The sequence below is a fragment of the Amia ocellicauda genome, chromosome 21 (assembly GCF_036373705.1).
Source record: "Amia ocellicauda isolate fAmiCal2 chromosome 21, fAmiCal2.hap1, whole genome shotgun sequence".
Classification (NCBI taxonomy): Eukaryota; Metazoa; Chordata; class Actinopteri; order Amiiformes; family Amiidae; genus Amia; species Amia ocellicauda.
Genome location: NC_089870.1, coordinates 13,256,523 through 13,362,219, shown reverse-complemented (window position 1 = coordinate 13,362,219; position 105,697 = coordinate 13,256,523). Strand labels below are relative to the sequence as shown.

General features: G+C 40.5%; 3 protein-coding genes across 3 annotated transcripts; 2 read left to right on the top strand and 1 right to left on the bottom strand.

Moving 5' to 3' along the window:
* Positions 1 to 8,317: 8,317 nt before the first annotated feature.
* On the top strand, positions 8,318 to 9,220 carry ora6 (olfactory receptor class A related 6). The gene has a single exon (XM_066695044.1). It carries the CDS (start codon positions 8,318 to 8,320, stop codon positions 9,218 to 9,220), a length of 903 nt encoding a protein of 300 aa, XP_066551141.1.
* A 3,946-nt stretch (positions 9,221 to 13,166) lies between these two features.
* Positions 13,167 to 33,734, top strand: itpka (inositol-trisphosphate 3-kinase A). The gene is made up of 7 exons (XM_066694109.1): positions 13,167 to 14,382; positions 26,796 to 26,892; positions 27,192 to 27,405; positions 29,241 to 29,445; positions 29,771 to 29,872; positions 29,959 to 30,030; positions 30,703 to 33,734. The coding sequence occupies exons 1-7, from the start codon at positions 13,714 to 13,716 to the stop codon at positions 30,904 to 30,906; spliced, it is 1,563 nt and encodes a 520-aa protein (XP_066550206.1). The 5' UTR covers positions 13,167 to 13,713; the 3' UTR covers positions 30,907 to 33,734.
* A 2,295-nt stretch (positions 33,735 to 36,029) lies between these two features.
* Positions 36,030 to 91,877, bottom strand: ltk (leukocyte receptor tyrosine kinase). The gene is made up of 29 exons (XM_066694501.1): positions 91,655 to 91,877; positions 67,711 to 67,821; positions 65,612 to 65,761; positions 64,787 to 65,012; positions 61,337 to 61,482; positions 60,530 to 60,667; positions 56,765 to 56,914; positions 55,679 to 55,779; positions 55,283 to 55,446; positions 55,086 to 55,180; positions 53,905 to 54,003; positions 53,635 to 53,809; positions 52,417 to 52,567; positions 51,807 to 51,938; positions 51,379 to 51,535; positions 50,856 to 51,038; positions 50,113 to 50,211; positions 49,593 to 49,745; positions 49,292 to 49,402; positions 43,533 to 43,719; positions 43,024 to 43,114; positions 41,678 to 41,742; positions 41,366 to 41,495; positions 41,150 to 41,247; positions 40,824 to 40,916; positions 40,545 to 40,646; positions 40,148 to 40,282; positions 39,578 to 39,668; positions 36,030 to 39,247 (listed from the first exon to the last, which is right to left on the bottom strand). Exons 1-29 carry the CDS (start codon positions 91,710 to 91,712, stop codon positions 38,312 to 38,314), a joined length of 4,527 nt encoding a protein of 1,508 aa, XP_066550598.1. The 5' UTR covers positions 91,713 to 91,877; the 3' UTR covers positions 36,030 to 38,311.
* Positions 91,878 to 105,697: the final 13,820 nt, after the last annotated feature.

Here is a 105,697-nt window from a genome sequence, read left to right as displayed (position 1 = left end):
TGATACAAATGTATACTTAAAACCCCTACTGTTAAAATAATTAAAAGGCTGTGATGTAGGAAATGATTAGGTCAATTAAGTTATTGACAGATCGGTTGGAGCAATCAGGGTAGGTGGTGCTCCTGGACAGGTTTGAGAACCACTGGCGTAGTGGATGTATTCTCCCTTATCCAAAGACACTCAAGTTGATTCTCAACTCCGGATAGTTATTCAATGCATGCAAAGGAAGAGCCACCTATCACTGATTCAAAGATTAAGCAACCATTAAAGAAATGGCAGAAATACAGACAAATACATACATGTACTTTGGTGGGTGTATTAGTTGGGGGAGGTCACACACAATGTACTTGGTGGGACCTGGGTGGGTCTGATATATCACAAACAATCACGATATAGAGCTCCTCCACTCATGTGGCCTCAAAGCGCAACGATCAAAACTCCACAGTCTTGGCAGGCAACTTGGCTTGTGGCGATTTAGTGGGATTTGACAAACCAGCAATATTTAGCCGATTTTCAGCCGTATGATTACACAGTTCACCTGATCACACCGATATAATTAGATATATGTCTAAGCTACACAGATGGTATTATTCTCATTTTTTAAAAGGTGCATGCTGCTGCAACCATTCTCGCACCCAACATAACATTCTTCTACCCGTCTGGGTTATTTATCATTTCTTTCTGATATGTTGCTGATCATTTCTTTCTGATATGTTGCTGCTTGCACAAAAATGTGTCACAGTGAACAGTCAAAAGTGAATTTGTTAACTACGTACGATGCTTGAGATCTCTATTGTAACACAGACACCATCACAACAAACATAAAATAAGCACACAAACAAAAACCTTTCATTGTAATTCGATTTTATTCATAAGAAAGTTTACAAACGAGAGAAGGCCATTTGACCCATCATGCTCGTTGGTGTCCATTAATAACTAAATGATCCAAGGATCCTATCCAGTCTATTTTTAAATGTTCCCAAATTTTCAGCTTCTACCACATCGCTGGGGAGTTTGTTCCAGATTGTGAAGACTCTCTGTGTGAAGAAGTGTCTCCTGTTTTCCATTTTGAATGCCTTGTAGCGCAATTTCAATTTGTGTCCCCGTGTGCGTGTGTCCCTGCTGATCTGGAAAAGCTCCTCTGGTTTGATGTGGTCGATGCCTTTCATGATTTTGAAGACTTGGATCAAGTCCCTACGTAGTCTCCTCTGTTCCAGGGTGAAAAGGTTCAGTTCCTCAGTCTCTCAGTAGGACATTCTCTTCAGACCTGGAATAAGTGTGATTGCTCTCCTCTGAACTGCCTCTAGAGCAGCGATATCTTTCTTGAAGTGTGGAGCCCAGAACTGTCCACAGTATCCAGATGAGCTCTAACTAGTGCATTGTACAGTCTGAACATTACTGCCCTTGTTCTCAATTCTACACTTTTGACAATATACTCTAATATTCTGTTTGCCTTTTTTATTCTTATTTATTCTGTTTGCCTTCCCCACATTGTTTGGATGCAGAAAGTGAGGATCCACTTAGACTCCTAGGTTTTTCTCATGCGTTACTTCATCTAGTTCTATTCCTCCCATAGTGTATTATAGTGGACATTTTTGTTACCTGCATGTAATACCTTGCACTTGTCCACATTGAATTTCATCTGCCAGGTGTCGGCCCACAACTGAATATTATCCAAGTCCCTTTGAATAGCCTGTGCTGCCGAGATTGTATCTGCTGAGCCACCTATTTTAGTATCATCTGCAACTTTGACGAGTTTGCTAACTATCCCAGAGTCCAGATCATTAATATAGATTAGAAAAAGCAAAGGCCCTAGTACTGATCCCTGTGGAACTCCACTAATAACCTCACTCCAGTTAGAAGCAACTCCTCTAATCAACACCCTCTGTTTCCTAGACATCAACCAGTTCATAATCCATCTACTTACATTACCCTGAATGCCTACAGCTTCCAATTTGAGTGTGAAACCTTATCAAAAGCTTTTTGAAAATCTAAGTATATCATATCATATGCTTTCACGTGATCTACAGATGGAGTTGCATGTTCAAAAAACTCCAATAAATTAGTAAGACATGATCTGCCTCCTCTAAACCCATGTTGACTATCTCCAAGAATATGGTTTTCATTAAGATGCTCCTCTATTTTCTGTCTAATCATTTTTTCCAACATTTTACAAGTGATGCAGGTGAGACTGATTGGTCTGTAATTTCCTGGCTCAGTTTTGTCCTCTTTCTTGTGGATTGGTATGACATTTGCTGTCTTCCAGTCGTTTGGCACATCCCCTGTTCTACGTGTCATTTGGAATATTTGAGTTAGTAGCCTATAAATATTTTCCCTCATTTCTTTAAGTACTGTTGGAAATATACCATCTGGCCCAGGTGATTTATTTGTTTTTAATTCTGCTAGTCCCTTTAGTACCTCCTCCTCATTTATGCTGATCTCTCTTAGGGTTTGACTGGACTGATTGTCAACCTGTGGCATGTTATCTGTTTTTTCTTTTGTAAAAACCTCTGTGAAATACTCATTTAGAACATTTGCTACATCTTGTTCATTTTCCAAGATACCTCAATTTTTGCCCTTTATCTGTTTCACTTCCTCCTTTATTGACCTCTTGCTGTTGTAATATTGAAATAGGTTTCTTTCTATTTCCCTCTTTGCTTTCCTGATCCCTTTCTTAAGATCTCTTTGCAGCTCAACATATTCTATGTATTTTGTTTCGTCTCCGTCCCTTTTGTATGCGCTATACAACATTTTCTTCCTCTTGATATTTTTTTGCATACCTCTATTAAACCATTTTGACCAATGTTTTTTGGTCCTCAATTTGCTAAGTTTTGGTACAAATTTCTCCTGAGCCTCAAGTAATATATTCTTAAAATATACCCATCCATTTTCAACTGACTCTGTATCCAGTGTGCTCCAGTCTACCTCTTCTAAGTGCCGCCTCATACCTTCAAGGTTTGCTTTATTCAATATGACAGGATTTGTGGCCACTGAAAACCACCTTAAATTCACACAACTCGATATTTGTTGCTGAGGGAAGTCAAAGACACAGTGTGGAAAACTATATAAACGTTTTATTTCATTATCAAATACTGTTATAATGTCATTCTAAATTTGGTTTACAATGAGTTATATAGAAAAAAAATCTGCCATTTTAGTGAAAAACAATAAAAACATTAAAAAAAATGGCAACTTCGTGATCAAATTATTAATTTGATAATATTAATAACACATATATGGTAAATATTTAATTATTGATACTATTGATAGTATCATACCTTTGGCTTCTGGGTTCTATTGTTATTTATGCAGGCAAGCTTGGCTGGAAAAACCTGTTGTGATCAAGAGCTGTTCCCAGCTATTGTCTTTATGCAAACCTGGTCCTCAACCCTTCTGCAAGTGGGGGCCATTGTGTGGAGTCCAGTCTGTCTTTAAGAAAGTTCTTTTTTGCCTTTAATGGCAGTAGGTTACATGCTCTAAAAATAAACAGCAGCTAAAATATGCTTCCCTGTGTTGACTACCTGGGGAACTTCGTGGAGGGAGTCAAAGGGCAAGCATTAGTGCAATCTGAAAATCAGCCACCAGGCTTTTCAATAATATGAGACAGAACACTGGTATCTGGAAGATGCCGCAATTAGCAAAACATGTATTTTACAGACCAATAACATATCTACAATGGTTTAAACATTCAGTCCTCCTTTAACAAAAGGAGAATTACCTCAGACCCACGTTTGAAGCATTTCTTGATTGATCCCTGATTCCTGATTTTGACCTCTACTTTGCGCACCATTCCATCGCCGTTCAGAAAGACGCTAATAATAAGTGCCAATAGCCACTCATTGCACATCACTTGACTGTGCTTCAACAGAACAAGGTAGTCTTCTTGAAGGTTGGGTCTTGCTTCTTGCCATTTGTGGCGAGGCTGTAGGGTTGGGAGATATTCCACTATCCAGCAATTCCAGAATGTGTTGGCAAAGCTCTGCACTTGTTTCCACTGTTGCTTGTAGATGTAATTCTCAGTGAATTATCCTGGAGGAGGCACACCGACATTTTGGGTGAGCAGCATTGCAGGGGTTAAGATGTACAGTGAGTCTGGATCAGTGGAAACTGGAACAAGGGGTCTTGCGTTGATGATGGCTGAAACTTTGGCCATGAATGTGCAGAGGACTTCATGAGAAAAATGAGAAGGCTGAGTCTGCAACAGCATGGCCTCTAAGATGCTGTGTGCTACTCCTATCATGTGCTCCCATACCCCTTCCATGCATGAAAAGTAGGGAGGTCTCAGTTCTAATTCGCAAGCCTTTATCACTCAGGAATTTCTGTACGCTGGTCCCCATCCTCTCTTATTCAGCTTGTGATGGATTCATGAAGCACACTTGATCAATCTCCTTCCACCAACTATCCAGAGCCCCGCTGTTTTGATTGCTCCTTCGGTGAAGAGGCAGCCTTGGTTCTTGACCTACTCATGATGATGCCACACTAGTAGTAAGAAAATGTGATGGCGACCAGGTGATATGAGAGGGTTCTTCTCACCTCTGTCCAGCTGTGCATATGATAGCTGGTCTCCTATTTTGATTAGACCATCCTCATCTAGAATGGGGTTCAGCTTAGTAAGCAAACTGTTCTTTGGAATCTCTCTTTTTTTTATGAGCTCATTGAACTCCTCAGGGTGGGCCTCTTTTTGAATAAGCAGTTCACAAATCTGATGCCAACCACTACATTGGTCTGTTTAACTTCTGGGCAGGGTGGTGCAGGAGTGAACAACATGGTTGAGGAAAGCACCGGCTTTTAAAAGTGATTTCCAGGCGGCATAAATAAACTGTTTGACCCATTAAACCTGCAATACCATGTTCTAGTAACACAGTAATAATTGCATTCTCTGTCCCTGTGTACTCCTATTTCCATTTACTCAGCAGTTCTCAGGAGACATGTTCTTATGCTGCAACATGCATCTAATTAGCTTCATTATTATTCCTTTGGGCTTTCAGACACAGTATGAAATATCTGTAATAGGGGTTAAAACTCATTGGTTCTGTTATAACAGTTGACTATACATTAACCTATCCCTCAAAAATACATTAATCCATATACAGAAGGTTGCTTAACAATATCCCAGGCATACTGAGAACCAGACCTAGATTAGTCAGGTCAGGACTATACTTCAAATTTCTATTGTTTGTCTTTGATGAAGAATATGGCCACTTGAAATTGCTAAGATATAGTCATTCCCTATTTGGTACATCTTGTTGCTAGGCAGCTTCTTTTCCAAAATACTCTACATGAATTATATGCCAATAAATATAATTTTCTCCAAAGACAACTCTGAGCAAGTAGGCATGTCAAAATGCATTAAAGTAAACACACCTACAGTAAGTATAAATTTAGTGGCTATGTCCCCTGTGAAAATGCATCAAGTCTTAGTGTTTCTATCAAATATGCTGGGCCATTGCATTTACTAATACAGCTATGTTTTATATTTACATTTTAGATACTGTATTACTGTATATTTATATAATAAATAGTTAAATAGAAAAAATAGTTCTCAGCTTCCATGAGGTTGACAGACTTGCCACAGCAAGAAACCTTCAGTTGAGGGCTGAAACAGACCTGAGCATTGAACTAAGATCAGTAGATAGCAACATGCTTCATCTCGCAGTTGTGTAACAGCTGACTAGCAGCAGAGCGCAGTGTCTCAGAGGAAATTATGGATGGATGCCATTTCTGAAATACAAATCACAAAAACTATTATTTTGTGACCATCTGTATTATTAATAAATATATATTTTTGGCAGCATGTTTTGAATGCAAGATTACAAAATATTCTTTTTAGCTGTTTTGTTTTAATTGTTCATAATTCTGTTTTGATTCTTATGGCGAAATCTGGTGCTTCTAGCTATCTTCTTGTTGCAGGGGTGAGTCACCCTTGTTTTCTCAAGATATATTAAAAGTGGGAAAAAATGTCATTATCAGTTAAAGGTTAAGAAAGCAATAGCCATAAAATGTTACAGCCATGCCTCAAAGTTGAGCAACCCGAATCTTGGTGCAGAACTCTGCATTAGATTGATCTAAACTCAATATGTGCAATAAAGTCACTATTAACAATAACGCTAACCTTTCTGTGTTTTAATGCAATGGGTTATATTAAAAGAAACATTATATATGTACACCGATCAGCCATAACCTTATGACCACTGACGGGTGAAGTGAATAACACTGATAATCTCGTTATCATGGCACCTGTCAGTGGGTGGGATATATTAGGCAGCAAGTGAACGTTCTGTCCTTAAAGTTGATGTTTTAGAAGCAGGAAAAATGGGCAAGCGTAAGGATCAGAGCGACTTTGACAAGGGCCAAATTGTGATGGCTAGATGACTGGGTCAGAGCATCTCCAAAACTGCAGCTCTTGTGGGGTGTTCCCGGTCTGCAGTGGTCAGTACATATCAAAAGTGGTCCAAGGAAGGAAAAGCGGTGAACCGGCGACAGGGTCATGGGCAGCCAAGGCTCATTGATGCACGTGGGGAGCGAAGGCTGGCCTGTGTGGTCCGATCCAACAGACGAGCTACTGTAGCTCAAATTGCTGAAAAAGTTAATGCTGGTGCTGATAGAAAGGTGTCAGGACACACAGTGCGGCGCAATTTGTTGTGTATGGGGCTGCGTAGCCGCAGACCAGTCAGGGTGCCCATGCTGACCCCTGTCCACTGACGAAAGCGCCTACAATGGGCACGTGAGCATCAGAACTGGACCACGGAGCAATGGAAGAAGGTGGCCTGGTCTGATGAGTCACGAGTTCAAGGTGTTAACTTGGCCTCCAAATTCCCCAGATCTCAATCCAATCGAGCATCTGTGGAATGTGCTGGACAAACAAGTCCGATCCATGGAGGCCCCACCTCGCAACGTACAGGACTTAAAGGATCTGCTGCTAACGTCTTGGTGCCAGATACCACAGCACACCTTCAGAGGTCTAGTGGAGTCCATGCCTCGACGGGTCAGGGCTGTTTTAGGACCTACACAATATTAGGCAGGTGGTCATAATGTTATGGCTGATCGTTGTATATACATATATATATATATCATATTCATTACCTTTACCTTTAACTGTATCTCTAATGAAACCTCTTGATAACGCACATCCATCCTTCAGTCAAACCCACACCTCAAACCTTAAACCGAGGCCAGCCCTAAAACTACATTCATGTGAGCTTTGCAATGAGATGTATAAACTTCTGCTCTCTTTCCTTTAATAACATTTCTGCAGACCATCTGAAGGGAGGTTGTGGACCACATGTTCAGAGCCTCTGGATTATTGTATTCTTGGACTCCATTACTACCTATTAATTAGTTTATGTATGAAAACTTGATTTTGTAGACTGAATCATCACTTAATAAATAATGTCATAAAAATCTGATACGAAATACTTAATAAAATATCATAAAATGGAATGAACTGATATGTCCGATTTTTTATATGGTTGCCAAAAAACTTCCAGAGCCTAACATAAGGGCTGTTGAATTGATTATACATTAGAAAACATTACCTTTTTGTCTCCTTGTGTTACACATAGGGGAAAGATGCATTGTTTACTGTAGGTTGTATGTATGATAAAGCAGTTGCTAAGGAGATTGGTTTGAATAAATGATCACCGTTCTCTGGTGCATGCTGGGTTTGCTTTTGTTTATTGCCACAGGACCTCTGCATGGCGTGGCACAATAACGAGAAGGTGCATTTCCAAATTGAATCAACGGTGCGTACTAAACTTTTGACACTAAATGGAACACGCTCATTAAAACGTTTACCCACACCAGAGCTGAGTTAGCACTGCTAATGGAAAAGCTAACCCCAGGGTCCCGGTATAAATATATCCATTCAACACAGGAGCCTTGGGGCGCTTCAATTCAACACAGCTACAGGACAACGGCTCTTCAACAAGTCTGCAGAAATGTATGGCAGCAAGCAACCTGAAAAGAGCAGCCTTATAGTTGCATATTCGCTTTTTTCAGAAACCCTGTTTAAATTGATGTGGTGATATAGAAATTGTTAAAAATCAGCCCCCCTTGTCTCATTTTGACATTAAGGATGGAAAAGGGACAACGAGCAATTACACGAATCCCAGTCCCAAGCTTCCTGTGCTTCCCTTTTTCCAGGGGGATAGAAGCGAAAGGACTTCACTTCCTTTATCTACTATAACCACAGGCAGTGTGATGTTACTTCCACTTGGGTGCTTAGGAGCAACAGGTACACTTAAGGGGAGAAACAGTAGAAAGACAAAGACAGCTGTACAACGCTTGCGAACATTTCTTGGTTCTTGCTTCCAGTCAGATGGATTCATTTTCTGTAGGGCTCTTCGTCTTCAGATGCCTGATATCTGTGGTGGGGATTGTGGGGAACAGTATCCTAGTAGTGTCCACTCTCAAACATCCTACCATCAAGACATTTGAAGTCTTTATACTGGGGCTGACTGTTTCCAATTTCGAGGGCATCCTCGTTGTGAATATCTCTGACATCATGATCAATTTTGGAGGCCAAAAACTGGATGAACTGTCCTGCAGGATCCTGAGGTTTATGACTGTCCTTGGAGAGACAGCAACTATCCTCTTCACTGTATTGATCTGTGTCTTCCGCTACCAGAAGCTGAGAGATGCAGAAGTTCTGGGCCATCTGCATGCCCTCTTGGATAACCTCCGACTGGCCTGGGCTTTGACCGGATTGTGCTTCCTTATGGCAGTCTTTTTCAGTCTGCCTACTTACTTCATAGAAATGCACGAGAAGGTGAACAACAGCAACACAACCAGCAGCTGTTCCTCAGACGTCTTCCAGTGTCCCAGACTGAACTGTGCAGTCAATAAAGTCATTTACAAATCCCTCTACCTGCTGCTCAACAACCTGATCCCCCTCATCACCGTCACAGTGACCAGTGCCCTCACTGTGAATATCCTTCTTCGCAGGCGCAATGTGGTGATCAGTGAGTTTGCCGGTCAGTCCCCTGCTGTGCATCACCAAAGTCATCATTTCTGGAAGAGCACCAAAGCTGTCTTGGCAGCTATGTGTATTTTCCAAGTGGACTGGACAATGTACCTGATACTCCACTTAGCATTGGACTCTAGCCAGCTTGCGTCCTGGTCAGAAATTGAATTTTGTATATTAACAATCTATAGCACTATCAGTCCTTATTTGTACATCATTGGGAATAACATCTTCTCACGGAAGAGCACACTGCACTGAACAGTACTATACTTTGCTGCTTGTCCGTCTTTGTCTGTGGCTCACTTAGGAAACATTAAATGTAAAAGAAACTAAAATAATGGACACTAAAGATGATTTTATTGGTAGGATCGGTGCTTTGTCATTTGTTTCTTCTGAAGTGTAATCTTAAATCGTTTTTTCACTAATAACACTTTTTAAAGAACATCACCTACTCAAGATTAGTTATTGTATTTAATTTCAGATTTTATGAGCAACATATTGGTAAAATAAATAATATTCTTTCAATTACATTTCTGAAGATCTTTAAACAACTTGATACAGTTTAGTGAATGAAATGAAAGTGTTGTGTTAAAACGTATCTTTTCATATCTTTATCAATAAAGTGTAGAGCACATTTTTCACTTGCATTCAAAATGTTTCCTATTGTTCAGTGATTTATCAGAGAACATTCATTTCATAGATCTGATTTCTATCTACAACATGTGACATTAAAACGTGAATATCTAAGATATGAAAAGAATGCTGTTAATACAATTTTGCTCATATAGAAAGAGTATTTATAATAACTGCCTTTTAGAGAAACATATGCCACTATATTATTATTTATTAAGTAATACATGTTTAGGTAATTGCCTGGGAGTGCTTTTCCCCTTTGGCACTAGAGGGTGCTAGACACATGAAGTAAACCAAGCTGGCGTTGGGCCTTGGCCCACTCACCATTAGTCATGAGTGCTTAAGTGACGATTTGGAGATGTTATTGCATTGATTTGACTAGCCTACCAACCTCTGTCTGCATTAGACCACAGAATAAATACGTTTTTCCCTCATCACATAAATAAGGGCCCCTAGACTCGTGATATGAATATTGCAATTGAACATAATTACAAGATTTCACATTAATCACAGCGCAAAGTCTCCAAGTTAAGCTTGTTAACCACCGAGGCAGCGTTCAACACAAAGACGCCTCCATTAAACAGATAGGTGAAGAGTGTCACCATAGCAACACAATATGACCAGTAGGCAGCGTTGTGTGAATTCTTCTCTTGTGCCAGAGATGAAAAAGTTTTTTTTATTGTCCCCTAACACATAAAGGGAGCCTACACAAATGCCAGATTGCTATTAAAACAATACAATACAAACAAGAACTTAGTACAAAAAGATTTTGAAATGGAGCTGACTGACACTCCTGTTTGCCTGTACACTGTTACAGAATTTCCATTTTAATGGCCTTGAATTTGTTTGTTAAGCTAACCAGCTTGGCCCTGCCAATAGACTCCAACCACAGCATGTAAAATGAACCCATTTCTACGAATGTAGTATAGTAATATAGCAATATAGGTATAATAACAACAGGGGGAAGGGTAGGTAGTATCGGGGAGATGTACCTTTTCTCAAACAGCATCGATGGCAACCTGTGAATAATAATAATAATAATAATAATAATAATAATAATAATAATAATAATCATAATAATAATCATAATAATAATCATAATAATAATCATAAAAGCAATCAATGAGCAGCTTAAAAGATTTAGACTGATTTAAGATGGGAAGTATTTCTTAGCAGCTTTTATTTCAAGGGTTTCCCTACCTTTTGTTTTTGTTTTCTATTATTAACATATTCTTCATTATTCATTTCCCAGATTGCTCTCATTGCTGTATTAAGGAAGCAGACTTGGCTTTGTGTGTGTGTCTCATGATTATTCGTACTTGGAAAGGTCAAATGAGTAAGAATCGAGGTGGAGGTCATTTTGTTGATCACAGGGCCTGGGCCAGATTTCCTGTGGCAGGGTTTACCGTTTCTGCAAATGCTAGGTGCAGTGGGCAGAAACCTGAGCCAGTGCCAGCATGAACAGTCAGTCTGCTGCACTCGCCTACTTTCTTTCCAATGCTACTGCTGTTATACAATTACAGTCAGAGGTGTTTGTGACTCAGAAGTAACTAAGGTTCATAATACTAAAACAAAGAGAATGAGGCAAGGCTGAGATATTCATGTGGCTCCGTTCCAGTATTTACAGACCGGACTGGTAGGAAACGTTTCTGCATCTGACGTCTTAAGAGATACACTCATGTGAGTAATGGGGAAGTTAAATATAAATTGAAGGTGTGGCTTCCAAACCCAATGGAATGCAAGTGTAAACAAGGACAACAAACCAAACAAGAAAAAGTAAATCACACATTCAACTACACAATGGAATCCTGAAACTGGATATAGCCATCAACCAATCAACCAATCAACCAATCAATCAATCCATCTCTCTGTCTCGTGTAACAGGACAGCTGGAAACTATTATTAGAGAAATGACTTCTCTTGCTATTGAATGTTGAATGTAAAGACAAAGCTTGTGGTATATAATGTGTTATATTAGAAAGAACTGGAACTCATTTCTAGTGGTTCAATGTGATTTGAGTTCACACCCTTATACTCCAGCCATGAGTCATACCTGTATGTTGACTGAATTACGGTGTTGTTACAAGTAATGGAAAATCCTTCTTTACTCACGCTATATGTCAACATTGCACTTCTGTTGCGACCTGGGTTCTGATCCTGATACTCAAAACTCAGCTCTTCTCACCTTGCTATAAAAAGCATTTTCTTTTAATTCATACTGTATTACATTCGGTGAATAAATACGTACTGAATGAGCCATTCACAAAGAATCGATAAGACAGGTAACATCACCAGAGCTGGTATAATTGCATGTTTCAATTTACTCTCTGGTCATTCAAGTTTTAAACATGACAAAACTAAAAAATCATAGTTATGTATACACAATACCAACATACAAGAACATACCCAGTTTCAGGAACGTCAAGTTATTAGTAAGTAAAATGTGACTTTTAGCTTAAGTGAGCTTAAGTGAGATAAGCTTTAAAAGTAAGTAACAGTGACTCCTTCTTGTTTTGATCTTGCACAAATTGGGAGAGAGGTGAAGACTGCACTCTGGGTAAATCATACAACACGTTCCAGTAAGCAACACATGCTGAAGGTTTCCCCATGACAGCCATTTACAGAAAACACATTACATCCCGTTTTTAAATAACGCACAGTTCCTTTTTCCATTGCTGTACACTAAATAAAATGATATATAATCATGTTCTTGAAAGGCTCATTTGTATACATGGATGTGCTCATGAGGAGTGAGGGACATGATTGATTCAAGAGAAGAACACAGAACTGGGCACTGTTAGTGTTATGGTCCAAACTCTGTGTGAACATGTCCTAGTTAATCACACCAGTGGTAGAGCAATTACAAAATATATCACTGCATAAACTTTCAATATTCAGCACTAGATATCTCTTTCAACACCCAGCAGTGTAAAATAGTTACAGTGCGTACTTTCAATTGGAACTCATACCACACAGTAATACATTATGTCTAAAAATATCAACAAATGTGATATCAGTTTTTGTGTTTGACAATGAGTACAAGGTCTTGTCTATGTATCGACCAACTATTTAGATATATGGGGAGAATCGAGGATTTTCTCTGTCCTTGAAATCCCCTCTATAAACATTATGAGACACATTCCTACAACATGATTCCAGTCTAGCAGGAGGAAATTACCCTTTCGATTGTACAGCTGAAAATATTTCTTGATCTTATAGAGAAGTATCCCTGTTTCACATCCTCGGCGTTCTCTTTAATAAATGCACTACTTGGTATTTAGAAACTGTCAGAATCAGTCATGTAGGCTTTACACTGTGCAAAACCAGTAACACATTATAGGGAAGGGGTGCTGCGACTTCCTAATTATAATTTGGCACAGTTGAGTCTGGTGCTGGAGAGTTGGTAATTGGTAACAGTAATGTGGGTGACCCCATGTGTCCTGCTGATACATCATGTATTACAAATTTAGTCATTTGGTGTGTGTGTGTGTGTGTGTGGGGGGGGGGGGGGAGCTTTAAAATGCTGGAATTTGCATTTCATTACATGTACAGTACAAGCAACCTTCTACTCTGAAACACAACGTGGGTGGAGGAGAGGGAGGCAGGGACTGCAAGCAACCCCCTGCAAATCAAAGTGTGGACCGTGTGTTTTGGCAGCAAAAATGGAAAAAAGAAAAGGAAAGGAAAGCAGAAAGAGGATTAGGTCGAGCAAATAGTGGGCTTCTGCGCTTATCAGGGTAGATTTCTCCACCCCCCCAAAGTATACAGTGGGTTATATCAAGAAAAGGTGATTGTTGAGTGGTTCAACCTTAAGAGGCTCTGCCCTCCTTTATGATCGGAGATTGGGGATTACTAAAGTGTGAGTCAGGAGCTTTGAGCTGCGAGGTTTCCCAAAGACTGTTTACATAGACCAAGCGTTGTTTCTGGGAGGCACTGCAACAGCCCTCGGTGCGAGACTGAACGAGGAAGTGCTGCAAAGCCACAGCTCCGGCAGCCCGCTGTCAGCCCCTCTGCAAGCACCCAGCAAAATCGAAAGAAACTTGTAACCAAAGTGTTTTGCACAACAACCCAAAAAAAAAAAAAAAAGGAAGACACCCCATGCAAACCGCGTCGTCGCTATGCTGCACACTCTCGGCGACACAAGTGGAGATCCCGCTGCAGCAGCCTCTAGCCCAGCCGCAGGCGCTGTCCACGGCGGCCCCGACAGCAGGCGCTCCGGCCCGGCCAGCTCCACCGCGGGAAGCGCCGAACTGAGCCGCGGAGTCAGCGTGGAGCAGCTCAGGTCGCTGTTCGAGCCGAGCAGGAGTGACAGGAACCAGCGCCGTGCGCAGCAGCACCTCCCGGGCAAGCAGATGCCCAAGGAGCGCCGGAGGTCCTCCCGGGAGATTGGCCACCCCGGCGGGCATGGCACCGGCGGCTCGGGGAAAGAGAGGAGACTGAGCCGGAAAGTGGCGGACAGCTGCAACGGGGGGGACTCTGCGCCGGAGCCCGGCAGCCCCGCGGGGGGCAAAGGCAAAGTCGGCTCGCCGGGTGCGCGGAACGGCTTGCCCAGCCCCCGGGTCCCGCAGGTGACCATCACCCCGGAGGGAGGCGGCTGCCCGCGGGAGATACAGGAGGAGGACTGGGGTGAGGTGAACGGAGCGCTGCGGCGCAAACTGTCCAACTCGTCCATGTCCTCCACGGGCTCGTCCTCGGTGTTAGAGGAATCCGAGGACGACATCCTCAGTGACAACGAGACCAAGAGCAAAGGCATCGTCACTCTAGAGCCCGTGGAGGACACCGGGATAGTAAGTGGCGATTGCTATTATATTGTACGTGTTTTGCATGCACAGAGGTTTTGTCTTGTTCTCTCATTATTCAAATGATGTATTAATTGGCAGACGCCTCTATCCAGGGCGCCTTGCAGTTTGCACACGTTTGCTCATGCAGCTCAAGTGTAGGTGCATGCATGAGAGTTGAGCTTGAGCAGGTGCAGGTGTTACAAGTAGTGACTGAACACAGAAGTTGAAGTTGGCATCACACATGCATGCATTTGACCGCAAAGATGCAAAGAAGATGTAGTTGATTCAGCGTGAGACGGGTCTTCCCTGGATATTGCTGATGTGAAAGTTCAGCTGCTGCGGGTTTCCTGGCTGGAAACAGAAACAGCCCCCTTGTCCCACACAGTCAGCTGACCGGGTGTCCAGGACCCACGACAACACAAGGGCACACTAGGTTGCTTGCAAAAAAAAAAAAAAAAAAAAAAAAAGGTTGTTGTTTCATGCTTTTGTTTGGTACAAATTACAATACATACAAAGACACAATGCATTCATTCCCCGTTTTCTATAGTTCAGCTAGTCAGTCTATCAGTACTCTCTATTGACCCTAGAGGGAACACCAACTGATAGTAAGGTCATTTTTTGCATTTTTTAGTTCAGCAGTTTAGTGTAACATTTAATTAAATCGCTCTCCCTCTCCCTCTTGCAATTAAGTATGATTGTATAATTGCTTCTGTTGTAGGTACAGAGCCCCAGGTAATATTGCTCTATAGTTCTGTTTAACCATATTGTCAGAGTTAAAAACAGCACATCCCCACTTTTATAAAACCTAAACAGTCTAAAAGTCTAGTTTTCATTTGCACCAGATTGATTTTAAATATTCTACATTTAACACTGACAATAGCGAAATTATATTCATACAATACTACTTGTTTGTATTACCTTTATATAATAATATGTTCATTTAAATAAAAAAATAGGCAGTGATCATTAAACAGAAGCATAGGTTCAAGTAAGCGATATCTAAATGGCCTCTATTAATCAGTAATCTATAAGCTGAACATGCTAAATAATTTATTCTGTGTATTCTGCCTGTAATTTCACCAAACCACCAATGCCATATCTTTGGCGCTTCCTTTGACATACAAAGATTTAACTCAACAGCAAATTGAGTTCTGGTAAGGAATTGATTAACCTTGGCCTCTGTCTTGCTTGTTTTCGTGTTTCTGCCTTAGCCCCTAATGTTTGAGTAGATACCAGTTTTTAAGTAAACAACTGTGATGTCTTGCAAATATTACTGTTCCTTGTGAAGGGATCATTATCATATATCTCCTTATTACGAATCAGGATACCTCACCATACAATCAATAAGGTGAAAATGGAGAAAGTGTGGTACACAATTACAGTAAAACATATACAGTCTTTTGAAATGTGTAGTTTTCCAGCGACATTTGTATGAAAATGAAAACCAAGCAACATTGAATGCCAACCTCATTTGGGTGCTTGCCCTTCTTGTTTGAGCTTCTCCCATTTCATGTTGTGATAATAGCTGGCATTTTTGGAAATGCAGGACATGTTGAGACCTGAAGCAAAAAGCAGGTCTGGGCACTATCCAGCCCTATTTGTTTGGTAAATTGATGATAGAAAACTAATCAGCAAAAATGTAACAAAAAAACAACAAAAACTTAATAGGAAAAGTGCTTATTCTGTGTAGGAGATACCTCCCATTACTGTCCAAACCTTGTAATAACAATGAAGTCAGTGTTTTACATAGCAAAGGCATTGTTTCTGAGTTTCTGCATTTTTATTGTGAGCAACCCAACCCAACCCAACCTCTGTAACTTGTAAGTCACATTCATATCAAGTTCTTACAAGTAATGTCAAGTATAATCATGCACTAACAGTGTCTACATTTTATATGATTTTATATATAAGATAAGTACAATCCAGGCACTACAAAAGCACGCACACACACAAAAAAAAAACTATTGTGTTGAATTCAGCACAGTAAATATTAAAAGCTTATTTGCATAACAAAGTTCCCACGAGGGCGCTTGGAAGGTTGGGGTTTTATCATATCTGTGTATTTTCTGTACATTTGAATTGTCCTGTCTTTAAACTCCGAGCCTATGTCCTTGAAAAGCAGGCTGGCTTTCCAATTTGCTTAATTCAAGCAAAGCAGGCGGCAAAGGAAAACACTTAATGCTCAATCGCTTGTGGACACCGAAAACACAATTTGCATATCAGCCTCTATCTGCAGGCACTGGATTTTCTCGCAGGCACAGGGGATGGGCGTTTAGGCACGCAGATCATTCTTTTCAGACGTGTTGTGACTCTTGAGTCGAGTTTGTCAAGCTGATTGGAGTGTGATCATTTCCCACTAATATAAAAATACAATCTTCAAAATGAGTTCAACTTACTGCTGTATACCATTCATTCAGAATTTGTACTACCCTCCTAAGATAAAGTGGCAGACAGTGACTTGTGCAGAGAAGTGATACAGAGAGCTCAGTATGTGGAGATATCCCTAGTCTATTACTGAGCTCAGATGCCAAATTACATACACCTCCCTTTTATTCCTCATAAAATTTTAATCTACTCTAGAGTACCAGTAGAGAGGTTACGGCATTCTGGATTTCACAATAGCATGGGACAGTTATATTTGGACTATCAGGGTTATTGAACATAGAAGTATGCATTTCGGAGGCTTGTTACCTTTATTTTTCCATGATGAAGATCTGTTTACTTTTTACCTGCCGTAATATTGATCTTTGCTGTGTGTTCCTGTCTAAGAACAGAGAAAAAGTAGATTAGCCTTCTTCCGGGGTTTGTACTCTCATATTATCAGTTGGTGACAACGACGACTCAGACATGATTCACGGTTTCATTTTTTCGTGTGCTTTATTTGTGTCTCTGAAATAGTGTCAGCTCTGTTCTACGCATGCTGTGCCTCATAGAGTAGAAAGTCATTCCCACGCTGAGCTGTTGGTCGTTGTTGGGAAATTGTGCTGAAATTATTTGCATTCACAGCAGTATAATTAAACTAAGTGTTTTTTTTTATATATACCTAATGATTTTATGCTATATCCCACATTGATCTACACTCTTTATTGATATATTATCACTCAGAACATGCCAGTTTGATTCTGATTGGTTTATAAATAGGAAGGTGAAGATCTGAAAAGGCCCGTTGTAAGAAAGCCAAATCAAGTAAAGTTCAGTAAGTGTTCTTGTTCTGAATATAGAACAGGCAGCAAACAGTTTGTCTTGTGAGGAACTGGTGGATGACCGTGACGCAGCTCTGTTACAGATGTTGGCCACAAAGGGATTTCCATTACAGACAAAACACAGCAGAGCCGATGTTCCACTCTAATTTTCTCGACTTCCTCTACGTCAGCAGACAGGGTTGCTCTGTACGATTGTGCAAGATCTGCTGCAACTAGTTTCGAACTGGTGCTGTCTGGAGCCTTTGGGAAATGTAACTGTTTATGTGCTCTGAAATGAAAGATACATTTGTGTCATTCTGTCTTCGAATGCACAACAAAAATAATATACTAAAGAGGATATATATATATATATATAACTTGAAATCAGATATCAATGTGAATTTTGGTTGCACAGTGTTCCTGTTGTTGCTGGTTTTGCTACAGATCAGCCAAGTCACTGCTGCAGAGGGAGAGATGGAGGAGTGGTGATGGGGGGGGTGTACAGGGTGCATGAATAACTTTCCTTCATATGAGACAAAGCTCATGTTGTTGGCTGGGCCTGTGCTCTCGATGCACATTTGCTCTGAGACGTGCCCCCTTCCACCGTCCTGCACTCTGACCGGTAAACCTCAGGTTCCAGTCTGTGTTCGGACCACAAACAATGCAAACAAAGGAGATCTGGGCGCTGATTAGTTCAGGCTCAGCACAGTGCTTGTCTCCTAGTTAGCAGGGGGGAAGTTGGGTGATATTTTCCAGGAGCCTACCCAGACCTTTGTTTACCAGTAGATGTAGCAATATTTCTGATAACAGTGTGGTGCCCAGAATAAATGGCACAATTCTGAGGTAAGATATAGAAAAAGAAAACTAACAAAGGTGTACCAATCACTATAGACTTAGGATCTTAGCTACTTTGTAATACTGTACCATTTGTAAAGATACAGTAGGCCCAGATAGAAATACTTGTTTGTGAAGAGTACTCTGTTGGACAAATGGTTGCCATTAAGTGCTGGAATTTTTATTTAAATTGCACTTTGCAGTTGGTGGGTGTGTAAAAAAGTTAGTTTCAAGTGTAGTATACCGGCAGCTTGCGCCACTGATTGTGCCGCTGTGAATAATGCAGCCGTAGATATTGTGGGTCAGGTTGTTTATGTCTATGTAAGGTGTGTATATATTTTGTTTTGATTGCGGCAACAAAAGCAACCTGCAATGCAATGAATTTAAAAAATGTAAATGAATGCTCATGTAGTGTGGCCTTTGCTATTTACAAAAACAAGTTTGCCAACATGTAAAGGTCACAAGCACCACATGTTTCTCTCACTTCCTGCGCTATACTCTATATTTAGGATGACTTGTTTAATTATCAGACCAGCAGAATAATCTGCAAAGGGAAACTTTATTAAGCTTTCAATGATACTATTACTGTACAGTCTTATATTTAAACATTATTCTGCTAATAGGCTATAGTAGTAACATATTAATTAACAGTGTAAGAGAAGCACTACGTTTTTTTTTTTTTACCTTGAAAGGCCAGTCTTTGATAGTCCTGATTAGGAGTGACTTGGTTTAGTCAAACATGACATGGCCTGTGAATTCAGGGAGAAAGAAGCTTTCTGGGAATTTTGACCCCTTCGACTTAGTACTTGGTGGCAAAACCCTTGTTGGCAATCACAGATGTCAGACATTTCTTGTAGTTGGCCACCAGGTTTGCACACATCTCAGGAGGGATTTTGTCCCACTCCTCTTTGCAGATCCTCTCCAAGTCATTTAGGTTTCGAGGCTGACGTTTGGCAACTCGAACCTTCAGCTCCCTCCACAGATTTTCTATGGGATTAAGGTCTGGAGACTGGTTAGGCCACTCCAGGACCTTAATGTGCTTCTTCTTGAGCCACTCCTTTGTTGCCTTGGCTGTGTGTTTTGGGTCATTGTCATGCTGGAATACCCATCCACGACCCATTTTCAGTGCCCTGGCTGAGGGAAGGAGGTTCTCACCCAAGATTTGACGGTACATGGCCCCGTCCATCGTCCCTTTGATGCAGTGCAGTTGTCCTGTCCCCTTAGCAGAAAAACACCCCCAAAGCATAATGTTTCCACCTCCATGTTTGACGGTGGGGATGGTGTTCTTGGGGTCATTCCTCCTCCTCCAAACATGGTGAGTTGTGTTGATGCCAAAGAGCTCGATTTTGGTCTCATCTGACCACAACACTTTCACCCAGTTCTCCTCTGAATCATTCAGATGTTCATTGGCAAACTTCAGACGGGCCTGTACATGTGCTTTCTTGAGCAGGGGGACCTTGCGGGCGCTGCAGGATTTCAGTCCTTCACGGCGTAGTGCGTTACCAATTGTTTTCTTGGTGACTATGGTCCCAGCTGCCTTGAGATCATTAACAAGATCCTCCCGTGTAGTTCTGGGCTGATTCCTCACCGTTCTCATGATCATTGAAACTCCACGAGGTGAGATCTTGCATGGAGCCCCAGACCGAGGGACACTGACAGTTATTTTGTGTTTCTTCCATTTGCGAATAATTGCACCAACTGTTGTCACCTTCTCACCAAGCTGCTTGGCGATGGTCTTGTAGCCCATTCCAGCCTTGTGTAGGTCTACAATCTTGTCCCTGACATCCTTGGATAGCTCTTTGGTCTTGGCCATGGTGGAGAGTTTGGAATCTGATTGATTGATTGCTTCTGTGGACAGGTGTCTTTTATACAGGTAACGAGCTGAGATTAGGAGCACTCCCTTTAAGAGAGTGCTCCTAATCTCAGCTCGTTACCTGTATAAAAGACACCTGGGAGCCAGAAATCTTGCTGATTGATAGGGGATCAAATACTTATTTCCCTCATTAACATGCAAATCAATTTATAACTTTTTTGAAATGCGTTTTTCTGAATTTTGTTGTTGTTATTCTGTCTCTCACTGTTAAAATACACCTACCATTAAAATTATAGACTGATCATTTCTTTGTCAGTGGGAAAACGTACAGAATCAGCAGGGGATCAAATACTTTTTTCCCTCACTGTACATCTAAGAAAAACTGTTGTAACCTGCAGGTGTGATCTCGGGATCACCTGAAATTTGAATATCCTTTTTGTGGCAGAACAATATTTTCGCTCTTGAGTTAGATTGTTATGTTCAGAGCACACTCGGTGTTCCAGCGTGAAGGCAAATTTACACCTCCACACCTGGAGCGAGGCCAAGCAGCAGCAGAGCAGATGCAGTGTTCAGACAGCAGCTCCTCAAGGACGACCCGAGGGCTGTGTGAGCCGCGATGACTGACAGCTATATTCACACTGCCGGGCAGCGAGCGAAATGAACAACAGCAGCAGGGCTCCAGCGGTGTCCAGACATCAGCGGGGAGAAGCCAAATCAGTCTCCTGTAAGGCCAAATTCATGCACCACTCACGTCTTTGCAGGCTGCAAGCCTGGTGCTCAGTGTTTCCTCAGATATTACCACACCCCTCATTGACTAGTGGTGTCTTTAATTAGACAACTATAATTGCACAAATGGGCGAAGTTGTGTCCGGGCCCACAGGGCAAAAGGGCCCTGTGCAAGGTATTGGTTTTGAAAACCTGAGCATTGTCGTAGAAGAAACCTTGGAAAAATAACCTTTAGGAAGCCCAGCACTGAAAACTCTCCATACAGGTCTGGACTTCCGTAAGGATTCTCCTAGACATCTAATCGTCTAACTCACGATTGTTTTGGTATTTGATATTGCACTCTCTCTACTGTTAGTTTGTGTGCTAAAACATTAGTAATAGTAAATTTTGTTTTTTGTATTTGTAAACAGGAAATAGCCTCTGCAGAGCTCTCTGTATAGAGTTCATCTGAAGAAGTCAACAATGGCCTTTGTGTTTGTGCACCTGGGTATGAAGGTTTTATACCATGTGCGCTTAGTGTTACATTATGTTTGCAGCCAAAGCCACTTACCAGTACTGAGGAATATATTATGTATAATTAGAAACTGAATACTGTTTATCAATGTGGAGATCAAAGGGGAAAGTGGAGGGATTCCATCTGCACAGCTGTGCCGACTCAAATTGAAATACGTGGGATTCTTGTGCTTGCTCCCTTGTTGCACCACAGTGTCACAGCAATGGTCTGCCGTAGCACCGATCTACAGTTTCTTTAAAATGACTGCTAATAACCTTTCAAATGCTTTCTCTGCCTATGAATCGATTTGAATGCAAATTTGAATATAAGCAGAAAGAGATAAAATGAGTCAAAACTCATATATTAAGACAGCTGACAAGTAAGAAAGTAAACTCAACCAAAAAATATGTTTCAAACAAATGCAGATTACATGGAAATATCTCCACCTGTGTCATAACCACAGCAGCAAGATTAATGACAATTGTTAAAATAATGTACAGAGCTATAAAAATGACTGTTTATAAAAAAAGTACACCATTACAGTTTCCTGAATGGGTTTTCTCATGAAGACCTACAAAACCTGTCCAATAGTGACATAAAATAAACTATTGAATCAAAGCTTAGCAATAAACATTCATAGGTTGTTCAAGTGAACGGCCCAGGTCTCTTGGCAGGTCAGCTTTTAAGTGAAAGTGTTTATGTTTGAAATACTTTCCTATTCTTTGGTATATATTGCTATATAGTCTTTGCTTCCTCAGAACATGATGAAACACAGGTTTTCAAATAATGTGGTCGTTCCAACTACAAGCCTGTACACTACGCTGTTTGTGACTCTGCCTGTCGACTGAGAGAGCATGTTCTTCTTTGACACGGTTTCTGAGGCTGCCAGAGATCAATGTATCCAGCGCCGGTTCTCGTTGTGATGCAAATGAGTTAGAAAAGTGAAATGCAACAAGCCGAGAGAGGGAAGCTGGCAGTCTCTGCACGCCCTGAGCATACACTCACACCCTCGCACTCCGGCTGCAGGCTTTCACAGCCTTATTAGGTACATTACACAGTTTTTGCATGCTTTGGGATAAAGACTTGCAAAAACAAAAATATGGAAAGTTGATTTGTGTCAGAAGAGCTTAGATTCAGTATCCGTCTCCACCCTCTCTGGTATGTACTTGAAGGGGATTTCTGAATGAATACACTTGCTTAGCTGGGTGAACTTACAGAAGTCACACCACTGCAGAAGAAAAAATTGTGGATTCAAAACCTTACATTAAAGTTCCCTTTGCATATTCTCTTCATAGAAACGTAAAGCGATAAATAGAGTAATGCACACTACAGAAAAGCTTTTGAATATGATGATCATTAGATCAGAGCTCTCAAACGCGGTTGAAGCTCATTAGCATGCCACAAAAAATAAAAGGTGACCACATGCAAACATGTTAGGATCTGGGTTTTGTACTAATGAGCAACACTGCTGCTGAATCATGTGTTATTGGAGTAGAACCAATAGAGAAATGTAGCGTGATGATATGCATGTTTTGAATAGTTTGAAATATCTGTTTATATCCAGTTAGTTACAAAATGTGCTTATGCACAGTGCCATGCCAGAATAAAATGAGCCCCAATTACATATATGTGATAAGGGCACCTATCTGCACTGTTGAATCTTCCTATCATTTACTTTAGCCATTCTTTAATATTCACATTGGATACAATGCATGGGGAGGGATGCCTTTATCAGTCAGAACAGTTGATTTCTCTATCAGTCCCATTTGAGAAAATAAATAAATGGTAGCATTATTGTACCATCAATCTATATATATATAAAAAAAAAAAATAATAATATATATAGGCCTACACACACACACGTCACATGTTACATTTTGTTCTGCTAGGATACTGTATAGGTGCAAATGTAAAAGAAATATGCCAAGGCTTCAGAGGGCAGAGGGGATGTTATCTAACTAAATTTGATGAAGAAGTTGAAATTTCACTGTCCATATTGCTTTGTCTTGCTTCATGCTGGCATGCGTGTGTGACCGTGTGGGTGGATGACTCTGGGTAGGGCCTTATCTTGTGGACTGAGTGTAGGAGTAACTTCCAGAAACAGGACATGCTGAGAAGGAGGTTTTAAAGATCACTCTCAAAGGGACGTTGCTATTGCCAGTCTAATAATCTGCTAGCCGTGGCCACTAATGAGGTTGCAGATAATCGTAAATCAGTAACATTTTCGTGTAGACGTGTAAATCCTGTTGTGGTCTGACACAAATATGAGAAGGAAAAAACACAACAACTCTGGAAATATATCACTTTTTAAAAACAAATTAAATTAAAGATGCTGTGGTCAGGAGCTTTATTCTGTATCACGCACTGGGATCCAGGAGTTTAGAGTGTGGTTTTCATATAAGAGAAAACACCATTTTCAAAAGGTATATTTGACTTTTTTCCCTCCCACTTATTAAAACTACTACTTCTACTACTACAAAAGAATAAGTTTATACTGCCTGTATTACCCACAATATAATGAAGCCACACAGGAGTTTACTACATCAGTTTCCAGTAATTACAGAAAATCTTCAGTAGTGGTTAGGATAAATGGTCTATTGCTAAATCTCCACTCTGTGTTATTGTGGTTCTGCGTGTGGTCAAAACATTTTCTATTGATTGTTAATATGTCTGTTAATATCAGGAAAATAATGTAATAGTCTATACTTCCCATTATCCCTATAAAGTCAGTGCATACCAGTGCAAACTCTGTTGTGAATATTGTGTACATTTTTCTGCAACATCTCTCCAAAAATATTTTTTGTCTTTACATTTTATGTCTCCACAGGACAAAAATTTGGAGATGAAAGGGTTACCTTTGTTTGCTTACAGACAAAAACATTGACATTGCTTTTAAAGGGGAGGGAAAAGTGTATTTGTATTTGCAAAGCGAAGCTAACTCTTAATGTAATATAATGTTTTAGTTTATTTTGCTGCGAGGTTCAGTAAGTACTCCACCTAGATGATAAATCACTCAAATCCACGGTGTGTCCGGTTGCTGTTTGCTTTTCCACTTTGCCTTGTTTGAATGAAAGGAGCCCCAGGTACAGTGACGGGGGAAGCCGACTGCACGCTCCCTGCAGTTAATCATGCAGAGCCCCCTGCTGGTAGAGAGCAGATGCACATCCTAGCAGCCCAATCTATTGGATACATTAGGGAGGAGTGCATTACAGAATTTTTCATGACAAAGCAAAATAGGAGAGCATTTTTCTATTTACAAGTGTAGCATCATTAATATTCTATGGGATCAAGCCCCAAGCTTTTTAAATGTCATGTGCACTGACCGCTACAAAAAGCTAAACCTGTAGATTCAGTCTGTTGACAAAGCAGGTCCCACATTGCATGCATCAGTTGTTCCATCAATTTGTAACTGGAGAGGGAATTCCTGACTGGGAGTGGCTGACATCCTTAATGATGTGGCATCTTACTCAGGCATTGTGTCGTGACTGTGCCGGCTGAGTCCGGTAGGTGTGTGGCTCAAAGGAAAAGGTGCTTTATTTGCACTTTGAGGTGGGTGATACCTTAGAAATGAGTCAAAGCCCTTTTTGTCGTGTTGTGAAAGGTGTACTTCCTTGGTTTAGAGTCTCATAGTTGCAGGTTCTGTGGCTCTTTAGTGTGAGGCAGGAATTGAACCTGTCAAGCTATCCTATAACACAAACACAAAGCTGGATGCTTACTGTGTGTCTTGAATCTCATCCAGGGCTTATTTCGACTCTGAATTCCCCAAGGTTTCGAGCTGGTAATAGCATTCTCTGAAAGCAACTGTTTATGCATGAGTTGGCAGTTCCTTGCAGAGGATAAAATTTTACTGGGCTTTTAAGAGCTTGCTGAGTTCATCTAAAAATGATCGTGTGGAACTGCAGCAGAACTGTGTGACAAGCGATTTGTTCATTGCAAAATTGTACAGCACAGCTCTGTCGGGCACAGTAATAGCAGGGCGTGTGTGAGTTTCCATAATTCATAATGCAAAAAACTAGAAATGAAGGGTGTATCGGATTCTAAAGCACTGACATAATGTACTTATACTCTGCAAATACAGGTGAAATAAATAATTGGACTCAAGTATCATTATAGTATATAATAAGGGACATGCATAGAACGCTTACAGAGTAGCAGTTCCTGTTTTATGTTAATTGTTGTTTGGCCCCAAGTGGTCACATTGAGTAAGGCTATCAACTGAAGATATCAACGTGTAAACACAGAGCAAATGAAAACCTTCCAAAGAGAGGTCCCTATGAAAATGGCAAAGACATTCCCACATACATTATCTATACATACACATGCCATATTCTGTATACACTATAGGACCCTCAGAGGACTGGTGAGTCCCTAAGGGTGAGGATCCAGCTGGATTTGTGTCTCTCCTTCCCTTGCACAGCACCTCATAACACCTCAGCTCAGTCTTGTGACATGCACACCAGATCAACAACAAAACAGAATTTATTATTTTTTGTACCTAGCTTTCATCTTGCTTCTCTCTGCACTTGATCTCTGTCGCTCATCTGTGAAGGTGAGACACACAGATGCACTTTGCTTACTTGCTTTCCTAATTTACATAAGGGACATTTCCCCTGCCTTGCTTAGCAAGCTGTAAAAGTTAATGCACAGGGTGTGGCGATGACGGTGATATTAGGTATTTGAATGTGCAGAGAATTGATTTATCATTTTATAGGATGCTTTAACATCTCAAAGTGTACCCTGGTCTTGCTGCACTGTACAAATATTTGTTTATTGCTAACACGACACTGTGAAATGTATTTATTTAGTTTGGGATTTATCTGTGGCAATGCAAATTGTAACTAACTAAATTGCACTCATAACTACAGTGTGTACTCAGTGATTCATCCTCATTAAGTGAACCGAGTATCTCACTGCATTAAACAGGGAGTGAATCAGTGTTTTAACTCTGTTGGCTTCACGTCCCACGCCTTTGTGTGACAACACATCATAGCTAGCACAGCCGGTACTGAATGCAAAACATCCCTGACCTCTGTAGCTCACAGAAGCTGACCTATTCACAGATGTTTCACATGCGTGTTTGTAGATCTATGCTAAAAGAGTAGTCAGCATTTGTGGGGTTAGCTGTTTACATTTTAGCTTCTCTTTTCGGCGCATTAGAAACTCACGACCACATAGGGAAGTGAAATTGCAGGTATATGACACACTTTTTCAAATTTGTTTCTGTACCTACACAAAAGATTCCTCATGATCTGCCAGCAGTAGGAGAAAAATAATTACTTGGTAACTAGGCTGGAAATAACTTGGAAAGTTGTCAATTCCACATGGACAAATCCCTGACTCACTCCTGACCTGTCTCTCTTTTGCCCCATAGAACAGACCCTGGTGGAAGATCAAGACCATCGTTCACTGGCCCTTTGTTGCATCGCAGCGTAAACGCCTCTCCTGGATACAGTTAGCAGGACACAAAGGTAGGGGATACCAGTCAAAGAAATGGATGGCTTTCTTTAGAGTCTTGGACAGGGCAGGTCTTGTCCTAATCTGGGGAAAGGAGCCCTTCCTGTCTATAGCACATGCATCAGTATATATTTTTTGTTCTTCTGTTAACTCTAAAAAGGCTTTGCAAGAGCAATATGTCTGAAGGTGCGCAGTGTTTACCATGATTAATCATTATTGGTTAGAACCTGAATAGCGGTGAGTGTACCTGCTCTCAGCCGCGGGTCTCCGCTCTGGTTGGCAGCACAGTGAGTGGGTCTGTCTCTCTCCTCAGGCAGCTTTAAGGCCGGGGACGAGGGCACCATCCTGAAGAAGTTCTCTGACAACGAGAGGCTGTGCTTCGAACAACTGATGGAAGACGTGATGTACCCCTATGTGCCGGCTTTCCACGGGGTGGTGGAGAGGGACGGGGAGACTTACCTGCAGCTGACTGACCTGCTTGGCAACTTTGATGGACCTTGCGTCATGGACTGCAAGATGGGCGTGAGGTAGAAGCCCTAGAGAGTCTGAGCTCAGCTTCTGACAGCGTTTCCCTCTGCGTCCTTATTATTCCAGGGCAACTTACAATTGTTACAGTATATTACTTTTTATTTTAACATACAAGTACCCATTTATACAGCTGGGTTTTTACAGTCCAGGTACAGTACCTTGCTCGAGGGTACAACAGCAGTGTGCCCAACTGGGATTGACCCCAACGAACCTCCACTCCAGAGTCCAAAGCGCTAACCACTACTCCACAATGATGACCTTTAATGCAATGTCCTCTGCATGCATTTGAAAACATTTGTTAATTCAGGTTTGATAAGTCAAGTGAGAAGTATGATGCAATGCTTTGTTTGGTATCACTTGTTTCTTCCCCTTTCAAAAACACGAGCGCCACACATAATGAGAGAGAAATGTTGTAACCCACACCCACCTACCCCCAGGGCTGGTTTACTTGTAGTGCAAGCACTAAAGGACATTTTTTTCATGCCTGAGTGGTTGTCTCCTAAAAGGAAGCACAGAGCGCCAAGGGGAAGATGCAATACTGCACGAGCACATATATTTAAAAAGAGGAGTAAAGAAACGAAGGAGTGTACACCCTCGCTGGCAGGGTGATGGTGTGCTCTCTTGGGCTGCTCTGTGTTACTGGTGCAGGAGCTGTGGTTCAGGTAGTACAGCGGGCTTACCATGAATCAAACGAATGTTCAAAAACCTGTCCTGCCGCCGCCTCTTTGATTGTTTCCTCCCGCCAAGGGTGGGATGACAAATGGCTGAAAGAACGTGTTTTATTTTTCTAACAGCTCAACCGCACACATCCTGTGCAGAAAGAGAGGCAGAACCGCGCACAGTGTCCCCCAGTTCACTTCCTCACTCACTCACACACACATAACACACACAGGAAGTCAGGCAGAGTTCACTGAAGCAAACACACCGAGAGAATGAGGGCAGACAAACACGTTACACACCCGTTCACACTACAGCGCCGACACATACGCGGGGGCACTCCAGTCCCGACGAAAGCCATTGCTGTGATGCATATCTCAGTCTTAATCTAGCAGATCAAATTAAATTAACATGTTGTACGATTAACCCCCCCTAACTATCCCCTTGGAAGAATGCTTGTTTTGTGTAATAGTCTATTGTACAAACTGTACAGCACAGACTACAAGCCCGAGTGCTTTCACTTTGTCATAAATTCACACAATAAACACCACACCAGACTGTGAACAGACAGAAAAAGACACAAGGACCTGAAACCTTAGCAACAGGGCTGTCGGTTAGTTTGGCTTTGGTGTTGCCACACAGGGAGCTCAGTGAACTGGAAGTCACTTCAGATAGTTAAACTGCCTCGCACGAGCGTCGACGGAGAAAAACATTTGTCACTTTTGAAATGGCATATAAACAGTGCTCTGTGTATAAATGTATAGACAACCTGCTGGCCCAGGGAGGTGGATCCAGTGAGGAGTGAAATAACATAATGGCCGCCTTTCAGCTAACAATGGCAGGTATTGGTTTTAGATGTCAGTTTTTTCTGTCCGACTGCGTATCTCTGTTTAAATATGAAGGACACCGATATGCAAGCAAAGTATCTTTTCACCCGTGTTCATTTACATGAGTCTGCCCTCAGAGAAGTGGGTCTGAGTCCACAGGGACACAACACCTGCGCCCAGCGATAGAAGAAGCGTGAAAACACAGCAAAATATAGACTCGCACAACTCAAAACAGATAGAGCTCGACAGAAATCGTACACATTCAGTTTAGAGGTCTAAGAATAAGCCCGGGGAAGTACTGTACTGTCCCGTGCTGCTCTGACCCCAGTCTGCTCTGCCGCCCAATGCAGGACGTACCTGGAAGAGGAGCTGGTGCGCGCCCGGGAGCGGCCCAAACTGCGCAAGGACATGTACAAGAAGATGACGGAGGTGGACAAGGCCGCCCCCACCCCAGAGGAGCACGAACAGCAGGCCGTCACCAAGCCGCGCTACATGCAGTGGAGGGAAACCCTGAGCTCCACACACACACTGGGCTTCCGCATCGAGGGCATCAAAGTGAGGATTGTCTGAAGCTACTGGTTTGGTGTAGTGGAAAAAATCATGCTGTATTACCAAAAGGTTTACACACTCCAAGCCTCTCAAAATGGGGGTACTATTCTTTTTTCAGAACTGAAAGTTTGAACAGCTTTGCAGGAAGCTGAATTTATTTATTTGTAGCTTGGTCCATATTGCGATACAAAAATATATCTGTAGCCCTTGAAATAGTCATAATGTTGTTTTAAGTGTTTGTTTGTCAGGAAGCTGAACCGATCCTCTGGTCAGATTGCTAATTGGCTCTGATGGAGGAAGTAATCACCACCTTCTGTTTGTTTCCACACAGACAGCAGATGGGGCTTGTAACACAGACTTCAAGAAGACTAGGTTAAAGGAAGATGTGACCAAAGTCTTCACTGATTTTGTGGAAGGAAACCAAAACATCATTGTAAGTGAAAGAGTATTATGCGAGATTAATAAAAATGAAACAAAAAGTAACAAACAAAGCAACTAAACATTTATTTCCTCCCACAGAAAAGCTACCTGTCTAAACTGGAAGAGATCAAGGGGGTCCTGGAGTCATCTGAATTCTTCAAAAGACACGAGGTAAGGGGCGGTTAAAAGTTCAGTACAATGCTGTAGGCCTTGGAAATACAGAAAAAACATCTGTGGCGGGGTAGCCAGTAATAGAGGCTTGTAGACAGACTAAGGGTAAACAAAAACCCAAGACCTTTAATACATAAAATAAACAGGCACAAGGGCCAACAGAAACGGTCCACAAAACAGGAAACCAAAACGACACGGGCTGGTCAAAGGACTTCACCGTGTCACCAAAAAGACCACAACAGAAAACCCCAACAAAACAGCAAACTGGGCACACCAACACCAACACCAACACCAACACCAACACCAACACCAACACCAACACCAACACCAACACCAACACCAACACCAACACCAACACTCCAACTTCCCCTAATGGGAGGCTGAGGCCTCCTTATACAGCAGGTGGCTGGGGTTGATTGACCTTAATTGATCAATCACCCCAGCCACCTGCAGTCCATGAGCATGCAGGGAGGGACAATTAACCCCCTCCCTGCCACACCATCAGAAAGATGTTTTGTGTTTCTGAAAAGTGTACATTAGTATAGAAATACACAGCATAGCTTTGCATAATATGGTCATTTTCAAAGGATAACCGTTTGTAACAGTTTGTAAAAGTGTGTTATTCTATAAAGTGCGTCTGCGTTCCTCACTGACTCCTCCCCTCGCCTGCAGGTGATCGGGAGCTCCCTGCTCTTCGTCCACGACCGGAATGAAAAGGCCAACGTGTGGCTCATCGATTTCGGGAAGACCACGGCCCTCCCCGAGGGGCAGACGCTGGACCACCGGATGCCCTGGCAGGAGGGCAACCGCGAGGACGGCTATCTGTGGGGGCTTGACAATGTGCTGCAGCTGCTGCGTGGCATGCTGCAGGACTAACCCTGTCGCCCCCCCCGGGCCTGTCACTCACACAAAAGACTGAGAAAGCTTCTGTAGTAGGAGGATGGTGCTCAAAGAACTGACACAGCACTGCTCTGGGCGTCTGAATGTCTGTAAGCTGGCGACTGTAACAGCATTGTACGCTACAGCTGGGCACCTGGAGCCCGGGTTTCACTCCGCCTCCGAGTGGAGACTCTTCCCCCCTCGTCCTTAGTGGATTCTCCCACTTTCCCACGGAAATCTGCCTGGCCTCGGCAGTCTGCCGTTTAAGGGTTAACCAGACCCAGCCTTGTTGCCGCAGAGTGCCCTGACCTTTAGCAGAATGACGGAAAACCTGTAACCACCATATCAGGTTTTGCCGTCCATGTGACCTACCATTTCTGTGCTCTGTAAAGGACGTCTTAAGCAAACTGCCAGTCTATACCTGATCCTGAGAATGCTCTAGGTACAACTAAAAATAATATATAGATATCCACAACATCATATTAAAAACAAATTTACCAAACAACAAAAAAAGTAGTCAGACAGGATCAGTTATATTTGTAGCTGCTCTCCAGTGGATCATTTCACAAACGTAATAGAACTGGAAAGGCAGCATTTTTCACTGGTCATATGAAACAGTCTGAGAGCCAGTCGGTTTCCCCGCTCTGAGATGAGTGTCCGGGGAAGATGCTGCTCTGAAATACGCTCCTGTCTCTGAGGAACCGCGTCTCGCGCTGACAGTGGTGCCGGGCTGGAGCGGGACGTGGCACGACAGGTAGCAGATAAACATCTCCCATGGGCTCCTCCCAGAGTCAGTGCCATTCCTTAGAAAACGAGATTACTGGCGCTTTTAAAGATGCGTTACAAAATGCAAAATGCCGGAAAGGGAAAGATTAAATGTAATGATCCCCTGTGGTTTTCATATATCTGTTTCGGTCAGGATTAGCGCTTGCATCTGTTTTGAACGTGAAGCTCCCGTGGCGCATCTTTGAAAGCTCCTTTGTGTTTGAGTTTTCTTTACACTCGTAGGTTAGGAAGCAACCCTTGTAAAGGACTTGGCATTAATCCTGGCAGAGTGATTAACTGCAAACTAAGAGTTGCTGTGAAAAATCTTTAAGTCCTTCAGCAGACTGAGACCAAATGTGAATTTGTTTTTATGGTGTGTGAAAAAAAACACTGATCTTTCCAGCTGGAGTGAATAAGCTCCTGTCATTTTGATACAGTGGACAGCGGCGGGGGGCGCTGGTCCGACACCTGAGCTCTAGAATGGCATCACTAATAAAAATACAAACTGTAAATATGAAGATACAACATACTTCTGATCAGAACACACTAGAGAAGAAAATGGCTATTTGTGCCAATACTAACTCGCTCATTCAGACAAGTAAATCGAGGCCTTGTGAGAAACTTTAGGGACAGTCCATTATCCTATATACAGACACTTAAAGATCCAAACGGGCTTTTCACTCCCAACACAATACTTTAGAGGCAGAGAGACGGGAGAGGGATTGGACACTGGCTTCACAGAGCCACCGTGGTGTTGTCATCTTTAAATGTTCATATTCATTGGGGCTGTTCAATGGTATCTCTTTCTGTTTTCTGTGAAGCCAGCTGAATAACGATTTTAATATTATTGTATGTTTTTCAAATACTTTTAAAAAAAAAGAGGGAGAGGAAAAAAATAGACCCTACGCTGTGACAATCTAATATTGTAGAAACACGGTCCTGCCTTTTTCACCAGATTGAGCCCAGATTATGACCAGGGAGGTAAGAATATGTGTTGGATGTTGAGGTTTGCTTTGCTCAGATATATCATGAAAAAAACAAACTAAAAATGTTGGTAATGTTTACATAATAGAACACTAAGCTCCACCTTTGAGCTAGAACCGAATCTCAAAGCCTCCGACCAAAACCAAAGACTTGTGTGGATTGAGTTTTCATTATTTACATACACAGTACTATTTATAACATGTTTTTTATTTTTTTTGTCTTAGTTAGGAATGAGAAAGTAAGACATCAAACTTCATTTCCAAAATGGAAGTCCAGGTCACAGTTTCTGCTGACGTTGGACATCCCTTTGGCACAATGCACTTTTCCTCAACTAGAGAACTTGTGTTGTCCCCTCCCCACCCCTTCAGAAGAAGAGTGCATCCATAGGTTAATCATCCAATAATATATAATCACAGATCTAACATATTTCGGGGTTATGGTGTTGCCTTCGGTTTACTTTACCACATAGACTAACTGTACTTGTTGTGTAATAGAGGATGAAACTTAGTGTTACAAATATTTTTGTGGATCCATTTAAAAAAAAAAAAAGTCTGGTAAGCTCTGAGAGGAATTTCCTGACTGACTTGTTGTGCGAGCCATCACGATCGTCTTGTGATTCTCAGCAGTCCTTCCCAACCGAGTAAATCAAGGCAAACCTCTTGACAATTTGCGAGTGGGGTGAGTCATGGAAAGGTCCAGGACATTCAGAGCACAAAGAGAAAATCCAGCACAAACATATCAAGTAAGACTGGAAACAATGTAAACTAACATGCTCAACGACATCTTTGCTCATTCCCCAGAGCTTGTTGACTTAAACTGCTCATTTTCTTATTCAAATTTGCTAAAACAAACATCTGATCCTCAACAGGGGAAATGTCAGCTCCACCTAGTGCCTGCAGTTTTTGTACGAGTCCACGGTGCCCCCAGGGTGCAGGAAATGAATAAGAGTAACTACTGCACTCCTAACAGTCTGTAAAACACAAGAACACTACTGTACTGCTGTACGGCTCTGTACATTTGCTCTGGCTGTCAGTTTTGGTTTGCAACTCTTTCCAATAAAACAAAAATCTTCTCAATTCTGTTGAAGTGTTTTTCTTACATCACAAGAAATTGTACGTGAAAATGAGTACGTTAAAATGTTGTTACAAACCAAAACCAAAATCTATTCATGCTAGTCTACCACAAACGATACAGGACTACAAAGGTGTACAGCATGGCTTTTTTATTTATGGTGCAAATATAGAAGAATACAATTATTGTATTTAAAATTGCATAGAGTAAAGCATTTTTATTTCCTCTGGACTGTATATTTAGTTATATCGTATTACACTTTGTGATGCGGGGGTGAGGTTCAGAAGGATGGTCAGCCTACAGCAAATATCTGCATATAAAAAAACAAAACGGAAATTAAAAAACGGCAACAGAAGTATTTCAGTAAAACACAAAGTACAATGTGCGGAGGTTTGCGCTGTGGCCCTCGGGGGCCTGGGACAGTGGGAACAGGCCGGCTGTGTGAGCGTTTCACTCGCTGTACTGCAGGCCGCCCGAGTCAGGGAAGCTCACCGGAGAAATAAAGAAGTGGGCTAATGATACTGGGGCCCCTGTAAACACGACACAGCCCTAACACAGGCAAGAAACACGGGAACGTCTGAAGATGAGCCTATTTCATTTATGTCTAGTGAAGCCACAGAGTTACAGTGTAATCCCTGTTCAGTATGCTTGACTTAAATAGAGCATGCACCCCCACAAACTAGAACGGTCTGAGGTTCAAGGTGAAAAACAGCAGATAAACATTGAAAGGGGCTTATTTCAAATGAGTTAGGTGACTCATATTGAATGCCAAACCACAATCAGATCTACGTAGCTCTCACGTGCACTAAGGGGATTTTGATTACTGTGCCATCTTTTACAGGAGCCCAGATTGAAGAATGCAATGGTACTGTATTTATGGAACACTGAATTATCTTTGATTAAACTTAATCAATTAATTTCTGGACCTTAACCTCTTCACATGAAGTTGTGTATTTTGGACTTCAGCCCACCCTTATTATCAAAGCTTCGTATATGCCCTGCCACAGAGTCTTTACATTTATTCTTCTCCATAAAAAATACAAATTGCAATTTGATCCACACATTAGAGGCAGTGTGAGGTTAAACACCCTGTGCTGGAGATTCCAGTGAATAAGACTACAGTTCTCTATCTCAGCCGTTATAAAGTCCTTCCAGAGGATTCAAACGTTTTCAATCTTAGTCCCCGACACTTCAACTTGAAGTTTCTTTATTTTCGAAAGAATCAAACAACAAAATGAGTACTCAAATGTTTTTCTGTTCTCTAGCACAGAGTAGTGTTTCTTCTGTGAACAATCGTAATACGACAAACTTAAAATGATCCCGGTTAGTCAGACTGGCAGGCTGACAATCCTATACAGCAATCAAATACTACTGTATATTTCAATTGTAAACGCTGCCCCCTTCTGACTACCAAAGCTCAATACACCTCAACATTTTTGAAAAAAATATATTTTATATTAAAAATATATTTAAATGTATAGCTACAAGTAAATACAGTTCAGTTCATGGGATAACACTGAAGGAGGTCAGATTAATAGTTTTCTTCAATCTATCAAATGTAAAATTCACAGCTAGGTTTGTGTTATTTTAAAGTTTTCATTTGCATTTATATATATATATATATATATATATATATATATATACACTCACCTAAAGGATTATTAGGAACACCTGTTCAATTTCTCATTAATGCAATTATCTAATCAACCAATCACATGGCAGTTGCTTCAATGCATTTAGGGGTGTGGTCCTGGTCAAGACAATCTCCTGAACTCCAAACTGAATGTCTGAATGGGAAAGAAAGGTGATTTAAGCAATTTTGAGCGTGGCATGGTTGTTGGTGCCAGACGGGCCGGTCTGAGTATTTCACAATCTGCTCAGTTACTGGGATTTTCACACACAACCATTTCTAGGGTTTACAAAGAATGGTGTGAAAAGGGAAAAACATCCAGTATGCGGCAGTCCTGTGGGCGAAAATGCCTTGTTGATGCTAGAGGTCAGAGGAGAATGGGCCGACTGATTCAAGCTGATAGAAGAGCAACTTTGACTGAAATAACCACTCGTTACAACCGAGGTATGCAGCAAAGCATTTGTGAAGCCACAACACGTACAACCTTGAGGCGGATGGGCTACAACAGCAGAAGACCCCACCGGGTACCACTCATCTCCACTACAAATAGGAAAAAGAGGCTACAATTTGCACAAGCTCACCAAAATTGGACAGTTGAAGACTGGAAAAATGTTGCCTGGTCTGATGAGTCTCGATTTCTGTTGAGACATTCAGATGGTAGAGTCAGAATTTGGCGTAAACAGAATGAGAACATGGATCCATCATGCCTTGTTACCACTGTGCAGGCTGCTGGTGGTGGTGTAATGGTGTGGGGGATGTTTTCTTGGCACACTTTAGGCCCCTTAGTGCCAATTGGGCATCGTTTAAATGCCACGGCCTACCTGAGCATTGTTTCTGACCATGTCCATCCCTTTATGACCACCATGTACCCATCCTCTGATGGCTACTTCCAGCAGGATAATGCACCATGTCACAAAGGTCGAATCATTTCAAATTGGTTTCTTGAACATGACAATGAGTTCACTGTACTAAACTGGCCCCCAGTCACCAGATCTCAACCCAATAGAGCATCTTTGGGATGTGGTGGAACGGGAGCTTCGTGCCCTGGATGTGCATCCCACAAATCTCCATCAACTGCAAGATGCTATCCTATCAATATGGGCCAACATTTCTAAAGAATGCTTTCAGCACCTTGTTGAATCAATGCCACGTAGAATTAAGGCAGTTCTGAAGGCGAAAGGGGGTCAAACACAGTATTAGTATGGTGTTCCTAATAATCCTTTAGGTGAGTGTATATATATATATTAAACATTTCCTATCCATAAAATTGGTGGGCAGAACATTTTTTCATTTAATTAAAAAACAAAAACATTATGGTTACTATTATATATCTATATAAAAAAGTTGGTGGGACTAAATATAATAAACTGGTGACATATTTAAGCGTTTTTACTAAACTGGGAAATGTATTTATTCTACATATACTTGTTTTAAAATAGATAAACAAGAATATTGGCTACAAAACATTGAATTTGAAGTTCCAATTTGGCAAAGGTCTATCAGTTGGCATTGATAATACAAAATCAGTATCTTCCAAGGCAATGAAAGTTCTTCGGACAAAACAGCACATTTATAATACTGAACGCTTGTTGAAAGAACAGTGTAAAATCATACCATATTTGTAATCCAACGCTGGCTTCTCTTAAAAAAATAAAATACAATGTGACATAAGAAAAGCCTTATTTGTAAACAGCACCCGTGTCCACATCTGTAAGTACTTTGGTTCACCAGGTCGGGGTCTCCAGAAAACAATGAGCCAGAGTGGAGCCCTAAAATACGTCTGACCAGCTGAGTTTAAACATATTAGTAAAAACAAACAGCAGATACATTTCAAACATAAATAGAGTGTTCACTGTAGATTAAAACTAAGTGACTGACAAGAACTAAAATCTGTCCTGCTACAGCAACACTGAATTCACAAAACGGGAGGAGGAACGCTGGAGAATATGTAGAACAGAAAGGTGTATAATGTCAGTGCTGTATCAGAGACGTTCAGAGCCCCATCTTTCTGAGCAGAGCTGTGAGTTTTGACAACGTACAGCCGGCCCTGACCTCTGACCTCTCCCCTCCCAGGGCCTGTGGCACAGCGATCAAAGCTCACAACTCTGGTTTTCTGTGACCAGTTAGTGTTGGGTGTCTCCTCTCCCTATTGAGTATTGCAAGTAAATCAGTCATACACCCTAATCTGAATAATAATAATAATAATAATAATAATAATAATAATAATACAAAACACAAATCATTTCTTTCCAGTTTTTCACCCCAGGAAACTGAAATTGGCTTAATTACAACTTTCTAATCCACAGACATTGTAATTTCACCCGAGTAAAAGCCGGCCGTGCCAGTGTCAGGACTCCAGTAGAGGTCTAGTACAGAGGTGTGACTATATTCTAACCTGGCTGTTTTTACTGGGGTATAAACATCCCGTAAATCTACAAATCTTACTCTTGTGTTTATTCTCACTAACAAAAAAAATCCCAGGGGGCTCAAGGAATGGGAAATGCAGCTGTGACTACAAGCGAGGTTCTCCCATAAAACTCGGTCGGTTTCACAGCTGACAGCCTCACTGCAAAAATGTAATTGCAGGAATGGCAAATAAAAACAGTCAAAGTAAAGCAGTGAAGACACAATACGATGTATAAAAGGGTTTCTCCCATGATGATCTCTCTCCTTCTCTCTCCCAGTGCTTCGCATAAATCCAATATAGGCAGTGTTTTTTTTAATTCTTCCTTTTTTCCCCAAAAACTTTACCGACACTGACGCTTGAATACAACCGTAAACGCGTACAAATATTTATATATAAAACAATAGTACCGAACAAAAATATAGAAAAAAGTCAAAATAATGGCTGCCATCTCCTGTAACAGGTGAACCAGTGCAAGGTGCCAGGGCACTCCAGTGTGGTGATCCAGTGTTCGTCGGCGTGTCCCGAGATGAAGCGTGGCCCGGCACTTACACAGGCGTGACACTGAGGTCCTCCGACAGGGAGAAGCCAGAGTCTCTGTCCCGGGTGGGTTTCTCAGGTTTGCTCAGCAGCTGGATGTCTTCTTGGCTGTAGCTGGTGTGGCGCTGTACCAGTGGTTTGGTGATGCATGCAGCGGGGCTACCTTTGCCAACAGGAGTGGCGCTAGTACTGGGCTCTGGCCCCTTCGCCACTACCAGGGGCAAGCTCTCGGCCTCGTAGCTTTGGTCATCGTAGGCATAGTTGACGTTTCCGCAGGGGAAGCTCTGAAGCTTGGCCAGATCCACTCCGGCAGCCCCTGAGGACACCCCTGCCCCCTTGCAGGAAGATCGGCCTGGGCTCTGAGGGCTGGAGGGTAGAGGCGATGACGGGGAGGTCCTGGAGCTGGGCGGAGAGGAGCTGCCGTTCCCATCGAAACCCGAATCATCCCTCTCGGGGCCGGGTGGCACAGGGCCGGCCCCAGAGGCAGGGGGCTGTGTTTGTGACAGAGCCGCTTTGCCACGGCCGAAGCTCTCCAGAACCCAGGAGCCGTAGGTGGGGTTCCACAGATTCTTGGTCTTGTTCTTCAGCTTCTGGCTACCAGACGCAGAGCTGGCTGCGGTGGAGGTGGAGTCAGCGTGCAGCCACAATCCAGAACAACCCCCCGGTGTTGGGTTAGGCTCTGCCCATCCTGCTCCCAGCACTTCCCTGTGCAGAGAGAGCTCCTGTGGTCTCTGAAGGGGGCGCTGCAGCAAGGACAGCGACTTGTGGGCCTGGGGCAGCGTGGCGGTGTGGTTCTGCCGCAGGCAGGGGTCTGGGGATAGAGATGGCGTGACCAGTAGGGGCGTCATGCTCCCAGATCCCTCAGGACGCATCACTGTACTACCCTCCTCCTCTGCTGGGGGGCCGTATTCCACAGGCAAGGGGGTATTGATGACATCAGGATCCTGAGGAAGATGCAGGAAGTGGAATGAGGGTTAAGCGTTTTGAAACAGAGATGGACTTTATTTATTGTATGTATTTGTGTGTTACCTTACAACAGTAAAGGACAAAATATGATTGAAATAAATATTATGGCTCTCAAAGCAGAGAAAAATAAACATTAAAACATAAAAAGAACTCACTGTTATTATACATATATATTAATTGTGTATAACATGCAAGTAATATACAGTTCATCCTGCTAAAGAAGGCAGTTGGGGAATACCACTGATACACGGGAATATGAACGTATCTCAAGCAGGCAGTGAGGGAGTTCACACAGGGTGCTAGTTTACCTGTGTGCAGTAATTGATCCTTTCCAAGAGAGTGGAGAAGTTGGGCCTGTGCTCTGGGCAGTGCTGCCAGCACTGGGTCATGATCCGATACCTGCAGGGAAGGAACACACTCACAGCTTTGAACAGGGGGCTATAAAGTAGTAGTGTGGGTTAGAAGTCAGGGCTCTGGACTCTGCGGAGGGTCGGGGGTTCAGTGCCAGGTGTGGGACAATGCTGCTGTACCCTTGAGTAAGGTACTGTACCTGGATTGCTTCAGTAAAAAACTATATCAATGGGTAATTGTATGTAAAAATAATCTGATATATTGTAGCAATTGTAAGTAATCTGCTAAAAAAAAAAAAAAAGTTTAACTCACACTTGTTAATCTTGTGGGTGCAAGTAGTGTTATTGATATGAACTACTTCTGGTCACAGGTCATGCTGAGCTGTGATGCTTATCTCGGAGGCTTTAGTTTTCACATTTGACACCACACCACAGAAGGCGAAGACAGCAGAAGAAGAAAAAAGGGAACTATATGACCTTCGAATCCTAAACACTGAAAACACAGTTTGAGCAGTTTGAGGGACTTACACAGGCCCAGGACAGCTCTTTGGAGGGTCCATCCTGCCCCCACTCGTCACATACTCCAGCACCTCCTGATTGGTCTTACAGGGGTACGGCATGTACCCGAGAGAGAAGATCTCCCACAGCAGTACCCCAAATGACCTGCAGGGGGAGACACAGTCAATAAACACAGCAGGACCACGAAGACAGCAAATCTAACTGTCAGTGTTTACTCGTGTTTTGAATTACAGAGCATCAAATGTACAGTGTATTGGGTGTACATCATCAAACAATATAATTAGCTTCGTACGATCTAGGTTAACAAACTTCCCCTGATCTATTTTATAAAGAGTAGACCAATCGTATAAAAGACTATGACACTGAGTTTCAGGGGTGTCAGCCACAGAGGGAAACATGTCTTTACCAGGTGTCTGTTTTGCAGGTGAAAATTCCCTCCAAAAAGGCCTCTGGGGGCATCCACTTGACAGGCAGCATGGCCCGACCCCCTTTTCTGTAGTAACTTGCCCTGTGGAGAGAAAGAGAGAGAGAGACCGAGGGTGGGCGAGAGCTCTGAATCTATGTGCGGTCCTGACGAGAGAGCTAGCAAGGGGATCACTCCCGCATTCACCTGGGACAGACTACTGTTACAGAGGAAGTCTGGAGTGCAGAAACAATACAGAGAAGCCTGGTGATGGATAACTACCTGTATATGTCACGGGCCATCCCAAAGTCTCCGATCTTCGCTACTCTCCCTGGGCCTGTGCAGGTCAGCAGACAATTACGGGCAGCGATGTCCCTACAAAACAAACAGCAGGGTTCAAAGCACACAGCCGAGAGGAGGGACATATAGAGCATAAGGAACAACCTGTCAATAATAGGTTTTATCAGTGGCCAAGTAACACGACAGCACGAGAGGAGTACCAAAGCCACAGTGCTCTCCCTCTTTGTTTGAAGAAAAAACATAAAATTCCTGTTTTAAGGATTGTGCATCAACCCTCCACGCTCAACTGGCCATCCCCCTACACTCACCGGTGTATGAAGTGGTTCTCCTCCAGGTAGCGGCAGCCGTAGGCAATGTCTCTCGCCATGTGTAGCAGCTCCAGCATAGTGAGGGAGGACGCCTGGCCCTGTGCCACGAAACACAACTGCTCAGCACTTAAGGCACCGAAAAATAACAACGAGCAAAAACAGAAGCTACCCAGAAACACGGACGACATCTAGTCTAAAGGCGAGAGGGGAACTCACGGTCTTGGGACGGTTCTGCCTCAGGAAGCTCTTCATGTCACCTCCTATCATGAGCTCCAGCAGGATGAAGCGAGGCAGGTTCTGCAGACTGACGCCGATACAGCGCACGATGTTCTGGTGGCTGAACTTGCTGTGGAGACGGACAGAAACAAGCTCAGTGTCGCACGGCACCTCACGAGTCCAGCACCAAGCGATTGTGTGGGATATGACCCGAACCGCAATGAGCGGTTGACGATCCTGTGCGTATGTGCGAGGTACGCAGAAGTGTGTGTGTAAGGAGGAGGACAGATAGGGCGCTCCAGATGATCTGACCTCATGATGAGGGCCTCCATCAGGAAGTCCATCTCATCCTGTTCTGAGCAGATTTCAGGAAGAGTCTAGAGAATAAAAGATTGAAAGATGAAGGAGATTTTAAAAGACGTCAGACTGAAGCAACACAAGTGCAGAAAAATTATTGAAAGCTTGTAATATGTGGATAAAATGACTAGTGATGCTTTCCCAATGGAAAACATATTTATAATATATGTATTTCCACAAGTTTCCTGTGGAAGGTACTGTAGAAACTATTATGGGTGGCATTTATGGGTAGCAAAGTACTGAGTTGACTGGCAGTATTTTTGATTTTCGTTAGCTAGCTAACTGGGATAAGCAATAATAACATATTCACTCGCTAGATGTTGAAATGTTACGGAGCTCGGGGACAACGTGCTGTTCGTCATTGTACATACAACGAGACAAAACTTAATGATTGGCTTAAATTGGAGTGCTTCAACCATAAACCTAAAATTAAATCAGAATGTTCCTGTCAGAGATGGTACAGTTTCCATCGCCTCCCAAATCACGACGAAGCTAAAAGAAATTGGCTCAAAAACTTAAACTTAAAAAAGCAGAAGTTATAACCCAAATGTTATGTTTGCTTGTTTCACTTTGTTGATAAGATGCCAGCGCAGGATAACCCATACTCAATGCTCTTTCTGGGTTATGAGACACCGCCTCAGCAGGAGCGTTGACAGACATGGCACAAGAACAGGTATGTCGACTAGTTTTGATATCATGGTGGCAGGTGACCTGAAATGTTTACCTGACACAGCCAGCATACCCTGTATTTGGCAGGTGTTAATTGCATTCCCTGCTCTATCTAATAGATACAGAATATTTATTTTGAAAATATTAAACCTAGTCTATGTATCCCAATGAGTGCTTATTTGCAGTAGAGAATAGTATGATAAATGCTATAAGTAAGACACAGGGAGTTTAAATTGTTTTTAAAAGTATCCCTACTTAGTGTATTTGTTTTTCCAGATCCTTACCAAATAATCTCATGGACTAATCATCTATATTCATATTCATATTCAACTTCTTCATGTCATCTTCCCAACCATTAATTACGTAGGGTAAAGGTAGGCTAATATTACCCTTATCTCCATCAGGTTGTGTTCCCACACCACATTAGTTTGGTAAGGTCTATGTGAATGAATGAATGAATTAATGAATGAAGAAACCGTTTGTTTAATTCGAACCCGGAACTAACGCTCATAATTTGCGCAAGGCATCATGGGACACTGGAAACTCGTGGATATACATATCATTTATTCTAAATATAAAATCAAGTATAAACTACGAAAAATATAAAGTTCTGGTGGTCTCAGTGTGCTGACCTTGATGGCGACCTGCAGTGGCCCACTTTCCCCGGCATTTCCCAGGACCTGTCCCTCATACACCTCTCCAAATGCGCCATGACCAAGAGCCCTGATACACCACCCACAGGGGGACAGAGATGGAGAGACAGAGAGATGTTACCAGGGCTGACCACCAAATCAATAACGCTGGTCCACTTCACCTTGGGAAAGACACTTTAGAAATAAAAACGTATCAAAGAGGCCAAGGTAGAGAAAAGGTACTGAAGAAAAGGAAGGAAACCATTTACTTGAGAACTGCATGTATATCAGCCTGTATGGTAGGATCATGCAACCCTGCAGATTAACTATAAGTTAATTCAAGTGCTTTTAGGCAGTTAACTAAACTATACAAGAATTTAGAGTTATAGATGGCCTATGGACGTCACTGCTGGGCTGTAATAAGGAGCAGCCAGGGCACTAGTTTCCACGGTGTCAAGAGTTCCCTGCTGTGCCTCATCGTGTGTCAGTAATCCAATCCTCCATGGTACCTGAGCAAGGAGATGTTCTTGCGCGGTACTTCCTTCAGGTCGCTGAGGGAGGTGGCCTTGCCGGCGAAGCAGTAGTTAGGGTTGTAGTCGGTCATGATGGTGGACGTGCGGATCTTGCTGAGCTTGTACTCGGGGCTCTGCAGGCGCACGCGCACAGCCTGGAGCTGGTTCTTCTTGCGGTAATAAACTGGAGAGGGACAGAGAGAGACAGAAGGGAAGGGCTGCGGTGAGAGGACCAGTCAGTCAGTCTCATTTCAATGCCTGTTTGTCACCCAAACATCCTGTGAAGCTTTTGACACCTAAAGATGTGAAAGGCTGATAACATGGCTTGAGAGAAGTCAAGAACACACTGTTCCCTTTAAAAAACACAACCAATATTTAATACCTAGGTTAGGGCGATTATTTTAAGAAAACATCTGCAATTTTGCCTTTCAACCACAAAATTGTTGGTTTACAAAGGTTAAAAGAAGAAGAGGAGGATGAAAAGGAGTTCCTAACGTTGCTAACATGAGTTCCTAGCCAATGTTGTTAGTGGGTTGCATCTGATATTTTGAGAGGTTCTGACTATGTCTTCGAGCCTGAAAATCCTGCCTGTGAAGGCCTGTGCCTAAGTGACTCACCCTCAGTGGAGATGTGGAGAGCCACATCCCCGATGCAGGTTGGTAGTCTGCCTGGGGGTGGCGTTGCGTGGTGGTCAGAGCTTTGGTGCCAACATCCCCGTATCCTCTGGCCGCAGGCTCTGGGGAGGAGGGGGGGGGCTCAGCTGGGCCCCTGGCACAGACTACCAACCTATATGGGGGAGATCTCAGGTGAAGAGACACTGTTAACCTCCTGTCAGACCAAAGGTCTCGGTCTCTTTCTCAGGAGCTGTTCGAGATGTGCTCCTGCATAAACTCACATCAGCACTTGCGGACGTCAGCTGCTTTTACTCCAAAGCGCCTGAACATAACGGCCTGTTCACTCAGGACAAAAGGTGTTGAGCCAGTTTCATCAGTTGCAGGAAGTGAATATGACTGTTGCGAATGCTCACTCATGCAACATCATGTCAGAGCACCACAGGAGTGTTGTGAAAAAATAACGAGGCCTGTCCTTTTGTAGTTGGATCGCACGTTATCTTTGGACTTTAATAATGAGAGGGAAGCACTCCTGGCTGGAAGATGCAGCACAAAAAAAGCAAACAAAAAAAGGAAAGAATTCAGGTTCCACATTCCTGAGATCTGTGGCAAAACTGCTAATGATATCGCCTGAGTGAAAAGGAGAGCTTCAAGAAACTCAAAGTGCTTTCATATGTATCCTCATATACTTGCATATTCCCTTTAATAGATATTACCAGTGAGGACTCTCATAGCTTTAAGTTCCCGTGACATTTATCATTTCAAATTGGATCTATTTTGCTATTCAGTGTGGATTTGTGTTCTGGGAAGCACATGCGATTGCCACCTAACTCCTGGCTTGTATGTTCATCTTGCAGCTGTCTTTTTTAACGTCATGTTCAGTGGGGACAGATTTGAAGTTCCGAGCCGTGTTGAAAGGACAATATGATTAAGGGAGTTTGCGCAACCTACGGGTTCAGTTGTCATTGAACCAAACGGTTATGCTGGCACTGTAGGGGCCAGCATTAACTATTCCTAGTCATGATCTTTTAAACAGAATGCATTTTAATTCTCCTTGCAGTCTTCAATGGTTGCTCTTGTGCATTTCTTCCTGTAATGAGAAAATCTCATATTCTCTAACTAGTCCACAGATGAGAACCTGTTCCCCAGCTTCAGGAAAAACAGATTTCTACCAGGGAATAACCCAAGAGAAGGTACAAGCACAAGGATCTATCCCAGCATGGCCTTGTCCCTGCTGCTGACATCAATGACATCACTTGACATTTTGCCACCAGTGGTGTCAATGACATCTCTGGCATTGAGCACTACACTGGCATGTTTGTTGCTTGACCACGGAGACGATAGATTTTATGAGCTACATTGAAGCAAGCCATGATTAAAACCTGACTTATCGCATGTGAGTCCTTTGATCCAAAACCCAGGTGTAGCAATTCCCTACGAGTTGCACTGGAAAACTTTTTACAGAGGACAGCTTTAATACAAGCGCAGATTACTTTATTGAAGGCTGCATGGCTCTGTATTGTGGAAATTAGGAGCATGCTCTGAAACAGGTCTCCAGAAGACTGGGATTAATTAAAACGTCAACATCGGTTTTGAATTGTTCTACAGGAAACAATTATACACAACGTTATGTGCACATACAATTCCTTTCTGATGTTGCTAACAGATTTATTAAACGATGAAGTATATTATCTTTTAATTTTAACACAGGCCTACAGCACAAGTATTTTGATGTAGTCTATTAAACACAGACCCACAAGAACTGCTGGTAATGATGTGGTAGTTTTTTTTTTTCTTCCCATGACTTTATTGAAAACACATTTCATCAAAAACAGCCAGTTTAAAGTCTCTTGTTATGGAAACAAGGATGATATGGGAAACGCTCCTGTCCTCTTAAGTTATATACTCAAGAGCCTCTGTGTTAAGTTGTCAAACTGAATGCTGTTGAATGTTGAGCAGTTATAAAAGGCAGACCTCTGCTGTTCAGAGTAGAAGTCCACCAGACGTTTCCACAGAAACCTGAACAAATTCCATTCAAGAGCAAAGTAAACATGGAAGATGTATCACCTTCACTGGCTGCTTCAGTGCTTTGTGAACAGCTTTCAGATTTAAGCCAGACAGGTTAAACAATAGAAGTAAAATCCCTCTCTGTCTAGAGGACCAAACATATTTGATGTAGAAATTATGATAATAATAATAATATAAACATCCACTGGCATTGATTGCTGTACATCAATGATTCTGATTTCTGAAATTCAAATTTTCTTATTAGAATACTTTCTGTTGTGACTCAGGCCTCCGAAAACAATTATGCACTTTGGTAATACAGAAAGAGTGGATTTAAAATGTTGTGGTGACCCTCTGCTGTCTAAACATTCAGTTTAAATATATACGGTTTTGTTTCTCAAGTGCAGTGATCACATTTTTCAAATATGTTTTAAAGAAAAGCTGAGTAACATGCAAACTACCATTATAGTATTTAGTTCAGTTAGGCCATTTAAAAAGCAACATGAATGCATAACACATGCAGGAAAATTATGCTATAGCTGAAATATATGTATTCCATGTGGCAGATTTCATTGGCGCATGCTTCATGGTCACATTGCTTCATTTATTGGAAAACATTCACACAGCCATTAATGTAAAAATGATGACAGTGGCTATTTCTGTCTGAAAGAGTCACCACCACCATCGTGATCTCATGACAGTCATGACCCTAGCATGTCTCCACTGTAAACAGGAAGACCAGATCCAACACTGTCTCCCTCTTTCATTTCTCCTCTAACAGACAGCATAATAATAACAACTGACTACTTCCCCTGCATTGTAACTTTCTCTTTTTTCAGACACAATACATTAAAATTAATTTTACTTCACAAATGATATATCAGCAGTTCTTACAATTTCGTTAAACTGGAATTGTAGTTATCTGATTATCCTGCATTGTACACAGTGTTATTACATAGAAAAAGCAATGATATGATTTCAATACATTCATTAAAATACAGCCTTTTCAAAAGTCCCTAGTGATGATTGCTTTACCGAAACCAGTGCATGGCAACAGTGGAGGCCCTTTGGCCTATCCTGCAGAGTTTACAATAATACTGTAATAATAATATTATGAATAATTTGCTGACAGATGTCACTGGTTGTGGAATGCAAATTTCATGCCTTTTTTTAAATGTGTAAATAATGGAACAATCTGCATATTTTCTAAGCAAGATCAAAACTTTAAAACAGGCACCAGACAACAAACCACCCAAATCTCAGAGCAGTGTCATGCCTCAGAAAAAAAACACAATCTCTGAGGGAATATCTGGAGAGTTCTACAGTGTGAGGATTGAATTCAACTTTATTAATATATAAATGTAGATAGATAGATATATACATATATATTTATTATATGTATATATACACGTCGCCCATATATATATATATATATATATATATATATATATATAAATGTCAGCTATATTACTTTAGCTCTGTTTCTTTTTTTCTCTTTCTTTATCAGCTGTAATATTTTAAAACATTTTGACAACGGCATAGAAAGCAAACACTTTGTTATAATTTAATGTTTCTTTCGGCCACATTCCATCACTGCTCTTTTGGTCTTATGCAATACCTTATGTGTGGTCCAGCTGTTGTAATTGCACTTTACTAATTATTTAACAGCAACCATTACTGGGCTATGTGGTAATGTTTAAGTGGTTTATTTGTCATACAATTTAACACAGTATTTTCTTTCAGAATAATACAATGCAAGCTTCACAGAGTTATTGGCATTCCCTTATTTTGAATACACTTTATAATAAGTACTTTATCATTATAAATTAATAAGATTCCAGTCTATAGGTAACAAAGGTAGACAAACTATGAACAATGTATTCCCAAGAAAACAGAGGGTTGGTAAAATGCACTATATAATTCTTAGGAGCTTATTTGTTTAGTTTTTGGAAATACATGATTTGAAAAGTCACACAATGCTGGAATGGGATTCTGGTTCCTGTTCCTGTAAATAAACACATTCCTCATTCAAATCTGCCAGTGGCTGCATCTTACTCAGACTAAACAAAAACACAGAGACCTGCGACAGCGCTCTGTTGTGGAGGTCATATCATAGAGATACAGTGACCCTTTTTTCTATTAGGACGGTAACAGAAGTAAGACCTGTTATCACTCCAAACCTCATTCCAGCAGGGTAGAACTTTGTAAAAAACATTTTTTCACAAAAAGGGAAAAAGACAGAATAAGAAAGAGGCAAGGACCTTGTACCTATAGACATAAGCTTGATATATTTCAATTATACTGTCATAGTTTATTATAGCTGGGACTTGGATAAAAAGAGTTATCCATTAGTCGAAAGTCAATTTGACTTAAAAGAACAATGAGTGGGGGCCCAGCAAAATTAAGAACTGAAATTCCAGCTATCCCTTGTTTCAGACAACAACGAATAGCTAGATGTATGGGTCAGAAAGTTCAACCTTTGTTGTGAGGCTGGTTTTTTGAAGATGTCCACTTTGAATTTCCGCTACCCTCCACACCTTCCTATATGACTAACACAAATAGCTATTTAACAGAAAGCTTGGCTGATGCACTCCTGACAACATGAAAGCAATCAATGAAACAGTCAATTTTCTTCTATCCCCTGGCTCTTACATTAGTACAGCCATGAACATGGGCAAAAAAGCAACAAAATGTGATTGTATAACAATTATGTATTAATCTCTGCCTGTACTTCCCTTTTTAATTCAGATAGACTGTAACCGACTGACTGACTGAATTAAATACCGGCATCGTCTTTATCCATTCTGTTGATTCAGTTCTGTTTTACATGGGATGGCGAGTGAATTTTCAGTGTGTTTTAGATTCCACCCAAAAACCACACAGTGACCCTTATCGCTTGAGTCTGAAAGCCACAGAAATATGGTAAGGAAAAATAAAATAAAACAATATAATAAAAACCCACAAACACACAAACACAAGGGAGTGAGGATGGTCAGTCAGTGCTGTTCCTGGGGGGCTGGTGGGGTTTGTGTGTGGACTGGACTGGGAATGTGTGCCAGAGAGAGCCGGGCCCTCAGAGGCGATGGAAGGTGAGCACAGACGGGATGGGGTGCATACATAGCTGGTAAAGTCTCTTACTGAGCATGAGGCTGGCACAGGCCAGGACGATGCCAGTCACCACAGTGGAGGCCACCACAGCCAAGATGAGCGGCAGGGAGAGGTGCCCTTCTGGGGTCGGGCCTCGCGGGGCTGCGAAGAGAGGGGAGAACACAGGCCGTCAGCGGGGGAAGGCTGTGGCAGACCATACCTCACTACCACTACTGTAATAAGAAATGGATTATGTGTTTTCAGTTTCTTCAATTGCAAACACAGATATTGACAGGTGTAAACGTAATATTGTGCAGCAGGGTGAGATCAGCTCTCCCAGTAGCTCCCTCACCTGTGCAGGTGACGTTGTCGCTGGCCAGCACCTCCCCGTTGTGACACAGACACAGGATGAGCTTGGTGTTCTCGTCACGCTTGCAGCTCTCTGAGTGGCAGTGGCTGCAGTTCAGCTGAACCTTGATGTCCACCTCGCCATGACCCTCCATCGCTGCGAGGTGGAGAGGATGTTAGGACACTGGCTCCCAGCTGGACTGCTTACCACAGCCCACTCCTACGCAGAACACACTCTTGGGATGCAAATTGGAGGCACTACTTCCATCTTAAATTTGCTAAAGTCTATAAGTTAGTGTTGGAGGCTTAACCTAACAACAATTCAAATAAAGATCAGTTGTAGGCATCTATTAGGGCTAAACTAATTCAAACACAGAGAAAGCAGGTAGGTAGAGTTTTGTGAAGTGTAAATTAGTTTGTCTGTCTGCACAGCCCCCAGTGGTCTGAGACAATGTGCCCAGTCAAATAAACAGAAATTTAATGACACTCTAACTGGCCTGTGTGGGAGAACCTTGCAGACTCACCTGCTAGTGGATGAAGATAAATCTCTCCAATCGGATTCACAAATGAAATCCCTTCCAGGCCATCTGATGTGAGGTCATCATGAGGCGCCGCATTACCACCTGAGGTAGAGCGGAAATGAAAGTAAGAGAGAGAGGCCAGTGAGGTGAGGAACAGAAAAAACTTGTCTTTACTTTAATTACTGTATGATGCTGGCTGAGTCATATCTTATTGATTCTTATTAAAGCTGGGATTATACAGTAATGTAAGTAGTGGAAGATTACAAAGAGAATTGGGAAAACATAAAAATGATTAAATTCAGTGTTGTGGAATGGGTAATAGTTTATCTCATTTCCTTTTGTCACCATCACAACATCTGTCCTGAATGTTATATATCATACTATTTATATCACAATGCGTGTTAGGGTTACTGCTCCTCTTTATGTCCTCACACCAGCTGCCAAGTAATAAAAAGACATCTTGATTTAAACAATGATTATACAAGACACAGAGAGCTGTCTGATCTGTCTTCAACAATCATGTACGAGAAGAAACTACCTGTATCAAAAACACTCTAGAGCCAAACATAAGGATATTGTTTCTTATGTGTATATTCACATAGGATAGAGTTAATCCAAAAGGTCTTCTTGGCAAGTCCAAAACCTAAAACAGCAGACAACAGTGACATTCTGTGGGGAATTTAGTATCCTACTCTTCAAAGGAATGGCTGCTAATGTGTTTGTCCTCATGCTGCTTTAAGGTGTACCTCTATATCCACCACCACCGCCTCCCGCAGTACAGGGCCCCCCTCCTCCTCCAAAACCCCCAAAAGTTGCCCAGGCCAGTTTGGACAGGGCCTGAGGGCAAGACGATCCCCCTTCTGCCCCTTCCAGGAGAGACTTCCCACCCCACTGGTATTTGGTCACATCGTTCCAGCCCCCACCTCCACCTGCAAAACGGACATTAAACCATTCAACTTGTCAATTCCAAACACCAACAGAGTTTAGAGAAAAAAATTAAAAAACATGCATGTTTCCAATATTTCTGATGTATTCCAGTCAAAATGTATTTTATCAGTAAGGAATAAGTTTCCAGACTGTTAGATGTGGCCAATGTATTCCCAAACCTCACTCTCGCTGTAAGAGTTTCAAACAACTGTGTGCAAAGAAAGAAGTAAAGTGGAGTCTGTGTTATGGCAGACCTCAGGGTTTCACAATGTCGCTAAGGCTTGCCGACACACAGACGCACTTCTCCTTTTCAACCCAGTTCAGACGATGAAGCTAAGTGACCTGCAGCCGCGGTTTTTCCATTGGCTCCGGAAGTGGCCGTGTCGTTCTCGTATTGCTCCAGGGGGAAGTGGTCCTTGCTGCTCTCTGAGTCCTCCAGGTATGCCTTCCCTCCCCCACCAGCTGCGATGAGCAGGGGCACTGGCTCTCCTTTCTCCATCTGCTGGGAGGCACACACCATCAACCCTCACTGCTGAAAGGCTGAACCAAGGCATGACTCTATCTTTCCACTGAGTGGGCAGATAGCCCAGGTCCACAGTAAATCAATCAGATTTGGCAGCGTTCCCATGGGGGAGGAATCACAATAATTACATTAGTGAATTTCATATCCCTAAAACCCACGACTTTGAGAGGTTTCTTTTCTTTCTTTCTGGGATCAGTTTGAGAGTTTTGTGTTAACCTTTTGACATTTAAATAGTTAGTTTTCTTACCCTGAATATATAGGTAGCTCCACCGCCGCCCCCTCCTCCCCCGGCCCACTCCAGCTCTGCGCTGCCACCTCTGAACTCATCCTCAATCACGGATGACTCGCCCAGGCAGATCTGCTGGGTCAGGGAATTCCTCTGAGCGTGGGATAGAGGGATACACGTGTTTATTTGGGGACATTCTTCTGTGGGCTTCAGTCATTGCAGATTGTGTATTCCAGAATAAGCAGCATTTTACCAGTCTTGGCTCTGGTTGTGTAATCCTACATAAAAGATAGAGTGTATCTGTGTCACATCTAAAGAAAGGCATTCTGCGATTTTAATTTAATGAAAGGCAAGGGAAATGGAGGCACGGCATCGATTCTGTACCGCTGCAGTGTGGCACACTATCACAGAGGAGGCCTTTCATGGCAGAGCACAATGCACTTCTTGCAAAACTCTTGCAGACAACATGGAAAAGAAAACACAGAACTAGTCAGTAGACCAGTGTAATGTGGAATGAGGGCCACTCGGTTTCTCAGCACAGGCCAAGGGGTAAGATGTAAGCTACGGGGCTCAACAGTTCTAAATGCTCTACTCAACCTCCCCATCCTACGTCAGCTGCACATGCACTCACCCCTGGACAAGCGTCATCCCCTTGCTGTCCCACCAGGATGTACAGTATGTCCCCCTTCTCCAGGGGAAAGATTGCTGAGATGAAGACTCCGTGAGAGCGCTTGTTGTGATTCTTGGCTCCCTTGCCCCCTGCTGCCCCATATGCAGAGATCCTGAAACACAGAGGTGAATGAAGATACATGGGCATGGTCAGGGAGCTGTACTGAGGCTCTGGTGCATGTGAGGCCCAGGAGTAGGTTTGACCCAAACCCATGCCTGGAAACAAGAACGTACTGATAACTCAGGACTCAGAAGGAAAAGTATATGTCAGACATCACAGTTCATGTGAAAAAGATGGCGTGAATGGTTGAACCTGGTTTGTGACAGCTGATAGCACTCGGTTTTACCTCACTTTCACAAGACAAAGTTACAAGGTTTCCAGTCCTCCAGCATCATCTGCACCAATTTGTTCAACATCCTTTTTCTACTCCTTTTTGGGCATTCTCATACTGCCCTTGTTGAAGAATTAGTTAAAATTAGACTAAACTAAAATAAGAGTGCAAAGCCTTTCTGTTCCACTCCGGAGAAGATTAGAGCAGAGCTCCAGCTCACGAGCCCAGAAAGATATGGATCAAGCCTGGAACAAAACAGCCTCAACACTATTTTATTTTATATCAGACCACATGACAAAGGCCTTCCATCAGTCCAGCTTACATTTCCAAGCCGTAAACAGTTACCCTTGGAAAAAATGTCTCCACAGGGCTCTGATACTGGTCCACATATTGCATATTAAACTATGTTGCAGATTTTTCCATAAATTTTAACAGCCCATGAAGAAATCGTTTTATATTCAAATAGACCAGGGTAATGGTGCCAGGCTCACAGCAATGTAGCAGGAAAACTCAAAAATCTCAGCGTGAACGGACACTTGGTCACAAATCTGCCCTGCCCCAGGCCTGCTGTAGCTGCTAAACACAACTGGGAACTTTCCAGGCACCAGACACGCCACTGCACTGAGGGTACCAGCACTCTCGAACCCGCCCTGCTATTTTCTCTCTTTGAGGCAGTCGGTGCACTGTTCACTGATCCTAAGTGACACTGCCTGAAAGAGACTGTCTGAGAGTGGACTACACGAGGATGCTCAGTGCCTACTCGTCCAACTAGTATGAGGACAGAATCCTATACAAGACGTGTGTGTGCCCACTGTGCCTCGAGGCCCATCCCCTGCCCATGTACCCACAAGTATGTGTTGGTGGCTGGCACCCTCCACATCTGCACGCCCTTCAGCTGGCCCTCCTTGCCCACAGTGACGCTGACGTTGGTGTTGCGGTAGGCGCTGTCACACTGGGCCTGTGTGGGGCCCCGGGCTCCACTGGCCCCACAGGAAGTGAACCACCATACCATGAAAGACACCTCTGAGGGCAGAGAGGAAAGAGCAAGAAGTTAGAACAAAGGGATCTCTGTCCTTGTCCCTAGTTTCTGTGGCCAGCCTTGTCACTGAATACGGTACCTGAGGCAGAGGGCTCAGGAAGAGGGCCAAAGAAGTCCAGATCACTGATGATGTCCATCTCATGAAGAAACCTGTGTCTAAGGAACAATGGACTCTGATCTAGGGTGGGAGAAAGAGAAAAACCTGTTGGTATTGTCACTTCTGGGGTTGAAGAGCTTCTGAACGGGAGTCGTCTTTATCAATACAAATGTCAGGGTTTTCAAAGAGGGGCAGGCGGCAGAACAGCGGCAGAAATTATACAAATGAATGGGGCTATCAATTACTGAAGCTGGAGCTGCGCTTGGGTGGTGCAGTTATACAGAGACAGCCAGTCAACCACAGGGTTACACTTCAGCACAACTGCACTTGCCTGCACTTTCAGAAAGTGTTTGAAGTGAGGTGCCAGGGTCAAGTGTGTGTGTTAATTGGAAGAACATAGCTGCGTCCGTAAAGCTTCCCGGTCCACTTATGCCATACAGTGCTGTATGCAGATCAGTTTTAATAGGGCTTGGGTTATTTTTAATGCACAAAGCATAGCTGGCAGGCTCTCAATGCTGATCCCCCTCTCATTTACAGTAAACGGCAGCCGTAGTTAACATGCAGCTCAGCTAGTCTAATGCTCTCAGAGGAGCAAAAGAAAAAATCGCACAGACGCAAAACCACTATTATGAAACAGTCCACTGACATCACTATATCCCCTTTAGAATTAACCACCGAAAATCTGAATCACTGCTTTCTCTGACAGTTAATGAAAAAAAGAAAATAACTCATCTGTGTGTAAGAAAGCAATTATTTGCTTCCGGCAGCCTCATCTCTCTCTGCTCATTACAAGTGTGACACTGGAGGACATAAAGCCAACAGGGAATCTAGCAGCATGTCATACCTGAACTTGTTTACTGTGTGTTAGTTCTCAATCACGGTGCGCTTGTGTTACTCCACACTGTGCTTACATTTGCATCTTAAGGAGCATCTAATGAGTTTGTCACATTATTGTCTTCAGAGCCTGTTTATTGCAAACAGCACTGAAGGCTGGTATCTCTATCGAGGATGGGTGGTTGCTACCAGAAGTATTGTATAATTGGGCTTCTTGTTTGTGATTTGTCACAGAATGTAGATTGAGAGATATGGTCTTCTATTATGCAGTCCGACTCTGCTTGCCCACTGCCCGTGATGGTGGGCCGGCTGCTGAGGGAGGTGTGTACCTGTGTCAAAGCAGGAAGGGAGCAGAGTGATGCTATCCACAGCAATGTCAGCGCTGGAACCCGTCCCCCAGACTGTGTTCAGACTTAAATGAAACCTGGAAGAATACAGATGCTTTCAATAAGAAATACAGCTGAAAGAAAATCTCAGTTGAAGATCTCTGGCTTACATTGGTATATGGAAGTTGATTGGCTGGTACCTGTTAAGCACATCTGAGAGATGCAGTGTGACGTCTAGCCAGCTGTCCTTCCAGCTGCCAGCCCGCTCCCACACCAGAGGGGCTCCCCCTGCAGTACTGTTCTCCTCCACTGACAGCAGCACTGTGCCATTGTACTCCCCATACAGGTAGAGGGAAAACTGCACCTACACACACACACAGACACAAACACACATGCATAAACACAGGCAGGCTAGAGGCCCTAGACACTGCTGTGCTGTGCTGACACTTAAACAATGACTGTGACTGGCATTCCTCTTGGGGTGTAACTGTCTCCCTGCTCTGGCATCCCCTGGTAGTTGAGCTGTTTATGAAAGGATGTCACTAGCAGGTAGATGACCAGTCTAATAAACCTGGGTGTCTGTCTGTCTGTCTCACCTGACATTCCCCAGTGGCCGCTGTAGGTGGAAAGGAGAGGCTTTGAGCAATAGCACTTCCCCCCGTTGTGTTATCACGCACTCGCAGGAACAGGAAGTGGCCTGCATGGGAAATGAGGTAGAAAAAGCTGGGCAACAAAGTAATAAAGTGCATAATAATCCACAGAAAAGATGTTTGTATAATTTGAATTATACAATTTGAATGGTAAATCGATTCCTGAAATTAAACCAGCAGTAAAAACAGTAAAGGGAGTAAAAATAACTTTCTAACAATAGAAACGGAATGGTATGGGATTCAGTTAATTGCATTGGGATTGCATAGCTGTGCCTAGATACTGTATTTCATTCCAAAATTTAAAACAAATGAACTGTGATGGAAAATTAAGAAAAAAATAGCAATTTACGATACAAAAATCTTTTAATAACTTGAAATGATATGTATTCTTTTTCACCAGGATTACATTTTTGTTTGGAGAAAATTACGTAGTATAGTCTCTACATAAAGCTCTAAATAAAGTCTTTCTTACTGAAACTTGATCCTGGAGTCTGCTATACATGGTAAAATGCAGACACATTCAATTTCTTGGACATTTCCCTTAAATATTGGAAATGTGAGCATAGCATAGATCTATACAGTCACATAAGTCACCCTAAACACTGTACGCCATTTGTTTTATTTCATGGATGGTGCCGAGGGAGGGAGAGGTGAAATGAAGTACATTTTTAGCTGTGACCTATTAAGATGAATCTCCTGTTTCCACCTTTATTTAAGGATGATTATCAATGGTTTGTGCTCCAGCATAAAATCTACTTCCAGTTAGCTGTAAGTAATATTAAAAGAGACCACATCAATGTGAAAAAGATGGATGTCTTTCCCCTTACACTTAGCCTATTTTATTTTAAACAGGAATGTATTTAAAAGTAGGCGAGGTGGAGCAATGCCATCCTGTTAATGTAAAGTGTGAGGAAAATTAACTGCTCTCACTGGGGCCGTTTAACTGAAGTTGAACTGGTCATATTTCATTTACTCAACACTGTAGCCTTTGTTGTGTATTATTTTAAAAAGGGCTCCCAGACAGGGGCGTACCTTCATTGGTCTGCAGTGTGGATCCCAGGAGATCTGTGCTGGTGGAGAGGTCCTTCCCGTTGACCAGTGTCCAGGAGGGGGGCCCCGTGGAGACAGACCAGCCACACAGGCCAGACTCAAAGGAGCAGTGGGCCCCCTGGGGCAGAGAGTCTGGACACGGGAAACAGACAAAGTCAAAATCGCCATGGCTGTCAATCTGATGCAAGGTGTAAGGCAAAACAGCCCTCCACTTTGACAGCTCAGAGACTCACATATAAAGGAAGCACCATTGTAAACATTCAGTCAACAACAGATGGAATACCTTTGCTAAGATCCTTCAGTGCCTCTTTAAAGACATGGTGTTTATGTTTCTGTTTATTCTGTAAAAATCGAAAAAGTAAAAAGTCGAAATGAAATGGAAATGTTACATGAACAAAGATGTGAATTCTTCATACTTATAACTGACCCTCAAGGTATATGAACTCATATTGTCCCTTAAATAAACTGGGATAAGAGAATGTTTGTTTGCTTTCCGTTTTAGTTTACTCTTGTCTGAGCGAGACCGGGACAAATTGAAGAGCCCCAGAAAGATATTTATCTTCACAGGTTCAGCAATGCCAATGCGAATAATGAGAGATGCTATTTGAAAGGTTTTATGTGTATATCTTGGACCAATTAAGCCCCTGCTCCTCCTCCACTTGGTGGGGAGCACAGGCCTGTGGCTCAAACGTCTATACAGAGCTCAGCCAAAATGAATCAGCTTGCAGTGTCACACTGTGCACTTTAATATTTTAGCTGATCTGGTATTCCACAGACTATCCAAGCCCTGGGGGATGGTACACTCCCTTAGAGATAGGTCCAGGTTCCTGGCAAGGGACCAGTAAAATGCAATTATACAAAGTAATAGATAATTTGAAGAATAAATCTGTGCATCTGTTTTAGTCTACTGCATTTTATTAGTTTGTTATCGTTTCTTTTTCTTTGGCTCACATAAAAAAAAAATATATATGTATATTTGTGATTGGACATATATTTCAGACAATTATTTTAAAGACTCGTGATAACAGTTAGAGTCAGGCAGTCCATCAAAGTGAATGAAACCTTTACATTTTGTTTTCATGATTATAGTCATGTTGAAGTAGAACATACAATCCAGTGACATGGACTATAAAGCTAAAGTGCCTGATAATGTATATAGTCTCCCCCTACCTACAGCACAAGCAGTAAGCCAAGTGTTCAAAACAAATAATTTAGTTTTATATAAAGTCTAATAGAAACAATATTTGAAATTTGTAGACTACATCCATGTGGCTATACTAATAACCAGTTGTTCCATAAAGTCTCATATTGCGAGATCCAGCATTGCTCCGAAATAATGAATTGCTCTGTCAGATATATAGGAGTCTTGCGCTGTTTGGGTTTGCCAAGAATTAAATCTGCATAGTATCCCCAAGGATCAACATTTTCAGGATTTTGAAAAGCCCTGTCAGTTTAACAGTCACCTTATTACTTAAAAGTGCTGTATATTTTGTTCTCATTGTGGAGGCTGTAGTCCTTCACATGAGAAATAGCTGTGTTTTTATGTATAGAGGTATTTGGTAAATTTAAAAAAGACCCTGCAGTTCCTGCTTAAATACATATATATATATATATATATATATATATATATACTTGAAATTATATATATCACGGAGAAACACCATTCCCTGACTTGATATAATAGATTCCATGGAGCAATAATTCTGCTTCTTAAAAGTCTATGGATCTCTTTAACTCACGAGTGCAACATCGGACACAAGTGCTAAAGAGGTAAAAGGTCCAAAAGTTGTTTGACAAACCAACAGACTGGGAAGACATCACAGATTCCTGTAGCGTGAGGTGGTTTATACTGCTTTTTAGAAAATAAGATGACAAAGTGTGAGTATGGATGCAAAAATAAACAACATCTGCATCTGAGTCTGTCACAGTCATATGAGTGTCAGTGGGAACCACTTCCAAAAATACCCCTGTCTACATCCAACTGCACTACATCCAACTGGATCCATGGCAAGGAGACAGCTATTTCTCAAAAGCCTCCTACATAAAGAGAGCATGCAGCACTAGGCCAGACTTAAAAGACTCTAAACCAAAAAGTTGCTTGCCTGTGTCTAAGGATGCTTATTTCTGCAGGAATGGTAATCTTTTAATCCAGGATCCACTGTCACTGTGACAGTCTGTATTACAGCTGAAAGAGCACTGCTGTTTTGGGGACTCGTATCTCTAAAGGAATCTGTTTCCCATAAACAGATGCTCATCTCCTTTTAAATTAGTTTTCACATGGGTGGGACATGAAAGACTTTGGAGGGGGAAAAAATAAAGAGATACATATGTCCATCTGTTGCGTATGTTGTTTAGTGCACAAGGACATCAGCTAAAACTAATTAGGAAAACTTTATTTTTGCTTGTAGTTCAAGGCCTTCATTGTTTGTCCTGAAGACAGAGATGGGGTTTAAAGATGCGGTACAATTTCAGCGCTCTGTGGGATGCTTCCAGACAGAAAATGTGTCAGGTTTTTGTTTAGTCTGAACACTGATCTCTCTTTTAGTTCTGTTACTTTTAATACCAGGGGTTTTGGAAGGGGGTTGACATTGTGAGGAATGTCAGCTTCTTTCAGACTAATCCACTGCCACTACAGGAGAGAGATTAACAATTTATGTGGCCTTAAACTTTAATGCTTTTACGGCTGGCTGTCATGTGCAGCTGAACTAATAAATATTATTTAACACATGGAAAGTTTGTCCTTGTGAATCCACAATAGTCTCCTGACTTACTGGGACTTTAGCACTTATCAATATCGTTCAGTATGCGAGTAAGCAGAAAAAAATGCGATGTGAATCCATTTACCGTAGCTTTACTTGTGCCAGAGTCCCTAACATGTGCAGAATAACATCTTCTTACGTTAGATAAAGGATAATATATTTAGTTAGACATTGTCCGGAACTCTAATTTAACTATTGAATTATATGATATTAAGGGGGCTTTATAATTATCTGAAATAAATTACAACAACATTGTTATTACAGTCACTGACCGCTTATTCATCCACAGAATGTGTCCCTAAGACCACTAGGCCTAATCTTAGCCTCTAGCTCAAACCAAAATGCTCTGTCTCTAATCTAATACAACCCCTCAACCCTCAACCTTAAACCCAGCTCTATTACCGTGGCTTGAGTCCCTATGCACTGTTTCATGTAAGTATAGGAACTCCCACAGAGAGCACCCCCCATGCCAAGAGACCAGGCTGGTGCAAGAGAGCCCCCAGAGGCTCCACATGTAGGAGATGGTAATGCTGGACAGACAGTAATAAGTCTGTGTCCAATTTCACCTCTGCTATGACGCCGCAGTTCAAAGACACCCCACGAACAAAACAAGCCTCTGGCTGAAGGGGCTGACAGTGTTCTGGCTTTCTTCCACCTCATCACAGATACAGACAGGATAGTGTATGCAAATGGTAAAATAAATTAAAACCACAGCAGAAGAACCAAGCTTCCTACCTTCTTTTAGCTTGTAAAGAACCCATTTTGTTATTTTCCTTACTGCACACAAATCTATGAATCCTATGTTTTTTTTTTTGCTAAACATAATGACAGTTTCTTTCTGGACAACAGCAAGAAAGGCGAGCACCTGACCTTGGTTAGGATGCTGATCCTTATGCCTGCCTGTAGGACATCATATCAAATACAGAAGTCATATTTATTTTGTTCACAGACACCATTCAAATTCAGCACAGTAATTGCATCCACTCACCACAGACACTTCCCTCGTCATCCCCTAGGGGGCAGTCTGTATGGAAGTCGCACACTTTGCTCTTGTCGATGCACCTGCTGAGGTCACAGCGAAAAGACACGCCCTCCACGCAGCCCGCTGCCTGCCCAGGGTCAGCTGCTGGACAAGGGAGAGAAGTATGCTCTTAAACTGGCACACAGAGACTACCTTGTGAATTAATGTATGGTTTTGGGATTTTCAAAAAGTGTGTGTGAGATTGTGTGTGTGTGTGTGTGTGTGTCTGAAAGTGAAGCAGGGATGTGTTTACATGTAAGAATGCATTGCAGGAAACTTTAATATACCATTGAACCAAATCAAACACCTTATAAGGCTACCAACCCCAACCTCTTCCTCGGGTTAGAAATCTGACACTCTGTAGTTCTTAAATTGAACGCCTTATACTCTTGTATTTATACATCCTTTGCTTTATTAGAAATACACTAGACTGTCTAAATGTATTCCTTTCCAAACACACTTCAGCACTTGCAGACTTTCAGTCTGGCTGTATTTGTTTGAATATAATTAAACCTGATAAATCATTCTCTGTCCCAATAGATTGGCCCGTTGGCACAGTGTGCAAGTAGTGTACACTCTTCGCACAATTGGTAGTGTGGGCACATTAGAGGTAGATATTGGGCTTAGCTAACAAGCTTCATGTATGCAACAATGGGACATGCTTTCACAATAGCACATTATCAGACCAGCATGGGACCAGTTAAAGGACAGGAAACATCCAAAGTTGCCTGCCTTTTCCCTTTGCCTATATTGAAATCCCCAATCTCGCCCTACCTGTGTCACAGTCCTTCAGCTCCAGCGAGTCTAGGCCCAGCGAGACCCCAGCCTCAACCGCACACATGGAGTACAGCAAGGTGATCTGAAATTGCACCTCCAGCTGACCAATCTCTGCAGAAAGTACCTCCCACTGGCCCCTTAACCTATCAGAGAGAACCAATAATCACAGGCCATGCAGGACACTCCTGTCAATCACCAATCACATGAAAATGTTCTTTAACTGCACCATTCGGGAAAGAGAATGGTGACTATAATACATAATACTATAATACCTATACTATATACTTATATTAAATAATACATATGTTAAAAGTAACCCTTCTGTAGTAAGTTTTACACTTGTTGTTAGGAAGATAGAAAAGAGAAACACCCATTCTTACACAGAAAAAAAACAACAACATTTAATTGACACTAAATTATGATTTTCAACAAGTCTTGGTTTCTTTGTGAGAATGAGAAAAAAAAAATCAGAAAAAAAGGCAGACATTTAAATTATGCCAGAACCACTGTAATCAAGTGATACATAAATCATAAATAATCGCGTAGACTGGGGAGGTTCCAGCCTCTAACAAAAACAAATCATTCAGGAAATTTGAATATGTAAGGGATTTCTTCCCACATGAATAGCAGAAACACAATGTTAATTCAACAGTTTCCTCTGAACAGGAAAAGAAACCAAACAAAAATAACAACAACTGTTCAGTTTCGGTTAAGTATGCTGTGCAGTCCTGTCTCTTCAGCGAGCAGGCTTTGGTCACTCAGCTGTGCACAAGCAGAACTGCGTTAAGATGTGTGACCTCCATCAGTACAAAGTGCTGACCCTGTATTGTCCCCCAGAGGCCTAGATTTCCTCTTATTGACCGAACACAATAAACGTATTGACTGTTAATGTTGCTCATTAAAGCCATTAATTACTCGTGAAGCCACAGAAGACATCATTAACGTGATTCAATCAATGACAAATGTTTCAATAGAGTTTAAAAGCTTGATGGTACTTAGGGGATATGGCCCTACTTAAGCAAGGTTATTTGTCCCCTCAGTCCAGATGTGACCGATAACCCCAGCTCCCATGGGCCTGATCTGGCAATCTACTATGTTGTTTTGTTTTAGAATTGTGAAGATTGGGTTTACATTTCACATCAGGCATAGATTTTGCAGAGAATAGGTCTGTGTTGAGAGTTTCTTAAAGAAAGGACAGAAACGCTTGTTCATCTTCATTCATAAGGAAATGACACAACCACCTGAAACGGTGAGGCCTTCGTGTGATGTTAAAAATAATAGAAAGTTCTCAAATTTCACTATGGAATGACTTTGAATGAACTCATATGGCTGATTAAGAAAACCACTGCCCACAGATTGTGAAATGACCAATTAGGAAGAAATTCCTGAAACCTAATGTCCCTTAAAACCAGAAAAGTCTTTGATTTTTCAAATTTAAATAAAAAAGACACTAGAAATTAAAATTATCACAAGACACATTCTGCATAAAATACAGCCCCGACAACTCACTGAAACACTATTAAAATAATCCTAAAGAAACCCGTTCCTGGCTGTGGATGACAGCTCTTTCCAAAAAAATACGTTTTAGGTTGTTAAGGTTTAGAACGGCACTGCATAGTGGAACATTAAATCTATGTCAACTGGACAGTTTTATGAGAGGAGAGGTACTGATCAAAACTCTGGTGGCTCTTGTTTTTATGTGGCAGGGTCCCGGGGTATTTGAAGAAAGCAATCAAGTTGTATATATTCCCAATTAAGGATTTATATGAGTATTACTGAAGCAGAGACAGAACAAAAGCTCACAAAGTACCACAACCCAACTAATTGAAGGAGACAATTAATAAATTAGGCTATTTATTTTTCAGCATATTACAAGTCCCTTCATATTGTGGACCCCTAAAGTCTGAACCAGCAGAACCCCCTGCTCTCTACTCCCTACATTAGATTTGTCACATGTCATGTTTAGCTTTTTCTGCTCATACTTAAATCATATCAGTCTATGTAAGGATCTCAGTTTATTTTGTTTTGTCAAATAGGCTGCTATTACCAGATACTGAGCTGCTTATTTGAACAATTTCCCTACCAGTAGGGCTGTAGTGGTGACTGAAGAGGTGGGTATACTCTAGTACTCTAACCACTAAGTCTCTCTCACTGCCCGCTATTCTGACCTTCAGAAACAAAGCTCTTGGCTGCATGTGCTGCAGTGCATTACTTTGTAAATAATACCTCTGAACTATTTATGTTCTCTATTGTTCATGTCCTCCCCAAGTTCCCTGACATGTTGTGTATCTAAATTAGTTTTTAGGTACCTTCTTTTGGAATTTAAATGCTATTATCTGTCTTGAAGGACCAGTTCTGACATAAAATCAATTGTAAGGACATCATCTCCTCAGAAGACACACAGACGCTATTTGTCTCCCTTTGTGTAGGAGTACCACTGGACCTAATGCCATTACTTAATTAATCAAATCAAATGCCAAAGGGCATTCTCCACTCTCTGCCTTCTACTGTTTGATGAAGCTGAATGATATAGTATCCCCTTTCATACACACGTGTTTTATTAATAGTTTCTGAGCTCAACTAGGAAATTAATCAATTGAAAAACTGGAGAAATTATACTTCATGGTCATGTTATCTGAGCTTCTATATTATTGCATTTATTTTTTTGGTTTTCTTTCTGTATTGTAAGTATATACACCTAATCTATAAATCCAGAAAGTAAATAATAAAATGGATGCCAAAAGAAACATTTTGAAAAGTTATATATGCCAGTGACATAACTATGAATGCTTAACTTAGAACAAAAACATGTAACTCAATACTACTTCTAGTAATTGAGCAGCGAATTGGTCAACTATATAGGCATTTTAACTACAACAAAGATCGACCCTAAACTCCTTTTAAAGAAGAAACCATATAACACATTTGACAGGAGTCTCCTGTGACTTTCTAGGGGCAGAGTTTAGCTCAAGTCTGTGTTTGAATGCGGCTGCAGGTCAAACCGTTCTTTTGAATGTCACAACAAACCATTTCCAGGTTTGTGGGCCAAACTGAGACTGCATTACTCTGGGGGTAAAAAAAAGTTGAACTGAAAGACACACTGCGAACAGAGTTTGTTAAGAGATGAAAGCTTAATAGAAAAAGGCTTCTTCAATCACACATTATCTTTCAGGCATATATACTGTGTGATATGCAGAATCAAGTAATGCAAGTGTGGTGATCTGGTAACAGCAATCTCAGCAATGTGAAAATGGGAACGTTTGAAAGAACACTGAGCAGACATTCATGAAAGGCAAATCTGAAGCGGAGGTGATAAGGGAGAGAAGTTGTTAATTCAATACCACCAACAGGCTTAATCCCTTCTTTTGTAGTTTGTAATAACTTATTTCTGTTGAAATGAAGAGTATAATATGGTGAAACATGGAGAAAATCAAGAGCTCCAGGTACCTGCTGCTGTCCTGCCCATGGTCACTGAGAGTGGGCGAACTCATGACCAGACTGGAGCCCACTGCTCTGACCTGGACTGACAGGTTGCCCAGGCCGGGCTCAGGCTGGTATCGGGCCAGCTGTAGATGGCAAGCTGATCCACTGTTATGCAGCACAGGGCTCGTCACAGAGAACTCCTCACAGAGACCAGGGGCCCCTGCTGAAGACATCAGAAGTAGGAAATGACCTGGGGAGGAACAAGGAGAGGAGCCATGAAGTAAAGCCAAATTGAGGTATACATTTCTTAAACCCACTGTTTAAAATTAAAAAATACAAACATAGCTGTGATATAATACATATAAACAGTACATTTAATTATCCTGAGGGATGCTGAACAAAGTGAATAAGCCTCTGATGTTTCTAAGTCAAGATAAGAATGTACAGATGAGTAGGGGAGGGATGGAGAAGGGAGTGAGACAAGTTGAGGAAATGTATCTGCTTAACTGCAAAGTTGCAGTAGAAGTGTAATTCGTCTTGCAGATCTAAACGTCACCTCTCACAGTGATAAGAAATGTCTTTAGAATTATTTTGTTTGTAACTGTATATAAACTGCTTGATCCTGCCTGTGTGAGAGGGATCATGACCTGTCAGGGGAAACTCTGTCAGACTGCTTTCCGATTTTCTCTCCCTGTGATCGCTTGAATAATAAAGTGCTTTAGATAACTCTGAACCTAAATTTCATAGAGGCAGAAATAAATAAAGCATGGCAGGGCCCCCCTCCTGTATCTCTCCTTAGTTGGATAGGCCAGTATGCAGTGTGATGTCCGTTTTCTCCCACTCTTTTACCATCAGCGCCCCCCGTGGAGTGATCGGTGGCTGGCTGCATGATCCCCACACTGGGCTGCAGTTGCTGTGGTGATGTGACGAGCCAATCTCCTCTTGAGCTGTGATTGGACAAGGTCCAGGAGCAAGGTGACTCAAAGTCACAAGGAATGTCTAAAGGCATGAAAAAATAGACAAGCACAGTGGGGTCAGAGAAAGGGCCTGTCCTCAAAACAATTAATGTCAGGAAGGTGGGGGTCTCTCTTTGTATGTGTACGGTAAGCATTTAATTGGATGTCGTTACTCAGTGGGGCTCTGGAACCTTGGCCATCACCCTGAGATTTAAGATGCAACATTTAAGCAACAAACCATCTTGTTTTTAATTTGTTCTGTTTTGATAACCAACACATGTTTCCTACCATGGACTGCTAAAGATAAGATCATGGTTCTAGCTTAGTTCTCCATAAAAATAAATACCTTAAAATTTACAAGCAGACTGTAGAAGAAAGATAGCTATGTACTGACATCAACATCTACATAAATCAGTAGTGGATTCAGTAAAAATAAAGCTAGTTTTGGTGCAGTCACATTTCAAACTTTGGTTAAAATTGCTCATGCTTGTGACAGACCGCAAAATATCTTATTCAAATACAGAAGAATATACAATAGATACTATTTATGATGTATCCAAAGCATGTGCAAGTGAAGACACATCCTCAGAATCTGAACAATCATTTATATTCTAAGCACAAATGTTCATGGTCTTCACAGAAAACTGATCGGGTTCTTCTATGTGCAATGGAAATTAAGAATGCATTGTATTCCAGGTCTGTGCAATATTTACTGATTTGAAACAAGGCTTGTGCAATTTCCAAATCACTGTCAGTTCAAACCCCAAGTTCTCCAAAGAAGGTAAGGACGGGTACAGTTGTTTGTACTTACAATGACTTCTTATTGATTCACTTATTTTACACTTGAGATATTGCAATGTAAATTACTGCTCTAACGCATTCCAACAGATAACTGTGTATTTATTAGGAAAGCTAATCCAACTAGAAACAGTGAGTAAATTAAAGTTTGTAGAATGAGAAATCACAATCTGGGTGTGTAAAAATATACTTTTATGCATTTTTTTCTCCAAGGAAACATTTTTCTATGAGTGTTCAACATATTCCCTCAGAGCTATTTTGATGGCCACTGCCAAAAAAGAAAAACAGAACGTTATTTCTAGATGGCCCATTTTCTAAGATTATCTGCCTTTTCTGAACATCATAGCAGTACATTACAGTAGACTATGAACCTTAGACAAGACGCAGCTAGCAGATGACCAAGTTCAGAATGATCTATCCAAAGGTAAATGGGAGGTCTGTTTATTAATATGTCTGGAAAACGTACAATTGCATTGAATAAAAAGAAAAGGAAAAAAATGTCAGTGAGCCAGTTCATGCATTTAAGCACAATGCAGTCCCTATAAATAAGCGCTCATGAATATATCTGTTGTATAGTACACACTCTACTCCATCAGACCTTTCTTTTTATAGCAAGAAACAGTCAGGCAAATGTCTGAGAAAGACAGATAACAAACACTGGAAATGTGACCCAGAAGAAGGAGACTATTGACTGCTGGAGAGGTTCTTCTCCAGACCCAAGTGCTGTCTGAATAGGTTGTCTCCACTTTACCACTTTAATTAATGCTTCTATGTTCTTTAACTATAACATATAAATTTAATATCTATTTAATATCATTAAAATACCACATTGTGCCATGCCCTCGGTTCAGTCCTTACAGCAGTAGGTGTACAGCTGTTTGGAATGCTTTGTAAAGATGTTGTTCATTTATAGCCCAACAGCCAAACAGTTACTGACTCTGAACTGCAACTTCTCAGTAGGGAAATGATTGGAAGGTAGTATAATTAGATTTGATTTTATTGTTACTCCAAATGACTGTCATGAGGAGAAAGTTCATGAGGAGAAAGAAACATTCAGCAAAGGGAATCAGTAAAAACAACAAATAAAAACACTCCCCGCAATAGCTATCTTCTTTTGTTGGTATCAGGCTGCATATCTGCCCAGGCAAAGGAAATGGCTGCCCTGCAGACAACAGTAATTCCCATAAAGCTTACCTTGGAGAGAGGGCCTGTCGGCTTCTGCTGGATTCCAGCGATGAGGAAAGAAGTCGGAAGGGAATCTGGCATCAGCTGATCTGTCCATCAGGCCTTGACTGACACTGGTCACTGAAAAGACAAACACAGCGCCATGTGAGGTCTGGGACTACATAGTTCTCAGCCATGAGACCAGAGATGCTCTTGTCAATGTGGAGCCATACTGATTGTTCAGGACTGACAGGAAAATAAAAGATCAGCAAGACTGAATGAACTGGATGGCCTGCCCACACCTCAGCACCAACTCCCCATGTAGGTGCTATACGACATCAGGACACTGTGTTAATTGCATTGGCCACATTTATATATTGCACAGAAACAATTTGGTTTTCTTTTTTTCCAATCTTTTTATTTTATCCGCCTACATGCAACATGTAATATAACCGCCTACTTGAGTTCAGATACCAAATAATGTGGCGCTGTTAAATGCATGTCTCACCTGCCTGTCCTCCTCAGAACAGACAGCAGCTGCAGTGGCACTTTTTATTGAAAGAAGAATAAGGGCCGTGCTGACCTGATATGGAAGAGTCTGTCACTGATTTCACTCTCTGTGTCTAGTTTATTGTTCTCATCTGTGCAAAAATAGCATCAGCCAAGGTAAACACCATAAAAGCATAAAACAACATATTACATAATATATATTAGCAAGCAACTGCAGTTAAACCATAATAAAGGATACAATGGCTACATTTAAAGAAAATTAAATACAAATGCTTGTTTAAATCTAATTGCATTTTTTGGATAATTGCTTTTTAAATGTGGTTTCATAAAAAGATTTCTCCAGCCACAGGATTCTGTAAATGGTATTACATCATTTTGGTAATGTTCAACTTTTAAAAAATATTATTATTATATGTATAGGAAATTCATTTTGCACTGTTGTTGTTGTTGTTGTAAATATATATATATATATATACATATACATATATATATATATATATATATATATATATATATATATATATACGTATACATATATATATACATATATACGTATATATACATATATAGATATATATATATATATATATATCTGGTTGGAAACATGCATCAGAGGCAGAAAATCACAAACGATTCCTACTGTAATATCCAGCACATGGTGTTGGCTTACATAACAAACTGCAGATCATAAAACTTAAAATGGAATAAACAGGCTTATTTGTTTTCTTGCATACAATAAAAATATCTTAAAATGTGTAAAACACACTTGCACAGTTAACAAAAGTTTGCTTTAAAGTCACAGCCCTGCTGTTGATCGGTCACAGATGGGTTTCTGAAACCACACTCCTTGAAAGTCTCATCCCTGTAAAGGTGAAACGTGTCTTGAAGCCATCAGTTAGGCCTTAAAAGATTAATGCACAAGCACACTGTATAAGACACAAACAATCCCTTCTCACATTTTGTTTATCCTAAAGTAACAGTTATGTCATCCATAACAATCACCTCAAGCATCTTTAATGACAAGGTGTTGAAGAAGAAGTGCTGTAGGCTGCCCAGCCCCTGCCTCCATGACTAAACCCTAGAAAAAAAACTAATTTGGAGTGGCCTGCCCAATTAGCCTACAACATTGTTGGGTTACAGGTAACTGTAAAAGAACCGTGTTTGGCAGGTTCTGATGAAGGGAACCTGGCTAGTCTCCAGACTACATCTCCCCATCGCTCTGTGCATATCTCCCTACTATGCAGACAGATATTTATAGCTCTGTAAGTCTCCCCCTTGGCAGTTATTAACACTACAAAGCATACAGGTTCCCTGAATTCAACCCAAACATTTTCAGAGACTGGAAACTGTGAAAAAAGCCCTGTCTATCATGAGGAATAAAAGACTGAAATACAGGAAGCCACAAACAATTGCTAAAATGGTGAAGTGCCTTCTGAGAAGCAACTGACATGCAGAATATATCTATTTTTTAAGTCAAGTTGAGATTCAATTTATAAAATACATATCAAATTGGGCAATTATTTGGCACTAAAAAATAATAGCATGTTTACATTCACTCCATTCAAATCCTTACCTTTCAACTGATAATTTCAATCCAAAACATGCATTATACATTATCACAATGAAGCCAGACAGTTTTTGAGAGAAAACATGTTTACCCAAGTCTATGTCAGTAATTGTGATGAAATAACCTAGTATGCCTTTATCTGTTTTCACCAATTCATTATGCGTCCTAGCTGCACATAAAATTAAATAGTCATGTTTTGTGTAAATAATCTCCACCCATAATGAAATAAACACCTGATGAATAAAGGATGACTGGTTGTTTTCCTTAAAGAGCAGTAATATAAGTGAGCAGATGGACAAACCAGATTACCATAGCTACTGCACCCAAGCCCTTAAAAAAAACAGCACATTCTGTATGCCACCCTGCAAGACGCTGCATATTGACAGAATCAAGAACATATTTATATTGGCTCTTCCCATATATATATGCTTTGCACTCACATGTAGCCTTTTTCTGATTCCGTGCACAAACATGTTTGCGAATTCTCACTGTGTCTAGACCGGTTGGGATCACGTGACCTCTAGCTCTTGTTGATGTTCCAATAACAAACCCACCAGTGGCTCAGTGCTAAAGCACAACAGCCCCTCATGCTGAGACAGACTGCTCCTATTAGGGTTGTACCACAGGGCCAGAAAATTGCATTAGCTTTAATTACTGGGACGGTATTGAAAGGGCCTGATCTCACAACAGGATATCATTTTTGGAAAAGTAACAAAAGAATATCAGCAGAAGATGTATAATGTTTATGTGGTGTACTGTTTTCCATATAGTGTTTAACCATGGATAAACCAAGAACATTCTCCTTGAGAACTTTTCAAACGTTTTGAGTGCAACTATTCCTAAAGCTCATGACCAACAGTGTTCAAGGTTCTAAACTTCCCCTTCAAATAAAGTGAAGACAGGGGGGCATGCTACAGAAAATGACTACTACCACCATACCAGTTACATTTATATCAGTTTTAATTTTCTAGTTTTCCTTAAAAAACAAAACAAAAAACAAGCCTTGATATTGCACTACAGCCTGTCAAGCAACAACGGTCCGATTCTTCTCTGTGACTGGAAATGGATTTGGAGTTCATTACCCCATGGATCCAAATCTGAAATCTTAGTTTTGATTTGGGATTTCTGTTCTAAAATAAATAGCTGGCAATCAATAAGGGTTTAAATTGAATGTGAGACTGATGCATGTAGTATGTGAATTGTATTTCAATATGCACATGGTCATTTTTCTTCCTATAACAGGAAAGCCACTACATGTTTACACAGATTCTTATTTCACACTGTAGCAATGCATTCACACCTCTTCAAACAAAATGCCTACTTTTTGCCCCAGAACACAAACAGCATTCCACCCCTAGCATAACCAAATCAAATGCTGGTTTTCTAGTCACACAGATAGGAGTTTGCTGACCTAGCCACATATATATGATTATCACCTATCATATAACAAATGTAATCCCCTAAAGGCACAAACTTGTCCCAACAGATTCAGGAAAGGAGCACAGAGGTCAGAGTGATAAACGATTAAAACAAAACCAGACACAAAATGCACTTACAAGATGCCACTAACTCCTAAAGAGGCAGGAGCCAGTGTTTCTTCAGAAACAAAAAAATTATAGTGCAAAATAAAGGTATGCATGTCATTATCTTTAAAAATTATCAAAAGAAGGACACTCTCCGGCCTTTGAAAGGCCATTGACTAGGACGGCAGAATGAGCCTTGCAGGCTGAATCTTGCAGATTCAAGACCAGCTGTGTCAGACGGGTAACATGCGTCAGGGCTGTGTGTCTAACTCAATGCATGTCTAACTAAAGAGCTCAATCTGGTATGTAACCACACTCTAACACTCCAAGCAATACTTCCATCTGTCCACAAAAGACCACCCGACAGCTAAAATGAGAATGACATTTCACTATTTTGCACAGCAATGTCAAGTAGCAGGATGAGGTGGGCTGTCGAGTCTTTATAATAATAACGCTGAGTGAAGATTTACAATATCAAGGCCTCATTATTCAGCACTGCACCACAGTGACAAAAGCTCATACTTCACAATGTAGAAGACATAAAGGGGACATCTCTCTAAAGGTATTTAATAACAGAAAATAATGATATAATTACTCCACAATACGTACTTAAGCTTATGAATGCAGCTTCTGATTACTTTTTCATGAAGAGGGTGAAACTCTTGCAGTCTGACAATGACAGTGACTGCAAAACCTTGAAGGCTGACATCTTCTGAATTGGTTGCTGCTTTTTATTCGATAACAAAGTTGTCTTTGTGTGCGTATCTGTTCAGAAATAACAAAATAAAATGTACAAGAGGGCCTCTAACAATACAACATTTAAAATGCTTACCTATTTGAGCATTCCAATCTCTGACTAGAAATGCTGTAATAGCCTAGTCAAGATGACATCATACTTCTGCAAAAGAGATTCTCTGGGTGGTACAATCACTGCGGTTGCATGCTACAATCTCACCTCCCAACTCTCCATGAAGCATTTCAAATGCTACATTTCCAACACTATTCTTTCATGTTTGCAAAATTGCTAAGAATACCATGGAAAAAAAATAAGACTGATTAGTCATGGGCTGCTAAGCATACTTCTTCACGGTGTACACAAGACATGGCATGAAGGCATTCTACCATATGTACCAGGGTTGTTTCCATTGCACAACCCACCAGAAATGTAAATCATTACCAGAAGGGTTTCAGTATGTAATTCTCTTAATTAGTGAATCAGCTGGGGGTATCAGCAGATAAATAAAGCACTTCTATCACATGGTGATACATGTTCAAGTTACAAGTTACAGGGTCCCATATGCTAGGCCTCTGGCTGATGCAGCTGCATTACAAAATCCTCAAATAAGAAATAATGATGTATGAAACAGGGATTCAGCTCTACTCCAGCACTGTGCATTTACTAACTGCATGCATGGATTTTATATGTAGCTGCTGGCTCTTTTCCAGTCCAGCAAGATGGTGCGTTTTTGATGAAGATGTACATTTACTGCACTGGCACTGTCAAACTCCACATTAGAAATCAAGCTCAGTGCGATGGTAGTGGAAAAGGCCTTAGGATGTCAACACAGAATGAAGGAGAGAGAAACTGTGTTGGCAAGCAGCATAAAAACACCTAAAATTGGTTGAATTGGATACTGAGAAATCTCTCTAAAGTTTTGGTCTCAGAAAAGGCATAGGAGAAGGAGCTTATATGTAAGATAACTAATCTGTCTTTGGACTATAAAGCAAAGGCCTTTTTCAATGTATACCTCAGTCCCACACCTCTCATCTGTGATTAAGCAAGACATTATTCAGGGTTCATGTCAAATTAATTTAAATTGTCCAATAATGTTCTGATAAACCTCTTCCTGTGGGACTTTGTTTTCCCCACTATTTTGGTGGAATAGTGGAATTTTCCAGACAACGTTCAAATTAAGAAAATGTGGATTAATACATAAAGAAATAATTCCAGATGTTGATGCTTAGAGACAATAGCAAAGCAAATTTCCTGTTCATTTCCGCTCTTTTAAAGCACTAGAGAGGTCTCTCTGCATGGTGACTTCCAACTCATGCTTCCTGTTTTTTATCAGCAAATCTAACATATTAATAACAACACAAAAAGTGGTACTGTCTCAATGCCTTTTTAATTGCTGTTTTTTATTATTATTTCTTCCTGTGTTTCTGAGAAGATGCAGAATCTCCTACAGATTAATTACAGTCCTTTAAGAGACTCTAGCTGCTAAACCTGCAGTGTATTTTAATAACTTCAGCTGTATCTAATTAACCATCTCTACAAAATGCCTCAGTTGACTGTTGTTTACACTTAGTAAAATTAATTAGGTTGGGGATTAGGGAACCAACCCTAAAATGGAAAAACGTATGCAGGCTACCAAAGTTTAGCCTATATGAGGTGCATTCAAATAAATCTCATCTTACTAAGACAACAATTCACAGAGGCCCTTGTAAGTTATGAAAGTCCCAATTTTTGTGTTTCACTCACTGAAACCACAAACCCCACAAAGACTTAGCTCAGAGCTCCCAGCAGCAGGCAAATTTGAACATTTTAATCTGGAAAAGGCCTAGTATGGAATTTGGCAAAATGACACACAGGCCATGCACATGTAATATCATTAAAAGGACAGATGTTTGTTGGCTAATAAGGCTATTCCGGACCCCTTGTGGTCTGTAATGATATCGGCCAGTTCACTCACTTAGATAAGTACCTACTAACTTGCAATCCCCCCCAACCCCCACCACATCATAAAAAGGTTACAAATACTTAATCACTTTTAAAATAGGAAGCACCTGCTGAAGTGTATTATCTACTACTACTATTATCCTGGACACAAGTCAAAACTACATTGGTCATTACATTTTGTTTTGTGTGTTATAATGTACAATAACTGTAAAACATCATACATGGGGAAATAATTCAAAAGTATTTTCAGTTCCCTTCTGTCCCATATCATAGGGACAGACTTGATGCACAATGAGAGAACTTAAATAGCTGTTTCAGCTGCTCACCTTCACAAACTAGCCCCAGGTCACTGTCTTGTGGGTGTGCAGACAGAGAACAGTTCAGCCTTTATTTTAAGCAGGACACTGACCTCAGCAGAACAATCTTACAGACAATCTATACGAGTCAAACAGGAATAGTCTCAAAGGTCAAGAGCAGTCACCCACAAGTCAACAAAGAGAACCGTTGTACTCCCCCTGAAGAGTGACAACGGGCAACTGACAGCAACAGCATGGACAGCACCCCTGGTCTTAATCCATCACTCATATGACATACCGCCGTTGCCCAAGCATCAACTGCAACACCAGCCCAAATCCCCAGCTTGAATCACAATTATAAGAGAAAATGTAAGTTTGTTACGTCACTGTACAAATCGAAGCTGGCATCAAACGTCTCCAGAACAAGTGAGTGACTGTGTGCTGTTGGAAATCCCTGCTGTGCCAATAAGATACGGTCACATTGCTACTGCAGTGGAGCTTTATTAGCACAATTTATTTAAAAACAGCAAATTAATAAATGGGATTTTGTGTTTTTATGGCTGGTTACCCAGATCAGCCAGTTTTCAGAAGGCCACGCTGGTTTCCACTTCTACTCCCCAAAGACAGTTCACGTGAGAACAGTTTTCAGACTGGATATTTTAAAATGACATACTTTGGCCAACACTCTCAAGGACTGAGAGAACAGGCACACTCATTATTAAGTACATAACCATCACAAACCTCTCAGTCAATTAACACAATCTGTGATTTCAACAGCAGGCTCCACTGACAACTGCAAGAAGGTTCAATTGAGATGTTCCTTGCCATATTGTGACAGATGGGGACATGTTTAGAAGTACTTCATTATATTACACATCCCTGCTAAAAAGAAGCCCTAATCTGTTTATTATTTCAGGGCAGATGTAAACCACACCCAATTTCCAACGAAGATTATATAAAAGATGAAAAAGGTATTTAATAACCTGTAATACTAACGAAAGTGACTAGATTAGTCTCAGCTGGGATGTCACATTGTGAGAAGAAATGTCTTGAGAAAAACAGCTTTTGAAGTGGTTTTGAAATACTGAAATAGATTACTTCCCTTCCAACACTGGCCAACTCCAGCACCGGCTGCGTGGGATTTAAAGCACTACTTTAGAAGTGCAAAACAATGTAGTGAAATACACTCACGACATTTGATCATTCGTTTAAAGACATTTTAAAGCGAAGGAAGTAAAAAAAAAAATGAGAACGCTTAAACGATCCGTTAAATTAATATTTGCAATGAAACCCTGTGAACAGATGGCTGGAGGGTATTCTGGATTTTGTTGTACCCCAATTATATTATCAAACTATGTTTTTTAGCCAATTAGTGTTTTTCCAAGTTGTTGAAAAACAGCAGAGCCCAGGGTTTTCACCACCGCCTTAACTGAATAAGAAGACCAAAGACAGAGAGTGGGTGTGGAGGCTGAAACAGTGGTGATCTGGCAGTTTGCTTAAAACCACCTACTGGTTTAATTTTTTGTATTATTATTATTAATATTGTTATTAATTTTCAGCATATGCCCTTACCCAGGGCAGCTTACAGTTAACACTAACTTGTCAAAGCATGACAAACTTCTGTAAATACAATAAAGGCAAAATACAACATATGTCAAAGTGACTAATTTCCAAATCTCTCATGTCGTCACACCATCTTTTATACAGTTCCTACAAATGATGCATTTAGGGATATTTTATCACTGTCAGTGTATATGAAGAACGCACAGTTGCTTGGTGTGGACTCAGATCATATCAGTTATACAAACTCACCAAACACTGCCTTTTGTGTCCTTCTCTAATTAGTTTTAAATCTTAGCTTTCTTGCTGCCCTGTCTGAAGCAACCATCTTTCTTTGCCAACACAGTGAAAGGGACCGTGTCTGACTAGTATGTAATGGATGACAACACAAAACATCAACCAGATAGGGCAGTCCTTTGATTAACGCTAAACCCATCAATTTATTTATGCATGTCTTGATTTTTATAATGCATACTTTATGCACCGTTACTTTATTTGTATTAAATGTCAGATGTTTATCATGTTGTGTTCTTTGGATTCCTTTGAAGTGATCATTCTTTTTCACAAAACTAAAAGCTGGACTGAAATTAATCCAATGGGTGAAAATCAAAGTGGCCATCAAGCGTATCCTTACATCTCCCTTTGAGCCCTGTAGGGTTGTAAAGTACTGCAATCCTTATACCTGTTAACACTTAAAACTTTGAATTTATTGTAATTAACCACTTACAGTAATTATATAGACCAGGGTTTGTGGAATGTGTAGAATTATGCTAAACTTAACACTTAAACGTAATACCCTTCTACCATTAAAATATAATTGCCATATAATGCTGTATGTAGGTGCTGTACAGGTGCATTTTATTATGATCGTATTATTATACGAATATTGACATTAGATCCTCTATATCCTGACTGCTTCCATGCTGCACTGACAGTGCAGAGCACATTTCTTGGCTTCATGTGCAGCTCTGATTGCCAATCCCTGAAGTCCAGCTCTAATGGTTTCCAGCATGTTTGCAAACACTACGACTCAAAACAAGTGCATCCCATCTGCAGTAATGACTGCAGGCCAAGTGATTAATGTTTTCTGTGGAGCTCTTCCAGCTCTCCTCTCCATTGAGAAAGTCACAGTCCCCGCATTCACTCTGTGTCCATCTCTGCTCAGTGTGTACGTTAGCCTGTGGACACACATGCCAAAAATGTGATGCAGAAAAACTACACAAACTCTTTGCTGAATATATCTTGTGAGCTGGCACCCAGGAGGCAGGAGGCAGAATGGACGTAAAGGAAATCAAATATTTGTATTTAAATAAATAAACTAAACAAAACCACCAATACATTGGTTTGAAAATACACTTAAATTGGTGTCTGTCAGGTCTATCTCAGTGTATCCTGTTACCCCCCAAAGAAGCTCCTTAAAATTGCACTGGTTTTGTTATCAGGGAACTATTGCTAGTCTTCTGAAGAGCACAGTAGTTATAAGTACACGAGGGAAATGTTACGGCTCTACCTCTAATGTGTCCTCCTTGTAGCTTTGGTATAGTATTCTCCATAAGAATGAGCTTGACACAAAAAAGTGATAGATTTCTCAGCTTGTCTACTGCGATTACCAGCATCAGAAGAAAATACTTCTCTTTTAATTTATTAAGTTACAGATAAATGATATATGTTTTCCATTCCAGTAGACGATATCGCAGTTATTTGGCAACATGGAAAATGACCCTTAAAAAAACCTTGATCTCTGCTCTCCCACTAGCAGGTGGTCACCAGACACAGTTTACATACAAGCCAGTTTAAATCCCAGAGTTCAGTGCTGTTCCTGCCCAGGGTCTGCCCCACTCCAACACACACAGCTGCTGAGGAGGACATCCAGTCTGGCTGTTCATCAGCCTGGCCCAGCTTCACTAGCCTGTCATTTCCATTACAACTCTCTGATCCCAGGATAATGTGTCTGCGAGTGCCTTTTAAGAGTGCAGGAAGCTGTTGGAGTTGTATTTTAAAGAGGGAAGTAAACTGGGTGATAACTTGGTTCACAGAGTTCACTTCCTATGATTGAAGTGATACTAACACAGCATGTAACTGCATCTAGATTTGTGTAGGGGGTAGGTGATAGAGTACAGGAGTACACACCTTGAGTTCTTTATTTATAAGTTCAAAAGATTAAAAGCTCAAAGTTCAGCATGAGTTGACTTATTTAATGGTAACAAGAGCCACTCAAAATCTAAATCTATGCCACACACCTCCACCTTGCCACCTTTTTTTTTATTTAGATGAGTGCAGGTATTCTGAGCTGCACATTTGTTGAACATGATTGTGGAAGCCAGAAGCCTTCCAGCAGATTAATCGGTCCTTTTGGAATCAGTTTTTACAGGAAGTCAGACTTAGTCTAGTTGGAGCCACCCTGCATCCCATTTTAAGCCACTGACACAACTTAACCAAACGCTGACGGAAACATGTCTTGAAACATTTGTATCCAGGTTGTGCCAGGGCTGCCTGCTGGGTGCCGGGGCCAGAACAAGCCCCTCTGTGCCCTAAAGTGACACGGCCTCTCCCCTGCCTGCGGTTTGAATGCATTTCAGACTGCATGGCACTGTGGTTGCCATGGAGCAGAGTCTGACTTCCAGGGCAAGGAATATTTTGTGAGGCGTGAGAGAGAACCAAGCGACCGGCCTTTTAGTCAGGGGGCCAGCCGACTGAAATGGGGGCAGTTGTTCACACTTTACTCACCGTACATCACCCCTCAGACTCTCCTCACACTATGAATATCATTGTACCATTATAATAAAATACTAACTGTACTGCTGAGGCACTCAGAGGTGGCACAGTAGAGATCGGAATACCACAGGACAGATGGGTAAATAGCATACCTTTAGTGATGATCTCATATTCATCCCAAACCCTATTTGAACTCTGACCCCAGCCGAGCAACACGACGTGAATTGAAGAAGCCTGGGCAAAAGCCTAAGATTCAAATGGCAGAACTGTAAAACCCTGCAGAAATTTTAAATTAAAGATCTAAGTATTAGTAAATGTAAATGCTGTTCCTAAACAAGGCTTTATACTACTATTTGGTGAAGGAATAACTAAGAAGAGCTTAGGTCTTCAGATCTGACAGGTAGGTAATTGAGACATCAAAAGTTTAATTAGGTGAATCATTACAAAAAAAAAAATGCATTAACATCTGTCGGATATTAATGAAGAATTGGATTGCTTTTCCAAAATGAAACCAAACACTGTGGCAGTAATATAAGGGATTATGTCAAATTCATGAATTAAACAGTTCTGTTCTTCAGCCAGATATTTCCTGTGCATACTAACCCAGGTTGGCTTGCCAGTGAGGAGTCTTTGCTATTGAATCTTGCCATTATGTACCAATAGCTATAATTTGGGCTTAGAGTGAAGTTTGTAAAGTATTTAATTGCATAACCTTATCTCCTTGAGGCATGCCCAGATTAGAAAAACAGGGAGACAAAGGTTTAAATGTATGCTTCGATCGCTTAAAATCAGAGTTTACATTTTTGTGATTAAACTGGGCAGCTTTTTCTGTTTAGTGTGATCTGGATTGAAGTTAAAGAAGGATTAAAAATTAAACCAGGACCACTGAAAAAAAATATATATTTTGATTATGTTACAGTGATATGAAATATTAAGTCAAATCATCATAAAAACATACTTAATCAAAACCTAATTAGATCACCTATTCTGTATTTGAATTCAAACAGCATGTTTGATCCTAGTCAGGGATTATTACATTCCAATATTAATGACAGCTGTCTATGAATTATGCCTTTAGCAGGTCAATTATGGAGATCAAAGGCATGCTCCTATCACTATACTAAAACTAAACATATTGCTCATATATTGCTAACTGTTTTAATTGAAACAGTGTAAGAATCTGTTTTTGATTCACAGCCAGGTCCCCTTAAAACACAAACAAACAAGAAAACTGTGACTGGGTTTTGCTTTTAATGGCAACATGATACTCACAAAAGGATTTTTTTTTTCACAGTTGATGATTTTGTTGGCCATTCCATATGAGGAATTCATTGATGTGTGAAACTAAGTATTGGATTAATCATGCTTTAGAAATCCCAATATAGTGACTTCAGATTGTCTTGAACCCAAGCATTGAAGTGAAGAGCTCTCTGAGAGGAGACATGAGGGAAAAAAACATTTTTGAATTAAGCAAAAACAAAAAAGAAATTTATTAAAAAATATAATTAAAAAAGTAACAGTGCAATGAAACTTGATCTCCCGAGGCTTATATTCACTTTATTTAAAATGCAGATTTTTTTTCTACCAACCACACACATCTTGTGATTTCTTTCCTGTCTAACTACAGCTGTCAAACTTGAGGAATATGCATGTTGTTTATCTTTGCTTTATGATACACTTTTAATTTGACAGAGGCTTAACCTTAGGCATCTAGGTAATGCAGCACACCACAGACACTACAGTGAAAACACAAATCTTGGTGGTGCCTCGAACAAATCCTAACTTATTTGTTTTTGAGCCTACCACAGCCATTATTATGAGTCAGTCAGGCTTTGGCATTTTTATAAAATTAAGTATCATAATTGAATTGTATTTGTAATTGGTTGCAGCCAGGCTTGGATTAAGAGATAAAAGCAACGTCCTACTAGTCCATTACATAAACCCAGTCACCCCATCCCAGAGACTATTCCTTTTCCAGGTCATAAAGGCCCACAAGGGTGTGGAAGAGGATGTTTTGCTTTGCCTTTTGGCTTCTCAAAAGCCTCAACATGATTTACAAGCGATTTAACTGAAGGTGACACCAGATTTATTGAAAACAGACACGGTACTACACATTCTCCCACACTCACAGATAATGGAGCTAAGAGCTTAATTGGAATGAACAGGAGAACTTAATTTCAGTTCCAGACTTCAAAGGAATGCAACACATAAACGAATGGTATTTGGTCTGTTTATTTTGGCATTTGTGTGAAATCTTGCAGCAAAATGCATGTAAAGGTTAGGAGCGAGTTGCAAAATCTAATTTGTTTAGTCCAGGATACAGATAACCTTTGCCAAATCTACTTCTCAAACACAGCACCAACAGTAACTCTCCACAGAGGTCTACCTTCCTTCTGATAGCAAATATGGTCTTAATAACAAATTAGGAAGCTTGACCATTTTCTTTCAATGAGTATAAAAACTCTAATTTGCCTATTAATTGCTTTCTTGTCTACCCTGAAGTCAAAGTTCAAATTCATACTCTTACAAATTAGAGTTGAAAAGGAAAGTTTTGAGTGAGGAAAAGAAGGGTTCAATTCTGGCTTTACTCGGGTTGCATCGGGTTGCGTCCATCCATAAAACTTCAAAGACAGCGGTTCATAAGAATAAGGTCAAGCAGCAGACATTGGGGACAACAAAGCTACAGACCGGCAGAGGGCGAAAACAACTCCCCACTGACCGGGATGACCGCCAACTCATTTGAATGTCACTCAACAACCGTAGGATGACATCAAGTGACCTACAAAAAGTATGGCAAACGGCAGCTGGGGTGAAACGCATGGTGAGGACGGTTCGAAACAGGCTCCTAGGGACAGGGCTGAAGTCGTGCAAAGCTAGAAAAAAGCCCTTCATCAATGAGAAGCAAAGAAGAGCTGGGCTGAGGTTTGCAAAAGACCATAAGGATTGGACCGTAGAGGACTAGAGTAAGGTCATCTTCTCTGATGAGTCCAGTTTTCAGCTTTGCCCAACACCTGGTCGTCTAATGGTTAGACGGAGACCTGGAGAGGCCTACAAGCCACAGTGTCTCGCACCCACTGTGAAATTTGGTGGAGGATCGGTGATGATCTGGGAATGCTTCAGCAAGGCTGGAATCGGGCAGATTTGTCTTTGTGAAGGACACATGAATCAAGCCAAGTACAAGGTTGTCCTGGAAGAAAACTTGCTTCCTTCTGCTCTGACAATGTTCCCCAACACTGAGGATTGGTTTTTCCAGCAGGACAATGCTCCATGCCACACAGCCAGGTCAATCAAGGTGTGGATGGAGGATCAACAGATCAAGACCCTGTCATGGCTAGCGCAATCTCCAGACCTGAACCCCATTGAAAACCTCTGGCACGTGATCAAGAGGAACATGAATTCAACAAAGCTGAGTTGCTTGAATTTGTGTGACAGGAGCGGCACAAAGTCACACAACATCAATGTGAAAGACTGGTGGAGAGCATTCAAGACGCATTAAAGCTGTGATTGAAAATCAGGGTTATTCCACCAAATATTGATTTCTGAACTCTTCCAGAGTTAAAACATTAGTATCGTGTTGTTTAAAAATGAATATGAACTTATTTTCTTTGCATTATTCGAGGTCTGACAACACTGCATCTTTTTTGTAATTTTGACCAGTTGTCATTTTCTGCAAATAAATGCTCTAAATGACAATATAATTTATTTGGAATTTTGGGGAAATGTTGTCAGTAGTTTATAGAATAACAAAAAAATGTTCATTTTACCCAAACACATACCTATAAATAGTAAAACCAGAGAAACTGATAATTTTGCAGTGGTCTCTTAATTGTTTCCAGAGCTGTATATTCTGTAAACATATGTCAATTAATTTACTCACAATAAAGTTACAAGACCTGACAATATTGCAAACTTGAGTGAGAAAATTGCCCTTTTCAGGATGCTGCTACTCATTTTGAAATTGAATGCTATGTGGTGTCAATTGTTTCCATTTATTTAATTTCTTGAGAAAAACAGCTGAATACAGGAGCTAAACTATTCAGAGGAAATACAAATAATCTGTTCCTAACTTCATAGTATGTTGCACAAAATCACCACTTCCCTCACATATTGTCAACATACATAAATAAAGTTTTCCACTCCGATACAGTAATTAAGTGGTCAATAGCACATTTCCGCTTCCAATCTGCAAAGCTCATAAGGCCCAAGGGCTGGAATATTTCTGTACATATGGTTGTGAATTGGCTCTGTAGGACAGTAGAATAAATGTTTTGGGACTGCTGCTAAGTTTAACCATTACTTCTTGATAACACTAAACATTACAGAGATATTTGGTTCCTTTTACAAACTGCAATTTTTTATTACAAGAGGTTCTTTGTGTGACAAATCACCCTCATGTAATACTGTAATTCAAGCAAATATAAGAGCATCAATCAAAGTGATAGATTTCATGTGCAAAGCAAGTACATTATCGTTCAAGCACCTGTTTTTATTTTTTACAACACATGTTATATGACCCGGAATGATGACAAATTCTTTCCATTTAGCAAATTAAAGAGATTTCTGAGAAATGTATTATTCTAAAAATATTGATTTAGAAGTTCTTATTTTTTGCTTTCATGTGTAGAAAGATTGCACTGTTTGCAGAGCATTGAGAAATCCCACTTAAGGTACTATTGGAAAGTGAAAAAATATATATGATAGCTCTATGGTCACTTACAGAGAAAAGGAGACAAGTGTCACTGCAAATCTTGGCAAATTCTTTTCTCAGTACTTTACTGCTTGTTTAATAATCAAGGAGAAGCACAGATATCATATTATTCTATTTTTTTATTAAAAAATAAATAAAAAACTTGAAACTGGTGATACGGGACAGAACATCGCAATTTCCCTCAGGCCCAGTATTCCGACCTGCAATGTTTATCGACAAACTGCAAGGTAAGCCAGATTCCTTCGAAAATTATAATAAGGGATTTTGATTACGAGCTTTAATTAACTGATCTAACAGCTTATTCCAAAAAGTAATCTTCATCGACATGAGATGCATATTGGGGATTTTATTAATTTAGCATGTTTATCTGGCAGAGTAATTGCACTGCGCAGTCATGGCACATTTGCAGAAAATGTTCTTGGCCGGTCGTTTTTTGCCTGAAAATTTCCCTAGTTGAATTATTAATCAGAGCATGCTATGAATACAATTTCCATGTCCAGCTTAAGTACCAGATGTTCAAAGTATTTTGATATCACCATGGTCAGATGTCCCTGCAGCGAACCTTTCTGACTGATCCGCGATTGCTGTACGTTTCCTGCTCATACTATAGAGTCTGCATTAAAGAGAGAGCTCTCACAAAATGCAGAATGAGAGACTGGGCTCATTTTAACCGCATGTTAACTTTTTTTTCAAGTTTTTGAAAATTCCTAATAAGGTTTCTGGCACCGAGGGTGTACTCTCAGATTAGTGGATATTCGTAGTATCTGGCCATCAGTAAAAGAGATTTGACATTCAGAAACATATTGTTGAGGGGTTATATTCTTATAATCGTTTTCCCTTTGACTTCCTATTATTTTCCTCAATTTATGTATTAATTGTGATATTCACTGAAAAAATAAGAAATAAAAGTCAGTTGTTATTTAAATACAGTTGATATCTATATCTGCTCATTTCATTCAAAGTAAAATATGACCTTCTCCCACATGGAAACTCACACAGACCATTAGGTAGACTATTTCACAATAAATCAATATTGAAAACTTTCTAAACAACATCAGTATCTTTTAAACAGCTCTGATGCATTACCTAAACAGGCAGGCTCAGAACTGTGATTTGTCACACAGCACTTATATACCTTACCAAACTTTAAAATAAGGCTTTTATCTTCTAAGTATTTAAATGTGACCGAGTAGAAATAAAATGGAAATTTTGAGATCAGATACATGGGATGAGATACAGTACAGAGAACTGGCTGCACTCTTCTTGGATCCTAAACCACAGACGGACTGTTCATCGACCAGTCCAGTCCATTTTTAAGATCGGTGGGCCGGTCTCCCCGTGTAGACACCCTGAAATGTACATCGCCAACACAAGCCCCAACCTAAACCCCCCCCCACCCGGACTGCACTTCGTTGGCACCCAGAACCACACTTCGGCAAACCCCCTTTATTGGGACACATAGACTTCACCAGCTGTCGCCCCCCTTGGTAAAAGTCCAGGGCCGTTTCTTGGTCCCAGTCTGCCCTGTCCAAAACCAATGAAGTTCAGATGACTACGACAGATTCAATGACCTAGGATTTGCAAGCCTGCTAAGCCAATAGTGCAGATAAATCAGTTTCCTTAAGTCTGCAAGTTAATTTGGTGTAGTGCTGAGTGAGCTCCCACATGAGAAATTGCTCTGGATTTGTGTGTGTTTTTCAGGCGTATGTCACAAATGGCAGTTTAAATTAAATTAGGTTATTTGATGTAGCTCTGCTTTAGATACGCAGAGGAAAATGGAAAGACATATATGGGCTTCATGCCTGTAATCAAGACACCTGTTAAGCACCCAACTGATTTTTATGTAGTTGTACTCTTTGACCCTATTATTATACCAATATTGCATGACCTTAGTGGTTAGATCAAGTCAGTACAAAGGGGGAATCGTCTCTTGTGAGCTGGGTTTAAAATAATGCTGAGACGCACCATTTTCCTCAGTGAACTGGAACGGACTTCACTTCAGAGAAGCAGAAAAGCCCATTTTTCACACCTGCTGGTGCAGTTTATTTAGTCTCTGGCACGAACCGAGCCTGCAAAAGCCAGCCGCTCAACACAGCGCTTTAATCCCTTTGGCACCAAATGCACCATGCTTACGCTAACACTGGAGCCCCATGGCGCAAACACAGGCTTTGATCTGACACCACTGGAGTGAAACCAGAAAAAAAGGCTCCATTCACGTAACGCGACCACCGGTCCAAAACAAGCGCAGGAATGGGAAAGAGGCCCAAAAGACACAGATAGATGAGGATGAGAGGTCTAGGCTAATGAGCCAGAACAATGTGATAGAACGAGCTCTAACCAATTACATATGCGGATGTACAAAACTGAACTAAACAACAGCAGCGGATTACATGGTCTTTTAAAAAATGTTTCATAGTATCAGTGTCACAATGATCTTTTTCATCTATCCAATGGTTTGAATTAACTTAGAATCATACATTTATCTGGTTCTAATCTTTTCCATAATAGGAAGCAGAGATCTTGAGGAAGACTAATTGTGTCTGATTTCTGGAAGCTTTGAACCTTGGTCACGCAATAGGTTATTATTAACGTTACAAAAGGCCAGCAAGAGCTCTTGGTCTTGTCACCACAGATTGCCTTTACACAACATATTCTGAGATTTGTCTGGATCAGTTTCCTTCCTCAGAGATGATCATAGGTTTAGTATTTTACATTGACACTTGTCTCTTGCACCGATTTGGAAAGCAGCCCTATGACATCTTGTTGAATCTGGGTTGACTTAAGCTGTGGAGCAAGAGATACATTAAACCTTTCATGTCTGGGTGATGAAAGTTTCATTTGGCTCCTAAAAACATTATGTTTAGGCCACATGATCCCTCAGTTATGTATATGAAAACTATCTTATGCATAATGAATGTTTATAAAACCCTTTGTTTTGTCACAGTGTATACTCTATATGAACTCCTCTCAAGGTAGGCCCCTTCCAAAATAAGCCAAACAGGATTCACAGGAAAGTCTCATTGCTTTGTCGCTGTGACTTCGGGTCTGAAAAGAGCATGGCCTGCAGTGTCTGAAAATAACCCAAAAACACCAAAGCAGTATTTTGTTGTACTCAGTCACAGTTGTGTGACGTCCACGTTTCACCACACTCAATGTAATGTACATTTTTTTGTTTTGTTTAAGTTTCCAGGTCAAACATAAAGCAAACACTGTATAACCCAGATATATGCAAGTCTCAAAAGCAAAGCAAAACAAACAAAACATCTTGATCCAGCTTTCCTGATTTAATCATTCTGGTGTAATGGCCAGATTCCAAAACCATTTACTTATAATTTAAATTCATTACTCATGTACTGATTCCTTTTCAAATCAGACAGAGAGATAAGTAAATGGAAATCAGGTTTGTTTTTACTACTGTATAGGTTCTTAATCACACTAAAAGCAAGTCAGAAACTAATAAAGATAAAATACTATGCCACCACAACAAAAAAATACCATTGTACAGATGTAAGGAATGTAGATATAATAGTCTGGATCTTGAAGCATTTCAAGTAAAATATTGTTGTTCCTCTTCCAGAATAATATACCACAAATAACACATTCCAAATAATACGATGTGAGAAAAGTTTTATGTGCTTTTATTATAATTAGCTAAATAACAGTGTCCTTTACAGGAAGATAAAATGTGACTGAGGCCATGCGAATGAATTATTATAGTTCTGAAGTGCTATATGAATATTTTACATATTGTGGTTTGTAAATCAGTTTTATACTAATGCCAGGGAAGATTTGTTGAGATATGCAGTTTACAGTTTATTTTATAAAATTATAAACAAATGCCAACAGTCTGATTATAGGAAAAACATTTTTCTAATTCAGAACAGTTGGTTTTGGCCTTAAGGTTATATAAACCATCCTTAATGCCACACATTACAGTATCAAAGAACAAACGTACAAACACAGTGTGTACGAACACCGCCAACCACATGGCAAGGCACCTAAACCGCTTCAATAACAATCTGATCTGAATTTCAGACTCCCAGGAACAGAAAATCTTTTTCAAATTAAATCGAAATCTTCCGAAAATACCAAGAAAATGAAAATAATTTGCGTCACGGAATTTTAAAACAAAAATGTTCAGTTTCATCTTTTCTGTTAACAGAGCTTTAAGGCAATTTCAGTGAATTTACTGCAAGTCCTTTTCAGACACTAATTCGATTCAGAAATCCTGCCAATTAAACTGTGCAATCAGGTATCCATATTCAGAGTGGGTAATCTGCCTTGTCATAAGAGTGATCTGATTACAATATTATGTAAAGGTATACTGAAATGACAAAGAAGTACTCTGTATGAGCAGTTGTGTGTTCGGGTTGTGGATTGCGTCTCATCAGAAGGAAGTAACATGATAGTGGAGATACATCACTGAAATCATTTTACCCCTACTGAGCATAGGAAATCATCAAGCAAGCAGTGAATAACATACAAAATAAAACCATTTTAGAGATATATTACTAAACCACGGAAGCACGGTTGCACGGTGGTTAGCGTTGCTGCCCCACAGCTCCAGGGGTCCTGGCTCAGGGTGCCTGTCTGTGTGGAGTTTGCATATTCTCCCTGTGTCTGTGTGGTTTCCTCCGGGCACTCTGGTTTCCTCCCACTGTCCAAAGACATGTGAGTTAGGTTGATTGGCCACGCTGTAGGTGTGTGTGTGTGTTTGTGTTGCCCAGCAATGGCCTGGTGTCCTGTCCTGGGTGTATTCCTGCCTTGTGCCCAGTGCCTGCTGGGATCAGCTCCAGCTTCCCCACAACCCTCACCAGGATAAGTGATTTCAAAGATGGATGGATTACTAAACTGATTTCATGGACCATCATGTTCCTTTTGTATACAAATGTGGAAAAAATTAAGAGACCACTCCAAGTTCAGAAATCAATGTTAAGTGGTCTCTTAATTTTTCCAGAGCTGTATGAAAAAACATTTTACATAATTGACCATGTAGTACACAACCTGCCAAACACACATTTCTCTTTAGTTACACTGTGCTGCTATGTCACTATTAAATAAGCAGACAAATAGCTCAAGACTGGGCATGTGTGATCCCAGCTGTACATGTGTGTTCATAGTGAAGCAGGAAAAATGATTTCTCAGTGGCCAGTAGAGATCCAGCAAGCAGGCACATTGAATTCAAGTGCTGTGTTGTTATGTGCATCGGCCGTTCCCACTAAAGCAGGACAGGTCTTGCAGCTGACAGCTCCTTGGAACCAGGGCATGGCAGTCAGGGTTCACCCATACCTGTTCCCGAGTTCCCTCCAGAGCTAGGACAACACATACACTTGCCATGTTTTAGATGTCTGGACATCTTCATTCAGTGACTTTAACAGAGTCACAAATTCTACATCTATGCCAAGAGCAACATAAAAGTCAGCGTTAAATACAGATCTGTAACTCCCCACACTGTCAAAAGTACTAAGGCTAACATTAATCACAACTACATGGCAGAGATCCAGAAGGCAAGGTTTATAGCATTTGACATGAATTGATATAAAAGACCAGCAAAAATCTAAACATCACTACACAGTTGAAAGCCAACAACTTGGTATGGACCAAAAATCATGATCTCCGAGGCCTTCACCTTTCAACAGTTTGATCACACTCCAAACCCTGTTACTTCAGTTATTTCGGTGTGATTTCTGTGACAAACACTTTAAACCAGCGGCAAGAGAGAAACCCCACACAAGACCCGCGGGTGACTGATACTAGCATTGAAGAAAAATGTCATGGTCACATTTTCACAATTCTCACATAGTAGACACGGCACTACCCAGCACAGGAATATTCATTGAACCATTTGCCACCCACAACAGAATATGGTGGTCTGTCTGAAGTGGTCTAGGGAGTGAACTGTTTGGTCAAAGCTGCTGGTCAGTAAAGGAAGTGTAGCTGTTTTCCGATGCACTGAGATTTTCTCCAAGGGGAACTGTTGTCTAGATTATATAACAGAAAGCCCCAACTCACACAAAGACCAAATGGCAAATATTGGAGCCCAGCTGAACACTCACTGGCCATATCACACAAAATCGGTCCGTTTAGGATTATTAACAAAATCAATACAACATTTTATAATGTATAATTATGTTTGACTTTTAATGAAACATAATTGCGCATTACAGAAAATCGTGCAATGTATGTCTCAAAACTGTAGCAGTGGCTATATCAAGGATTATGCTAGAAATGATCATATCTATTGATAATCATTCAATAAATTAGAAATGCCTAAAGAGGGTTATTGCAGATAGGGTTCAACCACGCCTACCTAAGGTAGTTTATTTTATTTCACTAATATATTTTCATGGATGAGAGAAATTGGTTGCATTCCAAAAAATAAAGAACATCATGTGTACAATTGCTCTGAGTAACTGAGCCTTCCAGTGATAAAAACCTGGCATTCACTTAGACGTCTTGGACGCAATCCTTGCACACATTTGCCTACCCTAATTGATTTATACACCCCCAGAGCTACAGAACCAGAGGGCTTGGCGGCGTGCGTTTTCTGCATGCAAACACGTCCTTAAATGCTGTGCACTTCAAAGCAGAATCAAAGATTAGACTCGTATAAAAACGATGTGATCATCTATTTTGAATGCATTTGATAATACAAAGTGGTTATGACTTGAAATGCATTACTTTTTATAAAGAGAAAGTGGAAAGAATGATGCTGAGGGAGGCGCAACGACACGCATTCTGGACATTACACTGCAGTTAACCAATCTAGCTTAGTAAATGTCCAACAAACATGTGACCTAGTAGAATCAAGGAATTCTGTGATTCTGCACATAAGTGAACTTTGTTGCAATGATATATTATGCCACGCTTCGGAACGACACTTACGCAATGACGTAACGTTTCAGGTACTAGCATTTCATTGGCGCGTTTTGCAGGGTAGAATTATAGCATAACTTTTCAATGAGTCTTTTTTCAAAGGTGTTTTTCCAATTTAAGCGTTTGTGTGTGTGTTTTGTTTTTGTTGATTACATTTTATGTAACTATACAGGCTGCATTCCAGCCAATCCACAATCAGAAATCGTAATGTATTGACTGTGTTAGGCGGAATAGCAGTTGTGGTCTTAATTGTACGGTGTAGTAACGCTTTGATCTCAGGACCGATAGAAAAGTCGGAAAAAATACAACATTTGGAAAAACAAGTCACAACTCACTGGCTCACTTAGCCCAGCCTGTTTGAAGAATCAGATCAGTTGACAGCACAGGAAACATGACTTGTAGTGTGAAAGTGCAAGTCTGATCTCAAGACCATGTGGAACACATTACCACGATGCCTAATTTAATACCATAAAATACTTATTAACATCATAATCTAATTTTGATTTTATTCATAAAGTGACATGCCACATTCATTGCCCAACTCAATGTGATTTAGTCGTTTTTTATTTAAATTTAATGTAATTGCAAAGCAGAGCTATTGAAAACGATAATATCTCTACATGTAAGTTTCAACTAAATAAAAATGACCATTACAATGTGCTGTCCGCACAGGGAAATTCATTTGTTTGGTAAAATCAATAGATAAAGATACAATAATGTGTTTAAGTGTATAGACTTACATGTTTGAATACTGTCATTTGGCTGAGTGTGTGTGCATGTGTGTGTGTGTGTATATATATATATATATATATATATATATATATATATATAAAAGTCTGTGTGTATCTACCTATATCTAAATCTCCAGTAAAATAGACAGAAAATAGCTAAATACTTACATACACATACATACAAATAGACAAATGCATAAATACATTTAAAGTATGTGATAACAACTTATTAGTTCAGCGAATGCAGAGCTTTATTTAATCTGGTCCTGATTCTAAGAGTGCGTATTTTGATTTCCTGTCAGTTTTCCTTGCTACCTTTTAATTAACTTTAAATTATAGCCTAGTCTCTTTTCTGTCACGCATTATGTAGAAATAAAATTGCCTCCACCTTACAGAATTATAATGTAACCTCCAATATAACCTCTATTCTCTGTGATTTTAAGTTATTTGAATTAGTTAAATGCATGCAATGCTACTTTGTGCGGAGAATACAAAGACAACAGAGCTGTTCAAAACTTGAGCAAGTTACATTCAAAGATCTATATTAAAATTGCAATACATTTTACAAAGAACCTTGCAATAATACAAATATATAAATATACAGAAAAATACAGATAAATAAATTGCATATAAACAATATATTGCAATGTGATATATATTTATCTAGTGGATATATAAAATACTTGTACTCTGTAACTAAAATAAAGTTGTGTTCATCGCTATTCTCTAGGCGAAAGAGCAGTATTAAATTCAACAGATCACCACATTGGTCAGACTAGTCAGCTCCAGAGGAAATACTCAAAGTACCAACCTATTGAGATGCACAGCGCCAGATGGATCAGTGGTTGGGGGTTTTGTAAGTAATCCATGGCTCCTTAAAAAAGGATCCCGGGATTTAAGACAACTGTTTTTCTTCTCTGGTTCCTCTTCGGTTTTCGACTAGGGGGGGGGAGAATAAGAAAATCTTTTTTGTTTCTTGTTTTTTTGTCTGCTGACTAAGCCCGCACACCCGCACTTCAACTGCGCCTCTGAGTTTTGCCGCTGTCTTGCTGGAGCTTATAAATGATGCTGATGCTGAGGCCCAGATGCTTATACTGCCAACCTCTCCCCCAGCTCCACTCTCTCCCTCGCTGAAGAAATTCACTAGGTCCTAAAGCCTGCACTGTCACTTTTTTTCTCTCCTTTGGCCACTTATTCTACCATTCCAGCCAGATGAACGACACTCGTTAAATAACTGGACTAACTTTATTTTGGACGAGAACAAACATATAATTTCAAAATATAGTTGGGAGCGTTTGAGTTACACATTATACATGTTATAACCAAATGAAGGATGTGTACAGTAAACCTGGTGGCAAGTAATTAAAATATATATTGATCTATTTTGCTCTACATTATATACATGCAACTATTTTTGCACACCTTTTGTTTTCATTGGGACATAAAGATGATATTTAACACCTTAAGTACCTACATGAATAGGTGTTTCCAACTGAACACACTTTATTCAGAGTGTAATGTCAAAGTACAAAGATCACTTATCTATAAACAATTAGTCTTAAGCATTATCTTTCAGAAATAAATGTTTCACTTGTTTACAACACTGGTTTGTGACTTGGTGTGAGGTTTAAATGTGAAGAGGTTTGGTTTTACTCGCTTGACTAGGGGAGTGAAGGGTTCATACCATCAAACCACCAAATGAGTTAAGCCAATTCCTGTACTGCCAACACAGAATTTAAGTGCATAGTCTATGAAGTTCTGCTGGATGTCCCCAATGTCTGATCTGATGTATGTTTGGTAATCTTCCAAGGCCCAAAGGCCGAGTGATTTGATCGAATAGTCTGGGATTCCTCGTTAAGCTCCAGAGGAGGTGGATCCGATTTAGAAGGAGTGGTCGGAGAATTGTTCAGCAATGAAACCAGCTGTGGTGACAACTTGACCAAGATGATGTGGGAACTAGCGTCAAGTTATTATATGTCCTTTTTTATCAATGAACAGTGTGTCTATGGGTGTGGCTCCTTGGAAGTAAGAGTTGGTGGAAGGAGGTGAGAGGTTCGTAGGGCCTGATAGTCAAGTTCAGCTTGAAATAGTGAATGAATTAACCTTTTCCTGATGGGTCTGTTTTATTTAGTTTGGAGTGAGGGACAGAAGAACAACCTTGCAAAAAGCAATCGTCCGGATTGGGGAGGAAAGGTGTAGATGTGAAAGGAGGGTAGAGGTCTATCACAGGTAGGCAGAGCAATAATCTTAGCAGGTGTGGGGGCATGAATGATGCGAAACAATGAATCCTGAAACAACAAACTCTGGGTGTGTGTGATGAGGATTAGAAATGTGTACTTTATTGGCTGGAAGTGAGAGAGCTGAATTGGAGATCAGAGTTTTCTACTCTTGAAATTGTATTATGAATTTCAATTAAAATCAAAGCCTAATTCCATGCCATGGTTTAGCAAAAAATAAATCACATTCTAAGAACTATTTCAAACATAACCTACATAAATCTTCTAGAACATAAAATAAGTTTGAAAAATATTATTTATAAACTGCTGATGATTCAGTTGCCTTAACTTTAAATGAACTTGCACACATTGCAATCTGAAATCCATATTTCTGACCTGTGTACCTTGAAATCACATTGCTTCTTTATACACACTAAATGTAAAATCTCAACATGTAGGCTACTGAACTAACAAACAACTTGAGTATAGTTATATTGATGACAAACACTGCGTAATGGCTAGTTGTGTTAATTTGAAGACATTTCCTTTGTCTTTTTTTGGCACTTGGGCAGAAAATTAACCATGTTAATTGAGAGCATGTGATGCCATGTGTGTAATTGAGTGGCAGCTTGTTGTATCGCTGCTCTTTGAAAGAAAAGATACAAATACAAAAAAGTAATAGGAAAGCGGGCTCTTAAAATTACCTAGACAATTTCTGACAGCATGCTTCCTATTATGTAATTAGCAGCTGCGCGCTGTTTCACGGTGCTATCACATCCACACTGGTATTTACTCAGTACTGCAGCTGCACAGCTATATAGAAAATATATTGTTAAGATATGGATAAAAAATGTATATAAACACCAATAAAACATCAATGTCACAGATTTTTTTTTTTTGCTAGAATCATGCTAGGTCTCAATGTTATTTCTTGTAGGGCCAGTATCTTCTTGCGTTTGGTTCAGCCCAAATTCCAGTTACTGAACTAATTTAGTTAGATGATAAACTGGATGAGTTTAATACATCTGTCCATGCTGAATATTATGTTTTAGGTAGGGCATTTGGTTTGAAATGTTAAACTATTAAAACTATTTTAGGTCTAACTGCTCAACATAAATAGGTTAATTAAGTAATTAACATGTCCAGCAGACATGGCAGGACCCAAGGCACTGAATTTGAGACCCTTGAAATAAACGGTAGAGGTCTGCAATGAGGATACGGGAGAGTCCTGTAGATTTTAGGGTCAGTATGTAGTGAATAAGTGACTTACTAAATCAGTAAATAATTGGTCTTATTAGGCGAGTCAGAACTCAACTGGAAGCAAAACAAAAACAGAAGACACTTTTGCTCTCCAGTAGAAGGGGTTGCAGATCCATTAAATAAGTGTAATTGGCCTTAAGTCCTGGTTAATAAGTTAATCTATTATTGGACAATGAACTGTAGAGTAAATAGGTGTTTTGTAAATCAGATCACAAGTCAAGTCTATTTCTTTGACATTTGAGAAGTCAAGACTCCACTATCACAGGATCTCCACATATTCTGCTGGGCAACATTGGGATAACAAAGTGATTATACCTTATGTATGTGTCCGTTGTTTAATTAATGTTCAGAAATTGAATGTTAATTTGTTACTGAAGTCTGTAGTTGAGAACATCTTATATCAGATGCAATACAGAGAGTTTCCAAATGACACACAAATAAAACCTTACTTTAGTAGCAAGTGCATTTTCCATATTTCTATTCCTGGCTCTTACATCTGGCAATCATGTATTGTTCTCAAAGATAAGCCCTTAAAAAAGAAACTGCTTTTACAGAACATCCTCTTCACTCACACAAAGGAGAGAAGACAGCTGATTATTTTGTACTAATTCATATTTGACCACAGTTGATTGAGCTCTTAAATACAAAGGGATATGATACTTGGAAACAAAGCCCTGACTATATCATTATGAAAAGTGGCTCTGGGTGCAGTTTGAGGATTTTGTTTAGCTTTTTCTAATAATCTAGTCTTCAGTATGTTTAGCATTGAACACACAACAGCAGAGAACTGATGTATGAACAGTACATATCAAAATCCCTTTTTAATTAATCTGGGTAGAAAAGTAACCTTTGAATTTTTTTATTGAATTGTATTGTGGGCATTTTTGTTTGTATGTTTTTACTGTGTTGAAATGTTGTTTGGGGGGGGGGGGGGGGTTCTAATGCATTGCATTTTGAGGCATTGTTATTTTTAATGTAGATTTAACATTCAGAAACCACAATCATTTCTGTGGATCCATTAACCAAAACATTTAAAATGTACTTATGCAAAACCTGAGTAAGTAAACAGTTCCCAGAACATAATGGAAATATCCCAATTATAACAAATACTATAATAGAAAACAAATACATGCAAACATAAGTATATAATTAATTGTACACAGTGACTGTTCTTCGTGGAACACAATAACAAAGTAGTGCTGGAGCAAACCTTAACCCCAACCATCAACAACCAAGAACAGCATCCAGACAGCAAAATCAGGTTATGCAACTAATGCCATGAGAATAAGTTGACAAAAAACACCAATGTCATGGGAAGAAAAAGTCTGCAGAGGTTTCCCAGGAATCTATAAGAAAGAATGCCCTGAAGAGTTCATCGTGCAACTTCATGATTGAAATACACCAAGATGAATGGGCATGTAAATTGCCTCATACAGGTGTGAAAAGTGTCAGAAAACTCAATTCTGCAAGCTCTGTTCAATCCTGTAAATCATATTACTTGGTGTCTTACTAGGAGTAGGTAAATCAAGCTGCTAATTGCTGTATAATACAAGGCTAAGCTGTACAATGTATTTACTAACTTCTTTATTGTCTGCAATGCACAAATACATTTAATGGAACGCAAATGTATGGAAAAAGCCTGTGCGCTCTCCTGCTTTTAGCCACTCTGTGCAGGGTTCAGCAGGAACATGTTTCTTTTCCCAGATAGACACTTAGCACTGCGGCATGTCGTATTTTCAGTTCCCCTGCCAGTGCCATTCTCTAAGGTTGGCGCACAGTAATTAAATGTGACAGATGGCAGTACAGCCTGCTTTAGTTTTTACGATTAATGCTGACAATCCGTTGTTTCCTGTGCCGTAATTTGGACAAGAAATTATGTCCACTCACATTTCCTCCCTAACTTACATACCACTCCTGAAATGTGTACTTTTGACTCTTTCTTAATTTCTTTCAAGATGACTCAAAATCTTTCCGGACAGCATGCCTGACATTTCAAACCAGAAACCAAAGACTTTTCCCTGAAATTTAAGCTGGACAACAGATATCTATGCTATTTGTCTATGTAATGAATTTATTGTTCGAAAAAAACTATATTAGTACCAGCTGCCTCAATTAAAAGAAAATGTCTAAATTCGTTGCCAGTGACCTTTAACAGCCTAGATAACAAGTCAAACAGAAGCTGTCCTTTCTGTAGCTAAAAGGCGCAGTTTAAAATCGTGATTGTTAGAATGCATTCGGAGGGATAGTCAGGTGCTTGTGTTGTAGTGATATCTAGTAAAGACATTGGAAATTAAAATAAATTAGTCATTAGCTGCCCCATGTACCTAGTAACACAATTAGTTAAAATACAAGAGCCCCCTTGACTGGATAACACTTAGCTTATGATTCCACTGGAGCAGAATAAATGGCGAGTCCTGTCTTAACTTGTACATAGGACGGGGTCAGGTTTTATCTGTTTGATTTATTTGGAGGAGAGAGACATGGTGAGAGAGAGAGAGCACACTACAGCAGTCACATTCCTTTGATTTGACTTTCTGACTGTGCTATAATCTCATGAATATGAAAGAATTAATCCCTGAGCACTTCAGTGAGAATTATTTCTGCAATAATTCACTGCCACCGGTCACATCCAAATAGTAGTTTTAAAAGCACAGACCTAGATGGGTTTGCTTGTATGAGAACTGAACAGTGCATCACTACACTGTTAAAAAATCTACACAGAACAAATGATCGACAGAAATATATTACACAATTTGAGAAACTGATTAATTTAAGTTACAATAATCATATGGAATCATTAACATTTTTGTTAAAACATTACACCACCCACAGACATTTACAAATGATAACTGATGGATTCGCTTTTATAAGGTTGTTCTTCCATTACTGGAAAAGGATTTAAATGACGTCAATGGCAACGTAAAATTCTGAGCCAGGAAAATATTTCAGGGTAGTAAGTGCCTCTTAAATAGCACAAGATAACATTTTAGTCACAAAATCACAGTTTAAATTAAAAACAAACATGTATTTTAAACAAAAGTAGTGATTATCAAGGACCTGTACACGCGTAAAGTAAAATGTAATGGGACTGCACACTGAGAACTGCACAACAGCAAAAAGCAGATGCAATTTATATACTCTCACTGACAGCGAGAGTCCCACTTTGGGAGGAGTGGTTTCAATGATCTGTACTGTGCAGACAGATATGACAAAGGCAGGTAAAAAGCTCTAATTTGTTCAATTTAAACAAAAGGCCATACATCTGAGGAAGTGGGTGTTACTTAGGTTATATACGCTCTATAATTATCCTTTCAGTCAAAATGAACAGAGAATGTTGCGGTTTATATAACTGTTTTCATTTTCATTTCAGCGATAGTCTGGGATTCTGGGAATTTATCTAACTTTTCTCTCACTGATCAGTGATAATGTATATCAGTTGAAAAATCATTCTGAAAAATCTGTCGCAGATTAGGAAGGAAAAGCAAAGGTGGTGTTCTGTGGATCAGTGCTGACATCCATTTAAAATGAATGGTTAATGTTTTACACAGTGCCACACAATGTCCCACAAGGAGTGAGTCTCTATGTACAATGCATACTGACTTATTTGTTGTATATACAGTAAATAACATTTATTTCCCTTTTGGGAAATTGGCAAAAGAAAAATAACAATTTAAGTTTTCTGCTTCTAGGTCTGTTTATGGAGTTTAAATTTCATTAGCAACATTTTTAAAGCAGATATATAAATTACATTTTGGGTTTACTTAATGCAACAAAGTTAATAAGACATTCAAGATGAAAGCATAACTCCAGTTTGAATCAATCAAATGAAAATCTTCACTCAAAATCTACAGAAAACATTTGACAGTAAGGTCTTCATGGTCTAATGTCTTGAGTTTGATCATTTACTTGTAAATAAGCTCTGATCAAATTATGAAACTGCTAACGCAAATACGATTTTAACCTTGTTTACTTGCTGGAGTAGTAGTCATTGTAAATATCCAGCCTAAATACAAACAGCAAAGCAAACTACAGCACTTTAAGTCTTTGAAAAGGGACCATATAGGCCTTTTATGTGCGTATAGAAATGCCACGGTTTCGTATTATCGTATTAGGAGTATTCTTGGATCCTCCAAGAACGTCAAGGCTCTTAGGCTTAACTGAAGCACACACACACGATGAGGCGATACACTGAGCAACTTTCCAGCGTTCAGTTTCTGGAGGTTTGCTACTGTTATGACAGGAGGGTTCTGCCAGCCTTATCTGATGTGATTGCAGATGATAATTACCAAAACACCCAATAAATCATCCTAGCTGTAGTTCAGATTTTCCAGCACCAATCCAAAACATCCCTCTCACACTGGCAGTGAGCTTATTAATGAAAAATTAATCTGACTTTTTGTATCTCTGGTGATGGACAATAGGTTGCAGTCTTAACCTATCAAAAGTGACTACACCTTGTTGCAATCCAATCGGACAAATAGAATTACCATATTCATAATAATTAATACTCCTGAATTTATTTATTACAGATGTTGAGTTTGATTTGTTGAAAACTGTGTCAAAATGTTATCAGGCATCAAATGTTATCATCAAAGCCTTTGTATGAGCCCTCAACCAAATACCTACAAGACCTTAATACTTTTTGCGCTGATTGAAACAACTCAGACAATAGCTATATACATCTCCAAGAAACTTACTATGAAAGTATCCCATGAATATAAAGAAAGTAGTAAATACAAATGGATGATTGCTTTATAAAAAAAGGAAATGAACAACAGAACAACAATGTGTAACTAATATAAAGAAAATAAAAAACATAGTAAAAGTAACATTTCCCACTACAGACCAAATATGTAAATCATCATGTTATTATTAATTTTTTTTACATTTTTCCAAGTGGTCAAAATGCCATCCTTCATTACTGTCTTACAGATGCCAGCGAGTACTGGGATACATATTAAGACATTTTAGAGCACTAGAGATAAAACCTTGGGAAATGTTGCAATAATAGATATAAGAAATGATGCAGTCACTCATTTATTAATAAAGTTGTTTTTTCTAATGAAGGAACCCTCAACACATTATCATTTACAAAGATTACGTAATCAGATAGAAATTAAATTCCTAAACATGTTGAAAGGAAAACACTTCAAGCATGATGCGCACAAGGATTAACAATAAGTGTTCTTGCTGCGAAATGGTTTCCATACAGAAAAACAGCTTCATACAGAATACAGCAGTGTGTGTGCTCAACAGAAAGGGTGATTTATTTAATTGTACTGAAGCATTTGAGGGTTTGTTGCTTTGTACATTCCTGATTTACACAAAGAGCAATAACAGCAACTGTATTTCATCAATATTCTTTAACAGCAACATTAATTGAGTGGAAGTTGGAAAATGCAGCAGTTTCCCTACTAGCCTATATATGCTTTGAGATCATGTATAATGTATAAGTATGCCTGTACAGTGAGGGAAAAAAGTATTTGATCCCCTGCTGATTTTGTACGTTTGCCCACTGACAAAGAAATGATCAGTCTATAATTTTAATGGTAGGTGTATTTTAACAGTGAGAGACAGAATAACATCAAAAAAATCCAGAAAAACGCATTTCAAAAAAGTTATAAATTGATTTGCATGTTAATGAGGGAAATAAGTATTTGACCCCTTCGACTTAGTACTTGGTGGCAAAACCCTTGTTGGCAATCACAGAGGTCAGACGTTTCTTGTAGTTGGCCACCAGGTTTGCACACATCTCAGGAGGGATTTTGTCCCACTCCTCTTTGCAGATCCTCTCCAAGTCATTTAGGTTTCGAGGCTGACGTTTGGCAACTCGAACCTTCAGCTCCCTCCACAGATTTTCTATGGGATTAAGGTCTGGAGACTGGCTAGGCCACTCCAGGACCTTAATGTGCTTCTTCTTGAGCCACTCCTTTGTTGCCTTGGCTGTGTGTTTTTGGTCATTGTCATGCTGGAATACCCATCCACGACCCATTTTCAATGCCCTGGCTGCGGGAAGGATGTTCTCACCCAAGATTTGATGGTACATGGCCCAGTCATTCGTCCCTTTGATGCGGTGCAGTTGTCCTGTCCCCTTAGCAGAAAAACACCCCCAAAGCATAATGTTTCCACCTCCATGTTTGACGGTGGGGATGGTGTTCTTGGGGTCATTCCTCCTCCTCCAAACACAGCGAGTTGAGTTGATGCCAAAGAGCTCGATTTTGGTCTCATCTGTCCACAACACTTTCACCCAGTTCTCCTCTGAATCATTCAGTTGGCAAACTTCAGACGGGCCTGTACATGTGCTTTCTTGAGCAGGGGGGCCTTGCGGGCGCTGCAGGATTTCAGTCCTTCACGGCGTAGTGTGTTACCAATTGTTTTCTTGGTGACTATGGTCCCAGCTGCCTTGAGATCATTAACAAGATCCTCCCGTGTAGTTCTGGGCTGATTCCTCACCGTTCTCATGATCATTGAAACTCCACGAGGTGAGATCTTGCATGGAGCCCCAGACCGAGGGACACTGACAGTTATTTTGTGTTTCTTCCATTTGCGAATAATCGCACCAACTGTTGTCACCTTCTCACCAAGCTGCTTGGCGATGGTCTTGTAGCCCATTCCAGCCTTGTGTAGGTCTACAATCTTGTCCCTGACATCCTTGGACAGCTCTTTGGTCTTGGCCATGGTGGAGAGTTTGGAATCTGATTGATTGATTGCTTCTGTGGACAGGTGTCTTTTATACAGGTAACAAGCTGAGATTAGGAGCACTCCCTTTAAGAGAGTGCTCCTAATCTCAGCTCGTTACCTGTATAAAAGACACCTGGGAGCCAGAAATCTTGCTGATTGATAGGGGATCAAATACTTATTTCCCTCATTAACATGCAAATCAATTTATAACTTTTTTGAAATGCGTTTTTCTGGATTATTTTGTTGTTATTCTGTCTCTCACTGTTAAAATACACCTACCATTAAAATTATAGACTGATCATTTCTTTGTCAGTGGGCAAACTTACAAAATCAGCAGGGGATCAAATACTTTTTTCCCTCACTGTATGTTGAAGCAAAGTGAATAGACATCCGATGTTTCCAAGTCAAGATAAGAAAGTAGAGACGAGTGAGACAGGTTCAGGAAATGTATCTGCTTAATTGCAAAGTTCCAGTAAATGTGTCTGTTACGACCCCGACAACCTTCGGCTTGCAGATCTAAATGTCAGTTCTCACAGTGATAAGAAATGTCTTTTGAATTATGTTATTGTTTGTTACAGTTTATAAGCTGCTTGGTCCTGCCTGAGTTAGAGAGATCTTGACCTGTCAGGGGAAACTCTGTCAGACTGCTATACGATTTCTCTCCCTGCGATCTGTTGAATAAAACAGTGCTTTGGATAACACTGAACCTAAATTTCTACTGAACTTTGTATTCTTTGACGTGTATAGCATTCAGAGCACGTCTGTGTGTTGGTCGTGATGTTTTAAAAGGCGATCCTGGCATTTCTGCCTGTGAGCGATTCTGCAGTGATTGAAGAGGTCGAGCAACTTAATTAATCTCAAAGTTTCAGTTAATATCTGGCCTGCTGCCTTAATGTTGATGTTGGAGCTGAACAGTTGGGGACCTGAGGACACAGGCTAGACACTGATTATTATTAAAGCTGAGGGCCAAGAGGACGAAGAGAAAAAAAACAACAACTTATGAGTTGCATTCAAGTTAGAATACAAATGTGTTTGAGGTCTCGGTAATTACTGACCTACTGTAATGTTAAAATAGTGCTACCAGAAAAGTCTCCTCTGGTACGTCTCAAAATGAGCATGGTATACACAAGAGAAGAAATGTGTGAAAACGCAGCTGATCAGGAGCCAGGAACAGCTTAAAAAGGAGGACCTGCATTATCAAATTCGAACTGAATGGATTGCAGTTTAACATTTATTGATAATGATTTGCCACTACTAATCTACTATTTTGCTAGATGCATCATATAGCTACTTAAAGAGGCCTGATCATGACAGAAACCCTCGGTCTGACCCAGAAGAAATCCCAGATAAACTGCAGCTTAACAAAAATTGAGATGCAAATAACTTATCCTGAAGCTACATATCCACCAGTGAGAGGAACTCGCCCGAGAGTACGGGTCTGGATTTCGCATCAGCACTGAGCTTTGAACTGTGGACAGCGGCAGTCGACTTTCAGGAAGGCCCTTGAACGACAAATTAAATCATTGAATTGAATTATAAGGACGTCATTACTTTAATCCACCCCCTGAATAAATTGTTTGTTTCTGAAGTCATTAAGTGACATCCCCCCCTGCTCTTCTACAGTTTGTTTGATGCAATAGTACCAGGAAGACAGCTATCAAAATAAGCAGCCTTTCCATCATAATTGTCTGCCATTCTCAACCTGCTTCTTCATCAATTCCTTAATTAAAGAGGCATGATACTACTGTCAGAGACCGGTAATGAGAAATTTACAGCTGCCCATTATTTTATATGGGTAATTTACAGAGTATCGGATTGTACAATATTTTTTAATTTCCGTCATGCATAGTGCACTGATATTCCATATTCCATTGGATTACTTAAATGTATGAATTACAATAAGCATGATAAAAAATAGACAACTGAATTACCCAGTACATTACAGGCTGTGTCAGACAACACAAAAGCAGTGCATACTCTCACTGCCCTGACAAATTAAGAGACCAAACGTGACAGATGGTAGTACAAACATTGCCTCCAAAATGTAATTACTTTTATGAATTGATGGACAGCACTGTGGCTGGTAATTGGGCTTAGACAGACATTCAATTACAAACACCTTCAACAACTTCTCTGCCAGGTACACGAGTCCTGGTGTTGACATGAACAGAGTTCCTCCAGGTCCATACAAGGACATATTTAATCTTTCTTAATCCCATTAACCCTCTACTATTCGGTAGGGTTATGGTACTCCACATACTCAATTCAATGAAAAGGCAAATGATGATTTTTAAGAATCTACTTTGATTCCATTTTTCTTCATGAATGTAATGCAAAGATATAAATCTTAGACAATATTATAGAAAGCTGTCAATAAAGTCATTCACACACAACTAAAAGTGTTTCTTAGAGAGCTGTACCAGACTTCTGTGGAAGACTCATTATATTAAGAAATTAAATTATATCATAAATGAAAAACCACTGAATCAAATCATATATATATATATAAATGTGTGTGTATATATATATATATATATATATATATATATATATATATATATATATATATATACACATTTTTCCAGTCTTCAACTGTCCAATTTTGGTGAGCTTGTGCAAATTGTAGCCTCTTTTTCCTATTTGTAGTGGAGATGAGTGGTACCCGGTGGGGTCTTCTGCTGTTGTAGCCCATCCGCCTCAAGTTTGTACGTGTTGTGGCTTCACAAATGCTTTGCTGCATACCTCGGTTGTAACTAGTGGTTATTTCAGTCAAAGTTGCTCTTCTATCAGCTTGAATCAGTCGGCCCATTCTCCTCTGACCTCTAGCATCAACAAGGCATTTTCGCCCACAGGACTGCCGCATACTGGATGTTTTTCCCTTTTCACACCATTCTTTGTAAACCCTAGAAATGGTTGTGCATGAAAATCCCAGTAACTGAGCAGATTGTGAAATACTCAGACCGGCCCGTCTGGCACCAACAACCATGCCATGCTCAAAATTGCTTAAATCACCTTTCTTTCCCATTCAGACATTCAGTTTGGAGTTCAGGAGATTGTCTTGACCAGGACCACACCCCTAAATGCATTGAAGCAACTGCCATGTGATTGGTTGGTTAGATAATTGCATTAATGAGAAATTGAACAGGTGTTCCTAATAATCCTTTAGGTGAGTCATTAAACTGGTCATTTTAATTCTCTACTTGCCAATAACAGATGGATTTTAGTATGCTTTAATTTAATTAGGAACAACTGAAGGACCAGAGCCAAACTGAAAGCCAGGCGTGCAGCCACCAGTCACACTGCCACTAGCATGGGAATTAATAACCTATACTTTTAACCAAAAACACATGAAGGTCAAGCCTGGATTTCAGGTAGATGGAGGCTGTAGAAAGCCTGACTGTTTGTGTTCTTTTACTTACACTTGCTAAATGGCTGCTGAGCTTTCAGTGACAATACCTGAGACATATAACCGGGACCTTATCATTTTGGGAAGCTGGTCTTTTGCCCCTTGAAACCACAGGATTGGTAAGGATTCCTCCTCCTGCCTGTGTGTAATTGCAATATCAAGGTTTCAGCACCACATCTACATCAGACAGCTCCCTGAAGTGTGCAGCTCAGAGTCTGGGGAACAAAGGGGCTGACAGACTCTGAGGTTTAAGACGCACAAGCAGGCTTTTAAAAGGAACAGGACCAGCTGGGCACGAGGCAGGGCAGATTTATAATGAAGGAAACAGCAAGTTGTCGTCAGCCAGCTATGCCCTAAAGGCACAGGCAACATTTAGTAAGGCAGTTAAATTAAAAACTTTAAGAAATCTATATCCTCCTCATCTCGTGGTTTATTTCAATTATGAATGAAATATGACCAGAGGCTCTCAACCTATACTGGGTCTTCAACAACATCATCACCCCCCAACCACAACCACAAGTTACAAATAGGAAGAGTGGAGCCCATCCGCCCCCAGGACAAAAAGCCCCAATGTCAGCACTAATTGCGTTAAAATTGTACATGATCTACAGCTCTGTGATGTGCACAATAACGTCTAACAACGTTTCAAGATGTTCCCTTTAAACAAGAGGCAGGACCAGGGTGTTTTGGAATAGATTATGCTGGTGTTTGTTGTTCCCACAACTATCCATCCCTTATCTTATTTGTGGAAGATCAAAAGCAGTTTCTATGTTCATGGTCCAAGTTTGTAACGTGATATATTTCCACCCTGTTCACTGTTCAATGGAACAACACTATCATGTTTGAGTGTGTGTGTGTTTTACTTGGACAAAATAAAATGCATTTAAAATAGTAAACAGTGATCTTAGAATATGATCATATATGAATATCTTATGCAAAGGTAGCATAGGTGAGACCAGTTCAAAAACTCTATGGACGACTATGGACAGAAAACTGACTAACAAAAGGCCCGAAGACAGGAAGCATAAACCCATGAACTCTTGACTTAAAACAACAGCCAGTTTAATCCCTTTGTGTCATGGATGACTTCTTGTGTGTGAAGTTGTTTTATTGCTCATGAAATAGATAAGATAGACAGTATCTGGAAGACCTCTTTTTACCCACATCTGAAGATAATTCCAAAGTGTAATCCCCTCCCCACTTTCAGTGTCCGCTATATTATTTAAGACCTCCTTAAACAACTCAAAATAAGGCATTATTTCACATATTTCCACTCCGAACTGTCAAACAA

What these genes read in the sequence shown, in the direction of transcription:
- ora6 (XM_066695044.1), top strand. Translation starts at nt 8,318, where the DNA reads ATGGATTCATTTTCTGTAGGGCTCTTCGTCTTCAGATGCCTGATATCT.
- ltk (XM_066694501.1), bottom strand. Translation starts at nt 91,712, where the DNA reads ATGGATTACTTACAAAACCCCCAACCACTGATCCATCTGGCGCTGTGC. An exon ending in GCTGAAGGACTGTGACACAG is followed by an intron (nt 60,668 to 61,336) that starts GTAGGGCGAGAT and finishes TCCCTTGTCCAG; the next exon opens with CAGCTGACCCTGGGCAGGCA. An exon ending in CGGTGGTGGTGGATATAGAG is followed by an intron (nt 50,212 to 50,855) that starts GTACACCTTAAA and finishes GCTCTACCTCAG; the next exon opens with GTGGTAATGCGGCGCCTCAT.
- itpka (XM_066694109.1), top strand. Translation starts at nt 13,714, where the DNA reads ATGCTGCACACTCTCGGCGACACAAGTGGAGATCCCGCTGCAGCAGCC. An exon ending in CCGTGGAGGACACCGGGATA is followed by an intron (nt 14,383 to 26,795) that starts GTAAGTGGCGAT and finishes TTTGCCCCATAG; the next exon opens with AACAGACCCTGGTGGAAGAT. An exon ending in AAGGAAACCAAAACATCATT is followed by an intron (nt 29,873 to 29,958) that starts GTAAGTGAAAGA and finishes TTCCTCCCACAG; the next exon opens with AAAAGCTACCTGTCTAAACT.